Consider the following 121,896-nt stretch of genomic DNA (forward strand, 5'->3'; position numbering starts at 1 on the left):
TTAATCGCGGCAGATTTCACAATTAAATGAAACGAGAAAATGACTTAAAACATACAATAGTTTAACAACGTTTTGTTCTAATCTAAGATTACATCACCAGTTAGTAACAATGGAAAAAATGCGTTATCTGATCACTGAGATAATTTTAATTACCGCCAAACAGTTTGCACCAGAACCGAATAAAAATATGTATATCAAATGTAAATGAGAAAGCGAACGAACTGTGAGATAAATAACTTTTCACATTATTTGCAATTTTTAATAACATTTTTATCGGGCTTTGGCTTTGTCCATAGCTATTCGGGGAGAAAAACTATTATCAATCTTTACCAAGAAAAATTTGGAAATAAAAATATTGACCAAAAGGATGATGAGCACAATATATAGATTGGATTACATGAATATATTTTTGATGTTTTGTTCGCTCTTCGCTCGATGGTATTTTTCCGAGTGTACCAAACATCGTCATTGCATGGCTAGTTATATAAGTTGGCCAGGTAGTAATGATCCCTGCCGTTGGCTTCGCTTCGTTTCTGTAGCTGTAGCTGAAGCTGAAGCTGATGCTGAAGCAAAAGCTGGCAGATTTTCAAGGTTAAAAGCGACTTTGCGATGGCGCGCGGTGAGCGCACGTGAGGTGCCTCAGCTGCTAGCCAGCAAACTACATAGCAAACTAGTTTCAAATGCCTGGCAGTATCTTTCAGATACAGATGGTAAGGCTGCGGCAAGGAGTGGCTCTCAACTCGCTTCGCTTCGTCTCGGTTCGCTTCGGTTTCGTTTGCTTTGGTTCGGTTCGGATCTTGGCCCGCAATTAAATACAGATTTTTTGCGCTCTTGCAACTGCAACTGAAACTGCAAATGCAACAGCTGTGGGCTCGATTCGATTCGATTCGAGTTCAAGGCTAATGGGTCAAATTGCAAATTAGTCGCCTGCAGGTTGACAGTGAGTGACATTATTGTGTATCTGCACACTGACCACCGACATTGCCAAGCGGCTGAAAGACAGACACAGACACACAGACGGATGGATGGATGTATCGGCTAGATTGTCGGGCATTCCCTGCGGTCAATTATCGTTCTTGCTGGCTGCTAATCGGAAAGATACACGTACTTCTGCCGCCGGCTGCTGGCGATTTGTATAAATTTTGCATTACAATCAATCATTTGTCGCTGGCCAATGGCTTTTTAAGTAAATAAACATTAAGAAATCATACAGATGAAAATGTACACCCAACTAATGGGGAGCTCACAATTTATGCGCATACCAAGTGGCCAGCTTGGCAGCGCATTTACCTATCAACGCTTTTGTTGTCGATTTGCATGAAATCGCAAGTACAAAAATCAGGGAGGAGAATACAAAAATTGAAATACAACTGGAAGTCAAATAGCAGATACAGATACGCTTCTCGTTACATGCATAAATGATGCTAAGCTGGAAGATTTCGTTGGCAGATACAGATACTTTTCAAGTTGGGCCACTCAAGTAGACCCTCTTGGCAATGTTTGCTAGAGATGCAAAACAAAAGAAAAAACGAAAATACTTTGGGCCAAGTGAGCACGAGAATTGGCAATGACGTGTAAACAACTCGGATACAAATGTATCTTCAGGCGGCTTATAAGATACTTAAGGCTGCGAATAACTTGAGTATTAGTGGCCATTGTTTATGGATACGTATCAGAAGTGCAATATGTCGACAAAGTGGTGTATTTAGGAAGTTTTATGATATTTTCGGATGCCTCTTTAATAATTCAATATCAATTTATGATGCAAGCCTTTAAATGGATAGTTTTATTGTTAAATAAGGCATATTACTTAATTAAGGGCCTTGGAGCAAAGGCAGCCGAAAGCCGTTAAAAATTGCAACGATCCAGTTTGCATACTTAAGGTGCATTTATCTTAAAAACAACATTATGTGGTTTCCTGCTGCACCGGCAGAAAATATTTTATTTTATTGTGCACTGAAGCCTGTAACTGGTAGGAGCTACCAGATCGTTTTATGGGTGGTTTTATGATCAGAGAGGACTTGCCATAATTGCGGCGGGCCTTACAGTCGGTCGGCTAAGTGGCAGTTGGCCAGACAATGGGATCGCCAGCGCCCCGACCTTAGACACTTCCCTACATTGTCACTGAGTCAAGTTGATTTGATTTCAGACCCGGCCAATGCCGCCTTTGTTTACCTTATCCATTGTTGACTGGTCTTTATTACAGGTATACGTAAGCGAACTGTACATCATCAAAATGGTAGTCAAAAATATTTTAAAGACTTAGTTCAGTTAGTTAGTTTGATTTCCTGATTGAGTGCCCACTGTATTTAAATTGTTATTCGCTTTACTTTCGTTGCAGCCCCGCAAATCTTCCAGTATCCGCCGCCGCCAAGCCCCTCTTGCAATTTCACGGGCGGCGATGTGTTCTTTCCGCACGGCCACCCGAATCCGAATCCGAACTCGAACCCCCACCCGCGCACCCCCCGCACCAGCGTGAGCTTCTCCTCCGGCGAGGAGTACAACTTCTTCCGGCAGCAGCAGCCGCAGCCACATCCGTCGTATCCGGCGCCATCGACACCGCAGCCAATGCCACCGCAGTCAGCGCCGCCGATGCACTGCAGCCACAGCTACCCGCAGCAGTCGGCGCACATGATGCCACACCACTCCGCCCCCTTCGGGATGGGCGGCACCTACTACGCCGCCTACACGCCGCCACCCACTCCGAACACGGCCAGCGCAGGCACCTCCAGCTCATCGGCGGCCTTCGGCTGGCACGGCCACCTCCACAGCCCCCTCACGTCGACCTCCACGCCCTTATCGGCGCCAGTGGCGCCCAAGATGCGCCTGCAGCGCAGCCAGTCGGATGCGGCCAGACGGTGAGTAGCCAGCGATGCAGGGTGCCACCAGATACACTGCCTGGGTGGTGCGAATCTAATGAAACTGGAATTCAGATTCGGATCGATTGGCCTCCAGAATGAGTCGGGAATGTTCTTTTAGATGAGCAAATGCCATTTAGACCAACATGAATGTGTATTCAATGTATTATACTTAGAGATAAATATAAACTTGGCTACTTAAGGAAGAATCCATAACGAACTCCAGTTTATGTTACAAATCGTAACAGTTAAATTCATTGCCATTGATATTCAATTAATACTCCTAATGCATTCAACATACAGACACATCTTGAATATAAAGAAGACTTAAAATTATTGCACACGGGCTGTGAAATTAATTCAAACTGAAGTACCAAGTGTAATAGCAAGATTATTCATCGCAATCTCGACACCTTTCGCCCCACCCGACCCCTTTGCCAATTCCCGTGACACAACGCCAAGTTTTTAATTAATGAAATCGCAAAGTTGTCGCTGGATTAGGCGCACACACAAGTAGCAGCATATAGTGCTATACAATCCCGAACCCGAATCTGAATCAGAATCCGAACCGAGCGATAATTGCTCATGACGTTCCCAAGTCAGCCATCTACATACATATGTATATGTATGTGCAGCGATATTTATAGTGCCCATTATGCGTCTCTTCCCACAGCAAGCGATTGACCTCGACGGGCGAGGATGAGCGCGAGTACCAGAGCGATCATGAGGCCACTTGGGACGAGTTTGGCGATCGCTACGACAACTTTACGGCCGGCCGGGAGCGTCTGCAGGAGTTCAATGGACGTATCCCGCCCCGGAAGAAGAAGAGCTCCAATAGCCACTCCACCAGCAGCAACAATCCAGTCTGCCATACCGACAGCCAGTCCGACAATGCCTCCCAAGCGGAGAGCGGTGCCACCAATGGCCACATCAGTCAGCAGCGACAGGTGGAGCGGGAGCGGCAGAAGGCGAAGGCAGAGAAGAAGGTAAGAATCCTATCCTACCTATCCTAGAATGCATTACGTATAAGGGTTAAGGGGTATTCTCGTTTCGCATGATCAGCATCACTACCCAAAACGAGCTAATCTGTACTCTTTCCCAACTAAATCTTATGTTCAATAAACTTGGCATCTGTATCGCCATTCGGAATTCCTCTTAACAAACTTTGATATTAAAGAAACAGAAACTACATGCAACTGAAAACATGTTTTTTATACAATTTGTTGTTAGTATGTAGTTATAATTGCTAGAAATTCCAAAAGAGCTATCTATACCCTTCTATGCTAAAGTCCCTCAAAACCATCCGGCAATTAGAATAACAAGAGGATCTGAGTTGGGGAGTTCATTAACTCGCGACTTCACACATCTGCCAGCCTCGTGCCTCCAAAGCCGCGGCACGTGGCAAACATTTTTCAAAGGCTCAACTAGAGAGTAGTGCTAAAAATACGCGGCAAGGAATGACAAATTGCCGTACGCGAAAGGAGTCGCAGATTCGGATGCAGATACGATACGCGCGCAAATGTATCTGTATCTGTATTTAGTGGAGTGCGGCCCGGGCATGTATAACACTTTTGCACATGCTAAATGTGCGATAAAAATTAATTGCGCAGTGCGGAGTGAAAGAGTCGCTCTTGTCACTTGTCTCCGCTTTATGTTAATCAAGGCAGGCGCCTCCATATAGCCACATGTGCCCCTGCCCACTCCCCACCCCGCTCACTAAGTCGAGCCTTTGTGTATCGGCCCTCATTGAGCTCACTTTTTTACGCGTCGCGTTTTTTAGTTTTAGTTTCTTGCGCGTTTGCCTGCGCAGTTGAAAGAAATGCAAACTTGAAGAAATTCAATCGCAATCGCATGACACACACATTGACTCAGACCTGATACCATTTCCAGTCCAGTTCAGTCCCACATTACACACTTGTATACAACATATATTATTCCTATTCACTGCGATTTGTTTTTATTGTAATTCATATTGGCTCTGGTTCTGGCTCTGCTCTGCCCGTTCTTATCGCGCATCGCTTTGTGGGGGCTCATCCTTGGGGAAGCAGCCGACTGCCAACTGCCGACTGATCGGGAAGCTACCATATATACTATATGCTCGCAGAGCAGCTCCCTCGGCTCGCTGGGATCTGACCTTATCCGAGACTCACTCAGCTGCTAAATGAGAGCGTGAGAAATTCCGTAATCTGAAAGGCACAGGCATGCAAGCTGGTGCTTCTGCAGATGTAAATGCATTTCAATTATTCTAATTAACTCTAGTTCAGTCAAGGACTTGCAATGGAAAACTTATAAGTGAGGAAAGGGAATAAAAGCTAACCGCTTTTAACTGAATTTCCTATAATAAATTTTAGCATGTAACAAGCTGTACCTACAGGTCAAGGATTAAAACTCATAGATACTCACAGCATAAAGCACATTTTATGCGCATAATAATCAACTATGGTGTGCATTTCAACATCATTTATTCTCCCACTCAAACCAAAAATCAAATCAAAATATGGCCACATGCTCGATGGCCTTTCATACCATTAACCGCAAAAAAGAAGCCACAATAGTCCTATCAAAATACAGCCCGAAATTCGAGCGAAAATAGCAGAAAAGCAAATTTGCATAATAAATGTGGGGTCAGTTGGATTTTCGGTGGTTGTAGTGCCACCAACCACCTCATCATTCACACGTGCCGCAGTGCAACCAGTGAAGCGTGGACTATTGGACAAATAAATGGTGTAAATTATAAAACCATTGATGCGGGCTGGGGGGAGTCAAGTGCGCTGTATAGAAAAATAATTACACCAGTGACCGGACAAAAGTTGACCGCCCATTTGGGTCAGGCCACATGAAGTGAAGTTCATCCGCCGGAGCGGACAGTCAATAGTTTCGCTTGATTTACGGTTCAGAAGAGGGGTTGGTTCGGTCACGTGTGTGGTTTTAGATATTTTATGCCGCACAGGGGAGCTATTGGTTGGATTGGAACTATTTCTTAAACGAGCGGTTCATTAACATTGTATTAAAGCAACTTGTTATATACATAATATACCTTGAACATAACTAAATGCAATTTGTTTTATTCTCCTTCCAGAAACCACAGAGCTTCACTTGGCCCACTGTTGTGACCGTTTTCGTCTTGGCCATGGGCTGTGGCTTCTTTGCGGCGCGATGAAAGCGCGGGAGTCGTGTAATCGAATAATCTATAGTGAAATCAGCTAGCCCTTAAGACATATGCCGATCTATACATAGTACATTAGTAATACCGTACATAAGTGCAACGAATTTATTGAACTGCAGGATCGCAAGCAGAAAGTCATTAATTCGTAAACCCATGGTTAGATACGCAAAGAGCCAGCATACACGAAGGGAAATATGTATGTGTATGCCTAAGATTAAGAAGGTTGACGGGACACAAGAACAATATATTCTATTTGTCTATGGTAACTGCATTTGTATTTCTAAACTGAAACGAAAGATAACAATCTAAACTGCTCAAAGTAATGAAAACTCTTAGACTGGCAAGAGACTCAAAACACACTTATTTTTTGCTGATGCATATTTTTGTACAATCTTTTGAGAGATATTTACAAATTATACAAGTACAAAAAGAGAGAGGGATAAGCAAAAGAAAACTGCCACTTTTGAGATACTTTTGATAATCTTTGATTTGCATTTAATCATTTCCACACTTGCATTTTCATAAGCGACAAACAAAATGATGTCTATTGTAGAACCAAGTAAACTGCAATTTCAATGTCTTCGCATTTGTAATTCCGAATTGCAAGAAAAACAAAAATATTTTAAATATGTTTAACTAGTAGAATTTTTTAAACGTAAGTCCACAAGAAACACACACCTAGCTTTAATTGTTGAAACAAAAGCAGAAAAAACGCAACAAAAAAATGAATGAAAAATCATTAAATTAATTTTGTATATAGTTTTTATGCCATTTTTGTGATGTTTTGTGTCTACGGTTTATGTCATGTTATTTTAGTTAAATTTCTTATGATTTATGTTTATTTGTAATATTTTTTGTCATTGTTTGTTCATCATCATATTCAAATTGGTCTCACAATATAATAGTTTTAAGCTCCACGCCCAGGAGGTTGATGGCAAAACGATTGAAACTTGGCCAGGAGAGAGATAGTTTTCCCATTCGTCACACAGTCTTTTTTGGAATGCACATTAATGATCTCTCACAATGGAAATTAATGAAAATTGATCTCCGCAGCTAGCCAAAGTTAAAAAAGAAATGATGAGGAAAACATATTTTATAGGCAATTTTCACTATATGCTAGAATTTCCGGGGCGTTTCAATGCTAATCGAATACAGTGACATGAAAGCAAACATAGCGAAAATATTAAGAAAATCAATCAAAAAGAAAGAAAAACCAATTCCCAAAAATCGCATTGATCTCATGGATTTATACAATACAATTACATCAACCGTTTTTTACAATGAGAAATGTTATAAAAAGCAGAAAGTGAAACACAGAAACATAAACAAAAATTAACGAAAAGCTTAGAATTAAGTTCGCCAAGCGTTTTAGTTCTACATTCTAGAATGTCTAAGTCGGTTTAGTGCGTTTATTGAGCTGTCTTCGGACACAAGTTTACTTGTATATAAAGCAATATTATTTGTGTAGCCTAAGTGACAGTCCCAATCAAATCAAATCCAATCCAATATCACCCAGTCCCGGACAATTCCCAGCAAAACAATAGACTATTTTCGCGTACACATGTATCAATCTTAATTTGACATACCACAAAACAATGAAATACTCCAACCACACCCAAATGAAAAATTATTTTTGTAAATTGTTTGCATCAAGTGAGCAGGGGGTTGAACTAAGGAACCATCCTTGCTTTATCCCCTGCTTATTGCTAATTAGTTTTCACGATGATCTCGGTAAAGTTTTGTGGCCTTGCGCCCAAAAGTCGTACAGATTTTTGGTTTGCCATAAATACTCGAACAAAAAGTTAAAGAAAAACGAAGCAAATGGAAAAAAATCAGAATGAAACACAAGAAATTTATATTTTTGACCCAATGCTACTTAATCCGTTTTTTAATTTAAGTATCTTTACTCGACCTTGTACATACATATATAGCGCAGTTCGAATCACAGAATCAAATGCCATTTTTGTATAGAATTTTGTTTGGTGCCAAAACAGTGACAGATAATTGTCTATGAACCCGTGTATTTCGCATATTATACATTTATATACATATATCGTAACTTCAATGATAAGTTTGATTCTGAAATTTTGTCAACTCAATTTAAGAGACATTTCTGTTGTAGTTTAGTGATTTGCTAGCAGAAAGCACTTTGTTTAATTGTACATTTTATATTATGCTGTAATATTTTAATATATACATAAATATCATTATTGATCTCATGAATATGTTCATAAGACAACAAAAATTATATATATGAATACATCTATGTGTATGTGTAAATGAAATAAAAGCGCATAAATATTATGTAAGATTTACGGAACAAATGAAAATAAAAGAACAAAAATATTTGAAAAAATTAAAAGCTAGTATTTGATTTGAATGGTTCGTCATGGAACAAATGGCTGTTACCCATTCCAAATTTCAAGAAACATAATTATTATTTAATTAAGTGGTATAACCAATGAAATGTAAGTAAATACATTTGAAATATTTTACATGGCAACACATTTTACATACTTATAATGGCAATTTCATACACTCATACCAAATTTCGGATAACTTGAGCGTAATCGTTATATAATTATGCTGGACCCAAATATATATAGAAAAAAAATCGTTATTTATTTGCATATTTGAAATATTTTACATCAGAGCACATTTTACGTAGATTTTGGTGAGCGTATTAACTGTAAAATAAATATTTTAGTGCCTACTTTCAGGCAGGCATGAAAAAGATCGCTGAAGCATTGCGTGTGAGAGAGTTTTCCTCCTCCCCTGAAAAACTGAGCTCCTGGATAATTTTCAGGGTTGATGTGTGCGTGAGGAGATCTTTTTGTTTGATTTAAATGGCCACTTGGACGGCAAATAACCAGGCGAAAGCCTAAACCAATTTGTAGTTTATATTCCTTTCGCGGCTGCGGATTAAGTGGCCATAATTGCTGCTCCTGCAGCCGCGCCACGCGACTTAGTAACGGGATACTGGGCCACGTTGGTCGCAAAAATGATGTGTTATTAGAGGCTTAAGCAGGCGATGGCGATTATAATGAAACGCGGCACCCGGCTGGGCAATTATGTTAACCTGGCCACCCAAAAACCTCAGGCTCAGCGGTCATGACATCCGTTTCCGCCTTAAATCACGACGGACACATGCAAGTGTCAATCAAAACGGCATATTTATCCAGAAAATTATATTTTCATTGAAATTAGACGCGTGTGCGAATCGCTTGAACGGACATTACAAAGCGACTGCTAATCGGAAATCTGCCCTGGAAATCTTACAAGTTTTCAATTAAATGCTAAACAAAACTAATCAATATCTCCAGGCCCAGTCCTCTATTAATGATAATTACTTTTCGGTTCGACACCTGCCAGCAGCATTAAACAATAGCTTGCCAATGAATGGTCATCATTGATAAAGTATGGAAAGGGACCTCTCGAAAAATGTACCGCAAACCAAAATGATTATTAAAATAAATTAAAGCTAAATAAATGCTTTACAATTGTCAATTTGCGAATTAAACTAATAATCGAATGCCTGCGGTCTTGGGGAAGAAATACAGGAAAGTCCTGAAGGTGAAGTGAACAATACTAACTTATTCCCTGTACTTTATTTTAAAAAGGATGGAGAACCGATTTAAGTTACTTTTATGTTTGTACTTTATTTTTCTTACCATCCCAGAATATTGCCGCATCCCAATTAGTTTTCTTTTCCCTTGCATAATGTTTTCATACGTTTTAATTAAGTTGTATCCTGCTTAACTATTTGCCACTTGAAAGCCACTTAAAAGTAATTCAATTATAAATAAAACTCATTGAGAGTGTAAGGCATCTGCTTATTTCACATTTTAGTGGAAGGAAGAAAAAGTTAATTTCATTAAAGGAGAAACTCTCCCAGACATCGAGTAGCTTAACCCTCGTTGTGCGAAACACACGGCCAGCAAAAATGCATTAAAAATGCATACGAAGTGCACACGGAGGAAAAATCCTTCCGTTTTTCGCAAGGAACCACAGGTTCGAATGTGGATAAGTGGCTCATGGAACATGCACACAAATGTAAGAAACTTGTCTCGTTTGTCTGCAATGTAACTCCCATACCACTTAAACTTGCAGAACATGTGAATTTTACCACACATATTTTCACTTGTTTCAAAGCTTCATTTGGAATGGGTTTTAAGATAAGGAAATTTGAAATAAGTAATCAATATTTTATATTTCATCAATAATAAGTTAATGCCCAAGGCTTATGTATGTTTTCCAATTTGCCATATATTTTAGTTACACATATATGCGAATATATTATTAAAGTGTATCGAAAATCTTTGCTTAGGCAGTAATGGAAAAGTTTTCTTCAATTAAATACTATGAGACAGTTACTATTTTCACATTTTACCAATTTGCTTGTATCATTTTAAGATGCCAGAATTTGCTTTGCATTCTAGAAAGGTCTGTTTACTTTGTTTGTCTAAGCCATTTGGTATTTGCTAAGCTGAGGCTAGAAATAGAAAAGCACAAAGCTCGGGGACAAGTATCTGAAGGATGTGGAGGAAACTTTGAAGATGTATGGCGAATGGAAGGAAATCAACAATCTCATATGTACGAGTATCTGGAAAATGGTATGAGCACAACTCGTACATTTCACTGGCCTGCAGGCCATCAGCTGGATGGCTCATAAGAGCGGCAATATACGACGATCATAATCAACGTCTTTTGGCACTTTATTGACAAACTAATAAAAACCCAGAGAGCCAGGAAATCCAAGCCGAAAAGGATGTTCAACGAGGGACGAGTAGGTAGATTCTAGATGGCAGCAAACGATTTATTAAAATCCCTGTACATGGCATACATAATAAAAAGCAACCAGAACAGCAGACCCTTGCTGACCGTTGATGTGATGAGTAATTTGCTTTTGGCTTTTAATGCTGGCCCGTTACACTGTGAAAAGAATATGTTATGTCATAGAAATCTGCAATATTATTCCGCGTTAGAAATCATTTATATTTTAGATAGTTCAACAAATTTGTTTAAGTGCACGAACCTGACCAGACAACGACAACGAGTAGTTGCAGGACACGGAAATTAGTGCGGAAACGCTTACTACGCTTAGCAATCTGTCAAAAAGCCAAAATGTAATAAATGAGACCCGCACGATGGAGGGGTGAGGGTGAGGGGTAAGGGGTGGGATGTGTGGGGGCCATCAACATAATTCATACGACATGCCAGCGCAGGACAAAAGGCTGACCAGCCAAGGACAAAGGCGCCAACTGGGGCCGGGCTGTCTTTTATGGCAGCAGATGCACCATATTTCATTACACGTTGATAAGTGGTTATTTGTCTAGGTCCTTGCACGGTCGGAATATGGCTCGAACTTCGGGCAAAGCTGGCTTCCTGCATGCCAACAGGCATTTCATAATAATTTCAAGAACCTCTTTACACAAACCGGCAGCCAGGACCCCTTTGATTAAATACGCTGTACCGACTTTCCATTTAGGTCTCTTTACTATCCCGGGAAATGCGTATTCAAGTTAGCTCACGTGTGATGATGGGTCAGCCGAGGGTTTTTTCATAGCATCACGATTATACGCGTCCCTGCACTTTACAATTAAGCAAGGGGAAAATTATTAATAAAAATTATAATGCAAGAATATTATTCATTACGTGTTTGCTTTTTACATATACATATACGTAATTTGGTTCATATTTATTTTGTTTGATATTTTATTCGTTTAGGCTTATTTTTTTTAGCCACTAATTATATGATAATTACTTTTGGCTTTGTCTAGTCATTGATTGTTATATTTTTAATAGCTTTTAACGAGACAAATATACAGCAGGCAAAAATTTTATATTTATCAATTTAAATATTTAAGGACTTCCACTGAAATATCTGTGATGGGAAAAATAGTTCTAAAAATTTAATACAATAAATACAATTTTTTGAAAAAATATAAATACACTTTCCTTATGGATCACCCATAAAACAAGCTTAGTAACTCTATTGAAGTTGGAAATGCTGTAATAAGCTTATAATGTAAAATACCTAATCCTAATAATTATTGAATAACATTTGTTACCCAAAAGCATTAAGCTTGCAAACTTTTTTCAGCAATTTTATTATTTTAACATAGCTGACACCTATGATTGCTATATTGGGCTTTACCACAGTAACAAATCGACGACTCATCGACGACCTTTCATGGTCGGGCAGCACACCCAAATACACCCACAGGCGGATATAAAAATCCACTGCCTTGCCAATCATCAATCATCAATCATGACCCGAAGAAGGCAGTTCGAGCTTTTTGCATAACTCGGCCGAATGTAAACAAATTGCGAGACTGGCAAAAACAGAGAAGCGAACCGGGTTGAATGACAGACATTGGCACAGATTGTGAGCTGGGATCCGGTTCGGGGAACAGCCCACGATCTTTGGATGGTATTTGGTTTTGCTTTCGTTTGACCGCCAAATACGTCCCAATAACTGAACGTGGATGCTGCGTTACCTCAGCGGCGATAAAAAGTGTAAATTATTATTACCAACAGCTGGGATGGGAAAAGAAAGCCACTTTTGGGGGGACTAGAGCAGAAAATTACTCAACTCGAGTCAGAGTCAGATTCAGATTCGGTTTCAGTTGGGTTCAGTTTGGGCTGTTGGGCTTGTTAGCTGGTTTCGCCTGCTCTTTGGTGCCCCAACTTTCACTCAGACTGGCCGACAATTTGCTGGTCGCCTCTCGTCTTTTGGCCCATTATAATTAAGCCATTTGTCTGGCCAACTGCCTCGTTGGTCAATCATTTCTCACTCGAAAAGTGTAACAAATGCGCCAATTAGCCCGTGCAATGCAGATTTAAGTAATTGTAATTGATAACGCTGTATGTAACCGAGTTGAATGATCTGCTTGGAGTTAAATACTGAAACATCGGCTTGGTTGGTGTAATAATAAAGTGGTTCGTTATCCATGTTTGCAGAAATACTATAAAGCTTTAAAGATACTTATATTCAACCTCAAAGTAGGTTTTTAACAAATTCGATTAAAAAGCAAATTGAAATACTTCTATTAAAGAAGAGGTTATTTTTATGATTTTTTGTTCGTCAAATTCAATGAGTGTAATACAAAACAAATCAATTATATACCGTGCATTATTATAACTGCTCTTCTAATCAGATAATTAAAACTGGGTCTGTGAAAAGCATGCCTAAAATTCCTTTTTTAAATGTATATTTCGTTGGGAAAGCCCAACATTTTGCTTAGCATTTTACCTTTAAACCATTGACCTTCAAAGAGATCCAACTGGTCGAGCTTCTCTGCAAGCAGCCAGCTCTCCGTTAACGCTTATCCACCTGGCCAAGCCGAGTGGTAGTAGAGCTCTCTCTTCCGAACCATAAGATATATTTATATATATGTATATATAGTGGATACTTACATATCTGCAGAGAAATGGCCTGGTAGCTTTTCTGCGCCGGCGTCGCGTGTCAAACGATCGCCGAACTTGAAGCCGGAAAGACGTCGCCGTCGAATCGTCTGCGCTTGGCATTTAGCTTTTAGCTTTAGTTTTACAACGCTTACGTCCTCTGTTGCGTAGCTTGGGCCCAAAAGTTAACCAGTTTCGAGTCGAATTTCGCTTTCAGTTTCGTTTGAGACACGCGGTGAAAAAGAAGCAGCTACGAACACAAAAGTGCAGTGAGTAAGTTGGGGAAAAACCCACGGCGAAAATCGAAACCGAAAGTGTGCAAATCGAAATCAAATGCCGGGCCCCTCAAGTAGCTCCTCAAATGTAGCAATTCAAAAAGCAAACAAAGCATAGCAATTGTGTCTAGAAACGCAGCTGGGCAATTTTCGAGTTCAGCCAGCCAGGAAGAGCGAAAAGAAAGTTGTGGAATTGTGGATTGTACTGGAAGCAGCAAAGAATTGCGCAAAATGGCATTACAAAAAGCAGTGACTCGTTGGGTGCACAATAAAATTGGCATTGATAACAATCAATACATCAAATTAAAAATAATTCAAAGTTGAAATAAATACACAAATATACTGAAATTGGATTTATTAATGAAGTGAACCAAATAAAAAGAAAATAAATTAAATAATATATAAAAAGTTACCTTAAAGCTGCAACTAAAAATCCTCAACCTCGCTGAAGCTTTAGAAAATATGAACTTCCCATCCCGATTCTGATTGAATTTTTTGTCTGTGCGAGTCCTTCAATAAGACTCGAATCGAACCTCAGCACGCCTTGGACATTAAAGCTAATTGCTGGGCGTTGGAGCAGGGAGGCGTGTTGAGTGGATTATGTAATTTGACAAGCAGAGGATACTTCCCCAAAGAATTCACAACACGTACGCCATATCCGCATCCGCATTCGTATCCGTGTTCGTCTTTGCCCGCACAATTTGGAACGCATCTCGAGCGTAAAGTGTCCTTTCGTGTCGCCGCCTTCTCGTTTGGGTGTCGTTGTCGGTGTCCTTCCCCCCGCCACCCTCCTCCTCCTTGGCCACCCCCTCGATGTGCATTTTGTGATCCTTGCACCTGCTGCAGTCGAACGCCCCTTCTAACATTAGCTGCCATTTCTTGTTGTAAACTTCCATTGCCGTCTGCTGTCTTTGGGTTTAGTGCAGCGCCCTCTGGCGCCAGCCAGCGGCAAATGCAGTTTTCTGGTACTTCCCCGAATATCCCCGCAATATCTTTATCCCCCACCACCCCCTCGGATGGGATCATAAAATTTTTGGCTGCAATTACTGCTGGGAAAGTCTGTTGCCCGTCTCCGTTCGCAATTGCAAGGAATTTAAATTTTATATTCAACAAGACATTTGGCATAGGAGTTGTTTTTATATTGCACAAGCACAAACATAAATAATATATTTTTAACTCGGCACAGATGCTGCAAAACCAGCGCGACTTTAACGAAATATTTTCGAAATTTCCTGTGCGTCATCTTTAAAAAGTGCTTTATATGGCCGACCACACACTCAATGTCTGGGTCTGGTAAAGCAACCTTGACTCCCTTTAAATGCAAATGGAAATCGAAGAGCGCTAAATGACGCACTAAACAAGGCGACAAGGTGTGCATATTTTATGGTGAAATTTACGGTTGGCAGAAGACAAAAAGAGTTAATACCCAAATCAATAACTGAGTGTGTCCCAAAAACGAAAGAAATCCATGAGTGAAAGAAGATGTAGCGAAGAAAAGTTTGGCTCAAGAACACAAGGCACACTTTCACTGATTGATACATTGTGATGTGTAAGATCGATATTAAGAATGAGAATGAAAGTCTTTTTAAAGTCTAATAAGCACCGGAATTAATAAATCATTGAAATACATTTAAGCCTAGCCTTGATTAAATCATTTATATGGCTAATTTACAAACATAGATACAGGTGAACTGCCTCAATTCGAACTTTCCTACCTCCAAGTCTTTAAGTAATATTATTTATAACTTACATACGCTTGAAACATAACTTTTAACTTATTTACAAAAAACAAAGAACAATCATGGCAAAGAGTATATTCACAACCAGACCATTTAGAACTTGGCTATATGCACTCCAGACACTTGTCCTAATAGAAACCGAGTGTAAAAAGAAACCAAATCGCTGTGGGCATTAAACTTTTAGGGCCTGTCAGCGTCCCGCCAAATAAAACTTGACAATAATCCGAATAATTTTGCACGGTTCGCTGGGACTGAAGATGATGGGATCCGATTATTTCTGGCAGTCGTGCGGTTGCATAAACACGGCGCAATCATAAAAAACCGAATTAAACAAATGTCGACGGCTGGGAAAACTCCTTTCGGCGGATAGCACGTGAGAATTGCATTAATATGAATGCAAATGTGCAGTCCTGGGGGAGAAACAGTGGGTGGTAAATCTATAAATTTATGTGCAAATGTAGCAAGAAAATGTCGAGCACAAGTCGTCGGAAATTGCGCGAATTCTTTTGTAGTTTGAGTTTGCGTTTGACAGCAAGTTTTTATGATGTTCTCCGCCATTCCAGTTTGCCACTTTAGGCGACGTGCGAAGACAGTTTGACTTGAGCTTATGAATCGCTGACGTGAGCAGCGGATTTTCCACATTTTCCTCAAACTCCATCCGCAAAATGCAATTGCTATGGGAGCCGCGAAGTGTGCAATGGAAAATTGCAATTCTAATTATCGCATTAGTCCTCGACGTGTCGTGCATAAGAAATGGCAACGGGTAAGTTGATTGAGCTCTCCTGATTATGCAAATGTCCCTAAGCCTCTGCTGCAAGGATTTTTCATGTCCTTGTTTTGAATAATTCACTTCGAAAAGGAATCCTTATTCCAATAACTACAATAAACTCCTCATTTCCATAAAATTTTAGAGCATTCAAATAAACACCCATTAAGAAATGTGTTTCGATTTATTTAAAGATTTTGTAGCATTTATTTTTGCATAAGAAAATCCATTTTATTTATATTGTCTACTTTAATACTCATTATTTTTTGCAGTGAGGAAGAACAGATATCCGTGAAGCTGAAAAACTTCTTTCCCTCAGAAGAAGCTTCAGTTGCTCAGGGTTTTCCCGAAACTTCAGCCAGAGTGACGACGGGCGGAGGATTTAGACCCTCCCAAATGCTGGACTTCACGCCCTCGGACGTGATGCCCCAGTCTGGATACACCCGATATCCCCCGAGCTATTTGGAACCGAACTACAAGCACGAACTTCCCAGTTCTCCGGCACAGCAGGTGGCATTGGACAAGCAGTTCTCCTTTCCCCAGGAGTCGCACTCGGCGTTCCAGAGCACTCCGCTGCCCACAACGCCGGTAGTTAGCTACCTGGATCCGTACACCCAGCAGAACTACGGCTACACACCCACTCCGCCTCCTATAATTCAATATCAACGTGAGCAGCCAGCCCAAGATGATCAGGTCTATACCGTGCAATCGTCCCTGCTGGTGGGAAGTCACCAACCGAACCAACAGAACCACCAGCAGCAGCAACAGCAGCCGCATCCTGGCCACGTGGAGGATGTATATCTAAAGCGACCTGGCTACGTCTTCGACGAAAGCCCCGCCCCCTCGTATCGGCGCCCCACCAGGCCACCGCCCTCGCTGCCACCACCACCCACCACCGCCGCTCACAAAATCTCCTATGATAGCCACGATTACCCACCGCCCAGCTATGCGGCCGAGCAAACTTCCAATTTTGTGCCCCAGCAGCCAAAGCAGCGACCGCTGTTCCAACGCCAAGACATCAAGCCAAATCGAGGGGGGGCAGCAGGATTAGGAGCTGCAGGTGGAGCAGGTGGAGTGCCACCTCCAGGCTCGTCTAATTATGCAAACAACTTCGATAATTATTCGCAGCGGCCAAACCCACAGCCGGCACAAATACAGCATCCAAACCAGGTACACCAAGGAAAAGTTTCTCCTTCTAAAACGAATGATGATTAAGTATAATCGAAGAAGATCTAAGAAATAATTAGCAAAAGAATTAAATGAATTTATCAAAATAAAATGTAATAGATTTTGGTATAGTTTCAAGGAACTAGTATTAAATATTTAAAAATATTCCATATCATATGTAATATTAGATTCCTAAAGCCAGTCACTTACTTTCCTCCGTGCAGATTCAGCCACAGTTTGGAAACTATCAGTACTACCCCCAGAACGGAGGAGGAGCAGGAGGTCCTGCGACAGGACTACCCCAGCGGCCCAGGCCAGGACACAATTACTACGAGTACCAAATTGGCGAGATACCACCACCGCAGTCCCAGCAATCCCAGCACTTCCAGCAGCCGCAGCAGCAGCAGTTCAACTATCGTCCTGCCACTCAGTCACCGGCTGGTGGCTCCGGCGGCGGAGTGGGCGGCGGACTGGCCACCCTGGCCTCGCTGTACGCACCACAATTTACGAATCTCCTCCTTGGTGGCGGCAACGGTGGCGGTGGCTCCTCCTCCCCCTCCGCGTCCACGCAGTCGTCCAGCCCATTAGGCAGTCTCCTCGGCGCTTTCGCCGGCACACAAGGCGGAGCAGGACAGCAGTCCGGGGGACTGTTGGGGGGAGCAAGTCGACCGCCCAACACACAGCTCATTAGGGCACTGGAGAACATCGCTCGCAACGACGATTTGCAGTGCGTGCCCAAGGTGCTCTGCCAGATGATTGCCGGTCAAACGTTACGTGGCCAATTGCCCGGATTCGTTACCTCCCCGGCCATAACCAAGTGAGTATTGCAGGATGGGATGAAAACACAGACTGGTTGCACCGCGAGAAATAACCAATAATATGAAATAGCATGGCTAAATTCGTATTTACTTTTCATAAGAAACAAAAGCAATATCTGATCATTATCTATAGAACTTTCAATTATAAATAAATTTGTACTTTTAACAATTATATAAGTTACTTACTTAATATATAATTTTCTTAAATAGATTATTCTCCTTTAAATCAGACATTTACTTATACAATATCAAGACAGATCATTTAATAATATTATTTTATGATACACCCTTTTTGCATTAATGGTAGAATTTGTTCTCCGTGTTAATGGTGCAGGTCCCCATTTTGCAGGGGCTTTAGTTGTGAGTAAATATTATTAAATTTGCATTTTGGGGCAGATGGGGGCACCTTGGTTCTGTGGTGCAGCGTTAAATGGGATTAGACTTCATTACTGCCTTGCAGACCATATTGATTGTTCCATTAAATGAGCTACGTCTGGTGGGGATCTTCCACGGAGAGTGGGAAGTGGGAAGGGCGTTGCGATAGTGCCCATTGTAAATTGAAATTGTTTTGGCTTTGGCAAATTCTTGGCTTCGAGTCAATTAAGTTTTATAAGCGGCCTACAGACAGTCCAAAGGGCAGGTGGAGCTGCATTACTTGTGTAACTATAGAAGAAGCTTAAGGGATGAAATATTCCTGCAAGTCGAGCGATTCTAGGGTAGCCAGCTACTGAACATCTAGCTAAGCTTTTAGAAAATACACAATAATGGAAACGTGCTTTTTCTGACATCTTCCAAATATAGAGAGAACGAGAAGGGCTCTAAAAACTTCATATAAGAAAAATATATTGAGGGAGTAACCTTATTATTAATAAATAACTTTTATACCCTTCCTACTGCATGTGAACTATACACACATTAGGCGTATTTAAATTAAACTATATATAACTCTTTTAAGCATTTAATTAATTTTAAAGATATCTATTAAAGATTATTATATTTAACTTTAATAACGAATTTTCTTTACTTTTTTATGCAGTTTCCTTGCCGGATTTCCAGTGGCATCACCTGCTCTCATTTACGGAAGAGCTGCCCTTCTTGGATTGAGTGGTGGAGAGAAAAGCTGCATTCAGACCTACGTGAAGTGTCCCAAAAATGATGTGAGTAACAACATACATATGTATTCCTAAGTTATAGAAAATTTGTAAGCCAAAGAAATGAGATAAACTATTATTACTTTAATCTTTTACTTGGCTTACACCTCTTCTACTTGTTTGAAATGTTTGTATTCTTTCTTATTCATTGAAAACGTCTTTATTAACAGATGGAAATCATTCATTACTTAAACAACCATCGCGGCGGATTCTTCAAGTTCTTCAGTGAGCCAGAGGAAACACCAGTGGCCTCCCAGCAAGCAGAAGGCGATTCGGGATCCCTATTTAGCATTCTTTCTGCGTTGACAGGAGGTGGTGGAGGCCAAAGTTACACCACCCCACGACCAGCACCGCGGCCCACCAAGCGTCCCTCCACGGATATAACCAGTGGAATCGGAAGCTTTTTCACCCAGGTGCTATCCGAATATCTTAACGGAGTGGAGTACCAGCGGAGGAGAAGGAGGAGCATCGATTTGGATGACGACTTTCATGACGAAGAGGACAACCTGGACACCCAAACGAGTCAGCTGGTGAAGTTTCAGGATGATGAAGAGGAGGAAGCTGCCAAAGCGCACACAGAACTCATAGGAGTCCTCCAGTTTCCCGAGGATGGAGGAGAAGGTCGGGTGGTTAACTTCAAGGACATTCAAAGCGAGGAACAACTCGAAGAAGGATCTATCCGATTTCCGGATGCCACGCCAGCGGATGTAATCCGGGAGTTTAACCGGGATGCTGCGCAACGAAAACTGAAATTTCCTGTAGAACGCGATGAACCATCTGAAAGTGTTAGGCGTGGCAAGGAATTATCTTTCATGGATGGATGGAAAGTTGTGCTTCCCAATGGCCTCTCGCAATCGGACTTGGGCGTGGATAAGCGCAGAGGGAAGAGGATTGTGTTTAGGGATACCAACGAACATCTGGACGAGCAGAGGCTGGAAGAGGAAAGGATCAGAGAGGAGGAAATGTTCAGAGAAGCTGAACTGAGAGAGACAAGAATCCTAGAGGACCAAATCAGGGAACAACAAGTCAAGGAAGAACTTTTCCGAGAAGAGCAAATCAAGGAACAACAGTACCTAGATGAACAACTCCGCGAAGAGGAGGTTCGCAGGGAGAAACTTCGTGAAGATAAGATCCGGAGGGAGCAGGCCCAGATCCTGCGCATTCGCGAGGCACAATTTAACCAACAGTCCTTTAAGGACGAAAGTCCTGTCCCAAATGCGGTTTACGATGATGCAGCTCCTCCGCAGCGAGGAGCGCGTGTTATCTTCCCCGATCACTATGAACAGCACATTCGCAAGGGCAAGATCCTGAATAGGCCCACCTATGCACCCACCTATGAATACAATGAGGTTGGGGAGCCCAAGGAGGATCGCTTCGTGGTGAGCGATGAGCATAGGCCCCACAACCACTACCGATTGGAGGGTGGCTTCAACACTCTGAACTACGGAGAGTATATGCCGGGAAACACGGTTCGCTTCGAGAATCCCACAAACGAGAGACCCCAGTACAACTATCCCAATGCAAACTACATCAGCGATAATCGTTACGGCAGCAGTCAAAATCTAAAGCCCCAGTACGAGGATGACAAAAATATTTATGTTACCAACTCGCAGGGAGTAAACGAGTACTACATACGCCCAGATGGCAGTAAGGTGTATCTTAAAACTGGTTAGTTACTCTAAAAGGGGTCTAGAAAATATATAATTGTACATAATATTCCGAAATCGACTAGTTCTACGCTCCATGTTACCGTTCTTTGTAGTTTAACTAGATCAGCGTTGATTTGTTGTATTTGTATTGTATAAGTTTCCTATCCTTGCGTTTATAAAAGTTAATGTTATTATGGGTTAACTATGAAGACCCACACAGAGGCAGGCCACCACTTAGTCACATAAGTCTGTAAATATGTAAATCTTTAAACACTTATTTATTAATAAAACACAATTCAATCAACCGAGAGTATGCAAAAAGAACTACTTTCTCCATCGCGACCAGTGTTTCAACAACTGAATTCCGCTGCGAGCGCAATTGCCGCATAAATCTAGCGGCAAGCAGAAATACGTTTGAAAAATTAAATGTGATAAACCGGGACAATAATGGAAATGGAAAAATAAAAAAAATATATATTCAGATTATTTAGGTGAAATAGAAAATACCCTCGTTAAAATGTCAAACACATAAAAAGACATATGAGTATGAATAAATTTCTTTTTATTATTAATAGATTTATAGAGTCTCTGTGTGCCTATCTAATATCTGTATTTATTTATATATATTTAATACGTGTATCAATTTTTATATTACCTCCACTTGATATACAGGGTATGAAATGAATTCAGTAGCAATGCAATTCTAGTTGAAGCCCCTAGGAGCAGCCTGAAATAAATTTATTCTTTTTACCCGACAGCGTTTTCCCAAATGGACGAGCGTTTGTCAGCGGGAAAATCACCCAGAAAATTCACAAGTGCACAAAAAGTGCAGCATACTTCTGTGCGGCGGCCCAGGCGACCAGGGTTGTCAGGGTTGTCAGCGTTGCCATGGAAAAGGGAAAGCTCCCGGCGACATTTGCTGCTGCAGTTGCTGTCGTCTTATTTTATTTACAGCACTCGGGACGCCGACAGCAGCCGCCGTTTGTATGCAAACCATATGCAACGAGTTAATAAATGGGAAACACGGGATTGGGGATTCGAAGTTGGGGCTCGTGTTTGGGGACTCGGACCCGCTTTGTTTTTTGGTTTGCTATTCTAAAAGGAAAGGCGGGAAATGGGGGAGTACGAAAAGAAAACTTTAAATCAAATAGCGTATCGAAAACGACGACTATATGCTACTTTGCCAAAAACAAAATTGAATATAAATGCAATAGATCGATTCTAATTATTTGACTTGAATATTCTTAATAATACATATCAACTTTCAACATTTTTAAATATTTGACTTAATATACTAAAAATAGATCTTTACTTTAAGGAATTATCTTTAATGTATATGCAGATGCAGCCATACCATTTACAGGGTATTTGGGAGCCCACTCCCCTGCATCTTAATGCCCTGCGTCAACAAATTGCGAGTGGCGTTGCAGACGGCCCGAATTTTTTGCTGCATGCTTTTTGGCGTATCAATTTTGCGCTTCTTTACTCGGCGGCGTGAAAATGGGGGGGAATGGGGAATGGGAAATGCATTGTCCGAGTGGAAAATTGAGGGACTCCAGACATGTCCCGGCATAGGAACACACAAATTTGGGTTGATTTTTTGCAACTGGCTTGTTTATTTATTTGCTTACTCATAAATCTAAGCGCCTACGTCTGCTGGCGGGCGTTCGTTTAAATTAAAACCCTTAAAATCAACAATACAACAATATGATGGGGTGCACGAGGACAGCACATGGATGCTGGATGTGAGTGCCGGGAGATGGATGATTAACAAAGATGTCCGATGCGACTGACTAAGGGGACTCCATCCGGTTGCTGCTCCTCCCTCCTTCCTCCTAGTTACGAAATGCCCCCCGAGGAGGCGGAACCGACCGACCAGATCTTCATCGTGGCTGGGGCGCCGGCAGAGGTCCGACTCCTGGACAGGGCATCCTTTTGGCCAGGTGCTTGCAGAGCGGCACATCCCGCACAGCGTCGCCGATGAAGAGGGAGAGCAGATACCACTGCTTCATCCCACCGACGCCCGATTGCACTTTGTAGTTCCTGTTGGCCGTTGGATATCCGTGTTGCACGTCAAGCCAGGCGGGGAATCGGAAAGCGGATTACAGAAATAATTACTCATAAGTAAGTGGGTAATATGCAGCACACATAACAACAGAGGCTCCATCCCTGAACTAAAAACAAAAGCAATTTTCAACAGCAGCCCCAAAGGAAGAGTTTTCCTTCACAATGCAAAGTGTGTGTTGTGTGTGGGGAGTGGGTTTCACTTGGGTTATTTGCATAATGGTCGGGACTGAATGATGCTTATAAGGGGGTAATGAGTTGAAGCGGTGTGTATCCAGCAGGGGAAAAAGTTGCGGTTGATTAAAGTCACTATTCTTCCGGGCTTTACTTTCAGTTATCAATATTTCTTGTAAGTATAAATAGTTATAACATATTTTTAATTCGAAATATAACGAAATATAAAAAGAGAAAAAAATAATATAGCTATGTAAAGTTATTCAGGTGAATGCTTAGCAATATACAAAGTAAAGTAAATGTATTAACATACCTCTCCATTAAAGTTATCCTTGGTAACTAACTTAGTTATTTATAATGTGCACAAATATATGTACTATATTTGCTCTTCCATTTTGTACAAAATTGCATATGTGGCCTTTTCGGACAGGACCCTTCTGATTACAATGTGATAACATCCCATTCCGCCGCAGAACCCTTTGCTTCACACCTATGGACCCATGGACAGCTCGAATTTCACACTTCTGCAGTGGCATAATTTAATCAACTCAGTTACAAACACATCTGCAGCTGCCCTCCGGAAAATCAAGCGGGTAGCAGCAACAATGCGACGTGGAAAACTGACCAAACCTGGAGGAAGCAAACCGGCATTGGCATGCCATTCCCCACTGGGCACTTTCATAAATTTAATCAAAAACTTTAATCATATTTTATTATTACAAAACACGTCGAGTTGCAGAGAACTTCTTCTAATGCCAATTACATTTGCAGCGCAACGAAAACTAAACAAAAACCAAAACCAGTCTCAGTTCGAGACTCAGGTCAGGACAGGTCAGGGGTCAGGAATGAAGGTGAGGGCTGAGGGCTCAGACAGACGAACATTTCAAAAAAAATTTTGAATATTTGCTCTTGACACGTTGGCCAAACAACTTTTGTCCATTTTGGGTGATGGGATGAAGGGTGAAGAATTTTGCACATTAAGTGCGAAAGTGTCAGATGCATGTGGAAACCTTTTTGCGATATCACAAAATATTAAATAGAATAAATGGAGAGTGCCAAACGAGAAAATGTTACGCATACGACACGTCTGCCAAAGGGCCCCATCTAAGAAGCTTTTCTTTAAGCTGCCCTTTGTTCGTCTTGTACGCCTTAAAAATGCGAGTATTTCAAAATGGAAAACTGGTGGCAACAGTAAAAATGTTTTACTACCACTGACCAGCCAAGCTTCCTTTCTTTTATTGCGGAAAAGCCCCAATGAAAAAATCAAGGAAGACGCTGCACTGCAGTGCACTGCTGACAAGCGCATTAATTATGAATCACAGCAGTTAGCAGGGGTTATCTGGATACTTTTGACGGGTGAGAAGTGAGAAGAATAACTTGATGTCTTGCAGCATTACCATGACAATGGGAAGCTGCGAGGGCAACCAACTCATCAGGAACTGGCAAGCCAAACTAAATTTATGTAAACTTACAAATTGAAATCCAAAGTCGGAGTCCAACTCGTGACATGCACTTTTAAACTTGGGGAGCCCTGGGATACATTAAATTATGCACAGATGAGTTAGCAATGCCAATGACAATGAGCGAACTGCGAACTCCAGGATGAGACAGCGACAACAAGGAGAAATAAAAATTGATTGGAAAACATTTTGCTTTAGCTAAAAACAAGCCAATTATTTGCCAAATGACAACTGCAGCAGCGCCAAACTACAAACGCGGCCATAAGAAATGCAATCGCAGAACAGCAATGGAACCAAATCGAACTGAAGTTCAAGTTGTTACTGCCAGTTTGAGTTGAGTGAGTTGCCATAAAGTCCGCAGGAATGGGGAAAAAGTACTCGAAAGCCCTGATTACACCGAGGACCCTCTTGGTTTTCCTTAAGACAAGGGCATGATAAATGGGATGAAAAGCACATCTTTCAGGAATTCAAGGTTACCATATTTATATATGCAGGGAATCATGCACAGAATAAGATTCTATTTATGCTGAATATCTGAAGTAATTATATAAGTAGGAAAGGACGCACAAAAACACGAGAGCTATCCCTAAGGTTATATTCATTCACAAGGCCATAAGGATGTATAGTTCATAATAACCACCATAGATGCATGCGTTTGATTAATAACTAATTAATTCGTGTGTTAGTAGTAGCAAATCCCTCTTTTGGAATCTAAAACCTACCTCAACACCTCCGACCAGGCAGCATGTGGCTTTGCTTTTCCATCGGGTAATCGGCCATCAGAGCTGCCGGAATACCGAGAGGCGTGGACACGGCACGGCTCCTCCAGGATGCAGGCTTGGGGTCCGAACTCACCCAGGATCTGCTTCTGAGCCAGTTCAGCATCAAGAGCCAGCGGGTGGGCGATGTCCCTTCTGCTGCGAGATCTATATGTACCTATTCGAAAAGTAATCACGATTATCCCCATTTATTTTTTTGATTTGCTTAATAAATAAATGCTCTTTTAAAAGGATTATTAGCATTCCTGGGTTTAGATATAGCAACTTTACTCAATTGATAAATGAAATTAGCAAACTGTTATAAGACTTTGTAAAAATTATATTATAAAGAAACAAAGCTCCGATTGGAATGCTTCCTACATGGCAACTATTTTGCTTAAAAACTATTAATTAAGCTTATAATGCATAATTTTCAGAGGCTATTGAACTAATAACATTTTTTTCTTGTCCCCCTTTTGCAAATTGATTTTGCCCCCTCCAACAACTTTCCTCAGCTGAGCTTCAAAGTTGTCCGAAAAGTTCGGATAATTATTGGAGTTTCGGGGTATTTCCCTGGTTACTCATGCCAAAAGCTTATCGGCTCAGCTGTCCACATCTATCTGCGATATTTGGTTTCCGGCTCGGCGGAGTGGCAATTGGTATGGCTGAAGCCACTGGCTTGCAGACAGCCTTGACCCCATTTCACATTTTGTCGGCTAAGTGGACGAGCACGATGGTTGGCAGCCGCTTTTGTCATCGCACTTGCAGATCAGGTTTTTACCGTCCAAAGCAATGAGAAACAAGTCACAACAATCAGCACTGGACATGTATTCACCAAATGGGTTGATATGCCCCAATGGGCAGAGTGAAATATGCGAAGAAACCTATTTGCATTTTGCATTATAAGTACTGAAGGGTACATAAATTATTTATGTAGGGAGGGTCAATCTTAATCAAATGTGTACCATTTTCCATTATCATTGTGTACCATTATCTAATCGCGTTGTTCTATGAATCAAATCCGGGTTAGTTACTGGATTAACATAATAAAACTGCTTTTGTAATATCCCAAGTAGAATATTATTAAAATCAAATTTCGGCCATCATTACTTTTTTAACACAATGTGGGTGAGCATTGCATTTGATTCGTTTTTCCACTCAAGTTATAGTTTTAATTTTGGGATATTAAAAAGCGTTCAAAAGATAATTGGCCACAAGAAATGTGGATTAATTACAGAGGTATTTTGCCACACTTTAGTGTTTTACCCATAATTGCTATTTCAAGCCACTCCACTTCATGCAGTGCAATGCGATGCCCAAAAATTCGACTGCTTAATTTTGGAAATTTTTGAAATTTCTCCATAAAATTCCTGCACTGACTTAAACAATGCAAAACACTTAATTTATGCACAAGATATTTTAACTTTCACTCGATGGGCGATGGAATTGAGAGCTTATTGCGATGGGCGCCAAACTTACTGGGACTGAGGGAGTAGGCCAACTTCTTTGCGAACTGGGACAGGCGGACGGAGAGCACGATCACGGGAAACCCAACCAGCTGGACGGGAAGCTCGAAGAGGGGGTCCGCATTCTGGGCCAGGCCCTCCTCCACGAATTCCAGCAGAAGCACCAGCAGCACGCAGAGCGTCGGCAGGAGAGTCACAGTGCAGATATACCGCAGATTCATGGCCGCCGACTATTGGGTAATATCTCGCAACAGTAACTCCTAGTATCTCCGCTATATGGGCAGGTCTCCGAATGTCTCGGCTTTTTCGAGTGGAGCGGCAGGCGAAGGCGACTTGGTGCGCTTAAAGTCTTGGACTGACTGAAGCGACCTGCGGCCGCTTAAAGCCGCCAAAGCGCCGCACAAAAAACAACGTTAACAACAAACGTTAACTCCAAAGTAAACGTAAACGTAAACAAAGAGCAGCGGAGACCGACAGTCGCTGGCCGAACCTCAGGTGTAGGCCCCCAGAAATCACTTGTTGTGTAAAGCTTACACTCCCCAGTGTGGGTTTTTGGCTCCAGAGGCGCTGGGGAATTTCCCAGGGGGGTAGTCAAATTATTACCCCTTGCGAAGTTTTTTTTTTAACTCGCAATGGGTACTTTAAAGCGTAAATGATAGCAGAATATTCCTGATCTTATATATTTCCCATTATTATTTACTATAGGTATTTAATTACTATTCGTAAGAAGCATATAATATTTAATATGTTTCAGTACAGAGTACATTTTACACTTAAAAAAGTCGAATTAAATTTAAATTTCAGCATACAATTTTTAAGGATTCCCCTTTTTAAATTGACTGCCTTGTTTCGGCGCCACTGCCTGTTTGGCGTTTTTTTGCGGGCCAAGTTTGTTTTGCATTTTGACCAAGTTTCGTGCGGAAGCCGAAGAAAGACCAGTAAGTGAAAGTGAGGCCCACCAAGCGGAGGGCGCAGCCTAGGCTCCACTCTCTCTCTCTCTCTCTCTTTCTTGAGTCCCCAAAGTCGAGCGACTATATAAAGTCGGGCATATGTTTCTCCCAACGTCTGTGCCATTATGAGGGGTTATGAAATCTTCGAGGCAAATGTCTGGCATTCGCACTTGGCTAGTCGGTGTTTCCTTCCATGCTCTTTACGTTAGTGGTTTTATTTTGGCTTTGGCGCTTGGCTTGCATATCAATTACCTCATTTCCGTTAGGTGAGCTGTTGCCGGGTGTCCCGCGAACAAAAAACAAATGGCCAGATTTCCTAAATGGGCGAGCAAGTGATTTGAGCAATTGGTTTTGCCTGGATTAGCCTGGGTTGAGGGTCAAGGGGCCAAGTTGGTCGACCAGCATCAGGTGAAAACTTGAGGTGAAACAAATCAAAACGGGAGACAGTCGAAAGTTTAGTTCTAGGCGGCTTTCGCTTGCCAAGTAATAAAATTAAGTGTTTAAAATTAAGCATTTTAATTAGAAGGTCAATGAAACCTCAGAAGTTTTAAATTGTTGTTGGTGGGGGAATGGTAACAATTAACATTTGCTCCATAATTATTTTAGATCAATTAATTTAATAAAAATTGGAACTAGTTCCAACAATAAGCGGGCACATCTAACACCGCTTGGCCAATCCCGCCATTCACAATTTGCTTTGTTGGCCCAGTTAATTATCAGCATTGAAGTTGGCTGAATGCCCATGCTCGTGTTTGCCAAATCGGTTATCAATCGCTGGCATGGAGCACGTGTCTTCGGCCAGGTTAATAATCAGAGAAAAGTGAAGTGAGGAAATCAATTCAGCATCGAGGAAATCCATTTTCAATAACTGTGCAGAGGCCTCTTATAATAAGAATAATTCAGTGGTATTTTTGTTTCCATCAAAGAGTGGTTCAATCAGTCAGTTGGCCAAGTTGCCGGGACCCGTTTGAAAACACTTCGACCAGATCACGTAGCCGTCGCCGGAGTTACGCAATCGTAATCCAATCCACAGTAAACACTCGCAAGCGGCACTGGGATTGTAAACGCTCCAACTACCGCTACGGAAAATGTGATTTTTCCTCGTCACTGATGCAAAGTTTGCCTTACATCTGTGCACATCTACCGTACATTTGATTTTCTCCTCGGTTATGATATTTCTTGATGTGCAGCAGGAAAGTAGGTTGGGAAATGCAGCTTGTGGAGTTGGGGAAATGTTCGAGTTTTTCCAGTTTTGCCGAAATGGTGAATCAACACACTATCTTTGAGTATTTGAGTACCAATGTCAACCGAAGAATAATATCTTATCCGAAAATAAATCTTATTTTTAAAAAAGAAGCGGAATATGAAATATTATTTAATGATATTATTTCAAATAAAGGTAGCTCATGATTAAAAATTTTAGGGAAGATTCTTTATCAAATAGTTTCGGGAAAAACTTTAAATCCTGAGTCTATATGCGCATCCTCTGGAATGCTCAGAATGCCTAATGTTTAATTTAGTAGCCCACATTACAGTTTTATTTGAATTACTAATAATATTTATTATTTGTATCCTATCATTACATTATTGGTATATTGCTATGTACGTAAATTATTCCATTTTTATTTTGAAGGTACAATTAGTATTTATTAAGTTTCGTTTGTGTTAAGCTACACCAAATCTTTTCTTGCATTTGAGTATTATTTTATAGGAAAATCGTTATGCTTGATTTTGTAAGCCTACATTACCATTTCATTTGTATTACTAATTATTGTTATATTATTGGTATATCGGTACACTATTTCATTTTCATTTTAAAGGCACAAAGAGTATTAAAGTGTCGTTTGTGTAAAGCCACTGCCAAATCTTTGCTACATAGCATATGAATATTATTAAATTACCATTTATAATTAATTATATAATTAATTAATTAAATATTACCATTAAATAATATTTATTATTTGTATCTTATTGTCATATTATTGGTATATTGGTACACTATTCCATTTTTATTTTAAAGGCACAAAGAGTATTAAAGTGTCGTTCGTGTAACGCCACTGCCAAATCTGTGCTTTCATTTTCGGTGCGCCAAGTATGCGGAAATTATTAAGAGAAAGAAAGAAAGACACCAGCCGCCGAAAGAAGTCTGGGACAATGCAATTGCGATTGCAGCTGGTGCAACTGCTCCTCCCATAATGCAAGCCTACCCCGCTGGGTTGCATAAGCCAAACAACTTGTCAAACGTCAGGCCAAAAGCAGAAATCGAGCCGGGCTTAAACCAAACATGAAATTTGGGCCAAGCCAAACAATGAAAGTTGGGCACACACGCAACTAGCGTAACTACAAAAATGCTGAAGCTGTTAAACAAATCTGACCCAATTTCAGTTTGATATTACGAATATGTGTTCACTCTTATTGTTTTACCCCTTGTGCAATTTGTGGCTAAATTTGTTGCCAAATTGAGCGCGTATGTAATTGGAATTTCAATTAGGAATCGATTTTCAATTCGCGTTTTCACTGCCCCTCTATGGATTTGTTTGTTTATTGCCTCGTGTCACTGACTGATTTATGAATAATCAAAAAATCTAAAAATAATTTCTTGTTTTTGTTTACTTTCTAGAGTTTTTTTTAATTCAGCCATCAATATGTTTGTCATATTTCGCCAATTTCACCCGAATGTCCATTCGTTTTTTTCTGAAATTTGTGCTTTGAATGCATAATTGAACAGAGATACAATTGTAAACAAAGCGAAATATATTCTAATTTTTTTGCACAATGCCATTTAGGTAATCGAATTTACATATAAAGTGTGCACTTAAATGTTCAGCTTTGTTTTTAGCTTCATTTTCGTTCAAGGTGTGTGGTAAAAATTTGCAACTGCGCCTGAAAGTATGCGCTAAAAACCTTTGTTTTAATAATAATCAAACAAAGGTTAATTACTTTGAACTATCTACAAATAACAAGTATACATAAGTGACTTTTATTCACTTACCTTATAGATTAATATATAAAAGCAGTGTGAAGTTGTTACTCGCGTAGAATAACTATCAACTATTTTCTTACACAACCATACATAAATGCAATTCCGCTTTATACCCCAGCTTCCTTCCAATATAAAGCAGCTGTATTTCTATTTTATAGTAAATTTATAATCCACTTTACTTTAATTTCATTGCTGCCATAAATGAACAACTTATATTAGTCAACATATTTCTATACATGGATTTCCAACAGACTTAGCATGCGATATACCGCTTAAATCACATTATACTAGGCCAATTAAACTCGTATCCAGTGAAACGAGAAATCTCCAATAATAGATGGCCACATTTGATGACGGAGGCAACCTTCCATTTCATAACAATTTCTAAAAATACGACTTCATTGCCAGCAGGTCGATCGCTTCCTAGCAATTACAAGCACCGCACACCTATGAACTTGGTAGCCCGAATAAAAAGTGTTTGTTTTTATCAAAGTCACTTCACAAATCGCCCGAAGGTGACAGGGCAACAATTAAGATGGATTAAGGCAGACAATTAGGGAACAATTAGGGAGTTTGCACACAAGATAAGTGTAATTTATTAACAATTACAGGAGCATCCAACTTACGACTAGGCGTAACGCTAAATCAGATCGTGACTAGTCACACGTACTATATGTAATTACAAGCTACCTAGGACTTGCAGCCAGAAGATGCGGATACAAGAGGTTACAGTTCTACAGTCACTTCAGTCAAGTCAAGGGACTAAGGTCTAATCTAAATTTAATTTAATTTACAAGGTAGCTTATAAGATAGCTTATAAGATAGCGACAAGCTAAATCGAACGGTGAAGACATATGGTACAGAAGTTGAGGCGGCCTACATCCTAATACTCGTACTTAAGGTGCGGATCCAGTGGCTAGGCCCTCACTTTGTAGCTGAGCTTCATCAGCTTCTTGGAGCTGATGGGGCAGTTTGGCCAGAGATTGGCGCATCCCATCGGTCCGCTGAGATTGTCGCCGGTGTGACGCATAAGCTCGCCCATGTGGGCCGCGAAATACCATTTGCTGGGCGGCATGTTCATCATCCAGGGCATTGTTGGAGATCTGCAAATATTGAGGCACATTAGACGGAAGTTTCTCTGCAGCCCGAAAACACAACTGAGCAAATGTTAAATATTATAATAAGCCATTATCATTTCACGCTTCGCGTGGCTTTGTGCTTTGTGCTTGGAGTTTGTTCAAGTTTCGCTTTCAGCAGTTTTTCGCCTATCTAGATTCTAGAATGCCTCAGCCATTCACCTTGCTGTTGATTTAGTCGGCGACTCTACATTGCTACGCTGGCCTGACTTTTACATTAGCTTCGCCTCACCTTCGTCTCAAGTGCGAGGTTACAGCTGAAGTTGAGGTAGGTTACGACTGCTGATCCACGGGCTTGGACGGGGCTCAAATATTTGCCCCATTTAGCCAACTCAATTGGCGCTTTTGTTTCCCTAAGCTCTCTGCACTTTGCTCGCGGATTGAGTCATCCACTGCATAGATATATAATTAAGTGTGGTTTGCAGCAACTTCAATAGAAATTTAATGGATTGCAATGCTAAAATGCTAAACTGAACCCTTCGAAACCTGTTTGGAAACTTTCGTAATCGCTCAGCATGCAAATGTTTGGTAGATCAGCTCTAACTGGTTCTACTTGTTGCACTTAACGGACAAATGTTCGTTCAGATTCCTAACCTATTAATCAGGCATAATATATACACGAAAATGCATAAAATTGATACATATTAATATGTATTTTTATTTTTTCAATTTAGGAAAATGTTCTTCAAAAAACATACGGTAGAATTATAGCTCTGCAGTCAAGTCTTATATAAAAACGATTTATTTCAAACTATTGTGTCTGGAAATATTTCTTTTCAACTGATTCATTATTTATTCTTACTTCCCATTCATTATTTGCTTTTCTAACAAGCTTTATTATTTATTGAAAAATAACATTATTTTATGCTAATGCTCTTTGATACGAGTATTTTGTGCAAGTCATCAGAAACCGGTTTCAAAAACATTTTAAAACATTTATAAATTCATGTGTTTGCTGACATTTCGGTTTGTTGTGTTTATTTGCTGTTTTATGAACAGTAACTCAACTGCAAAAATGCATACAAAACGCGTCTAACAGTAGGAAAGCTAGGGATCACAAAAACAATGGTTTAAATTTGAATATTGTTTGGTTGTTTTACCAGAAAATTAGCAAACAAATCAACTTCGCTTTTTAAGAATGACTGTCAAATTAAATATTTAAACTAGTCCATTTGACAACTTCTCTATTTACTTTGGTTTTGAATATCTTTGTTATTACTCATAGCTTGTGCACTTTTTCCTGGTTGGGTATATAGATTTCAATGATTATCCTCAGTGTGTTTCCACTCACCTGATCAGTCTGAGCAGCTCGCGCTCCTTTTCGCTGAGCTGGTACTCCGGCTTGGAGGCCAGTTCGCAGAGCATCTTGGGAAGACACGACTCCTTGATGGTGTCCGTGAGTTGGGACTTGGTCTTCAGACTCGCTCCAGTCACCACCGCCATTCCCGGCTTGAGGGATTGAGCCGCTGCTGAGAGCTCATTGAATTCGTGCTCTACAAAAAGAAGAAACTCAATTAAGTTTGGTTTGTAGGTGTTTTAATCAGGGGGCTGGCTTCATCCGAATTGGCATTTGGGATTTGTGCTCATTTGCATAGCAAACTGCTTTCAAATTAAGATTTTCGATTTCGGGAACTGCGCAAATCGTTTGGAACGGAGACCCCAACTCCAAGGTTGCCAAATCTGAGGCTAAAACCAAACAATGACTAATAGATGGCTTACGACTATGGCTTAGAACAAAGCGTCAACAAAACGCAACAAATTGTGAACAATTGAGCAAATATGCAGGTAGGCAAATATGTATAGGTAGAAATTGAGAGTGTGGAAAGCGTATAAACAAAGCGAATTTCTGTTTATTTTTTTTTTTTTTGAGTGCACAGCGGTGAGTAAGCCAAATATTTATTTGGCTATATGGGGTCGCTCAGCTGTTGCGAATTCATCCAACACTGTATACACGATTCTATGCCCCGCACAAGGACAAGTCGATGCGTTGAACTTTACTTTGCATATTTGTTCAGTCATTCAACGCTCAGTTTTATTAATTATGGTCTTCAGTCGCATGTTCATTATGCTACTACCAACTAAGGCAGCTGCTTTTGTCGGCTTTTGAACTTTGAATGCGGAACCTATGCACAACCCAATCGCGGTGTGAAAATCTTAATTGAATTTTTATGTTACTGATAACATGTTATTGGTGAAAATTTGGATGAAAAGTTACGTTTTACTTCGCTCTTTTGAAATGCTTAAAACTCACATTATTCAGCGCGCCCACAGATATAAAGTCAATTAAGGTGTCTCCTCGGTGGAATCGATTTGCTTTCCAAGTGCACGTAATTGAATGGAAATGAATGCGAATCGAACTGCCAGCTCGACATGTTTATCACGCACTGCATTCATCGGCTAAAGGTTGCAGCAAAGTGTATTTCGTTCTTTTTATTTTCTTTTTGGTTTGTGGCCAAGAGCGAAAGACGTGAAAAGAAGACAACATTTTCAATTCAGATCATTTCCACCGGCTATGTGAAGATTGGAAGGGCACGTGATACAGCTCGAAACGAATAGCATTTACAAGCGATTAACGTGAGTCTTCAAGCACCGAAGATCATAGATATCAACTCACTCTCCATTTCCGTTGAACTCGTTACCAGCTCAAACAACTTCTTCAGTTGGAATGGATTACGTCTGGAACCGGAACCGGTTGTGGTCGACTATATGGCAGAATATTTCCCAAACCCAAGCCAGTGACTTGGCTTAGATCGATAAATTAAATATCACAAAACAAGTCAAGGCTTCATCACTTCCTGTTCGAGTGAGCAAACTAGAATAATGAACCTAGTGTAGAAATATTCACAATGTCTAGACAGCGCTGCTAAAAGGTGGAATATATAAAGAGAAAACCCTATTCTTAACCCGACTTTTGAACTTGGCCCACGCTAATGAACTGCTGCTCTCTGGGAAAGTTGCGATGCAATTTAATGCCCTCCTCTTTCGACATGCAAAGCGAAAACTTGTCGTTCGCTTGGAGTTTTATTACGTCAAGTTTATTTGCCTGGCATTTTTCCACTTTCACTCGAAGAAACACAAAAGAAATACCAACTTCCAATGACTTGGAGACGGTTCAGCCGTCCTAATGAACTGTGAAAAGGTTTGGCGGTTTGGCCTATGAAGCATATTGAAACATAGCGACTTGATAATGGGATCAAGTGAAGTAACAGAGGTTGTGTCTTAAATAATACCACCATTAAAACTAACTGAATCAAATATTCTTTTTTTTATAAAAGCAATCTGATATGCATCTTATTTTTGTCATTTCTATATTATTCCTAAGTCTTTATTATGAATGGATTTGAAGCCAGAAAGAACTCATATCAGCCAAACATTTAAACCTTCAATATTTAATGTAATGCCCCAAAGCTAATGTATTTAAATGCATGAAAGTCAATTTAAATTTATCAAGTCAAGTTTCGGTAAATGCTGAAACTCTGTATACCTGGACTCTGGACTTTCTTTTGATTTTATTAAGGTTTTATTGTTTCTATACACATTCGTTTGAGTATCTTTTCCGGTTTCGTGTTTAGCCACGACTTTTGTTGTGCAATGCCCAAATGTTATGTCATATGATAGGGCTCGATATTGCGTATGCAAATCAACGAGAAAGTGGCGAGGCGTCGAAGAAGTGTATTCGAATCGCATTCGAGAGCTCTTTAACGATCGGTTTGAACATGAACTTCGATTGTGATGAATAATATTTTGAATAATTTCCAGACTTGTGCAAAGGCGTAATATGCCAAGTTTTAGCTAAATCAAATAGATACTTTCTTCTAATTTCAAGCTCACTACATTTATCCAAGTAGCGAACACTTTTCATGTTTTCAGCAATTCAAATGAAGTACGCAAGTAATGAAGTCGCTTTCCTTAAAAGCTGGGTCATAAAAAAGCGTAATGACTTTTTTGTAGTTAATGGAAACTTTTGCTGTCTGGAGTATCTGTTTGTTATGCTACACACTTTTAAGCTTTAGGAATTTTTTCAAAACATTTCCTAGAAAACTTTTGTTTAATATATCAAGAAGTATCAAGAAATCTTCGTAATAACCGCATCATTAGGAGCTAATGTATTTTTCTTTGATAAAGTGCCCACCACAAAGTACTAATTGCCTCGTGTTGAAAACGCAATTAAAGAATGTATTCTAAATGGAAGATCTATTTAGCAAAGTAAAATGTTGATGTACTTTTTAATCGACACCAATAACTTTTCAGAGCTCAGCTACACGTGTGTAATAAACAATCCCAATTAGTCTCCCCGGGCTCAGTTCCGGTTTTCACCTACCAGGCCTCCAACGAAAAGCGTAATTAAACATTTAAATCCGAATTGAAGCTTACACGTGCCGCCAGCATTTTATAAGTAAGCATTCATTTATAAAGCGAAATTAACCTTGATAGGCCCAAATACATTCGATATGTGTGATATACCTATATACATATTTCTCGTTTACGAACAAGCAACACTTAAGTAATGGCTTTGATGTACTCGGTAACAAAATATTAAATATACTCTTTTAAAACTTCTAAGCTAAGTTACAGACAAATAATTAGTAAATTAAATTTTACAACGAAACAATACACGTGAAAAGATATTTTACTTTTGAAAACATTTTAAGCGAACCAAACACGATTATTCGATATTTTTTTTATCTGTATAAGCGCACAAGTAAACGAATTTCATATAAGTTTAGATTGCAAAATATGCTTTTGGTAAATGTGATTATACCAAGTTGGAGTAAAATGGAATTTTTTTATAAATCTATTGAATATTTTGATTTTACGCTTTAGGTATATACCATTTGAGCCCAAAAAAGAATTAAACACGTTTTACGACCATGTCCAAGTACCAAATTTGAGGCTTGAAAATTTGGCAATGCCAAGACGCCTGGCGAGTAACACATTTTGTCAGTGTAAAATGGCAAATTGGTAAGACAGCAAGATGGCAAAACTAACCTTCGGTTATGTCGATTTCGGCATTTTTGGCCTGGAACTTGCTGGCCGCTGCAGCCGCCGGACCCGTTGGGGCACCTGCCGCCCCCGCACCGCCCGCCGATCTCACCGAGTGGGGAGTGGGGTGGTTGGACTTCATGCCGCCGCCGTATCCAAAGAGATCGCCCACAAGCAGCAGCGAGACGACGCCGAAGATCATGAGGCGACAACGCCAGGCGGTGTCCATGAGAGCCATAATCCGAAAATCGATCAATTCACACGCGTTTCGCAACTTTATATTCTTCTCGACTTTTTTCTCTCCAAGTGTATGTTGTCTGATTTGGGTGGTTAGCACCTGGGTTTTGACACTTTTTTCAATGGCAAGCCGGAGAGTCAGAAAATGGAAAGTTGGGGGGAAAACGAAAGTAGTTTCCTAATCGCTGCACGAAAACGTTTTCAAATTGCTGCCGACGAGCATGCAAAGAGCGGCAATTAAATTTGGCATTCAAGCGCACATAACTCGTTAGTAACTGTAAAACCGAAATACAGGTACAGGTATCACACGCGAAAGCCACAGGTACCACGATACCACCAAGTCGATCAAGTGCAGCCGTACGTCCGATTCGGCCAGAAGTTGCGATGCCACTGAACTGAAGCGGGCACAAGATATAACACCAAAGCTAGGCCCAAACGATCAGCTGGTCGGGAGAGAGAGAGCGCAGAGAGTCCCAGAGCCGGAGAGTCTGAGAGTCGCAGAGCCGGATCAAGCAATACTTAGGCTTAAGCACAGGTACCGCTGCTTCTGAGAGAGGCTCTCGAAAATACTCAGAGAATTCGAAATGAGAGGAGTACCTGCCTGTGCGGCGACTTTCAGCACCCACTGTACCGAGGCATTCGCTCGTGCAAATTGTCTGCGGGCAGTGGCAACCACAGCTGTCCATCAGTCGGCTGAGAAAAGGTTTGATTAAGGCGAACGCCGCGCACAAGTCACTTACTAGCTCACGTACCACCGTAGTTACTCATACTAAGCTGGGCGACGCACAGGTTCGATTACCCGAGCGTGCTAATGACCCCAGATGGGGAATTATGGCCAGCTTAGTTTGGCGACCTGTCTAATGAAATTCCTCGAGTTGTTTGAGAGAAAACATGGAAAGATACATTTTCTGCACCAGCTTGTTTTGAAAATTAAATGAGTGATCTATATAGCAGAAGGGGGGCTTAATAAAAGTGTATTTTTGTATATTACATTACTAAAGTTTTAAAATATGAAACAAAATTATATGATTTCCAAGAGATTTCTCATAGTAACAAATGCTGGCAAATTTAAGATATATATATATTTCTCTTAAATAAACTGGTGCAACATGCCGAACTCGACATTATTAAAAATTCAAATTTCAATTTAAAAATCTCAAATTTAGGCTATTCTTTTCTGAATATCGATAAAATCACCTTATAACATATTTATTAATTGTATTTTTAAGCTAGAAAAAAACCTTCGAACATGTGTTGACACCTCTCGTATTTCCATGCAAAAGTATGCAGAGCATGTGTTTGTGTATTTATAACTAGTTTTAAGGCTTCTACGACTCCTATATTTTTAGGATCGTCAAGTGTTTTAGGTACAGTCAATATTTGTGTGTGCATATGTTCTTCGTAGAAATATTATCAGCCAGGATTTGGAATCCATAAAAGGGAGAAAAATCTCCCATCACCTAAGAATAACCCAACATAACCAGCCAAATTCTTTACTAATGTGCGGATGAAGTCAGTCGCGTGCCCGTCACGTAGGCCACTTACTGGACCTGTAAACATTTAGGGAACTTCCTCTGATTTTATTGATTTACAATGCCCATGACAGCTGCAAAACGAGTGCTTATCGATCAGGTAGAAAGGTCATCGGGTGGCCGCTGACAGATTTATGATTGCACTCAAAAGGTCCACTATGCACCGCAGCAAAAAATAAATAAAATAAAAGCCCACCTGACTCAGCTGACTGACTGCGTGTATATGTCAGGCAGCCAAATGTTGCAATGGCCAAAACAAGGAGTCGCCGAATGGAGGGAGATTTTTTGGCCAAGAAACTTAACCAACCGGACGGCAAGTTAAATGCGATAAATGCGCAATCGGAACGTGACTTAGCCGTGGCCAACAATCACCCAAAAAAGCACGATAAAAACCAACAGCGAAACGTACTCAAATTAAAGGTAACAACAAGAACAGCGACAACTTTTCCCCCTGCTTAACTTGGCCAAATTGCAGTCAAGCGAAGTGCAACCGTCGAGAAGTCGAGGCAACTGCCACTGCTAACTGCAAATCTTGAGGTTGACCAACTACCCAATACTAATGGCCAAGTAAGAACGAAAGGGGGTCCCCCACTGAACAAAATGACCAGTTTTCACATTTATTACGTTAATTATACAAAAGAAACGTTTATACTTAGGAAAATAATAATAATATCGCTTGGAATTCTAGAAATCTGGAAAGGTGTCCAAGGAAAATATTAAAATGAAAATGCTTATCATGGTAATAGACAAATTAACTTAATATATGAATAAAATAAAAAGATAGTAATTTAAGAATATTACGCCTTTCATATTCTAGGCCAAGTTTATTCCAAGTGCAACAAAAAATGGAGCTATCAAGTCGAGGCTGCAAGTACGGGGTAATTGGGAGTTGTCTGTGCCACTGAAAACTCCGCTCAGAACAGCTGCAAAAAGTATTCACTCCGCGCTGAATTTAGCTCCCAGAATTCATTTGTTTTGCTTGCCTTCAAATTGCAGTTGCCGCTGTCCTTCACTTGCAACGACGCCCTGTCCAAAAAACAACACAATTAAATGAATAGTAGTTAGTAGGCTATTTTATACCCTACTAATGTAAATTCAAATTTTACTGAGAGCCTAATGTAATATAAATGTATTAAAGAGTATTTTGTATTGATATTATATACTTTCATATATTTTAATTGCAAAGAGGTTTCTAAAATCTTAAAAACGATTCAGAAAATAGTAATATAAAATAAACCAAAACCATCTTTTAAGTCAACAGCCCTACTACCAAGAAGAGTATGTGGAACGAAAAACGCAAGTACTCGTTTATAAAAAACAGTTTGCGCCTCGAAGGTTGAACATCGAAAACCCCATATAAGCCCGACGTGAAAAGAGAGAAAAAAGACTTCATTACTGGCGGGGCAGGCAAGCATACGGCTTAAAAAAGGTAATTTAAACTTATTTTTTTACTTTATTAATGCCGCCAAACACCTTTGGCTCTGATGGGCCGATTAAGTTTAAGGTTTCTTCGGCCAAATGCGAAATGTTGGCACATCATTTTGATCAGGATAAAAGTCAAGATTGAATATTTAGAGGTTTTGGTAAGAAGAAGTGAGATTTGCAGTCTTACTGCTACATGTGAATTTAGTCGAGCTAAACGGGTTTTGAAGTATTATCTTCTGAGAGAAGATGCGGAATTGCCTGTGCAACTAAAAAATTAAAAATATTGTAGTTGTGCCACCATTTGGCATTTTGTACAAGTTTATTTTATTTTAATAATAATTGTTGGGAATTACACCAATATTATGAATTCTCAGCATGACAATTGTACAATTAGTTGAACGAAACTGATTTTAAGAATAGGAACATATTGAGAGAAGTTTTTAGTAGAGCGCAACTCAAATGTGGTTCATTGCTATACTGACAATGAAGATACAACAATAGATTTTTATGAAAGTTGATTGAATCGATCCGCTTGTGGTTAAAAGACTATTTTATATTTATTTATAACTAGCTTTAAAGCCCATATGGTCATCGTCTCATGCATTGTGTAAAGAATAAAAGCCACTAAAAAATATTTGTATAAATATATTAATCAAATAAACAAACTTATAACCTATTGTTTACTAAAGAAAACTTCAATGTTATTGAAAGTGATTATGTATTGTTACTACTACTTTAATTGCTTTGAAGAGCCAGAGTGATTTAATTGAATCAACATTCGCTAATGAAAGACATTTAATTCCCCGAGCTTAATGAAGCCTTAGATTGGGCTGTCAATTAAATTAAGTCGAAGCAATAAATACGCACGTAACACCAACCGATTGAAGATCCCAAACCCCGCCAGAGAAACGGAAGCGGAAGCAGCCGGCGAGTCTTGGTGGTGCGCGCGTTTTTTACCTTCTCAGGATGGGCGGTCGCGGCTGAAACCGCCTCAAACACCTCGGAAAAATAAACGCGAACCGCAGGAGCAGAAGCAGGAGCGGAAGTGAAGGACACCGCCCGCGGCTTCCATTTACAGGCCGCTTAATTTATGCTAAACGCGTCGCGTCTTTGCATTTAATTGTGAAATTAAATTTGATGCGATTAATGTTGACACAACATGCGATTAGTGCAAGAATTATACACCGTTAAAACATTCTAAATACTATTTTAGTTTAATTAATTTAAAACTCAAATAATAAAAAATAGGAACAATAAAAGTGATAGAAACATATGTGGTCACCTTAGCAAGTTTATCTAATACATATTTGTTATTGCGGTTTTATTTGTATGTAAATGTATCCAAATAGTTTTACTACCATTGCTATGGGTTAAGTACATTTTGCAAAATACTATACTATACCACGATAAATACTATATACTCTATATTTAACAAATACTTTGTTTTTTCAAAGTGTATTCTTTCGCCCACTTGCGGTTGCCCTTTGGGCTTTGCTCGGCTTACCTTCGCCAAAAGATGGAGATACTGGCAGATATCTATTAGCCAATCGCCTCGCATTTGGCAAATTATCGTTGTTTATAATATGACAATATTGGATGGCAGCGACAGCGACATGGACAAGCCGTACATAAACAATAATTAAATGTAGCCAAATTAAATTTTACACAAAAGCAGAACACAAAGTGACAGCTGGGCGGTCCTTTCCACGGCCTCCTTTCCTCCTCTCCCCCTGGCCCATCCTGCTCCCTCGTCCTCGACTTGGAAATGTCTGCATAATTATGTGTATGTGGGTGTGGTGCATGTGGGTGGGTGGGTGTTTGGAAATGCCTCAGTTGAGTGGTCAAGGCATGTGTGAGTGTCGTGGCTGATAATTTGCAGTTTAATTACAGAACACCGAGGCCCACAAACAACAATGATGAGGGAATGCTCAAAATACCCAGCAGTCGATAGTCAAATACTCTTGCTGCAGTTCTCTTGGTGGTTTAATTAAAATAAATGCATAAATAAATACTAAGTATAATTAGGCAAGTGAACTGGCTGCTTTCTGGATTTTAGACTGCCTATTTAAGTATGACGAGTTCCGGGTATTGAACTACAAAATGCTATAATACATGTTTTTAGTGTAAAGAGTACTCATCTGCATGCCTAGCACTTTGCTGCATAAATTCAAATTAGTTTGTGCAGCCCCATTCCAAACCGATGAAACTCCTTTCTGTACTCACCCTATTAAAGCCTCCTATTAAACCGCCTTTCGTGGCCACGCATCACTTTTAATTTCCATGTGAGACAATGTTCTTGGTCCTGTCAGGTGCATAACTGCATTACAAGCGCACTGTTCGTGTGCGGGGGGATCACTGTTTATTGGCGTCCATTAGATAAGGAATTTACGCGAACGCAATTGTTGGGCTTCGCCTCGACTTCAAAGGGCTATTGTCGTGCCTTGTCCAGTTAGTTCCGATTAGTGGCATTGAGTGGCATCCGCGATTATGCGGAGGCATTGAATTCAATTTCTATAGGCGCATGTGTCGAATTTTAAGGTCCTAGATCAACACTATATTTTCAACTTAAATTCACATTTTATTTGTACTTCAAATCCAATTCATTTGATCTTAGTATCCACTTGTGAACTTAAAGTTGCGTTTATAAAGCCTTTATGCGCTGTTTAAGTTAACCTAAAGGTATGCTGCACATTTTTCATTTTCTCATGAGAACTAAAGATATTTTAACATACTAATGATTTACATTTTTAAAATAATTTATAAGTAACCCCTTTTTGATGATAGGAACTCAAAGATATGATATATTCGTTCTTTATTATTTAATTCTTATTTAAAACTATTTAAGTTTACCCATTTCTTATTTATAACACTTATTTTATGACAGGAACTCAAGAAGTTGATTTATTCTTTATTAATAATTTATTTCTTATTTAAAACTATTTAAGTTTACATATTTCTTATTTAAAACACTTATTTAATGATAGGAACGCAATAAGTTGATTAAGTTATCAATAATTTCTTATTTAAAACTATTTAAGTTTACCCCTTTGCTATGCTTCCTTCGTGAATACACATCTGCAACCTGAGCCTACTAAAATTATTTTAATTAAAATCATACGAGTGTCATTCATTTGTCCGCTTATTTAAATAAAAATTACTGCAATGCCGGAAGAGAAGGGAACTGAAACATACAGATACAGATACATACATATACGCGTAGAGAAGTGAAGGATGAATTATTTTTGTATAAAATGTTGACCAGCAAATATTAATTGCAACCCAGTCCCATCCGCTTTAATTACAATTACTCTTGTTCTTTTATTCTGTATTTTGTCGGCTGAAAACTTTTTTCGTGTTAATTAGTGTAAGCATAGGGCAGGGGAACTACCTTAGTTATTACGAGTATACCTGCCACTATTTGTATATTTGAATTGAATGGCAGTTGGTCGAGTGGAAAGCCAACAACACACACTCCTGAAGAGTGTATTAAATGACAATCACAATAAAGTTCCCATAACTGGATAGCAAATTTTAATGACTGTGTATTCTATGCGTAATAAAGCAGATATTTTATAATTGACATATATGACACACTGTTTACCCATTAATGTGGGGGAGTCAAAGCTCGGCACTTGTCCATTTTTTTGTCCTTAGCTTTTTAATTTCACTCAATGAATATTCACTTCATGTTCGTTAACTGTATTTGTTCTGATATTTTTATTGGCATATTTCCAAGCACACATCTTTATGACAATTGTTGTGGGAGGAAACTAATCAATTCCCAGGTCCATCCACTTTGTAATTCCCACATCAAGGTTCTTTCTGTAGGCAAAGTTCTTACATCTTTATTTGCGACATTTTAGGAAATTGAAATCACAATTTCTCTCCACGTATACCCATAACTGGGTGGCCGCAACGCAATCATTCGTCAAGTTTTATGAGCTTTATGAAATTGGTATGCAATCGACAAAGTACAATCGAAATTATAATTCAGCAAATTAAACAAAAAGGTAATAGCCTGCAGCATCGATGAAATGGTAGAGTATTTGCTTACGAATTTTGGCGCGACGAATCTTGAGTTTAGAGATGTTACGTTGTTGGACTTGGACCTACTACAAAAGTGCCTCTATGAGCTCAACTTTTGAAAAAGCGTAGTAAATTGCTCAATAAAAAACTAGTGTAATAATCACATAATGTTAATGCTAAGGAAAATGCTAATACTTATTTTTCAATATAGAATTTTGGTTGCTTTAAGTTTAAGTTGTTGGTAACTTTTTGTAGGTGCACAGTTTCCAAATACTATTTTCGTATTTCATCTGGTGATATTCCTCTAGGGTTGCAGTAGATGGTGCATTATAATGCTTTATAATAAAACTCAAAATGTTAAATAAAATAACCACATGTTTAAGAACTTTCACTGCTATCCAAGAGCATTGCGAAATCGACTTAGAATTCTGCGGTTCTGATTCACAACGTATTGTTTACATCTCCGATGCCCGATGTTAAGTACTTAAGCGACTGGGGGCGAGCAAAAAGAGTCACTTCAATTTCGCAGCCACATCGATTTGAATACGGATATAATATAATATATACATATTGGGGTGTACGAAATTCGTATAAATAAATATGCGCAGTGTTAATACCGCAGCCGACCCGACAGTTGCTCTTAATCGGCGCCTTGCACAATACTAAACCAGTGCAGAATATTTAAGATCGTTTAGTTTGTGCACTCGAAAAAAAAGATAACACCATAAAGTGATTAGTTGTCAAATGTGTATTAAGGGCATTGTCTTTAGTACAGCGTATAGCTAGTATTATTAGAGCCAAATTAATAATTTCTATTACTACTCAACTTCTGAAAGATATGATTGTGTATTGAAATAGGCTGGTGTCAAATGAAAAGTCGTAATATGCATATCGGTCATTGATTATATTGGCGCTTTTAAGTGATAATCATGTAGGCCACACAACAAATGTTATAACAAATCCGAAAACGAAGCAATAATCACAATGTTTTACTGAGAATGAATATTGACAACTTGTGAGAAACATGTCGCAGTACACTATTTTTTAAATTTATACACTGTGCCTCGATTCGGTTGGTTTTTTCTTGTGTAAATTCGCTTGTTACCCAACTTTTATGACCCCCGGGTCCGGTGACCCCATAGTAACCGTCTGATCTCCGCGTCTGTGTTCCGCTTAAAACGCTTGATGCGCCACCGCATCGAGGCAGTTGCTCTTTAGAACCTCCGTCGCAATGTTCTGGCTCGGATTCGGTTTGCTGTTGATCGCGTTGTCCCTGTACCTGCTGTATGTCTACGAGCGGCAGAGCAGGATCGACCGCCTCACCCACAATTGGCCAGCTCCCCCCGCCCTGCCCTTCATAGGCCACCTGCACATCCTGGCCAAGTTGGTGGGGCCGCATCCACTGCGACGGGCCACCGAAATGATCACCAACCATCTGAAGGATCACCGCGGCAAACTGTGGATGGGCACCAAGCTCTACCTCGTGGACTGCAATCCCAAGGATATCCAGGCTCTGTGCAGTGCCCAGCAGCTGTTGCAGAAGACCAACGACTACAGGGTATTTGAGAACTGGCTCTGCGAGGGCCTCTTCACCAGTGGATTCGAGAAGTGGTCCCATCGCCGCAAGATCGTAATGCCGGCCTTCAACTACACCATGATCAAGCAGTTTGTTGCCGTCTTCGAGAAGCAGTCGAGGATTCTCCTCTCGAATGTCCAGAAATTTGCCGAGTCCGGGGAGGAAATAGACTTCCTGCAACTGATCAGCTGCTTCACTTTGGACACTATTTGTGAAACGGCCCTCGGAGTCTCTGTGGGTTCGCAGTCGAACGCCAAATCGGACTACCTCGATGCTGTGAAATCGTAAGTAAACTACACGTGTAACATCTAGCAGACAACTTAGTTTGCTTTAAATCAGCAAACACGGGGTGGTTAGTCATACATTTTAGCACATTAATTAAAGAAAACAAACATTTAAGGAGATATAAAAGCGCCACCTAACAGGTTCGTTCAATAAAAATGGCATAACCCATGATAGATGGATATTTAGATGCCATATATACAAGTAACATTTAATAGTTATCAGAACGGATTTCACACATCTTCGTTTGCCTACAGAATCCTTGTGATCATCGATAAGCGACTGAAGAACATCTTCTACCGCAACGCGTTCATCTTCAAACACACATCGCACTACAAGCGGGAGCAGGAGCTGATTAAAACGCTTCACGGCTTCACAGAGGGCATTATCCAGAATCGAATGGATGAAATCAATCAGGATGCTGAGAATCGCAACTACCAGACTAATGATGCGGAATTGGACGGCGTCAAGCGGACCCACTGCTTTCTGGACACCTTGCTAATGTCCACGGGTCCCGATGGCAAACCCTTGACGGTCAAGGATATTCGCGAGGAGGTGGACACCATCATATTTGGGGGCTTCGATCTCACGGCCACCACGCTCAACTTCTTCATGTACAACATGACTCTGCATCCGGAGCACCAGCAGCGATGTCGCGAGGAGGTGTGGTCCGTGTGCGGCAAGGACAAGAGTGAACCCATCACCATGGAGCAGGTGCGCCAACTGGAGTTCCTAGAGGCTTGCATCAAGGAAACGCTGCGGATGTATCCCTCAGGTCCACTCACCGCCAGAAGGGCCACAGCCAACTGCACAGTTAGTAAGTGCATTTAGATACTAGCTCCTCCACATAATTTAATGCTTTTACTTGCCCCCCATTTTGACTTTAGATGACTTCTTCATTCCGAAGGGCAGTGATGTAATCATTTCCCCCATTTACATGGGCCGCTGCAAGGACTTCTTCCCGGATCCCATGGTCTTCAAGCCAGATCGCTGGGCGAGTGGAGCGGAGCCCAAGATCGAGGCCACCACCTTCGTACCCTTTATGACGGGGGCGCGGAGTTGCATGGGCCAGCGGTACGCCATGGTGATGCTGAAAGTGGTGCTAGCCCACCTGCTGAGGAACTTCCTGTTCGAGCCCCTTGGCGAGCGACAGGTGAAGCTGAAGCTGAACTTTGTGATCACCCTGCATACCGTTGAACCCTATCTATGTAGAGCTAAAAGTCTAGATTGAGGCTAGCCAGCAGCTTTTCACTTAGCCAATACGTTTGTTAATAAAGTTAGGTATACTAGTATAGATACATTTAGCTTATGCCAGTCATTTGTGTATTTTCTGGGATATTAATCATAGTATGCTAGCACACTGGCCAAAAGAATACATATTAAATGAATTTGTGGTTGCTGTGTTTTTAGTTTGATCATAAGTGCTGTAAGTAATGCCTCCTTTAATAATTCAATCAAACAGATAGCACATTCGTTTTAAAGCATTTTTATCAGGCATTTCTGAAGGAAGTTTAATTTACGAAGACCTTTCCACTTCGAACTCATTATAAGCTTTCAGAATAGACCCCTATCGATTCGTTTCACTTGGGTCCTTTGAAAGCGTTTGCGTTTCATTGCGACGCACAACATTTCCGTTTTTAATGATATAAGTATTAAAAAGAATTCTGTACGATTTGGAGTACTTTTTTTGCCTGCTCGTTTTTATGCGATTTAAGCAGGGCGCGTTCGTCTAGAAAATAATTTCTGGCTGGCGAGGATTTTTATTGTGGCAACCGAGCAGCGGAAAATCAACAAACATTTCCTGGCGCTGTAATAAATAAAAATGCATAAAGCAGCCACCAAACCGTCGCCAGTCAGTCACTCGGTCTGCCATATCCTGCCTTATCCTGGGTGAAATACACACACTCCCACTTCCAGTCCCACGGAGTTCCCATTATCCGCCGACATCATCATCGAATTCCGGTGCAAATTATGAGCTTTGCCTGCTTATTATTGCGGCAGCCACGGGGGCGCGGGATCAGGCGGAATATAAAATGCAATTTATTTAAATAAAAATCAAGTTTAATTCGCATTGTCGTAAATTTTTCTTTTATTTTTATACTCTTCAGCTCGTGCCGGGCATTGAATTTCACGCTTTTGTTAACAAGCGCATAAAAGTTTGTTCTATCTGCCAACTGATACTGATACGTTTCTGGCATTCAAACTGGCAGAAGGGGTTCGAACCTCGAACCTCGAACTTCGAAGACTGTTGAACTCGGTGGCTGATTGGTGGTGCGATTTTGGGGTGGGTTGCTTTTCATTTCTGCCTTATAGCAGACTGACACTGGAAACGGTAGCGATTTCAGCCAATTTCCAAGCATTCCAAATCGATTTTAATCAATGATGAAATAATGCACAAATTGAGCTATTTCTGAACAGGCTATTGATGAGTTTCAGCAGAAAATCTTAAAGAGTTTGCTGCAATTAATTATTAAATATTATTTAAAAAATGCCAAGCATTCATTTTGATAGCAAATGCATCATTTTATTGCCCAGCATACCACGTACAATAAATTCAAATGACCACGTGCTTATCTGCTTAAACATAAATTATTTTAAATGAAATAATCAATAAGCCAAATAAAAGTCAGGTCAAAGCACTACAAAAAAAATAAGTGGTTCACTGCACAAGTTTCGATTATCTACATCATTTAAATGATTTTCCAGCTAAACCGGCTTTCGGTTTCGAACCCGGAATCTTTCATTTTAAAATATGTAATGCTTGCTGACGTCGAAACGGAATAAATTTGTAACTGAATAACAATGCCGAAAGCTTGTCAAGAAACGAGTGCATTTGATAACGCACATTTATTGGCGTCCAGTTGAACTTTTATGACCACCCCCGCCACCTTAGGCCCTTCTAGAATCCATCTGGAAAATAAAATATGCGCCTAAGGAACGTGTTCCCAAAAATTTGGAGTGCTTGGCCAAAGTTTTACGATCGTTTTATTGGGTTTGCATTCGCGGGGGGAGGCTTTGGGCTTTAACCCTTCTGTTGGCACCCGCCATAACTTAATTATCCATATGAATCCTGCCAGGCTTTTATGGCGACCCAACCCCGCGGCTTTAATTATGATGAGTACTTGGTGTCTCTCCTTTTTAGTGTCAGCTGTCATATTTTTCTTTATCTTAATTCGCAGATCTTCACGGTGGCTTTCTGCGGGTGTCGTCGCCCATTAAGGCGATATGGAATCCAGGTCCATATCCTAATCCCGGTCCAGACTTGAAGCAATGTTTTATTGCTGCTGACTGGGCGCAGTTTTCATTTACACAATTTTTATGTCCAGCATCTGTACATCGCGCACAAGTTTATGATGGCGCATAATTCACGGCGTGGCCATCGTCAATGTTTAATGCCCAAAAGGGCCCAAGGCGAGGGTTCTTAATTATAATAAATTCGAAAGTATGGGGCTGTTTGCAGTATACATTTTATTTCGGCCTGACTTGGAAGTATTTAGCAAGTTTCAGTCACTTCGAATAAATATTACTGGGTATTGTATTAGTTTAATTAATTGCGCTTAAAACAATGACTGTTCGTTCTTTATAATTGTTTAAAAACAACTGTTATTGTTTAAAGGTCAAGGCTACTTCAAAATACTGTTACTCGCTAAAAACTGATTTATTTTTTACAAGTGAAATGCATTTAAAGTAACTAAGAAGGTGACTTTTACGACCAAATGTGGTTTTGCTTGCCGCTTTCCGGTTAGTTCACATTTCTCATTGTTTCATGTTAAGTAAACCAGTCGGCGCCCCAAAATGAGAAAACAAATTAAACCCTCCGAATGGTGGTCGTTTGAGGTGAGCGATGGCCAAGTGATGTGTGATGGGGTTTGAGGTTTGGGGTTTTGGGGTTTCGGGATTCCATATGGGGATGTGGTATTCCATAAGGTGGATGGGTTGGCGACTTTGAAGTAATCGGCACCGGTGACATTGCCCCACGGCTAAGCCTCATTTGTGGTTTAATTGTGTCGCCGGTCGGTCGGTCGGCTGCTGAAAGTCGATTATGTCAATATTGTCGTAGGTTTACGACGGCCCCACGGCTAATGGCTAATGGATGGTGCCCAGTTGCTGCTGGATCCTCTGCCGGGGTTTGGGAATGCATATTTGCGATAAGCTGCAAGTTTGCGGGCAACTTGGCCGCAGCTCATATGCTAATTAGTGTGGCATACTTTAAGGCTCCCCAATAGGCATTAAATCGGAAAAGTTTCACGTTTACGACGTAAAAGGCGGCGGCGGCTTTCAAACGCCCATATGCGAACAATAGCGCCATAAAGTTACTGTGGAAATGCATAAAAATCCGCTGGAATACATTTACGAATCGAATTACAAGCGAGTTGCGAAAAAAGGGCAAGAAATAAAAGGAGTAGCTGTACTGCTACACATTAAAAACGCATAAAAATCGGCAAAATAAAACACTACAGCAGCCAAAACCGAACGAAAAAGCTACAAATAAAGTGGCTATGAACATAAAAATCTGGTTGGCATTGCAGTTGGACGAGGATAAGGAGGAGGCTCTGGCACAGAAGCCAATTGAAGCAATCAATTAAAATTGATCAACGAAATTGAATCACGTGTTACAATTTTCCGCATCCACTTACATCGAGCATGTGGAGATGTAATAAAGTTACAATAAAATCCGGGGCCATTAAATTGTCTTAAGCTTAATGTTACTTTAAAGTGCTTTTGCGAAAATATCTTCAATCGCTAAGGAAATCCATTTTGAGTCTTGCGAAGAAAGTTTATTCCTTACCTATATGTTGTTTGTGAATGTATAATTAACATTTTTCACTGGTCAAATTGGTCAAATGAAGTTTACAAAAAATACTAAAGGGAGTTTTACCTTTCCTCTATGTCACCCGGAAATTCCGAAAGGAATTTGCCAAATGCAAAGCAGAATCGCAACCGTTTTGCTAATGTAATTAACCAGTCTGCAAGTAAATGCACAAAAGCAAGAAATTAGTAAGGAAATAGGGTAGAGAAAGAATGGTAATGGCTCGCCTACAAAGGGGTAAGAAAATTACAAACTGTTGGTCCAAAATGTCAACTTAAACTCTTTATGCACCGCCGGGAATAGGAAAAAAGCACCAAAATACAAGGAGCAACAGCAGCAGCAGCTGTCTTGGTCAGAAGGTGGCTAATTACACTGCACGGCAAACAGCGAAATGAAGCTGAAAAAAGCGAATGGAAGGGAAAAATTAAATGCAGTCCCTCGGGGGGCGGAATTTGTTTTGGTGAAGACGTTAAACAGAAGCCAAGCCAGAAGCGGGAGAATTCCGGGCACGTAGGAGTCACAAAAAATAGTGATACAGAATTAATTAAAACAAAAATTGCTTAAGGAAATTGTATTTTATCTATATTATTGCAGATCCCGAGACAGGGGAAATTACGCAGCTTGTCAGCAGCACATGATGCGAAAACTCCAACCAGCCACAGAACAATAACAGAAACCAGAAAACAAAAAACAGAAAACTGAGAACAGAACCGGGCAAACAGTTCGCCCATATTCAGTAAAGTTTTGTGTGTTTTGCATAAAGTTCTGTGGATCTGGAAACCAAACATTTATACATGGCAGCCACTTGAATGTAACAAGCCAAAGTTCAAAGCTCAAACTTTTGCCCGCACTTTAAACACCGAAGTAGCAACAATGTTGAGCCCCCATATCAAATTTCCACGGATACGGATACAGATGCATGTGCATGTGGGGCATTGAGTGTGGTCAGGGTGTATGAAGTTGGACAAACGAAAAGTTTGGCTCGCATAAAAGCAAAGGTGCCAGTTCAATCCCCAGAATGCCAGGAAAATGCTTTTCTCTATCAAGAATTGGAAACTTTTTAAATTACAATATGGAGTTTTTAGTGTTTACTTCACTTTATTTGTAATCCGTAGTAGGTGAACTTATAAGTAATCAGTAATATCTTTTGCAGAGCTTCATTATGGAATCAAGCTTTTTTTTTTTGGTGCCTGCAAAAAGGGTGGAAACCTCATATTCAGATGGTAAATTATTAAAGAGTTTCAATCCGTCTAACAGACCGAAATTAATTTAATAGTGCCTAAGAGTATTCCATTTCGTAACCCTAAATAACCGCAAAGTGTTTCAGTTTTTAAGCCCATTAGTCCTTTAATAAACCTGCGTTTGAAGATGAATGAGACGGGGCACTTGGACCTCTAAACGTCCAAAAGCAGAATGTTAAAGAGTTGCCATTTTAATTACTCGCAAGGAATCGTACACAATTGGATAGAAAAGCCATTAGGGCTGAAAATATACCCCACTCTCGGTGGAAACAAATAAAGATACAAATATAAATGCCAGACTCTGTCAGCCAGATTTCGAGCTCAACTAATGAGTGACCATGCATAAACAAAAAGCGGGAAATGGGGGAAAAAGGGAACTCGGACTTAAGTCCATTGCCATGGACGAGCACCTTGCCGTGGGAGACGCTTGAATGTCTCAAGTCAAGCGGCTCCCTCGGCCAACACTTATTTTAATGAGAAATTCTAATTTCACCAATAACACAAAAGACATCCTGCAAAAATGCACAAACAAAAAAGGTAAATAAAGAAAGAAATGCGGCGAAAGATATTCCAGCATTTCCTGGCAAGGAGCTGCCGTGATTGCTTTTCGCCACTCGTCCGTGACGAAAACAAAAGAGGCCGCTGTCTTTTCCCCTATCGGAAAGGCGGAAAAGCCCCGAACGGAAAAAATACGAATTGCCTGCATAAAAATATCTTGAGTATTTGCTAGTCTGCAATTAAATGAGGGCTTGCTTCTCCGTCTCTCGTACGAAAAGGAGGCGACTGAGCTTAGCAATAATAATTACAGTTTGGCTGAGTTTGGGGATATTGCTGAAGTGTTGCTGGGGCTAAAGTTCTTTGGATTCAGCTGGGAATGGGTGGATGGATATGGGGATAAGGTTGGGGGATCTAGGCAGCAGACAAGTCAGCACTCAGAACTGCCAGTATGACAACATAAAGAGCGTATTAAATTGACAAAAGTGCAAAACAGGAAATTAGGTATCTGCTTGTAAGAATGAGTTGAATAAATAAATTAAAAATATGATATTTACAGAACTTACTAAAAACTCAAATTAAAGAAAAAGCACTTAACTACAAATATCAAATTGTAATTTGCTTTAACATAGTTCTTCTTTAAATCAAGTAGGTCTCACTTTTTCGTTGAAGGAAGTCCAAGGATATTCATTTAACTAATGCGCCACAAAAGAAGCAGCTTGCATTGCAATGCAATGTGACCCCCGAAAAGGGGAGACATGGAGACATGCATGGAGACACTCCCCTTCGAAATGTTCCGCAAATGAATGGAGCTGAACTTGGCCAAGTCGAATTACAGTGACAGTTAAGGTAACGCAACGCATGGCAATGTACATAAAATGACACTGAGTGTCAGTTTCAATTAAACATGTTGACAGCTGTAAGGACACGGCCCGAACTCAGGGGCCAGCCCAAATATGCACTCCCCCCAATGGCACAGAGATACGATTGTCTATGTCTGGGGTGGATTTCTGGCCCTTGGCCATTTCGATTTTAATACAAGAAATTCCTGGCATTGTCGCCTGGCCATAAAGAAGTCGAAGGGAATACGTCGAAGAAGCCGAACTCGCATGACATCTTTATCGGGCAGAAAGTAGAATTTTTGCTGAGATTTTCAGCTTGTTTTTAGACTACTTGAGACCTTCTATATTTTAGGCATTTGCACGCCTTGCATAGAAATGGCTATCATTTTTTGACAGCAGCCAAAGAAACTCTATGCAGTTTTAAGTAATTTTATGTGTATTTGTTTTAATTTACATTCACAATGAACGATAAGACTTTCGTGCCAATTTTCTGCCTTGTCCTTTCCATCTTGATGCATTGACAACTTGTCAAACATTCTAATATCCTGTACAGCCTGTGTTGTGCATGGTGTCCTGATGTGAGCATTGTGGGGGAATTTGGTTTAATTAAACTGCACTCGTACATGATGCAAATAGAACGATTTTGCTGTTTGCATATTAATGCCAGTAATTCTAATTGAAGGCGACATTGAAGAATATTTTTCCAGTACTCTCAGGTGGGTAATGAACAAGTGCCAATTATAAATGGAAACCAGAGAGATCGCTATATTAGAGTTCCTTGACTATTGGATACCCGTTACTCAGCAAAACACTGAACATTCACATTCTTTTTGGACTATTCAAATTGATAGCAAAAACAAGAGAGAACGCTATAGTCGAGTTCCCCGACTATCTGATACCCGTTACTCAGCTAGTGGAAGTGCGAAGGAGAGTCTTCAACACTGACAGTTTTTGGCGGTTTGTGGGCGTTAGAGTGGGCGTGCCAAAAAGTTTTTTGGCAAATCGATAGAAATTTACAAGACTAATACAAAAATGATAAAATATTAAAACATTTTTCAAAAGTGTGGGCTTGGCAGTTTTATGCGGTTTGTGGGCGTTAGAGTGGGCGTGGCAAAAAGTTTTTTTGCAAATCGATAGAAATTTACAAGACTAATACAAAAATGATAAAATATTAAAACATTTTTCAAAAGTGTGGGCGTGGCAGTTTTATGCGGTTTGTGGGCGTTAGAGTGGGCGTGGCAAAAAGTTTTTTTGCAAATCGATAGAAATTTACAAGACTAATACAAAAATGATAAAATATTAAAACATTTTTTAAAAGTGTGGGCGTGGCAGTTTTATGCGGTTTGTGGGCGTTAGAGTGGGCGTGGCAACATGAATCAACAAACTTGCGCTGCGTCTATGTCTCTGGAGTCTGTATGTTTAATCTCAACTTTCTAGCTTTTGTAGTTCCTGAGATCTCGACGTTCATACGGACAGACGGACGGACAGACGGACGGACAGACGGACGGACAGACGGACATGGCCAGATCGACTCGGTTACTGATCCTGATCAAGAATATATATACTTTATATGGTCGGAAACGCTTCCTTCTGCCTGTTACATACTTTTCAACGAATCTAGTATACCCTTTTACTCTACGAGTAACGGGTATAATAAAAAAATTCAAAGGCGTGGACGTGGGAGTTCCTCCACATTTCCGGCCATATCCCGTCATGTCCCACCACATTTCCCGACACATCCCGCCAAATCCCGCCTTGTCTCGTTTTAATTCCCATGATCGACTGACGTGCCTCGGTTGATCTGATGAGTTAACCGACATTCCCCAATAAAGCCAAGCCGCTCCGCTGTTCTCTGGAAACAAAAGGCGACACTGGAGTTATCGGGTGCTCTCTGACACAGTGCCGAGCTCAAACTCCGAGGATCTATTGCTCACTGCTGATTGCGAGTAACTTGCCAATTTGTATCAGATCATTGTTACTCACAAGCATTACCATACACTATAGCTCTTGTATTAGAGCTACACTAACTTGCCTAAAATCTTTTTCTGTAGATATGCTTTAGTTGTGTGATTTTCTATAAAATTACATTTGGATCTGCCATTCTGCTCACCTTTGACTAACTCTTTAAAAAGGCGGAAAATTACCTCAGAAATAAATGAATACTTTTTGAATAGAACTTTCAATTAGGCGTTAAAGTAAATGGGCTTTTATCTAAGACTTGTGCATACTGTTCTACTCACGTAAATGATTCAATTGATGTCTAGGTAGTTGATTACTTTTTAACGAAAGTCACATTTTGCTTATATGCCATAATGGTTTTGCCATTAAAATGACTTTTCCGATCAAGTTTATATGCCATTGTATATAGGAGCATTTAAATTTTATTTGCACAACATGAATATATGAATTTAAGTTAAGGTAGGGGATAAGATAAGATAAGCATTATTTAAGTGCACATCCTGCACAAGGTAAATAGTTAACAGCAAATAAAGTTGAGGTGGCACAACTTAGCGTTTACTTGTACATTCCCTAGTAAAGCATGCATTTCTCGCTGGGATTCATGACAGATCCCGCTGGACAGTTGAACTCCTTCGAGAACTCCTTGAAGTTGGACAAGGTTCCAATGACACGGAACTTTCCTGGCGTGTGCTCGTCGACAGATACCAGCATGGCCTTCGCCAGGGGATGCACATCGTTGCACCAGATCTGCGCAAAGCTGATGAAGAACAGCTGGTGGGCGGAGTACGGCAGGTTGGGCAGGGTCTCCTTGGCCAGCAACTGACTGACACTGGTGCCATTTCTCATTTGGGACTCGAACCACTTCCGGTAGGCTGCGTAGGCCAGCCTGGTGCCCCCATTGTCGGCAATGTTCTCCGACTGCGCGGTGGACTCCTTCAGCTGGATTCCATCGTACACATACCGGCCGTACTGCTTGGCGAAGCATTTATTTCGTTGCAAGAAGTTGCTGCTGGACCTCGCATCCCACCAATCCCTCAAGTTTCCCGTGTCATCAACCTGCCGTCCTCCATCTTCGAAGCCGTGGATTAACTCGTGACCAATTAGCGAGGCCAGGGTTCCAAACATAACTGCACTCGGATAGACCTCGGACCAAAGGTAGAAGGGCTGCAGCATGGCCACCGGAAGCTTGATGGCGTTCTGCAACAGGTCGTTGCTAGGGCTATAGCTTAGCATTACTGCTGGTTCAATCGGTTTCGCTGGCTGGTGAAGCAGTTGCCGCATTTGCTTTGCACGCAGCTGAAACACTTGACGCAAGTTATCCACATAGTCGGTGGCTTGCAAATTGAGGTCCGCAAAGTCCTCGGTAATGTTCTGCTTAGAGTAGCTATTGACCTCCAGTGTCATGGCCTCCAACTTAGCGATGGCAGTATTTCGAGTGGATCGCTCGATCCAATCTAGCTCCGGACTGGATAGCAAGGCCTCCCTAAAGGTGGACTTCAATCGATGCCACATGCTGTCAATTTCTCTAGAGGACTTCTCGTTCTTGTATCGGCGGTAGAACATGTTGTCCAGGTTCTTGGCGAAGTACTTCTTGGTGTAGTGCGCACAGGGCTCTTGCATCGTTGCCGAAGCCTTAGTTGATTGCAGCATAAACTCCCATATCAGACGGAAGAATATATAGTTGGCCACAGTGCTCTTTGGCGTACGCTTAATCACTTCGACCAAATTTTGCTGATAACGCCTATTGACTTCGTAGACCGGCTCGGAAATCTCCTCTCCCATGCTCACGAATATCAATTGCTCTGCGTCGAAGGTTGCGGCATATCTCTCGCGCAATTCAGCGACAGTCAGAAGATCGAGCTGGTCTTTTGGGTCCTGGGGTTCTTCGTTGTCCTTAAGTCCATTGGCCAAGTCCACCTCGAAGTCAAACACTTCCTTAGCCGTTTTCACTGCCAACTTCATCTTAACACCTAAGAATCGCTCCAAAATCACCTTGATTCTAGCCAGATGATTTTGACGGTAGATGGCCATTTCGTTGTCCACATACATGGAACGTGCTTCTAGTGGGAAGTTCTGCTCACCTACGAAGATACTGTTTCTTTGGCTATTGACGAAGTCCGTGCTCACTTGTACTTGTATAATGGACGCAATTCCGTATCGGTGGCCAATGCGAGCAGTAGTCTCCACCCAATCGAAGTCGTCCTCCTGCCAGGAGGATCCCTCGAGCATCGGCATTGTTCCAAATTCGGCAATGATCCGCCTCAGCTTTTCCTTGTAGTTGAGCTCCTTAATCCGGAGGCAGGACTTGAAGAAGTGCTTCACCTGAATGTCCACCGAAGTGTCGTGTGTATAGGTGGCTCTGTTGAGCATCTTCAGGATCTTCCGGTTGAGACCGTTCCTCAGAGTGTCTAATAATCCAGTTCTGTCCTTCTGCAAGTTGAAAGCCGAGTTGATGCGTTTGTAGTTGCCACAGGAGAATGCGTAGAAATCCGTGCACGGATCCGCCTTCTGGTCCAAAAAGCTCTCGATCTCAGCAGCCTTGGCTTGACGCAGTAGCTCCTTGATGTAGGGCGTGTCCTGGTTGAGTGCATCCTCGTCGGTGGGGGACGCTGGGACCAGCGCACTTAGGACGTGGCCAGCAATCAAAATGCAGAGCAATTTCATCGCCTAGTGCTTCTATTCAAATGAAATATTTGAATAAACTATGTGGTTAATCTATTGCCGAAAAAATAAATAGCGAGCCTAGGCTAATCGCTTTATTTCTTCTTTCAGCTTAGAGGCGGTAACTAAATCTTTGGGGCTGAGCATAGATCTTAGGACATGGGAAACCTTTGAGAAGTTAATGTTAAATGTTTACTTAGTATTCCATATATTGGTAATACTATCGACTGTAATAAAATGCACACCACAGCAATTAACCGTCAATACTAGTTTCCGACGGCATTAAGTGCCCTTAGCCTTGCACCCAGTTATAACACTATGACGTGAACTGTATTCCAATCACGCACTCCCCTCTAACTTGGGATTGGAGCATGGGACCCACGACCGAGCGGGTGATAAGGAAGAGTTGGAACAGCGCTTCCGCCCTGTGCAGCACTGAAAATAATTTCAAACCTCTACTATTATATAGCAAATTAACCTCTTGGCTTGACAGCTCAACCTTAAAAATATACAATATATTATGGAAACATATGGGACGGTGAATAAAATAGGTACGATACATGGTTACAATTACAAATCGGGCCAGATATCTCGCAGTGCCGCTTAATCTCAATCCCAGTCGCAGAGAGTGGGTGCGGAAGTGCGTCTCGTCCAGCTGCCCGTTCAGTCGCTCTCGGAGAGTTCGCCATGGAGAACCTTGGTATCGCACATGCCTACTGTTGCTCCAGCTGCTGGGAAGTGGTCGAGGTCACCTGCTAACTGGTCAGCCGGCCCCTGACCTGCGCATCCAGGCGCGGGAGCAACGACAGCGTCTACGTCCGGCGCCTGATGCGTCTGTCCAAGTCCGCCGAGATGCGGAGCTATATGCAACAACTTCTACGACTACAGCTGCGGAAATTGGCCCCAGATCAAACCGGCCACATTCCGCCATGTCCCGCCGTAATCGAAATAAGGGCGTTATATAAATTTACCATTCTAATACAAAAATAACAAAATATCAAATTACTGGCAACATGGGTCAACAATCTTGCCCTGCGTCTATGCCTCTGGTGTAGCTTTTATAGTTCCTGAGATCTCGACGTTCATACGGACGGACAGACGGACAGACGGATGGACAGACGGACATCGACTCGGCTATTGATCCTGATCAAGAATATATATGTATACTTTATATGGTCGGAAACGCTATCTTCTGCCTGTTACATACTTTTCAACGAATCTAGTATACCCCTTTACTCCACGAGTAGCGGGTGTAATAATTGGACTGTTAAACAGGATTTGGGGTAATATAATGGTAATATCCAAACGTCTTGTTTTTAGCAGAAGTAAAAGTTGTATTCTTATATTTATACTAACCTGTTATAGCTAAATTTATGTATGTTTTAAAAATTTTAAATATAATTTTTATCGTTCTAAATGATTAAAAAACGTAAGTCGTCCCTTAAACCACTCTGAGCCCTCAAAACCTTTAAATACTTGAACAAATCATTTCAATAACTCCGATTTTAACATTCTTCTCTACCCTCCCTAAACTCATTTTTTCCGGAATCTTGAGGGTGGAAAGTTAAACCACTCGATGTCATTTTGACGCCAGTGGCCCAGCGACTTTTTCCGGTATTTGCCCAATATATTAGCGTAATGCCTTTGACAAATCAATCGGCAAGCGATTGACTTGGAAGACAGAAGGCTGAGTGTCATTAACCACACCCTCAATGGGCGTTGGTCACACCTCGTGCCAAAATTATTTGCCCAGGTTGCTCACAGAATTGGAATAAAAGACCTTGTTGACGGTTCGGATCAAACGCGAACAAAGCTGTGACAAAGAGATCTTGAAAAGCGTTCTGTTTGACTTAACAGTGCGGCCACAGTAGTCGGTAATTTTCAAAAACATGATCTGCCTATGGTATGAGTAATAAAATATGAAGTTGGAGTTGTTGAATCAAATTGTGTATATGAAAAACCCCTCTTAGAAACTCAAGCGAAAAAATATACCAATTTATTATGCATAATTTGCATAGTTCATTTTAAAACAGATGACGGATATTGGCAACAGGTGCTTTTGGCAGTTAAAAGTCTTGGATTGGTACTTGAAATACATCTCGTATTATACAACATATTAAATAAAACTTCCTCGACTATCAGATACCCGTTAATTTCTGTATATTCCATATGAAAAATGCATGTAAGACAATTTTGGGCAACTTGCGTCCATAGAATCTGCATGCTAAATTCTCAACCTTTATACGGACGGACAGACTAACGGGCACGGCATATGCACATCTTATATAGACTCGGCTAGTAATCCTGATCAAGAATAAATATATTTTATAGTTTCCTTATATATTTCATAGATCCTCTTAATGGATCTAGTTCTCTGCAAGCAACGGGTATAAAGAGTAAATCCAATCTAGTATTCGACCATATCGCCCTATCGATGGGGTACCGTTTTTTCGTTCAGTGCCTTCAGCTGATGAAAAGAACCGACATGCAGAAATATAGCTATCCGATATATCTTGACACAGTCCTGACTCTAACCAAAATTGTTGGGTTTTTAAATTATCTACAGGAAGTATGGAAATCATTCAAGTTCGGTATACTCCTCTTAATTGTCATGCTTGCAAAGAGGATTAACTTTCTTCTTATTTTTAAATTGGGTAAGTCTATCTTTAATAAATAAAATCAAAAATTAAAAAAAATCATTCAACTATCAGGGCTCTTATTTCTTCATATTTCATATTTCTTTGTAACAAACGAAGTAGATATGCGCTTTCGAAATGAACATGATTACTTATTCAAATAGGGAGATACTTAAATTTAACCCGAACAACTGCTTTCGTCGCCATCGTTCACAAATTCAAAGGCCGTTCTTGACCGAAAAGCGCGATAGGGTCCTTGCTTCGCCTGTCCTGCTTGGAATTCACCCGTAGTCCCTGACAAAACTGCATCGCTCTTTGCTGAACAGTTTGCCTTGAAGACCTTTAGGAATGACGGAATGGGCGGCACAATGCCATCCGTATGAAACTGGACAATCCCCTGGATGTGTTGAGGTCGCAAGAGGCTGCACAGCTGACGAAGATGCATCCTGGTCGGAGTCGGCGTCCACTTCAGTTCTTTTATATCTAGGGAAACCACCTTTTGATAGGGATTAAAGTCCGTCGGGCAACCGCTGACGAAAATCTTTGGTACATAATTTTCGCTGCGAAAACGCTCCAGATCAGTGCCAAGGCACTCGTAATTTTTTGCCATGCGTTCGCCTAGATGAATATGCCCGCGTAGAGTCGTGTGTGCCAATCTCCAGAACAGTTCCTCGTAGCCAAATTTTGGCACTTTCAGATGCACCACGCTCTGTTCATTCTTTGCTCTGTGCTCCTCTATGAAATGTGCCATCTCATCAAAATCTACATGCTCAAACGGCACATTTACGGAGGAGAGATTCAGATACAGCTGCTCGATTCCCGGGACGATCCAAGAGTTGAAGACGGAGTTGCACAGTAGGCGACCAAGATTATCCAGTCTCATAGCCGAGTAGCAGTACAGCAGCCTGTTATCCTGCATCCGCCGGATAAGCAAAATGAGGCTGTGCCCCAGATGACTTCCAGAGCATAGCATGCCCTCCAGACGTTTCCCGTCCTTAAGCAGCAGTGCAAAGGGCTGACCCTCTTCCACCACATGGAAGTCCTGCTGCACAACGTTCGCTTTGCGGGCTTGCAGATACTGAAGCAGCTGGTTGGCCAGTGGCCGAGTGGTGTACATCCGACAGAATCGGCGGGGCAACAGCTTGAGCTGCTCATCCACGTTGCACAAGCTCGTGAGAAACACCTTGGAATGGGCATCGTACAGCTTGGGAATCACGTCGAAGTGCAGGTCAGGGTGGTCCTTGGGTCGCATGTTGATGGAGGCAATTCAAAAGTGGGCTGCAAATGGAGTACTATATTGAATTAAAATGAATACTAAACAGAAGAAAGAATGAATCAAATGAAATAATAAGTAGTATTCATATGAAACTTGCCTAGTTATTTCTTAAAATAGGCTTAAGTTATTCTATATTCAATTAAGATTTTTCTATATAAGTAGATTAAGTTTGAAAAAGTATCCTTTGTGAGTTTCGCTTGAAGAAATGCATGTATTTCTGCACGCAGTAACTTTCTTGTAATAAACTTTCTGGAACTTTAATCCACACTACTTTTATTATATTACCAAGACATGACGTAGTGCATCGAGGTTGAGGGATAAGGGCAACTGCACTATGAATAATTTTTGTTACCCATTTTAAGAGACGACGCTGCTCTTTTATGGGCCAACAAATTTTCCGCCTGAACTCGCTCAGACCGAAAGTGTCATAAAACCTTACCCGTTTGGAAAGAGACCATTTTATCGATTGCTGTATTCAAATCCTATGCAAAATGACATTAAAAACGTTATTGAAAGTGCCGAAACCACACCGTCCATAAAAGTTGTCTCAGCTCCCCTGTAAAAACTCCGCTCGAGGTAATTAGTTTTTGGCCCATGGCTGTGCTGAAGCCATAAAAGTTAGCTGGCATCGACCGCTTTCCAGAAAATGCCATTAGAATTTTATCTAAAATAGCGCACGATTTTCTTACGGGTAGCCACAATCTCTACCGCCGTCTAGATACTAGAGGGTACTAGCTTGTCTGTCTTGCTAAAAGTCACAATTAGAGTAGGTTCTGTTGCTTCAATCATGTAATCAAGTGTTTCCCCAAAACATTTTCGAACATATCGCTCTGCTAAAATAATTCCCAACTTGTTTTGGTTTAATTTTACCCCGCACCCCGCACCCTGCACCACGCACCCCGCACCCTGCACCCCACACCACGCACCACGATTTATTTATGGTAATTTTTGGACGTTGGCCGAAAATTGATTTTCTGTTTTTTTACGATTTAAATATCAGTATTTTGATCAGAACATTCGAAATATTGGTTCAAATATGGAATGTTATAACTCGTTGAATTTTTTTTTCCAATTTTTGATGATGTTTTTTGGATTTTGGCCGAAAATTGATTTCCTGTTTTTTTGCGATTTAAATATCAGTATTTTGATCAGAGCATTCGAAATATTCGTCCAAATATGGAATGTCATATCTCGTTGAATTCGTAATTAAATTTCCAATCGAACTGTGTTTACCAAAAAAAATGAATTTTCTTTTCAATTTTTTTCCAATTTTTTTATGGTAATTTTTGGATTTTGGCCGAAAATTGATTTTCTGTTTTTTTACGATTTAAATATCAGTATTTTGATCAGAACATTCGAAATATTGGTTCAAATATGGAATGTTATAACTCGTTGAATTTTTTTTTTCCAATTTTGGCCGAAAATTGATTTTCTGTTTTTTTTTTCGATTTAAATATCAGTATTTTTATCAGAGCATTCGAAATATTGGTTCAAATATGGAATGTCATATCTCGTTGAATTCGTAATTAAATTTCCAATCAAACTGTGTTTACCAAAAAAAATGAATTTTCTTTTCAATTTTTTTCCAATTTTTTTATGGTAATTTTTGGATTTTGGCCGAAAATCGATTTTCTGTTTTTTTTCGATTTAAATATCAGTATTTTGATCAGAACATTCGAAATATTCGTCCAAATATGGAATGTCATATCTCGTTGAATTCGTAATTAAATTTCCAATCGAACTGTGTTTACCAAAAAAAATGAATTTTCTTTTCAAATTTTTTCCAATTTTTTTATGGTGATTTTTGGATTTTGGCAGAAAATTGATTTCCTGTTTTTTTGCGATTTAAATATCAGTATTTTGATCAGAACATTCGAAATATTGGTTCAAATATGGAATGTTAGAACTCGTTGATTTTTTTTTCCAATTTTTGATGATGTTTTTTGGATTTTGGCCGAAAATTGATTTCCTGTTTTTTTGCGATTTAAATATCAGTATTTTGATCAGAGCATTCGAAATATTCGTCCAAATATGGAATGTCATATCTCGTTGAATTCGTAATTAAATTTCCAATCGAACTGTGTTTACCAAAAAAAATGAATTTTCTTTTCAATTTTTTTCCAATTTTTTTATGGTAATTTTTGGATTTTGGCCGAAAATTGATTTTCTGTTTTTTTTCGATTTAAATATCAGTATTTTGATCAGAACATTTGAAATATTGGTTCAAATATGGAATGTCATATCTCGTTGAATTCGTAATTAAATTTCCAATCGAACTGTGTTTACCAAAAAAAATGAATTTTCTTTTCAAATTTTTTCTAATTTTTTTATGGTGATTTTTGGATTTTGGCAGAAAATTGATTTCCTGTTTTTTTGCGATTTAAATATCAGTATTTTTATCAGAGCATTCGAAATATTCGTCCAAATATGGAATGTCATATCTCGTTGAATTCGTAATTAAATTTCCAATCGAACTGTGTTTACCAAAAAAAATGAAATTTCTTTTAAATTTTTTTCCAATTTTTTTATGGTAATTTTTGGATTTTGGCCGAAAATTGATTTTCTGTTTTTTTACGATTTAAATATCAGTATTTTGATCAGAACATTCGAAATATTGGTTCAAATATGGAATGTTATAACTCGTTGAATTTTTTTTTCCAATTTTGGCCGAAAATTGATTTTCTGTTTTTTTTTCGATTTAAATATCAGTATTTTTATCAGAGCATTCGAAATATTGGTTCAAATATGGAATGTCATATCTCGTTGAATTCGTAATTAAATTTCCAATCGAACTGTGTTTACCAAAAAAAATGAATTTTCTTTTCAATTTTTTTCCAATTTTTTTATGGTAATTTTTGGATTTTGACCGAAAATTGATTTTCTGTTTTTTTTCGATTTAAATATCAGTATTTTGATCAGAACATTCGAAATATTGATTCAAATATGGAATGTCATATCTCGTTGAATTCGTAATTAAATTTCCAATCGAACTGTGTTTACCAAAAAAAATGAATTTTCTTTTCAAATTTTTTCCAATTTTTTTATGGTGATTTTTGGATTTTGGCAGAAAATTGATTTCCTGTTTTTTTGCGATTTAAATATCAGTATTTTGATCAGAGCATTCGAAATATTCGTCCAAATATGGTATGTCATATCTCGTTGAATTCGTAATTAAATTTCCAATCAAGCTGTGTTTACCAAAAAAAAAGAAATTTTCTTTCAAATTTTTTCCAATTTTTATATGGTAATTTTTGGATTTTGGCCGAAAATTGATTTTCTGTTTTTTTTCGATTTAAATATCAGTATTTTGATCAGAACATTCGAAATATTGGTTCAAATATGGAATGTCATATCTCGTTGAATTCGTAATTAAATTTCCAATCGAACTGTATTTACCAAAAAAAATTGATTTTTTTTTTCAATTTTTTTTCCAATTTTTGATGATGATTTTTGGATTTTGGCCGAAAATGGATTTCCTGTTTTTTTGCGATTTAAATATCAGTATTTTGATCAGAGCATTCGAAATATTCGTCCAAATATGGAATGTCATATCTCGTTGAATTCGTAATTAAATTTCCAATCGAACTGTGTTTACCAAAAAAAATGAATTTTCTTTTCAAATTTTTTCCAATTTTTTTATGGTGATTTTTGGATTTTGGCCGAAAATTGATTTCCTGTTTTTTTGCGATTTAAATATCAGTATTTTGATCAGAGCATTCGAAATATTCGTCCAAATATGGAATGTCATAACTCGTTGAATTTGTAATTAAATTTCCAATCAAACTGTGTTTACCAAAAAAAATTAATTTTAATTGATTAAAGCATTCACTAAAAGTTTAAAATTATACACATGCGAGTCCCGACGGAATTGTCAATTCGAAACAGAAATTCCATTCCAAAAGTGTTTCTACAAAATTACAAAAAGTCTCTTGTAATCAAAGTAATGATGGCCAATAAATATTTTGCCACACACAATGGACCAAAAAGACTGTAAGTACTTAGTTGCAGGACTAAAAACAGGACCTGTCACACCCTGCCACAAAGAATTTACATATGAATACTTGGGTATCTGAAGGATTTAATCACATATAATCCCACCCCTTCTGGCATGGAATGTGAAAAATTGTGGAGGACACATGTGATTACGGCGTTGGTGGGGTTGGCCAATGACTAATGATGCTTTCATTTATCTTTCAACCGTTGCTGTGCAAGTGTTAATCCGTGGAGTTTCCATATACAAACCTTTCTTCGGATGCCATGTGCGCATATAATTACTCGGATAGCTGGAAAAGCTTTTGTCATCACTTTGAAATTATTTAAATTTGGCTTCGAAATGACTAACTGACTAATCGCAAACTCGCAGACATCGTTGATAAATGAGCCACTGATGAGTGGCGCTGAAGAAAAGCCCAAGCTAAATGAAAAATGATCGCAATTCAAATGTTTGCTTTACCTTTTTGGTCGCAAATAGGGAATGTGGTCCTCCTAAGATTTTGGCTGATAATTATAAGGGATTTGCATATGTAATTTGCCGCTCTCCCGGGCTGAAATTACCAAGTCATTGAATCTCAATAGGATGTTGTGGGAGTCTTCGCAATTTTGGGGAGCAAGAAATATATTTCTTGAAATTGTAATAAAGTATTGTATATAAGGAAAAGTAAACAACATAAATAATAATCTTTAAAATAATAAAAGTAAACATAACAAAAAAATAATCTTCTACTTCTCAAAGCTGGAGTATTCAGATAATTTTGTTAATCAATTGCTAGTTTAAGTTCAAACAATATATTTTCTGGACAATAAGAACAGTAATCCAGTAGATCCTTTAATGTGTCTAATTGATACTGCCAACCATTAAGCTAAGTAAAAAAGAAAAAAAATAGTTCGGGGAGCAACTCAAATTGTGAACGGAAAGGCCCACAGAGATTTGCCAAATGAAAGATTTATGGTGTGCCAAGGAAAACATTTGTGTTTATACTTCGGTGTTGGTTTTCGGTTTTCGTCTTTCGTCCTTCCACTCTTCTCGAAATAAGGGATATGTGGAGTTTGCGGCGGAGGATGTGCCAAAGTTCATTAATTATGATTGGAGACAGTTGTACAATTAATAAACGAAGCGAAGCGACTATTTCCCCGGATTGCGGTGGACTTCCTCGGATTGGAACTTTTTGGAAAAGGAGGAGAAAATTCGGGCGGAAGGCCGAGCTTCGTTTTTGGCTTTTTCTCTCTATTTGCTTGGGCTGAGATTATGATCGGACTTTGATTTATGGTTGCCTGTGCAAATTTATTGCTTTTAATTGTTTTGCCCCACAATTTCGCAAACATGAGCCATACGCTGGGTAGTCGGCAGCTAATTGATAAAAGTTTCTTGAGTTATTCAGGCACTACAATAAAAGGAAAGTGGTGAGGGTGTCGAGGATGCAAAGATTAAAGCACATTAAAGTTTTGGGACAATCCTATTGTGTTCCTTGTTTTGGTTTTTTAAGGTTCTAGAATTTTACAGATTGTTATAAATCGAATGTGTATGGAAAACAAGACTGGTCCTAAAATCAATACCTCACTCACATCCTCGAACTTGCTGTGTTATTTTTGAGCACCCCCATCCCCCATAGAATCTTAGTTTGCACATCGTTTTTTCTGTGCATTTCGGTTTCGAATGCAACTTCTCGTCTGCAGCCGTGCGTGGTGGGGAGGATTGGCCTCCCAGGGCCTCGAGGCATTAATTGCATTCTGCAGCATCGCATTGCACTTTCAATTAGTTGCAAATGCCTTGCCCGAAAGTCGCAGACTCTGAATCAAAGCCCCTTCCCCTGTCCATGGTAACAGGAAACGGAAGTTAAGTGCTGAGGCGAGGCGTTAAGTAAATGCAACCCCAGATGAAAGCAAAGGAAGCAACTTCTACCATGACACTGGAGAAACACACACATTAATTGATAGGTGACGAAGGGGGCTGGAATTTCGTTCTTGGGGGTTGACTCGGCTGCAACTTTCGGCCACTGACCAGCTCCAGAAAGTTGACCCCTTCGAGTTGCTGAAATACTGCAGTCACTTGCTCGAAGCCATTTTCTTGACCAAATTGGGGAATGAGGAATGGGGATTGGGGAAATGCGGTGGCAAGTTACCTGTCTCTAATGCATTTCAAAATTGATTTATGAGTTTCTTTCGACTGGTTGGCAGCCTTAGACGGATTTCTGTTTGCTTTTGGGCCTTCGTGTTTGTTTTCCATGTTAATTAAGCTTTACATTTTACCCATGGGGATTCGAAAGTGGTAAAAGCTGGGGAGAAATGGTAATTGACCGACAGTTGAAACGATTTATGTAATTCAAAGGATTATGCATTGCGTTATAGGTTTAAAAATTGTGCTAACACTTTTTAATGAAAGCTATTGCTAGAATATACTAAGGTATGTGCTTATGTAAAAACAAAGAATATTATGTTTGCCCCGATAAATAAATTCCCGCAAAGGTTTCCCTTTTCAAAGTCTGGCTTATAATAGCTTAAGCTGACTGCTTTTGAACAATAGCAATAAATTGCTTTATAAACACTCGAAAGAAGCACATGAGTGTTCGAAGTTACATCGGCGTCAAACGCACTTTGGCCACCTCGCTCCTTCACGATATTCCTCCTTGATTTTGGCTCTATATGCTCCCCGATGCGCTTCGCTTGGCTTCAGTTGGAGCCGAGTTGGCTTACACTTGGCAGCTGACAACTTTCTAAGAATAACTGCAGGCGATTTGCATATTTAGCTGCAAGGAGGTGGATCGGAATGGAGGTGAGAACTTTATCGCTCTTAGTGCAGCCAGCCGAGGCACATGCATCACACACTCGCACTCGTAAATCTTGGCCAGAAACTTTGGCAGACAACAAATGTATTTATAAAGAGCAACACTCGAGTTGTGTTTCTTCCCTCAAGCAAAAAGTTGGTTGTAAATAGAGTGGGATGGGGGTATATGAATCAATAATATAGAAATGCTAATGAAAAAATAAAAATTATATTCAAACATCGTTTAAGACCAGCATATACACTTTTTAATTGAATAAAGCAAGACATGAATTTGCCTAGTTAAAAGTGTTCGTTAGAATATTAATACTTATTTTCACTGTTGTTTTTAAAAAGAGCAAGAACTAATTCAAAAAACCGCTTATCATAAAAAAAATACTGACAAGACAAATTATTATTACAGAAAACAACAACAAGAAATAAAAAAGATCTTCCTTAGGGGGTTTCTAATATACCCTTCTGATCCAACATAGGCAGAGTGGCCTTTATGGTCTCACGCACTCGTTCGCTGGCGAATAATTGGTGGCGCTTTTTTAACATAGCTTCCGAGTCTAAGAAGGTGTGAACCCCGAAGTCGACACTTGCCTCGAAAGAAGCACAGCATATGGGCAGTTCACAAACAACGGTGTAATAACCATAAAACAAACACCGTTGCATCTCATCCTTTAACTGGGCAAAAGTGGGCAGTGTTTCTTTAAAGCCGCAGTGCCGCAAGGTTTCCAGAAGGTTGTCAAAATAGTGATTCAGGAGCTCATCTTGATTATTTTGCAGTAATTCAGGCTTTAGGCTGGTGTAAAAAAGAAAATACAGGTCTATGGCCGGACTGCCCCAGAAGCAGTTCTGGAAGTCCACCTAAAAGGGGGAAAATAAAGTTAGCAATGTTTTGGAAGCCTATTTCGGATTATTTATACTCACAAGTGTTGCCTTCTTATTGACTGAATCAAACATTATGTTATTTAACCAGGGGTCGCCATGGATAACTGCATTAAACGATGACTGGTTTGGATCAACGACATCTCGGATCCTTTGCGTGTATGCGACTGGCACTTGAGCCTTCATTTTCCGTGATATTTCTGGCAATTCATCGGCAAAAGCTTCTGCGGCATATTCGACGCCATCTAATACAAGAGCCTGGGCGAAGCGATCAGTAAATCCATTGGCATAATGAGAAGGGTCAAGCCTTTGCACCAATTCGGGTTGGATCTGATTCAAAACCATGGAGGCACCGTGGAACTGAGCCAGCTTCCTTACGCAAATCTTGGCCTCTTCCAAGTTTAAGCCTTGACGCCGATCAAAGGATCTGTATCCCAGGGCGCCCAGATCCTCCAGGATGTAGAGTTCTTTTTCAGCAGATATCTCGACCAGCAAGCAGCTTTAATCAAAAGAATATGCGTTACTTGGCTTTTCTACGCCAAAGTTACTAAGCTGTTGAACTTACTCTGCGCTCAGCTTGTGCTCGCCAATCTCCGTTGACACTCCTTCCAAAATGGCCGACATGGCTGGCAGAAGTAGCTCGAACATATCCTTCTCGTTTGTGCCCAGCGCAGCGGCGGCGGGCAGCAGATCCTTGAGAATATATTTTCCGGATTCTAGAGCGCCGCCGGGACACCGGCGAAAGTCCAACGCCACCCGGTAGATGACGCTGCAAAAGTTCTCGCCCTCTTGGCTCACCGCCTTTATGTGAAAGTTCTCCACGCGAAGCATTTCACAACCGTAAGCTTTGGCCAAAGCTTTCTCGAAATATTCCGCACTGTAGTTTTCCCGCTCCATAGCTATACGACTTTTCTGAGGAAACCTCGCCAACCGACTGAACTCACGTATGGTGCACTAGTTGCGAAATTATCTCGGGGTTCCCTCTGAATTACAACTAGCATATCGGGAAGCTTCGTCGTTATCACCGCATGCATGATCGGCACAGAAAACAATTTAGTCTTCACTTCAGATTTCTCACACCTTGTGCATTTCAACATTGATGAAATGGATGGATTCATTCACTTATTTTATAGTCACACGTAATATATAATATATATAAGCTGAAAATATGCTTAGGTTTTTTAATTCAAAACCTAATCTGAGCTCTTTATAAAGAGAAGAGATACCGATATAATAAAATAAATCCGTAGATTTCGTTCTTTAAATAAAAAGGCAACTTTGGAAGAAAAAAATTATTTTTTAAAAATATAATTTCATGAAATTATTATTTATCCCATGAAGAAACTTTTCTGCGTGTAGATCTAGAGAACATTGCGTTGTGGAATTAAATAATAAAACTTTTGTTTTGTTGAGCACACCCCAAACAAAGCGGAATTATATGTGGTTCAACTGAACCACTTGATAAAATTATAAATTACAAAAATGAGTTAAGTGAAGCCCTTGGCGGCCAATCTGTTAAGGTTGTCAATACAAATTTTGTGTTCTACAAATTTATTCGTTGAAAATATAGTGACTTCTTAACGACTAGAAAGTAAGAAAGATGTAAAGATAATAATTACACTAATAAGGCAAGACATCAAAATGTTTATCTAAAAGTGTTTGTAAGAATGTTATTGCTTATTTTAACTGTTGTTTAAAAAATGCGAAAAACTAATTCAAAAAACCGCTTTCTAAAGAAAATACTGACAAGACTAACTAAGCACTGTAATAAAATAACAAGGTATAAACAGGAGCTTCATTAGGGGGTTTCTAATATACCCTCCTGATCCAACATTGGCAGAGTGGCCTTTATGGTCTGACGCACTCGTTCGCTGGCGAATAGTTGGTTGCGCTTTTTTAACATAGCTTCCGAATCTGCAATGGTGTGAATCCCGAAATCAACACTTGCCTCAGGGGAAGCACAACATATGGGCAGTTCACAAACAACGGTGTAATAACCATAAAACAAACACCGTTGCATCTCATCCTTTAATTGGCCAAAAGTGGGCAGTGTGTCCTTAAAGCCGCAATGCCGCAAGGTTACCAGAAGGTGGTCAAAATAGTTATTCAGGAGCTCATCTTGATTACTTTGCAGTAATTCAGGCTTAAGGCTGGTGTAAAAATGATAATGCAGGTCTATGGCCGGACTGCCCCAGAAGCAGTTCTGGAAGTCCACCTAAAAAGGAAAAAATAAAGTTTAAAATATGTTGGATATTTATTATCGATTATTTGTACTCACAAGTGTTGCCTTCTTATTGACTGAATCAAACATTATGTTATTTATCCAGGGGTCGCCATGGATAACTGCATTAAACGATGACTGGTTTGGATCAACGACATTTTGGATTCTTTGCGAATATGCGACTGGTAATTGAGCCTTCATTTTCTTAGATATTTCTGGCAGTTCATCGGCAAACACTTCTGCGGCATATTGAACTCCCTCCAACATGATAGCCTGGGCGATGCGATCATTCAATCCATTGGCATAGTGAGAAGGTGCAAGCCTTTGCACCAATTCGGGTTGGATCTGATTTAAAACCATGGAGGCACCGTGGAACTGAGCCAGTTTCCTTAGGCAAATCTTAGCTTCTTCCAGGCTTAAGCCTTGACGGCGGTCAATGGATCCGTATCCCAGGGCGGCCAGATCCTCCATGATGTAGAGCTCTTTTCCAGGAGATATCTCGATTAACAAGCACCTTCAGTAAGAAGAGTACACGTTAATCGGCTTTTCAAGACCCAGAGTTTTCTTCGTTGGCGCTGCTTCGAGAATGGCTGACATGGCTGGCAGAAGTAGCTCGAACATATCCTTCTCGTTTGTGCCCAGCGCAGCGGCGGCGGGCAGCAGATCCTTGAGAATATATTTTCCTGATTCGAGTGTGCCGCCGGGCGATCTGCGAAAGTCCAACGCCACCCGGTAGATGACGCTGCAAAAGTTCTCGCCCTCTTGGCTCACCGCCTTGATGTGAAAGTTCTCCACGCGAAGCAATTCACAACCGTAAGCTTTGGCCAAAGCTTTCTCGAAATATTCCGCACTGTAGTTTTCCCGCTCCATAGTTATACGACTTTTCTGAGGAAACCTCTCCAACCGACTGAACTCACGTATGGTGCACTAGTTGAGGAATTATCTCGGGGTTCCCTCTTAATTACATTGCATATTGCCTATTATAAAACTTTGTCTTTATCATTGTATGCACGATCAGCACAGAAAACAATTTAGTCTTCACTTCAGAGTTCTCACCTCTTGTACATTTCAATATTGGTGAAATGGTTTCATTCACTTATTTAATAGTCACATGAATATATAATATGAAATTTGGTTATAGCCAGTAAAGATGCTTGAGTTTTTCAATTCAATACGCAATTTTAGCGTTTTTAAAGAGAAGAGATACCGTTTTGGATATAATAAAATAAAGCCGTCGATTTTGAATCAAACTTTGAATCAAAAAATATAATTTTTTGGAAATGTAATATAATAAAAATACAAAATATCCCGCTATATAGATTCTTTTCTATGTATAGATTTAGAGAACATTGCTTTGCGGAATGAAATAATAATATTTTGATAAGCACACCCCAAATAAATATGATATCGTTGATGAAGATGGTCTCACGGAAAAGTTTTTAAGATCACATTCCAAGCTCACTGAATTTGTGTTCAACAATTTAATTCGTTGAAAATATAGTGACTACTTAACGACCACTTAAGTCAGATGTTATTCTAAAGTAGGGATGATGTAAAGAAAATAATAATAAAGGAACAAAATATGATTTAGGCTAAACATGTTTTAAAAAACTTTTTTCTTATTAATCGCCAAACACTGTCAGAGTTAAAATTATTATTCGCACATCCACTAGCTGAGTAACGGGTATCAAATAGTCGGGAAACTCGACTATATTCTCTCTTGTTTTAGATAAAATTCAGGAAGGATCGAATTACATACATACATACATATATGTGTCACACATCAGACGTACATACATATAGATATATGTAAATATTGGTACATCAACATATGTTCTTGTGTGACAACCCTTTTCTCATTCATCCCTCCCAACAAATGAAGGGGAAATCATACACTCCATAGTGTTCTGTTTCATGAACGATTTATAATTATATCTTATACTTATTAGGGATATATATATATAGAGAGAGAGAGAGAGATAGAGATATTATTAGAGAATGGAATTTATTTGTGTGTTTGCACCAACCTTTGCAATTTTTAATTAATCAACAGATATATGCATTTGTATCGAGTCACAATTAACATAGTAATTTCCAGTTGCGCAGTTGTGTTAATCAGAATACATTCTTTTATGCACTATATACACAGGTTGGAAATATTACAATATAATAAATATTTCTAAAATTAAGAAAAGCATCGCGCTTACAAACTAGTTCCGTTCGAACTGAACTGGTTAAATTGAGCAAAATCAGCTGATTTATACAGTTCCTTCGGAACGATATATTGCTATCGATTTATTCATTGACATCGTAATCGATTATTAACGGTTTATTTAAAATCTGCTCAGTTGGTGAGAATTACAAATTTGTATTTTGAAATGCGTAGATAAAACTGAGCTTTTTCCAATTTGTTAACAAACCAGTTGAAACTTCACAATAAATTAACAACTTATCTACTAGTAACTTTAAAGCTATCACTATAATGTCATAACTAAGCAAATTATAACTACTCAAAAGTGTCCTCCCGTTTAAGGGCACCAAAAAAGTCGGTGTCGAGTAATTTACTAGGATCAACTGGCACAGCCGACTTCGCAGTCTTTTGGGCATCCGCATTCTTGACAATGCGCTTCCATTCGGATAGGTCGTTGGCTGGATTATTAGGCTTTGCCTCCAGGTGAAGGGGTTTCAGCATAAAATGGGCTTTAACCAGTTGGTTTAACAAGCGCACTAAATGGGGGAAAATATTCAACAAGTTAGTAATGGAAAATATAGAGCGTTGATAGTTCACTTACAATGTATTGGCTGAAAGCCAAGTAGGTCTGAATGCTCGCTCCACCAATTGCATATGAGGCTGAGGTAGTGTTTGGTCGTCTCCTCGGAGTCGCGGAACAGGCAGGTGAGGTAGTACTCATGGAAGACGAGGGACAGAAGGTGAACCGCGATGCGGGAAATCTCGCCAACTTCTTCGGTACCTATATAGGGAATACGAATAGTGATTCTTATTATTCATCCGTACGCTTTAAACATAAATATTTAGAGATTTATTTTATCATAGTATGTTGGCGCAAACACACCTGCTTTCCTGCTGTGCAGCATCCATTGGTGCATCACCTGAAAGACAATGGTTACCGCACTGAGGCACAACTTTACATAGCACTCGCAGCCTTTGCCGCGCAGCGTTGTACTGGAATTTGAATTTTGATTCAAATTCGAAACGGATGCTGAAGTCGAGCCGTTGGAGGCCGATCCATGCACGGCTCCTGTGGAGCTGCAGCTCAGACTGGTGGCCGTTTTCATCAGAGTGCCATCGCTGGACTCCTCTTCGCCATCATCCTCAAAGTACGGCAGCATTTCAAGTATGAAGTCCGGTGGGTTCTTGAAGCACTCGAAAGCAAAGCGTACATGATTTCCTCCGATTTTGAGCATTAACTGAAAGTAGTCCTGCCGCAGAGGAGTTCCACTAAAGAAGCATAGCTCGAGTAAGCCCGCGTAGACCTGAAGCAAACAGGAGTCGGGACCAAATCGATAAACGGAGCGAACGCGATCCGACACGAAGCAGTCCTTGGGACTATTTACACACATTTTAACCATAAGTTGGGGGTGTCGAAGGCAGCTTAAAAGGCAGGAGCTAAGCTCAGCAAAAACCCATGGACTGGGACGAGTAAAAACAAGCTGCTTAAGCAGATCAAAGAGCAGCTCCTCATTATGTTGGAGAAGGCCATTTCCTTGCAGGAGGCTATTTAGGAGGGTTGTCAAGGCTTCCAGCAACCCAAAATGTTTGCTGACCTCGTAGGAAAATCCCAGTTTTATAATAGCTTCCACAGCCATCTCTAGCAGTCCCAAATCATTTTCTTTCCACTCCAGCAGACCTCTAGAAATCCTTTCCTCTTGCCGGCAAATCAAAGCCAAAGTAGCTATGTAGCGACGCACCGGTACAGCCTTTTCGTTTTCATACAAACTGCTCTGCTGAGAGAGGGAAATGCGATGAACTTCCTCTTCTAGGTTGTGGGGATTGTAGGGATATAACATGCAGTTGTGTGGGAAGTCCAAGCTTTGGGGATATGCAGCAAACTCCGTGAAAACCTTGCCGACCGACGTGAGTATTCTTGGCAGGAGGTTGTCCATAGATTCCGGCTGCGCTTGCAGCTGAGCGTAGTGAAGCAGCAGTTGCTTCAATTCTAGCTCAAACAGGTTTCTCCGCTTCTTAGTCTGCTCCTCATCTTCGCTGCATTCGAACACACTGCCATTATCCGTTTTCAGTCCGGGCACAGATCTGTGTATGTTAAGCCTATTCAAGCGAAGTGAGGACCTTTTCTCCAAGGGATCCGGAGCAGCCTGAAAACTGATCATGCTGGAACTCATACTTTTTTCGTGGGCTTTTTGCTGTGTCTTCAACTTTGAGTACTCGGCATTCTTGATCTTCAACTCGATGTCCTTGGCTGCAATTTGCTTGGCTGCCTCTGCCACCTTTTTGTTGCAGTCTCGATTCGTTTCGTCGGCCAGAGCGAGTTTTTCCATTTTGCTGGCCTGCAGCTGCTGGCGCAAGTGCTTTAGCTCATCACGAAGTAAGGAAACCTAGGGACATAAATATGATTTGGTTAGTTTTCGCAAGATCTAGAAATCGGTTTTTAGGGTGTCTACTTACCTCACCCGACTTGATCTCATTGCGTTCCTTACTGTCTCCCAAATTCTTTTCCAGCTGCGCGTTGTCGCGCTTAAGGGCTTCGATCCTATCCATGAGGAACTTTAGCTGGTGTTCCTGCTGGCGGGATTGTGTAGCATTGATGGTCGTGGTCGTGGTTTTCTGCTGAACACGGATGCTGGAGGTAGTGATCTTGCTGGTGCTGGTGCTGGGCTTCGGCTCAGACTCCAGCGCCGGCAACTTTTGCGGCTCGCTGTCGATGAGGGTAACGGCCAGAAAATCAAAATCGTCATCATCCGCGAAAATGGCATCCATGTCCAGAGAAGTGGTCTTCTTTTGCGGCGGCGGTGGGGGCGGAAATATTTGCTGTGTGCTGGTGGAGCCCTGAAAAGTGGGTGCGAACTCACTGAAGGTAACCTCGCTGTGGCCCATGATGTCCACCTCCGTTCCGCCCTTCTTTTTCCGCTCCTCCGCCTCGATTTCCGCCTCCGCCAGCTGGGTGGCCATCAGGATGACGTCGTCATCGTCGTCCCAGAGAATTCCATCGAAGTTGTTCCTTGGTGGACTGGGACGCGCTGATCCGCGGGTAACGCTAACATCCAGCCGCGGTTTCTTGCTCCGCGCGAACTCTTTCATGGTAGAAAAGCGCTTGGAGGCCATAGTTCCTCCGGTTTCCTTTATAACTTGTTACTTTTTGGCCATGGAAGGTGGAAGATGATTTTGCCGGTTTGCTTTGTTTATAAAATGTTGTGCTCAACTAGCGTTGCCAGATGGGTGATGGTTAGGTGATTCGCATCGATTGCCCTACCAAAATAGAGATGATGTATCAAATCAATGTTGCATATAAATTAACTGCTTCGGGGTTTACTGCAGCAATAAGCTATTTTTCTCATTTCTCTTTAGGTTTAAATGATGGTAACTGTATATGTTTTGTCAAACAACAGTACCGATAGCAACCCGCTACAATCACGGTTCAAAAATCCGATATCTGATAAGCAAAACGAATGTCATCTGGCAACACTAAAGTCTATCGACAACGGTGTATCGGCATGTGGTGTATCGACTCAGCTTTCCCATTAACCTCAAAGGAAAATCAAAGAAGTCTGCGGGAATTCTAGCGCAAAACCAACAAACTTAGAGGATAATCAGAGGCCAGCGACTTCGGTCGAACTTTCCAGGGGACGGGCGGCGCGAATGGAACGCCATGCCAGCGAAGCGGATGACGGTCACCACAGCAGCAGCTTCGTCCATCAGTGGAGCCAGTGGGTCCACCACGAATAATGGTCCGTCTGGGGGCGGGGCACGCCCACTGGAGACGCTCAACGGAATGACCAGGCTAGCTCCCGCCCGCGACTTAACCCTCGGTGGGCGTGGCGCTGGGACAGCCAGCAAAAAGGTCTTTGCTCCCAACTTGAATGCTGTGCGCAACAAAAATGCGTGAGTAATGGAATTACCCAAAGGGAATCTTTCTTTTCATCATCTCATCTGAATCACAGCAATGTCAAGACGTCCAAGGACACCACGCAGCCGAGAAGCGGCCGGAGGGGTGGACGTGGCAACGGCACAGGAGCGACACGTGGTCGAGGTGGAAATTCCGCTGGCGGTGGCAACTCCACGCTCATCCAGACCCAGGGACTCTTCTCCGAAGGAGCAGGTGATGTTCATGTGCGAAGGTCAACAGGAAATGGAACGGCATATGCACGAGGCGGTGAAGAGGTGGCTGTGACCAGGAAACGCGTGGATCGCAAGGACGACAAGGGTCAGGCCGAACGGATCAAGGAGCTCTTGGGCGAATCTGAGGCCAGTGGCGGCGAGCTCAGCGAAGAGGAGGCTAACAAGACTGAGATGGCACTCAAGCCCATCCTGCTGAAGGAGGGTAAGTTTTACATCCATTTTGCAATACCAGCAGGCGGAAGAAATGTATATCTATTATTTATTTATAAACGCCAGGACTCTGGGTCACCCAAAAGACACCGATAGCTAAGCAAGAAGACGCCAGTGCAACCTCAACACAAAAGGGTAAGGTCCTACATCTTTAAATTAGTATATTCTAATTTGATTTCGCTTCTAGACACTTTGGCAGTGGCCCAGCATTTGCAACAGCTGCATGTGGCTGCTCAGACAGCCAGCTTGGAGGAACCACCACTGCAGTACGGTCGCTACCCGCGCACCATTGGTAACTTTCTGGACTCCAGCGAATCGCAAATCTTTCTCATGCAACTGCCAGATGTGTTGCCATGTGTGAGCGACGATACCGAAGATCCGGAACCACCTAAAGTAGATCATCAGGCCACCAGTGAATCGGAACCCGCCAGTCCTGCACCGAATTGCGCAAACGGACCCAAGGGTAGTATACTACGGCAGCTGGAGGAAGGACAGATCGGCAAGATTCTGAGGTACAAGTCCGGTCGCGTAAAGCTCCAACTGGGAGACACACGCTTCGACTTGGATATGGGTCTGGATCCGGGTTTTCTGCAGGAGCTCATGTCTGTGACCGCAAACCGCGAGCAACGCAGTGGAAATATGATCAATTTGGGACCCATTCAGGCCAAACTCAAGGCCACTCCAGATTGGGTGCACCTTTTCCAGCAGCAGGAGGCGGCATCCAAGCGAACGAATCCATTACCGAGCACGTAGCACCCACTTCCCCACGGTAGATATGTAATATTGTAAATAGGCTGCGCCTAAGCTTAAGTTATTCCTATCTTAAATGACGTATATAAACGTTAAATATAGAAATTTCTAATACAAGGTTTGCTTTTTTAAGTGTTTTACCAATGTTACGACATTAAAGGGTTTCATTTCGAGCCAAGAAAATCGGGTTGGCAGCTTGGGGATAAGTAGTATAAATTAAATGAATTGTAACTTATCGAAAAGCTCCAATATAATAATTTCTATATATTTGATCTTCAAATAGATTGATTACTATAATTTCCCAAACGGACCCTAAATTTGAGCAGTATTCTAGTTCGCATTATCATAGCTAGATTATCTAATTGCTATACTGTTGCACAAATCGAAATATACTTAATTATGTTGTTTAAAGTGCAGAAAAATAAAATACATAGGAGAATCCCATAAACGAAATGTAGCTAAAAAGCTTTTTAATGTAACAACAAACTAAGACACTTGATTAATTACTCAAAACTTGCTGGTTGGGTTCGCCAGTGGCCTCTGGAAGCTGAGAGGTGCTTCGTCCCGGGTAAAGATTTCCGGCCAGATCGATGGCGAAGTTGTGGTCCACGGGATTGGCCAGCGCAGTCTCAATGGCTGCATCCAAGGTCTCCCTAGTGATGAAGGTCTTGGAACGCTCAATCTCGAACAGAACCCGCTGGTTGGCCTGCTCCTTGCGCTCCTCCTCGCGCAGCTGTCGTGCCTCCAGTCGCTCCTGGACATAGGCCACCTTTTCCTCGCGCTCCTTGGCCAGTCGCTGGTCTCGCTCCTTGGCTATTGATGCGTTCCAGGCGGCATTGGCCTCCACGCACTGCTGGAACACGGCCTCCTCCTGCTCGGGAGTGAGCACGATGTGGTCTGCTGTGGAGGTTTCCTCATGGCGCACGACTTCCTCCCTCAGAAACTGCCGTACTGAGCGAAGCTGCGTTCTGAAATCAAGAAGTTGAAATGAAGTTAGACGAAGATAACAGAATAGAGGGACAGAAGCTGGCGCTGGTGCACCTACTTGTACTGGTTGTGTAGCCTCATGAGCTCCGTGCGCTCCTCCTCCGACTGCTTCTTGCGTTCGGGCACGCGGAACATCTTGCTCTTGGCCACCGGCAGCCAGCGCGGTTTCCTGCGCCAGCGGACGAACTCGAGGGCGAAGCTATTTCCGACCGTCTTCCCGGTGGGCAGGGTGGACTGCGTCAGCAGCTGGCAACCCGCTCGCAGCATTATTAACGCAGTTTAATTAAAAAAAATACTTTTTACTTCGCCGCTGCTGAACTGTTGTGCAACTCTGTTGTCGATGAACTGGTTCCGCGCTGTTCAATTTCTGGTTCCGTCAGTGGTGAACAATGCAAAACATCGGAGGAAGAAGAACAAATTACGGGAAAAAGCCATTTAAATAAAATTGGATTTAAGTAAATTAAACACTCACTGCTTAGATATCTTTTTACTATCTTAGCGTTTATTGTCCCATTTATAAAATGTAGCATTGTTTAAAAGTTTTTGTAACGAATTCCCGTAGAAATATTTATCCTAAGATGCAAATTTCAAAATCCCGCCAGATTTGTCGTGAAAATAGCCAGATTTTCAACGCGCTAGAGCGTTTCTCACAAGTGCGCTGCGCTGAGCTCGGGCTTAAAAGCTTTTTGGCCAGGTGAACTTGACGGCAAGGTACGAAAAGTAACTGCTACTCAGTCGCCGATATATCGCCGCGCTGGCCGCATTAAAATCCGAGCTACGGACTTCGCTGTTTCGCCTCTTGTACGTGGGCTAACTTAAAACAAAAGTGGCTTGCGCAGCCGGCGCGCCTTGAAAGTGTGTGTGCGTGTTTAAAAATAGTGTTAGTTATTGGAGAGCTATATATGTATGTAAATCAGTTAGGAGCAGTGTGGAAAGTGCATTATGAATATATTTATTTCCAAGGCTAAAAGTGTTAAAAGTTAACTCCCAGAAATGCACACACGCATACCAATGCAAGCGAAAAGTTAAAGCGACGATCATTCATTACTGCCTCTTCTTCTTCTTCCTCATCTGCTCTTTGCGCCGTGTTTCGCTTACCTGTCAAAACGCGCGTGTATTAGTGGGCTCCATCGCTCCCTCTCATTCGCTCTCTTTCGATTTGCACATGCAAAAAGGCAGCAGCAGCAAAAAAAACAACAACATTAACTCCGTCTGAGAGCTTTAAAGCCGAAGTTCTCGACGCAGACGTCGGCGGCAGCAGCGCGGCAGCGGCGCAGCGGCAGCGAACAACTCGTACAGGTTTGTTGGCATTTTTTTCACATTGGCTTTTGATTTTTGTTTACCTCTGATTGGAATGGCAATTCGCACTGGTTGGACTGTAAATATTGTCTCATATGTGTGTCTCATATATCGCAACCGCTTACCACGCACAGAATCGAATTGGATTGCTTCGTAGCTGGAAATTCTTATAAGACGATCACATTTGCATATCGAATTTGACCAATTGCTAGAACTGTACGAAATAAACAAGTTCTAGTGTTCTCTGTTCAATAAATAAATAAAATGGTCAATAGGTAATTGTTTGGAATTTTCCTGCTTAAAACCTAGTGCAGTACCTAGAATATCACATTAAGGCGTTCTTATTTTCCTTAGTTTTACGATTAAAAGTCTGCTGATCAAATCTTTGGAATGTTCATCTTATTCTATCTGTTTACTTTCACATTCTCCAGCTTGTGGGATAAGATTTCGTATCTAAAAAACGTGATTCACACAAGATTAATACAGAAAGAATGCGAAGTTGTTGCACGATAACAATGTATTTTTAAGATACGTATCTATATAGACAATCTACTGATCCAGTGATACCCTTTGTTTCACCTCTCTTACTGTAAAAAAAAAGAACTTTGAGTGACATTTTTATACAAGAGTTATCTTCAAAACGTGCATATTAGTTTTGCAGTTACTCAATCTTATAACACATAACTATATAAATTAGCTATCTTCCTTAACCAAATATGCCCATAGTTACATTTCATATTGTAAAATTAACTTGTTCAAGCCAGTAATTTCCTTATTTTCCCACCAACATAACCCCGTTTGGCCTATCAACAGGGCTCATTAAAAATTCCGAAAAAGAGTTGCAACTTCGGGGCACTGCACTACGCGGCGCAGAAGTCAAAAGTCTCGCCTTGAAATCTGCTTGCTAATTTATTTGCCAAGCTCCAACGCAGCTCTTTGAAAAGCTAAACACAAAAATATGTATAAAAATAATCATGCCAGCGGCAGCAACAACATTGGCAAGTAAAACAGTTTAAATGACTTTCAGTCACGGCAGCTCAGCAGGTGTTGGCTCTAAGGGAAATCTGGGGAATGGGCACTGACTTCAACTTAAATATGCAAACTTTTTAGCGCTTGGAGAACATTCGCAAATTCTGATAAGAGTTCCCCCAACTGTAAAACCTAATTAGCAAATGTTGTGAGGCAATTAAACCAAATTACAGTTCTCCTTCTTGCCCGTGTTGCAAGTAGAAAAGCAAGTTGAAAGGCAAAAACAACAACAAATTTGTCACAAGCTGTCGCAGTGCGGTTTTGCACTTAATTAAGGGGCAAAAAAGCGAGTCGTGAAATTAAAAATAAAACTTTAACTGCCTTCTAACGCAAGAAAATTGTTTAGAAATTCCAAGTACATGTTTGGGAGCTCAATAATTAAGTATATTCTTCTTAAAGTAGTAAACGTTTGCTTACAATGTTTGTAATGGATATTCTGCAACCCAAAAAAATCTGAAAAGTGTGATAATTGAATAAAGGTTGGGTTGAAGATGTTGGGTCAATAACTCCATGTGCTGATGTCATAAAGTAAAAAAACATCGAGAACAATAACTAGCAAATCAGTAATAGCACACAAAAGCCCTTTTCTGGAGTCTAAAAAACTGAGAAAATTGCTCTGAAGCACTTAAGCTAAATCCCTTAACTTGAAGTATATTTCCTGGTTACTGTCGTGTGTGTTTTTTAACAATCTTAGCCTGCCATCAGAGCGGGCAGCCAAGCGAAAGATTGACAAACTATATTTACGACTCCCTTCTGATGATCTCAGGCAAATGATGACAATCTGACACGCAAGGGAATTCATTACAATTCGTTCTCGCAGATAAGAGCTTCTGGCCAACTCGACAACAAAGGCAGCAACCTGCCACATTTAGATACTCGTCTGACGAACTGACCTCAAATTTAATTACCAACTTGGCCTTTTTGGCCAACCGAAAAGTGGGTGCAGCGCAGCCCATGTGACCTAATCCTGACCGAGTTGACCTATTAAGCGGACGAAAAGTCAAGTCAGGGAGGAGAAATGAGGACATTCGAGGTGGGATATGCCCACGTAAAATTATCTGTGGCCCAAAGTAAGCAAAAGAGTTGGCCTGCTCAATGAAGGCTTTATTTCTAGCCAAGCGTTTTACGTGCTCATAAAACTGGGATAATAAAAAGTTTCTGAGGCACGACAGAGCTGTGCCGTTGGGTCTATTTTAGGGACACTATTTTATCTATTGCGCCCCCAAGAGCAAATTAAATAATAAACAATCGAATTTGGCAACGTGAAAGGAATACGAAAGGGTTTGCTTAACATACATATGGAATCTTGTATAATTAAGGAAGATATACCAAAGCCTGGATTGAGGAACAACTCTTCTAATAAGTTATAGTCAACAGAATTGCATAAGCTTATATTTCTGATGGACATAATTAAATACCAGACTCACGAATAGAGATAACTATCTTCTATAAAAAAAAGGAAGATATCTCTTTGGTATCCTGATAACCGTTGCTAGTAAACTTACAGAATGCGTATTGTAAAGTATGTAACAGGTTTAAGGAAACTCTGCCAAACATAAGAAAATGTTTATTCATCATGATCATTAATTCTCCAGTCGTGATTCCCATACAAGCAAACATAATGCCATTTCAAATTTACTTGCAGAGTAATAGTAATATCTGCTAGTGACATGGTGACCAATCCTGTTACATCAAAGCTGATAACTATGATCAAATATATGCATTCGTTTTCTTATGGGCTTATTACAAGACTTGACTTTTCTTAGCCCTGGCACGCGTTTTCTACGAATGATTTTCCAATGTTTTCATTTGGTTTCATCTTTCTTTTCCGATTCGTGGTGGTCACGTTTGGTCGTCTTATCTCTCAAGTTACTTATCAAGTTTTGAGGAGTGGTTCGGTAAATGGTTTTAGTATGCAAATTGGTTTATATGAAACTGGTTAAAGTTGAAGTCGAGGAAAAATATCGTTATTATTTAATGTTTTCTATCCCATTTGAGAGCTATTAGAAGCTTTTTTCATTACCTAAATTAATTTAAAGAGTGGCTGCAATATAATTCACTGGAAATAGAAATAATTTATTTATTTTTTGTATGTATGAATGTATTATATCTGACTTAACTACAAACCTGTGGCTCATTCCCCATCGAAATGAAAACTCGGTCAAAACTCCACAGGCAAAACATTTCTCCTCTCAATTTCTTCTAACTGAATTACCAAATAAATTTCGTTTTCAATGCCCGAAAATTTGAAGAAAAACAAAAAGGAAAACCGGTTTTAACGGTTAGAGAAGCACATACGCACACACGCATAGAAGAAAAGGTATTTCATCTACCAAAAACCAAAATCCAAAGTGAAAAGTAGGTGACGTCAAGCACCGTTATGTCTTAAAAACTGAAAACTGGTCGTTGGTATTGTTCTTCTTCTTATTGGCTTTGTTGCACAGAGAAAAAAATTTAGCACATATTTTTTATTATTATTTATATTTTTATTTGTTTATTATTATTTATTATAACAAATAACAAGAAGTCGAATTTCTTTTTGGTCCGAATTTCCTATACATACATATACGATATTTTTAAACACTAACTTAAGATAGGAAAACCAATGCACGTTCCTTAATAGAATTATAAAAAGCTGGTTTACAATTTTGCATGTTCCAATATGTGATAGTTACCGAATATATATGTATGTACATATATACGGATATACATATATGTTAATTTTGTATCTCTTTAAACAGACTGGCAAAGTAAACATGGCCAAGCTGCATGCGTGCTAAAGAATTTTCGTTTGTTGTTTGGCGACCACGCCTATCGGATTTTTCAACTTTACATAATGTGGGCAGGTCGGCGTCATTGCGATGAGCGATCGCATGGAGCGGGCGACGGGGGCGGGGGGCGTGGCAGTGGGAAATGAGAAATGGGGAGCTTTGGTTGAGTGGCCAAATAGCGTTGGATACAACAGCAATAACCGCGCAGACACAGCAGCAGCCGCAGCAACAACAACTGGCGACGTCACACTTGCGTGGTCAGCTTTTCGTGCATTGCGAAGAGCGAGAGAGGAAGTCGGTTAGAAGGAGAAAGGGAGAAAGATAGGGTTAGCAGGCAGCAAGCCTTGGTTATTGAACAGTGGGCACTAGCTATATTAAATCATTTTAATATGTTCTTTTGTTACTTTCAAAGTGCAACATGTGCTGAGTTTCTAGAACTAGAATAAAAATAAATGAACAAATTAGTAAAGAAGTATATATTTTGTTAGTGATGGTTGTAGCTTGCATCTTCCTTTTCTGCTCATTAAATTGTTGTTTAAAAATTGTACCAAATATTACAGCAACATTTAGTGCCACAAGATAATCTTTTAGCTTCCAATGCAGTTCCACTGTAAAACTGCACTGTCTGTGCACTCGACTTCACGGTCAATCCAGACTTTTGCTTGTCTTATGCAAATTTACTTTTTGCTTTCCCCATTACAAGTGTTCTATGCCTCTCTCTTTCCAGCTGTCTTGCTCTCACGTTCGCACACTTTGAATGCGTAATTAAGTGTTCTTTTAATTGAGTTTGCAATGGATTGCTTCATCTTTCAAAGGGCCCATTCCCTACAAATTAGCGGTATAAGTCTGGTTGTTATTTTTCTTATTTCGCTGCATTTTAATTGAAATTTATGCAGCTATTTAAGTGCGTTGCTCTCGTTTTTCGGGCGGAGGATGTGGTTCAGCGACTCTTTTGTTAGGGTTTTGCGTAAACTTTGATTACATGCATCCATTTTCCGTTCTATATGTATGTTGTTTGAGTGCACGAGAGGGGCAGAACCCACCGCATTGATTCGTTTCGAAAATGAAACTGCTTTTGGCGTTGTCAAACAGGAAATTAGATGAAAAGTGAGCTGCGCCAGACGGAAGCTCTTCCAATTAATCGGGGTGAGGCTTTTAGCGAAAGTGCAGCACTCAACTTTTTTCCAATCATTGGTAACTCAATTTAATAGGCTGCCAAAACATCGGCCACCTAGGGCAATTACAAACTCTACAACGGATTTACTTATTTGAACCTATCTAAATAGTTATTTCGAAATCGAAAAATCTTTTTAAATCACTCGCTTCTAGTTTACAGGTTGGTTGCATAATTATTTGTTCTTAAAATGTTTTCCTAAAATATCTATTAATAGAGTTCTTAAAATACAAAGAGATATGTTACATTCATTAGCATGGCTATAAACTAGAAACCCACATTTGCAATGTGCACTTCCGTTTTCCATTTCAATTAATATTAGAACTCGCTTGTAGATCAGAAGTAAGTTTCCTAAGTCATTTAGGTAATAATGCTTCCCTTATAATTTCTAAGCATGCAACGTTGAGAACGCAAAGAACGTACGTTCATTTAATTTGAAATTTTCATCCACTTTATTTTGTATAGACAGTATATATAATTTGATAAGATTTAAATGATTTCTATTGAGAACGTCCATAAATCTGCCGCTGCATATGCAAGACAATCAATTTTCATTGAATTTACGAAGCTTTCATTACGAAATTCGCCTTTTCCCGAAATCGAACGACAATTTTGGAATTCTTTTTTGGGTGGTTTCCAATTGCTCAATCAAAATTGCTTGAGAGGTCAAGACTAAATGCTCCAACTTGCATAACACACAACAACTCACACAACGAGACCACAAGAAACGACAACTGTTTGCTCGCCTAGTTTTCAGCTTTTGTTTGGGGGTCAATTATAATTCATGTGAACTGCAAGTCTCTAATTAAAGTGTTTTTTTTTGCCCACCACTGTGGAAAAGACGCACGAGGAAATTAGAAAGCCATCAGCGAAGCTATTCCGAATCGTTGGGATGCCTGTCAACTTTCGGTTGGGTTTTTAAGTACTTTTGATTGCGTTTCACCCATTGTCACGCCGCCGACTAACGTGATTCACGCATCTTGCAGACAGGGGCGGCGAGGCGGGCGGTTGCGAGGGGGTTCCAGGTTCCATTAACTACTGTCACTGCTGCGCAAGTGGCATACAAATTTTGTTGAAATTTTCTTGCTCGACTCTCCGGGTCTCTGGGGTAATTGTCATGCAATTTTAACTCGGCGATTCAAGGCACGATGGTCGATCCCCTCTTCCTTCCCCTTTTATGATAAGAGTTTAAGTAATTGCTGCTGTACTTGATGTTGATGCAAAGGTTGTTAGTGGAGTTGCGTTTTAAGCTTATCTTTTAATTAGAGGAAGTTATTAACGGCGCTCGATTGTAAACGAAATTGTTGTTACTTGATGTTATTTCATTGATCTAATGGGTAATTTTCTTGGTAGCCTGGTTAAACCGAGTTTGTTGAAAAGTAAATACCCAATGCAAATATCGAACCACATATGTATGAGCCAATGAAGTACTGACAAATCCCACTGACTCATTGGTTTTCTTTATGGCAAACAACTCCATTCTAATCTCTGATTTGTATTTGCTGCACCTTTCAGATAGGGAAACTCCTTGAGCAATGGCTTGCAGCAGAAGGAAAATAAAAGTTTCTCTAATTGAAATGGATTCACAAAATTAGTTAAAAGTAAGTATTTCGCGGAGAAGCCAGTTCTTCAATTATAACATCTGCCAGTTCGTTATCAGTCACTTTTGCACGCTTTTCATATGAATATTAAGTTTCTCATAATATTTTTAGTGTCTTCTTTACCGAGAACACGAAATATTTGCCGAATCAGCTTTGATGGCACTCCGACGAAAGTACGATGAAGAAGGTTCCCCACTCTGCTGCTTCATAAAAATTCGCGGTCAAGGTTGTTAACCTGAACCGCGCCCGCCTCGGACTTATACTCGTATTTCTCAATTCTCATTCTTTTTAATTTAAACGCATTTTTATGCACAAGGGGTAAATGAAAAGAAAAGAAGCTGGTCTTGCTACATAATAAAGTTGTGAAATTATGTATACGCCGCGTGGGCCTTGTTCAAAATACGAAAATACGAAACTTTGCAGAAGAAGAAATGCTTTTCCTTAAAACAAAGCAAAATATATATATAGAGCCTAAAACCAGAAGGCATTTTTCGTATTGTACTTCGGCTTCTCCATTCAACTTTAACAAATTGCATAATGTAAATTATCATTATTGACACAATACACCCTTGATCTCTGCGAGTGCTGAACAAAACAATCATAAATAAATGAATGAACGAGCGAGAGGCGATGGGCGAGGGGGAAGAGACAACAGCAGCCGGTTCAATAACTGCCAACTGGAATGAGGCAGAAATTAAATTACATTAAAAGGGCAGCGGCCAAAAGAGGATCGGCAATACTCGCATGACTCAACCGAAAGATAGATCTCAAATATGCCTATTCAATGCCCATTTAATCGAGCTAGAAATTCTCAAGTTACGATTGAAGTATTTGCGGCGGCCTCATTAGAGGCTTTTCTTTTCGCTAACCTTTGGCTTCATCACCCCTTCATTACAGACAATGAAAACTTGTTTTTCAACAATATCTGCGACTGATTAGCTTTATGTTAATTCCATTTCGATGTGGGAGCTCGTGGAGGTATAAATGTATCTGCACTTGGGGGAAACTTGTCTAGTAGTCAATTGTTGAGTGGGATGCTGGGCGAAATTTATGAATAATATAGCTATGAAATATTTTTATCGCTCTACACGCTCAGTTATGCGTCTCTCAACCTTTGCTTTTTATGCGAAATAACTTTCATTAATTATGCTAGAAAGCCCTCCCTCAGGTCACCTAAAAAGTTTATTGCTCCCCTCACTTAATGGCACCTGCTTCTACGGAAGTCCGCTTTGACGTGCTTTTGATTGTTAATTAGTTGGCCAAAACGCTTGCCTATTTAATTAAGTAGTCGACCAAAAAAAGTCTGAGCCCTGGCAACAGCATTTTCATTTTGCATTTTGCATTGCCACGGCTGATACAATCGCAATCACAATCACAGGCGCCTTTTGAGATGAGCAGCGCACGTGATTTATCGACTGCATCGCTGGGCACTTTTCGCCTGGAAACCCAAACCCAAAACCAAATCCAGACACACTTGAGTGCCAGTTGGCCATTCATCCATCTGAGCAGTTTATGGAGCCTCTGGGAGCCGATGGTACCAGGCGTTTCGGTTCGGTTCTGTTCTGTTTATTTATTTATTGGCGTGGAGTTGCAAGTGTCGAATAGATCTGATTAAGCTGAAGAAGGTCTGTGTTGGTCTAAAGTAAACTGAATCGAATAAATAAAGGGAAGGTGTGTTTAGTGAACTGATATTTAACATAACACAGAATTGATAAATATTTAAAAAAAAATAGCAAGGCTCTGAAAATACTTTTTCATTATAAAATAAGTAATTTAAATGTTCAGTGCAAATCACTCTCATGGGTAAAAACAGACTAAATTTTTTAATCTGTAAATCTTTCTTGCTTTCTTTTTTTTTTCTCTTAACATATGGTTCTAATATTGTAATATTTTACTGTTATGAGGAAAGCAAATACGCTAAGCACTAAATAATATTTTCATCTTGTCCAGTTTTAGCCAGCGGCTTTGCTTTAGGCCGAATTAAGCGAAATAAATGGCAATTACTTCTGGGGAACCTCCTTGTGCTTTTCAGTATCCACATAAATCCCATGGCTTCCGCTTTTTCTGGACTATAAATCGCCTTCCAGCCTGATAACGGGCTATCTTTGGGAGTTGGCTAGTTAGTTAGTTGGTTGGCAACGCATTAGGGCGTGTGAGCGGCACGCAGAATTATTAACTGACAGCGGCAGCCATTAACAATGTGCACACACATGCACATGAGTCGTTCTTGCAACATCAGCGGCAAGAACCGAGTCAGTTGCGGCAACTCGCACTGAGAAAATATGTTGAGCAGTTATGGAATTTATATTTAAAACGTATATTTAAAAAGAGACCATCAGTAAATACCATTTCGCCATTAAAACCTACTATATTGTTTGTTCAAAAAAGTAAAATTTATGATACTAACAGTAATCTAAAATACTTCAAATGTGAAGGAAGTATTAGTTTCAATGAATTTTTTCACTGTTACACTTGGATAAAATCTAATATTTGATTAGATGCTCAGGAATGAAGAGGTGCACTAATATTTTCCCTATCAGCATGGGACCAGCATGCATTTTTTCCAGTGCAGCAGCAGCAGCATCAGCCGCTGGCTCGTTGCACTTTCCATTTGCCAATTCAGTGAGCCGCAAGCTGCAAGCCGCTCCATTCTACTATCATCTTGGACCGGCGAACGTCCCCGATGCATTGGCTACTTTAGCTAATGACTTTATTGAATCGACTGAGGCACATCCCCGTTCCAATCCCCGATCCACGCTGCTCCTCTGCTCCTCAATCTGTTCGGTTCTGTTGACTCTGCGAGTGACTTTTGCCGTATCATGCGAGAAATTAGCACAAGCAAATTAAATGAATAGACGACAATGGGCCATCATCATTATACGAGTAGAGAACGTGCTAGTCTCGCCTTGGGTGGCAATTCAAGCAGATCAAATTGTGTTACCATGGAAGTAAAGACTTTCAAATGGGATTTAAGACGTTCAAATTAATTTAAGATATTTGAAATGTTATATTAAATATTATATATAAACGATACTATGTTTATGGAAATGTGTATTAGTCTTGTGCTAATTCATTGTATATATGTTACATGAGCAAGTTAAAGTTTATCAATCGTATGGAGTGGAATGGTAACTTGTTTATTTATAGTTAAATTTCAAATCGTTTACTATAGCAGCATTGAGTTTCCAATTAAGCCGTACGTGAATATGCAACAAAATCATAAATTGTTTTTTGAAACCCTGTATACAACCTGACTCACTTGACTTGTAACGAAGCTCAGTTAATGCGTAAAACGTTGGAACATGCTTGTTTAGACAATAAACATTCGAGCTTACCCCGAACTGGGACTTAAACCTAAGACTCAACTAAACATGCCGCAAGCAATGCCCCTTTGTCCCGCGTCTCTGCCCATCCCCCTTTTTTGGTGCCTGCCTCACAGCAATTATGCTTAATTGTTTGACACGGCCAAGAAGGAAAGATGGTTAACCGTTTCATGTAAAATGCAGCACATGTATGTAAATAACGATTTTGTCCATGCAGCAACATAACAACGACGACATGGGTGGTGGCATTAAAATATGATGGGGGTTGGGATGACGGAAGCTATGGAACGAAGTGGGACGCAAAGTGGGGCACCAACAGCTGGCCACAGAGCAAATTGTTCTCAGTGTTGGGAGCAAAGACGCCTTCCCACTTTTCCTTCCCTTTTCCTCAGCCTAATGACAAAGCCTGACACACATATGAAAAGCGGTTGGGAAACGGGAGGCTTTTGTGGGATGGTTGCACACGACCAAAATTCATTTGCCACGATATTTAGAATTAAATATACACATCAAATCCAGAGAATAAAGCAATTATATGGTGTAAATTGATTATATTTTATTGTTTCGCAGATAAATAGGATTTTATTGGTTTCTTTCTTGTAACGAATGGTTTCTGAACCAAATGCCTAGTTATTTTCCAGTGTAAGGGATGGCTAGCAACTTTTCGAGGGCGTTGGCAGTTTGATTGTTGTTTGCACAACTTGTCGCACTTGCAACATGCTGCACGCTTGTCATAACGATAGATAAATACCAACTGAAAAGTATAGAAAAAGAAGCAGAAAAGCGCTGACAGTTTACTGAACTACTTATGCTTGAGTGCGACCGAAAGAGATCGCACCATATAGATAGCGCATAGGGCTTTGTTAGACAAAAACTTTCACCCAAAAAAAAAGAAATGAAGTGTTTAAAGAAGCGGCAACCAAGTAAAAGTTTTTCACAATTCACCGAAACGTGAAAATCTTCCACCAAGCGACCGGGAAATAGGGATCCAGATGGAGGCAGCAAACGGGAGCTTCCGTTGGGAGCCCGAAGTCGAATGTGTTAACCACAAATCAAACAAGAACGGCAATTATGAAGCCAGGAACGACGACAGCAGAGATGAAAACAGCTTGAGCCAACAGATTTCCATTTCTTAAAACAAGTCTGACCCATTTCCAAGACCTATCTTTTTTTTCTTTCTCCAAGTTATAAATGGGATTCGAACAGATACTGGCATGATAACTGCTTGTGTGCTGGAGTCTGGGAATCAGTCTTTTCCCCAGAAAGTGGAGCTTCTTAAATAGCTTTTAGATCTTGTGTTCAAACGGAAATATACTACATATCTGTTTCTCTTTCACTTCCGCTAGCATATCTTAATATATCTTACAAGTTACCATTTGAATATTTAAGTAAGGCTTAACTCTTCACAAAGGAAATATTGTTTATCATTTTTCTTAAATATATTTAAGACGAGAAATGACTGTGCCCTGATAGCCAAGTAATTACAAATAACTGGTATCTTTAAAAGCACAAATGAAAATATAATTAATGACAAGTGCAACACGAAATAGCGACACCTACAATCTTTAATCTTTAATTTTCCATCCCACTAGCGGTTGGGAAAAGTTCGTTTAGTCAACCCAAATTTAATTTGCGAAAATAACCCCAAACTTCGTTAGCTGCCTGCTCCGTCACTCAATTAAGACAAGTTCTAACCTCACTTGACTTTGGCTTGCCAAGTGTATCCACTACCCCAAAAAAAGAGGAGCCGCTGGCCAAATTAAATTTCCACTGTGCCCAATTTTACACAGTTTTCCAAGGCAACGGCGCAAACTTTTCCTCAGCTGTTGTGGCCTGTTTTGCACTTTGCCATGGCAACAAGTGCGCCCAAACATAAACAAAAGAAGGAAAATACGCTACGGAAAACTCTTCACTCGCGTTGCCAACTAACTACGATTCAGAACGTTGTATCTGATCTAAAGACTTGTGAATATCCCTTTCAACAGGATATATATAATATAAGCAAATTTGCTAATTGATTTTCTTTAGTTTCAATCACTTTTTCTTATAAGTAGAAGGGAGCTTGGGTGTTAAAAGAATATTATTAGCTTTTAAGCAATTTTTGCATTGCTAAGCTCTGCTTTATTTTTAGAACCAGAGATGGTACCCAGCTATTCCACGGTATTAAAATCAAACAATATTTCCACAGCGATTGGGGGGAAAATCAATAGCAGAAAGGTGGGCTATGCAGGTGGGGAAATGTGAGTCGAGGGGTGGAAAGGTGAGAGGCAGCAGGAGAGAGTCCGCGTCACGTTTTTCCATTTGATTTGCAGACCTGCGAGTCGATCCCCGTTCAGCTGGGCCGACAAATTGAAGTAAATTTCCTGTCTGGGTTCCTCGACCGGCTGACTCGCTCCCACTGGTGACCCAATTTCCGCGGAAAAGCGACTTTTCATTAGGCTAAGTTCCCTTTTATTTGGGTTGCGCTAGGCTGGCCCTAAGTCTGGAAAAATTGGCACTTTTGTCGGTTAAGTGAGTAAGGCTAATGGGTCTCGGGTCTCGGGTCTGGAGTGGATTGGTTGGGTCTGGTCTGGTCTGGCAGAAGGTTTTCAGAAGGTTGTTGGCCTTTCTTTTCCCTTGTGATCTGCGTTAAATTGCTTCATTTGCCTGGATTTCCTTTCCCAACTTAATTGATTTCCCTCGGTTGAGATGCTAATGGCAGTACGGGCTGAACTTTAAGTTTGCAGTTGTGTCGGAGATAAGTCGAAACGGGGTGACTAAGTCGCGATTAATGACTGCCAAGCACGGCAATTGGCGGTGCTGCTTTCGTGTTAAGTCAAAATGCCTTGATGGTTGTTGTAATAAAAAGTAGCCCATTTGTGGATACATGCAATGTATGAATATATAAATAGGAACTGGGATTACTATGCATAAAAGTAGTGCTATCTTGCATATAATAAAATTTCGTAATAAAATATTTTTTCAATTTTAAGTTAGATAAACTAAATCTAGCACCTTTCTAGGTACTTATCTGCCCAACATATTTACGCAAATTAAGGTTTTGATTCATGGATAATGCTCTATGCCTTAAAATCGACAGACCTTGGAAACCCACTCTAAGTGGCAGCCTCATGATTTTTAAGAATTCTCCATTTACTGCAAGCTTATTAATATTAAGACGTGATATCACACTCTACTATTTAACTGTCTTTCTTCTACCAATGAACTCCTAGACTATACTTCCATGTAAAAATCATTGTCAGGTTTTTCTAACGTTATCTGATATTTTCATAAAGGCTTACTAATAATATATACACATATTTTATGGTAGCGTATTTTTTGGCTTTGAAAAACACTGTACTCTCCTGACACCAACGCACGGCGTGTAAATCATATAAACATATGCACACCACCTCTGAATCACGCTCTTAGCCGGGCAATCAAAATGGCCCAGAGCTTTATAACTCAGTCGCCGCTTTGGGCCTTTCCTCCACCTTTTCGACCACCTACACACGATCCCCGATGTGATGGCCACAAAACGAGGAGGATGAGGCAAAAATAAAAGAAGCCACGCGACGCGTCTTGTGGGCGATCGGCAGGGAAGTGGATGGGATTATACCGACGGGAAATTTATGCAAGTTGAAGATCGTGACACAATTGAGAAGAGTTCATTCCATTGACTTGGACTTGGCCTGGCCTGCCTCTTGATTTGGCTTTTAGCTGGGCTGCGGCCCAAGATTGCATCTTGAGGTTGGCTGCCATTTGTTAGTCGCACAACAAAGTTGCAGAATGAATTAGGAAGTTTAGGTAGAACGGACCGTTGAACTTGGCAGAATAACTAGAACCGGTAAAAATAACAAATAAGCCAGATATTCGGTTGTTACTCTTTATATTAGTGGTAATAAGTATCACAATCATATAATAACATTTTCTAAAATTCAACAATAAATAAAGATATTATGGCATGAGATTTGCCCAATTCCCTAGCAGCGAATAACCATTCTTTGCGGCTTTTCGAAATCTTCGTTCCAATTCGGCGAACAAAGTCGAGCCTTCCTCTTGGCCAACTTTCGAGCCAAGAGGCAGAACCATTCGCGGCACTCGTTGGGGTAATTCAAGACGGGCGGCACACATTCCCCTCCTTCAGACTCGCCTTTCTGCGTTTACCGCTAAGAGCAACAAACAGCGTCTGGCAGGCATCGTCAAAATCGGAGTCTCTACTCCAATTCAGTTGCCCAGTTGCTTGGGTGAGGCAACCTCATCTCGGATTCATTTGGATTTCTTGGGCCGAGGGTGTCTCTGGTTTCTGTTTTCTGGCATTTCAATGCGCGCTGCGATCTCTTGCCGTCTCTCGACTGGAGGACTCTCGACTTACTTGCAAGTGATACTAGTGATGCCATTACGAGGGGAGTGTGGTATGAGTGGCTCATTGAGAAGGTTGCTAAGTTTATTAGCATGAAGGTAGAAGACATTCACCGTCAAGATTTGCAGTAGATAGGTATATGGAAAAGATTCCCAATGACAAATGATGATTGTTAAGTAGGTCTGCAAATGTACAGTGTGGTTTTGCGAAACAAGGGACTATGGAACTATATCACTATGGAAATATATCTCACTAACAATAGATACCGTTCTTAAATTAATTGATTTAGGTATAAAGGTGTGATTTTTGAATGGATTCTTTAATCATATTTTCATTAACGTAATTTCGCTCAATTAGTTACTAGTAATTTAAACTATTCCATTACCACATAATCTTCAATTTGCAGTTTTTCCATTTAAATCAAATTACCTAACCGTTCAGTTATTAAAAAGTGTATCTGCCCTGTTTATATCGTTAGACCAATTTTCATTTTAAAGCTATTTTTGCACGCGGTCTTTAATAGCTCATCAATTAGCTGAAAGCTGTCAAAAAATAACTGGCATTCCTCGTGTAAAACATGCCTTTGGGTGTAGATATAGATACTCGAGAAAAATTGTATAAAAGCATTTTAATCACATGTAAGAGGAATGTGGAATTTGGCTTGCTGCTGAAATCGGCTTACGGAAAACAAGCAAACTGTCAAACTGAGAAAAACTCAATCGAGAGCTTGTGTGGTGTATCTTTTGGATACAGATACAGATACGAGTGCGACCTACACAAAGATAGATTTTTCTCTGCGTAAGCATTATTTTTTCTTGGCTTTTTTATGCAATCTCAAGGTCGGCGGCAAGTAGCTCTTTATGTATGAATGGGATCTAATTGTTCGTGAGGAGACAAAGTGCTCGAATGGGTGGGGACATGACTTGTATGACATGTGGGTGGTTCCACCATAAGTACATTTGCTAATGCATGTAAGGAGATTTTCGGGGAACAGCCACAGCTAAGCTACTTTATCGTCGTGTTCGCATTTCAGATGCGCTTGACAATGACATTTTCTTTCGTTTGGATTCGCAAATGTGGCTCAAAGTCAATAGACATTTGACACAATTTGGCAGAATGATTATTTAAACAAGTGTCTGTAATAGAATGCTAACGTCTGTTCTTTTTATTTCTTTTCAGCTCGCTGGATCTCAATTGCATTGTTATCGTTATGCTGTACAGTAAAACATGGCAAAGTCGACACTTTATGCTGCTGGGGTGACCTGTCTGGGCTTTGTTTGCTTCGCCTTGGCATCTGTGGCCATTGGCATACCCATTTGGGGTTACTACGATAGTCCATCGGGTGAGTGCCCACTGTATTTGCACTTTTATTTGAGTCATCCAATTCCCTTTCGAAATTCACAGGCGGCTATGACTTCGATCGAGGTTATTTTGGACCGTTTAAGGTCTGCAAGCAATTGACGTATAATCGCGAGAAATGCGGCAACGACGTGTCTAAGTTTAGGTTAAGCAGTAAGTACTCTAAGCCGCTTTAATTTGCATTTATTAATTATTAATATATTCATACTTTTCCCTTTCAGATGCAGTCTTTGTCAGTGGACTCCTGGCCATTGGCAGCTCAGCTGTGCTGGGCATCTTCTGCATTCTGTCGGTCATTCAACACGCGATGATCTCATCCAGGGAGAAGGTGGTCATGCCCTACACAACTCTAGTGATAGTGAAGTTAATGTTGGCATTGCTGGGCGGTGAGTGCAGATGGGATTGGCTGAGGACGATAAGGAAATGTTATTAAATTTATATATATTTCCAGGTGTACTGGCCATCATAGCGACGGTTTTGTTTGCTCTGCAAATTGACGAGCAGGAACGCTTTGGCTTCAAGATATCGCGCGGCATTTCCTTCTATATACAGGTGATTAATGGAGTTGTTGGAACAATGACCAGGCGAACTCAAATACATTTATATGGCCGATGATGGATTCATAGCAAAACCTTTTTTTAACGAGTATTAGAATATTAGCCAGGTTTCGGATAGCATTCATATTTATTATTACTAAGCATAAAAGCTGGTACTAAAAGTAGGAATGGATGACATCCAATTCACTCTTTCATACTATTACAACTACTATGATTCCTAAAATAACGTTTATGATTTAATTTTACAGATTGTGGCGATTGTTCTGACCATTTCGCTGTTCGTGGCCGCCCTGTACGATGTGATCTACTCGCGCAGCCCCGGCGGAGATCCCACAATGGCGCTGGATGCCTCATCTCCGGGCAGTGCCACCACGTTCAACAATCCGGGCTTCAAGGAGCCGCGCAGTCGCAACGGCGTCTCGGTGACGGACGCCTCCGGAAAGCCCTACAGCGGAATCCGGAATGGAGCGGGAACGGCGGGCAGTGTGGCCTCCATGAGCACCACGGTGACCAGCGTCTCCAATGGCTCCACCCTCGACTCGGTGACGCGCTCGCCACTGCGATCGAGTCTGAAGAAGCCGCGTCCCCGGCCGGATCCAACGTTAGGCATTCAAAATCCGGGCTACTCTGGATCCGGAAGTTCGCCACCCATGCGGCGCAACGGAAGCGTGAAGAAAGTCCGCATTCAGACGCACAGCACCGAGGTGTAAGATGGTTTCAACCAACTAGAGTTAAGCCTTCAACAAGCAGCAAACGAAAAAAAAGCAAAACAAAAAAATATACAAAGACTGTGTACAGTAGCGAAAAGGACACAAAGAAATGTTAAGACGGGAAAGATGTAGTTGTTAGTTGTCCCTCATTAATTAATTGATAGTTTCCAACTGAAAACTGAGAATTCTTTTCATTTGTCTTCCAACAAGGATGCATTAAGTTCAATCGGCCGAGGCCAAAAAAGTTCTGTTTCGTAAGCAACGGTTTCCGTCCACGGGCAAGGCAAGAGTATTTAATTCGAATTGAAAGTCCCCAAAAGTATTTCAGTTTCTAAGTACGAGTACCTCCCCAAGTGCCCTTAAGACCCGCCCCAGTCCCGTGCACTTTGGAAAGAATTTAGAAAGAATCTAGAAAAAACCCTGGAACCAACCAACCTACAAATATAAATAATTTGCAATATTCTTATTTAACGGAAAAGAAGTAAACGTAAGCATTATAAAGCTACATTTGTAAAATACATTAAACAAAATACATCAAAATGACACAAATTGTTATTTATAATTAAGTTTAAGTCAAGCCGTATCCAGCGACTTTCAATTCAATTTGATAATTGTATGTTATTGTTAGCAATACTTTAAATTAAACGCGTTAATCAAGCTAACTGAATAATAATTGTTGCTCTAAGATTTCACTATAAAAGACACTTAGATTTTTTGCTAAGCTTGTTTGTTTAGTTTTTTGTAATTTAATTGAAAAATGTGTTTCATGTTTTTCTCCGTAAGCTAAGGAAATAAAATAAATACAAAAAACAAAATACATATTTGATGCCTAGTTTCTTTATTGCGTGAAATATTTGCACGTTTTAAACATAAATATTATAGAAATAAATAAATGCAAGCTTGCATTTTTAATTTTCGTTCAAACGGTCTTTGTACTGCTTTACATGCGTTCCACAAGCAGTTCGGCGAACCAGACCTTCGTGCCCAGGAAGCAGTACGCAAGTAGTAAGCAGGCAGTTGTCCAAGCAGTTCACTGTTAAATTAATATAATGTTAAATCCAACAGTTACATATTTGAAAACAAACCAAACGAAGCAAAATTAAATTAATACAACCAGCTTTTTCCCTGACAAGAGAATTTAAATTATTTCGTTGCACTTTATAAAATTATCTTTCCATTGTGATTAATTCTTTGATGATACCACAATGGCCACTACAGAGATTTTTCCTTTGTTCTCAGGCAGATTAAATGCGATTATCAGCTCCAGATTCTCAATCGATCGATGCCACAGCGCTCAGCTTTGTTTACTAATAGATCTTGTTCATTCAGGAAAAATTGATAAGTAGACTCGGTGAATACCAGGTGGATAGAGCCGGAGAACAGAGAGCGCGGGAAGAACGCCAATAATGCCGAGTTGCTCCGACGATCGAACAGTTTGAGCTCAGACTGCGCGGAGTGAGGACGTCGTCGTCATCGGAAGATAATTCGGAACTGCTGCATCTAGTATAGGAAGCCAGACAACAACAGTATTTGTTTATATTTCCACATAGACCGCATATAAATAAATTATGAAATCAGAGGCGTTGCACAAGTTTCTGGCTTTTTGTCCGCTGCTGATTGCCTGCGCGTGGAGCCAGCCATGTAAGTCGACTTTGTAATCTCTGTGCTATTTCAGAGTTGCACATGTTCTTATGTTCCTTTAAGAGATTGTTAATGGTTATCAAACGATCTTCATCAGCAAAGGGAAAAGAGAGTAAGATAAGCAAAAATATTACTTCAAAAAGTGTATATTTTCCAGTGAATCCATCTGAACAACAAGCAACGCATCAACAGCTGCCTGCAGTTCAACGTCCGGTTATCTTCATCAAACATAATATAGGCACTGGAAATTCCGAGGATTACCACATCACACTGCCGTCGAAGGACCTGAATGCAGGGGAGCCCTGTCTCACGATCACCTGGAAGACCAATCCGGATGGCAGTGGTCCTGCTGAACCTCAGATCTACATGGGCGATGGATACTTCGGGATATTAACACCGCCAGCGCGAGGACAGCAAAGCCAATAAACAGAAAACCAAAAAAAATTGATTTATTAAACTTTTACTGGGCACTTCTATAATGTTAAAAACACGTATGTACCATTCGATGTAGTGTGGAAAAAAATGTTTTGAATCCAAAGGGACCAATAAGGTAATAACTAAAAAATGAAAACAGATGACGTGAGTGGTTGCAAAAAACTGTGAAAAGTATCATTCGACAGTATTCAATAGTGCATTTTTAAAAAATACGTAGGAAAACTATTTAAACTTATATGAGTAGTAATATAGTAATATTTTGGAAACGATAAATCATACAAATTTCCAGACCACTTAAAAAACACTATTCTTTATTTTTCACAAATTGTACGTTAAAAGTTCGGCAATTAATTCCATTTTGGCCAGCCACTCCAGTTTTTATCGCCTATAACTCCCACCGCAACCTACTCTCTGCTGATTTTTTATTTGACAAAATAATTGTACACTGACCCATTGCGCTTCGGGGGAGAAGTTGGATATTTTGCTCGTATTTTGAGGGCCCGCTTTTCGCAACGCCCAGTCTGGACTCCGGAATATCGGTTGGTTGTCATGACAACTCTGCGCGTCGAGTTTGAAGCCGACTTTTTTGGGGCTTGGGGCAGGGAGTTGCCCAGACAGTAGAATCCCAAACTACAGAACAACTCCCCAAAATCCGAACATAACTCCCTTTGCGCTGCCCAAACTCCAACTGTCTGTGTCTGCAAGTGACAGAGATGGAGCGACTGGGAGGGAGTGCAGGTGGAGAGACAGCAGGACCCCAGCCAGAGTCCTGGCAGCGAGAGAGATAGGAAAAGAGAGAGAGCGAGAGAGAGAGGGAGAGAGAGTCATCCTGGCTGGATGACTCCAATTTGCAGGACTGCACTTTTCGTGGCGACTGCAAAAAATTTCGCTTTTTTCCATGCCCAGACTTTCGCTGCAGTTTTCATTTCAGAGCGCAACTCGAGAAGCAACATCAAAACCAACAACCACAACCACAACAACGACAACGACAGCATGGCGCAGATACCGAAAAAAATGTGGCGTGGGAGTGTGTTAGTAATGCTAATTGACTTACATTCCTTCGGGGTCCACGGGTGGTATGATGAATATTCGAGAACTGCTCTTACTATTCAACCACCTACAAGGTATTACACAAAACGCAAGGTTCCAGGCACTACGTTGCAATTTTCCTAATACATATTTACAAAGATACGCTGGATGACTTCGTTGTTTTTTCTTCAATTTTGAGATAGCCATCTAATTTTGATGCTGAGTGTCTATAATTGTATTCTATTTCTGATCCACGAATCGTTCTTTGTTTATGATGAACACTTTATGCATACATCCCTAATAACGCAATGAAAGAAAACGTTTTCTAATTAGACGAATTTTATAATTTATTTTCTTTTGAAGGAACTAATGAAACTAGACTAACTACATAACATTTTGGACTGAACAATGTGATTTATATAGGCAAATACTATAGTATACAATTATATATTATTATATTAAATGTAATTATAAATTATTCTTAAAATTAGAGTTCTTGAATACCCCATCTTAAAAATAATCACTACAGTGTCTATAGACATCGATATCGATGAGCTCTAATCAAATGTCAACATAAAAATGCAAAAAATCAAACGTCTTGCTCTTAAATAAAAACCCAAATTCTTAAAATTATTTCAAATGTATCACTTTTCGGGTATAACAGAGTGATTGAGAAATCACCGTGAAGTCAACTCAATGCAAATTACATAGTTTTTATAGAAAAATGTTGATACTCATCGCTACTGCCTGCTTTTACCTCATCTTTGGATTTCTCATTTTGTATTTAATATGCCTTCTTATAGTAATATGCTTGTCTATTTTCTACGGCTTCGATCCGATGAGCTACTGAATTATTTTGTATGGAAGAGAAACACGTTTGAGGTGAGTGAAATTGTGTTCAAATGAAGCAACAAACTTTATAAAACGAGCCATTTAACCCTTTCCAACATTTGACATTGTCCTGTTCCAGATTGCGAAAATCGGAAAAGTCATAAGGCGCGGCAAGTCAAGTGCGTTCTGAGAAGTATCATTAATTTCCCGTTTCGCCGGCATCAACCCCGAAAAGCTCTCAGACAGGAGGTAAGTCCCACGATAAACCCCCCAAACAAAAGTTGACAAAAACTTTGTGCATTACCTTTGTCTACATTTTGGTCAGTTCGCTGGGGGAAACGTGGGGATTTCGGGGGTGTTTGCCGTGGCAAGGACCGTGGCTCAGACAACCGGCAATAGATTGTGGATTGTGTGTTTGTTGTGGGGTTGTTGCTAATATGAATATGTTTGTTGTTACTCTATTCAACGCTACACTGCACTCGATGGTGACCCCCCTTTTCACTTCGCAGCCACGTCCACCTCTGTCTGTCTGGGAACTCGGAACTCCTGGATCCTGGCCAGGATAGTGTTGTTCCCCCCCCCTTTTGCTCAATTTTTAATCAGCCTTTTGGCCCGTGGCTTCCTCGATTTGATTGAATGGAATAAAATATTCGGGCTTCACTCTCGCTCCACATTTTTCGCTCTTCCTGTTTGCCAATGTTCTAGAAAATTTAGAAAGTTCCATTGCGGCTGCATCCACCCCTAGAGCGCCACCTCCACTCCTCACCCCCATCAGGACTACAAACCCACCCACCATCCACTACCCCCATTCTGAACCGCCCCTCATCCCCGCTGCCATCAAACAGTCTGCACTGCGTCACGTTCGCCGCATGCTGTCTGCCATTTTGGCTTTTCCTGCAGGAAGCTTGCATATTTCACGTTCGCCATGTTGTTTTTTCCTCGCTGTGTCAGTGTGTGTATGCAGTGCGCTGCTGTGTGTGTGAGTGTGCATGTGTGTGCAGTGTCTGTGTGAGCTGGTGCCCCAACTCTTCACTTTTATCGATTGAATTGTGTCTCCGGCTGTGAAATGCAGGTCATTGATCTGTTCGTGCCAGCTAAAAACGACGAAATGCTTTTTCGGTTTTTTTCGCCGTCTCTTTCTCTATCTCTCTCTCCTTCTCTCTCTCTCTCTTGATGTCCTTTCTCTTTTCCCCACATTTCCTTTTTTTGAAGAAGTGTGGAGCTGGACAGGACAGCAGCTGTGGACTGCAATTAATCGTCTGGCGTTTTTATTTTCGGAGTTTTAAGGAAATTCAGCATATGAACCGTGCTCTGAGTAAAAACAGTAAGCAGCACTATCAGATTTTGCTTTGATTAACTCATTTTATTTTATGGCATTTACTTAATTGAAATTTAGTTTAAATTACAAATCATTTTAACTACATTTTAAATAACTAGTTCATAATGTGACTGTCAGCACAACAGTAGGCAGCGAATAATTTTAAACACCAGATGGCGCTGCTGGTCTATAAAATTAGAGGACCTTCAGGAATTTTCTTTAGAGCTAGAAAAACAGTACAGAGCAGTTGCACAGTCGATTGCACACCAACATGAGGACTGTGAATTATATTTCCTCTTCCGAGCTTTGGGGTAGTGGAGCATCAGCAGAAACTGGAGTTATACTCGGAGTACGAGGTCTGGGATTGGAGTGGAGTGGCAAATCAGCGCCAGACTGCCAGCAGAAATATGTCCAACGAAGGGGCAAACTGTACCGAGACTTTGGCAGCACAGAGGCCAGACAGTGGCAGAAAGGGAAATCTACTACGACTTATGGCACCAGGATATGTATTTTCGGCACTGGAGCTTTCCGCCTCCGGTTTTTGGGGGTTAAATAAAAAGTACTTGTCCGGCTGGCGGTTCAATGACCAACCAGCCGACCGGCGACCGGCGACGATGCTATCTGAGCAAAGTATATTGCCATCGACCATCCAGTGCTCCTTTGCACATTTACTAATGGGGCTTGCTTCACCTATCGCTGGGAAAACAAAACAAAAATAAGTACGCGTAGTGTGCAGAACGAGTTGCAAGGTCGACGAACGTTGAGTGCGGCTCCCAATCGCAGTTCTAAGTCCCAAGTTCTCTTGGGCTCTGTGAGCCAAACACGTTTTTCGCCAGCGCATAATTTGTGGGTAAGTTTTCAATCATCGAGCTGCAAGCCAATCGCATCGGTTTCCCTTCTACTTTTGCTCCACCAATCAGTTTGGAATGCCATGTTAACTTTCACATCAGACTAATTGGCAGAACACGGGCCTCGGACATTGTTTGGTCACTCTCTCTGTGTCCCAGTGCGTCACCCAATTTTTCGGTGGGGTAATCTGTCAGCTCGGATCCATCAGGGACATGTGTGTTCAAGGGCGTCATCGACATTTGATGGTACTCTGTTAAGTATGTTGGAATTTCTAGTACTTTTGGGCGATACTTAATCACTGTATAGCAATAGGTATAGTACATGTTGTATAGAGAAGAGTGAATTGAACCATGAGGTAAATATTCATAAAAGTGTACTATTGACTTGGTTTAGATCGAAGCAAACTTCTGATCTCATCTAAAGAGCGAAAAATAGTAGAACTGCATTTTCATATTTCATTGCCATTTTTTATGCACTTTCTTGGCTCCAAATCTTACCCATCATTTGAATCCAAGATAGTGCATCTCGGAAACTCTGCAATCATTGCAATTGCACAGCACCAGGGAATCGCAACCAAACGGAGAACTTTGAGCGCAGGCGTCGTCACTAGAGAAAAGCGGAGATTTTGATATGTGGCCATTGCGAGAGAGTTACCGTAGAGTTCTCTCTGCTGGGAGTCTTCTCCCCTTCAACTCCCAAAGCAGGGAGCCTATCGCTCGGGCTAATGGCCTCTCCAGTCGCTAGCCGACGCTGCAGTCGTCGGAGTCGTGCCTCTAGCTTTTGTTGCATTCCACAGCGCCGAGGTGGTTCCTCTCCGCTCCTCCGCTCCCGATTCTCGGGCCTCCTGTTCTTCAGCTCCAGCTCCCTGGTTCTGCGATTCTCTAGTTCTCGGGTTCCCCTCCCACACTCTCACCCAGTTTCAGCTCAGTTCAGTTCAGTTCAGGTCGGGTCTGCTGGCATTGACACTGACACTGCGCCCGGATGGCATTGGCCATGGCATTCTGGGTGCTTCTCGCAGCGGCTTCCTGCACCGTCACCTTGGAGCCCCTTCTCCGATGCACCCTACGCTGCTCCCCCGATCCGAACTGGTCTGGCATTCATCAACCTCGTTTTGAGGAGGGGTTTGGAGGCACCTAGCACTCGGTGCACAGAGTACTGGGGAGCCTAGGAAGTTGCTGTGGCCTGGGAATATTGTTTATATATTCAAATATTTATACTCATAGTATTTAACCTTGTTTCGAAACAAGCCACTCACTATTTACATATTTATATCCATGGTATTTGACCCTGATATAATAATAATTAACACAAAATCTAAGGAATTAACACAATATTCATTAAACTGTTATTATCTGGTATTTAACAAACCTAATTAAAAATACAATAATAGCTGAATTTAATCATTGAAATATTAAAATGCTGCTGCTATTACTGTAAGTATTTTTAGAACACTCCTTTAAAATTGATTTTAAATCGTTATTGGTTTGAGTATAAACTTGCCTATGGGTCCAAAGAACCCATAAACTATTGGCCTGCATGAAAATCCATTTCTGATTACGTTATGCATTGACAGGCTTCTATTGTGTGACCAAGACCCCTTCGTGGCCTTTCTGTTTGCAGACCAAAACCATCAGAATGCCCAGCTCCATGATGCCCATGATGACCATGATGCCCATGACGATGATTACGCTGCACTCGCTGAGCTTGAGCTGGATTTTTAATTGGCCTAGTCCATTGAGTGCTCCATTTGCCGGCTTCCCATCTGTGTACTCATCAGATATCAGATGTGGCCAAGGTGGCAGTGGGGTGAATCGCCGGACAGATGCCCAACGATAATGGACAGCTGAGTTCTGCACTCGGGTAGCAGTAACTGTGAAAACAAGTTTGAATTGCAAATGAGTGAATTGCGAATGAACTGGGCATTTTCCAATTGCTATTTGAGGAACTAAATGGGCTCTACGCAGCGAAGGCAATGTGCATGGATATCTTGGCGAGCAAACCTGCTGAATCGATGAATTTACATTGAACACTTTATACCAGAGAAAGGGATGGACGTTTTTTGGAAAGAAAATAAAGGTTTCATATCTTTATTGAAAGTAAATTTAAATAAAACGTGATTTAAATAAAATTGCCCTGGCTTGAGTTGTATTCAGTTGTATAGTTTGAGTAAGGAGTCACTTTGTAATCCAAAACTATTACAAGTAGTTAAATAATAAATAATAAATTTCCAAATAAATGATTAACTATTGTTTTTATAATAGGTACTTAAAACATATCTGTATGTAGATCATAGAATATATATGTTAAAGGCTTTTAAATGACACTCATCCACATGTAAACATTGTGCCTTTTGAAGAAGTATTTGTTTATTTACACATAGTATTACAGTATGTTTAAACTGTTGTTGCTATGCTAACTAGTTTTCCCCAAATCAATTTAACATGCGCAATGTCCTTAATTTGTCATCGTGTAATCCCATCTCCAAGCAAACCATGTGACAGTTTAACTAACTTACTCATCAGTTGCCATAAAAATAAAAGGGACACCATAATTAAAATGAAAATCAACGAAAAGCGAAAACTTTTTGCCATACATACGCCTTGTGCTCTCCCATTTATGTGGAGATACATATAAAAACCAGCGCACATGGGCAAATTTGAATCCTCGCAGACAGAACAATAACAGACTAACCTATTGTAAAGTGGGGGAAACATAAAGCTCAACGGCAAATATGTGTGTTTACATAAATATATGTATGTATGTATGTGTATAGCACATCCCTTTTGGCCATGTGTCTGTGTGCTCATGCACTTGTATGCACTTGCGACAAATTTTCCAAAATGGCGTCGACAATGACTAACCGTGCGACGTCAACTCCACCCTCCCCCCTCCTCCATTACCCATTACCCATTTTTCCACCCACAACGAAATGTGGGGGTGTTCTTTTTGTCTGCCTGCGAAACTCCAGAGCTCCAGAACTCCGCAACTGCAGAACTGCAGAACTCCAGGTCAATGATACCAAAAGTTAAACACCCAGCCAGCCCACGAAGTCCGCGCCAAGCCCCCCTGCCCTCCCCCACGACTGCGTCGCACTTGAGCAATTTTCACAAAAAAAAAGAAAAGAACAAAACATAAAAAATGAAAATAAACATAACAAACTGCAGAAAAACGAGGCAAGACTCGATTGAAAGAGGAGAAGGAAAACAAAAAGCGACGGGCCGCGCCCTGGGGCCAAAGGAGTGGGAAAAGTGGAGCGGGCGGGTGGAGTGGAGTGGAGTGCATTCGACGTCAGTGTCAAGTTTACGCTAGGTTCACCACCCTCAGCCCCCAAACGCCGAGCCTCCCATCACCCCACCACCAGTCTTCCTTTTCCACACACAACTCCATTTTCAATGGCAGCACAAAAGCACTTTTATCTTTTGTACGTTTAATTTGTGCAGTGGAAAGCGAGCAGGAAAAGCGGCAGTTCGCTTTGTGAGGTTGGTGGCTGCACTGCAAAAATATGCTAGCTAGTTCAAGAACATTTAAATCAGAACTACTATTTTCCTTTTTTATTTATTTATTAATGTAAACAGAAGTTTATGTAAGATAACACCACAATGTAAGTATATATTTATTGTATTAAAAAATACATATTTCGCTAAATAATTTAAGTTCTATTAAGTTTTATGGAATGATATACTTGCTCTTGCTACAATGGGTTTCTTACACTATGGTGCATAATTATTATATAACCTAACTTAATAATCTAATACCATGTACATATCTCTTGATCACGTTTTTTTCTGTGCTTTTAGGGGGGAGAAAAAGCGAACGCGTCACCTAGCGGCTAGAGCACGAAGCTGCCGCCACCCCCTCCCCCCGCTTAGAACCAGCAAAACAATCCGCAACCATCTGCACTCATGCATCATTCGTTGCGCCTTCCTCTCTATCTCTATCGCTCTCTCTCTATCTACAACTGCTGTTCCTGTCTGTGTGTGCACACACATATGCAAGTATATCCCTCCGCATGTGTATTGGTGTGTGTGCATTGGAGCAGCGGCAGCGGCAGCGACAGCAACAACAACCACGACAACTTGAACAACGCGGTGAAGGTCATTGCTACCAAAATTGTGTCTCCCTTTTGTCCTACTCTACTCTCGACTCGATTCGCTTCGTCTCACACGCACACTCGCCCAGAAGCGCACGCACACAGAGGCGCGCGCTCACACAGACAGGAAAAGCCCCGTATCCGTGTGAGCTATCCATCCATCCTAGTGGTATACTCCACATCCCGACATACAACTCGAACGGGGGGAGTTGGGAGCTCGGCTCTGGAAATTGAGACAGCGCTGGAAAGAGACGGCAATGGGAAAGGGAGAGAGAAAGGGATCTGGAGAACTGCAGTGCTTGTTTGGGGGTTTTTTCTCATTCTTTTTCGTTTTTATTTTCTTTTTCGCTTGGCTGTTTTGTTTTCTATGTGCACGCTTTTCGCCAGTCTTCCCCTTTCGTCAGCCTTCTGATAAGGCATGGGTGAGGAAGTTGCCAGATGGGGAAAATCCATTTATCTTTATAAGACCATTAAGTCAAAAGTAAATTGTATTGTTATGTAAGTCATATAACTATTTTAAGAAAAACATATACTTTTTTGGTATTATCACAGTTTTTCCCGAAATTTACCTATACCTTCATTAGGATTACTTAGTAATGAAACTTAATGCTAATTCGCTCTAATGCAGCATAATTAAAAAAACGTAGCATACTTATCAAGCACTCTCTACGCATGTTTTAATCACCATTTCCAGCCACACAAGAATGAGTTAGCTGTAAATCAGGATTTTAATTTTGTTTTGTATTATATCCTCTAAAAAGTGGTGCTTTTAGACTAGAATATCAACAGTGTGGCAGCCCTGCAACGACACTTGGCTTGCGATTACAAAATCGCAACAGTGCCTCCTGCTCCGCAGCTGAAAACTTGTTCGTTACCCCTTCTCTTAACCCTCTTCGCTCCCTTTCGCACCAACATCCATCTCGCTCTGGCCGCAAACTGTGTCTGTGTCACTCAACCCACTAAACTAGCGCACAATGCGAATTGCGAAATGCGACGATGACGACGAAGCTAGGCAACGGCGATGTTATTCAGTTCCCCCAGTTCTTCGTATAATCTTTCAAAAGGTGTTTTAGTTTGGGGGATCTGTTAAAAAAAATCAGGTTTGTTAATCAACCTTTCGTTAAATAAGGATTATCAAATGTAAATGTCAAAAAAACTATCCATCGACCACATTGTCCTAAACTTGTAAAATATTAATATTAATAAATATTAATATGAGGGCTATCTCTGAAATAGCTTGAGCGCCAGAAAAAGTTTTGAAAAATTTTCGAAATGTGCTTGTCGTGTACCCAAATATCAGCTTATATGTACATACATATGTGTCTGAGGATCTACGGAGTATGGAGATTTTTTCTTCTGAAGCTGGTTTTCTATTCTTGCATTATATGATATAATTGTATTCAATGGATGGATGCAATGGACTAACAAATATAAGGTTACGAAATATAAGCTTGTAAAAAAATAAGTTGCGGCATTAAGAAAATCACATTAGTGAAGTATTATAAGATTGCCAACTGTCTCTCTTAATTGAACACTTAAAAACGGCGAGCTATTATACCTTTTAATGATTTTCAGGGTATTTCGAGATTCGGTCTGCAAGGTACTAATGTTTTGTTCTCTTTCCCCGCCGCGGCAGACAGTTCCCTGCAATTTCGCCGTCTCCCTCTCTCTCTCTCTTTCTCTCTGTCTCTCTTGGACCCTATGCTCCATTCACGTGCTGCACGCTTTTCGCGTGTGAGCCTCCCAACGCCTGCGATCCCCCGACGCCCCAAACGCCCCACGCCCATCGCTCTTTCTGCTTCTCGCTTGGCTCTCAACGGAAGTTGGAGTGCGCAAGGGTGTGTGTGTGAGTGCTGGGTTCAATGTCTGGTGGTTGACCTACCCATACCCCTGGGTTTTCCCAGGAGTCTCGCTTCTCGGCTCCTGCTGCACTCCGCTACCTCATCCTTCGTCCTTCCTCCTTCTGGATCCTCTTCGCGCTTTTGACTCATCCGAACGGCTTGTGCCGCCCCAGCTTGGGTATTAGAAAGTGCCGCACCCAGAAACAAGAAAAAAATAAAATAAAAAAAGAAATATAACCCACACTGCCGTCCGTTCTGTGTGACAAGTGAAAACTAGAAAATTCTGCTGCTCACCACCGCTCACTAAAGTAAAAGTTGTCTTATCAATGCGCCATGCTTTCAGCAGTCGGTGGTGCTTCGGTGACGACAGCTCATTTGGCGTCATTGCGCCGAGACGAGGGCCCCATAAAGATGTTAGCCGCATGTTGCATAGTTTTATTGCATCAACTGCTCTGGAAGTGACCAAGGGCATGGTCAATATCATCGAGCTGACAAATTTTTATACTTTCTAATTTGCTTAACTTATGAGCTCTGGTAATGGAGCTGCATTAATGAATGCATTGCTAACGATTTCCGAATTTACATTTTCATTTAGATTCACATCTAGACTTACAATTTATATGTATATACATTTTTGGGATTCAATTGCATTGAGGCATTGCGGAGCATTCTTCTAGCTTTGGCTGGTGGAAAACCTCCAGTTGGTCTTCGTATGCCATTAACTGGTTTTCCACTTGCCGCAGATTCAAGGCTAACTCCGTTGGGTCATTGCCATTGCGAGTTTTCTGGAAAACCCAGTGCTGGAAAAACTAGTTGCATTCACCTGGGCGCGCAATAGTTGTTAGACAGATTATCCAAGAAGCAGAAGAACCTGCTGGGCGGGTTTTCTTCATCCCGACTTCGTCGCAGGGAAAGTTCTGGAGGGAGAGTGTGCGCTAATACCGGAGAAATGGAGAAAGTTGCAAGTGGCAAAAGACACTTCAGCCAGCCGCCCATTGTGCAACTACTCGCACTTCCACTCCACTCCACTGCCGCAGTCGAAAGTAGGTGAGGTGAGTCACAGTTGCAAGTGGCAAGTATGCAAGTTACAACCCCTTTTACTTACTGCAATTGCTAAAAACACAAAAGTGGGTGGTTCGGTTGCCTTTGCACTCGAATGAAAAATTATCATGCAGTGGAACCAGCCGGCAGAACTGTCAAAAAACATAAAGAACGGTTGCTTTCCTTGTTTTGTGCACAGTTCTTTTGGGGAATGGGCCTTTCCAAGAATCTTCTCCTTTTCTTCAATAAAAGTAAACTTTTATTTTAGAATCATGTGTTAGTGTTAGCTTTAAATATAAAAGACTTATTTATTTTACTTTTGTAACGTTTATTCTTTTAAATTAAACTTGTTAATCGCATAACGAGCTTTACAAATGGGCACTCTATTAAAAATGCACCCCGAATTTTCGAGCTGAAAACCCAAGTGCTATCCCCAGCAAGAGCTTTCAACCCTTTTTCTCATGGATTTTTACGCCGTTCCCTCGTTCTTTCGATGGTTTATTGACCTCCATGCTGCACTGCATTGCGTCAGCGGCTCATCTGGAAGCCTCTTATCACGCAACTGCCATCAAAAGTGTCAGCCATAGCCCTACACTGCGAAAAGAGTGTGCACATATGAATATACCATTGATTACACATTACATTACATTGGTACACATTGTGTGATATGTTTAAGCGCAAACCTTTCCATTAATCAAGTAATAAGTTTAATTAAAAATGCGTTACTTATGCTGTTGCAACATTGCATGTTAGTTTTGGGTGCAGAAGGAGGGCAAATGTCTGGGCACAGGCAGTTGCAGGCAGAGGTGTCACCAAGGGTTGGTGCATTACGACAGAGTAATTACTGTAATCTATATCGTATGGCAGAATAAGCTTGATGTTTTGCCCAAGTAAGTGAAACCGCAGTGAGACTTGTCTTTGAATACGAGTTGAAGTGCAGACATCATATTGTTATATCAAACTGACCTCAATAGGAGCTACTTACCATCAAGGATAATAAAGGATACAAGTGCAACGATGCCAATTATTGTCGAATCTCTTATGTTAGTAATAACGACGAAAGAAGTCACAATGAGTCGTTATTAAACATAATTTGCGGATTAATTTATCTACCCTAGTTACCAAACTAGTACAAATATGATTCATAGTAAGTCATTCAGTTTTTTACATATACTATTATAGGGCAGTGAACCAGAAGTGGGACAATCTCTCGTTTATTTACGCTCATTTTTAAAAGCGCCGTCTTTCGAGCCAAAAGCTTTTTTTGCATCAGCTTGCACTGCACTCTGCAAGTAAAAGAGCAGTGAAGAAAAGCTGAAGAATGTAATGAATAAATCTGTAAAAATACAAACCATTAGCTCTTACAACAAATAAGATACGATGCATGCAAAATCATTATCACAATTAATCCTTTAAGGACAGGTTGTTAGATTGCACGTGCTGAGACTGCAAAGTTTTTACGGTTCTCTCTTTCTCTCTCCGATTTTACCTATACCGTTGCACTCTGCTCACTCCTCAGTGAGCACTGGCTCAGTTCTCAGTTTGCGTTTCGCTCTGGGGGCAGAAGCTCGCAATGGATTTCCAACGCAGCATAACCGACATGCCATTCGAAATTCTCGATCTGATATTCGAAACACTGAATTTTCTAAAATTTAAAGTTTCCCTTGCTCAGGCGCACGAAAAGCTTGCCAAAGCTTTCGCCTTTCACTGCCGCCTCAAATTTAGGAGTCTTACGGTCGACGGACGGCTAACTCTGGATTCGTGGGAGTTTCTTATACGGGAATGTGGCGCCACGATTGAGGAATTTGTCTACGGGGGATGTGGTAGATTGGGGAAGAGTGTGGCACTCACGGCGGTGGCAAAGCATTGTCCCAATTTGAAATCGGTACGCATACAGTTATATCGGTCTGATCGGGAAAACCTGCCCGTTTTCCTGGAAAATGTAAAAAGTTTGCTGACATCGCTTAAAATAAGCCAACAAGATCACTTTCCGGCTACCTTCCTTAGTGAAGTGAGTGAAATGACGCAACTGAAGGAATTCTCCTTTAAGGGATATATGCACGAAAATGGTGAGTATTTTAAATTAATTTAATGTTCAACTTCATTTGGGGCTTGTTTTCAGTGCACCACTTGGATAAATTGATTGCGCTGGAGAAGTTGAGCATCGAAGATATTAAACATTACAGTAAAACTCCTGTGGACTTAATGCGAATTTGTGCATCCCTGAAGAAGCTGCGCCACTTAACTATAATTAAGCTACAACTATTGCCCTATGATGAGCCCCATTCAACATTTTGGTCCGACTTGGAATACCTGTGCTTCAATTATTGCGAATTCTCCTTCGAATTGCCAGACTGCCCAAAGCTCAAATATTTGAATATTGAATACCCAAACTGTGACATCGAAGGCTATGTCCTGAAGTTCATTCTTAAGAATGGGAAAAACCTCACAGAACTGCACGAAAGATGCTCTCCGCCGATCGATGGCAATGGGTTTCTGGACCTGCTTCGCGGCTGCCCAAAACTGCGATGTCTATACACTCCAATGGAGTTTATAAAACTCTACGCGGCCTATGTGGCTGCTATGGTGGAAATTCTAAAGGAAAACGGAGCAACGCCCGAGGACCCATTGGAACTCGTTGTATGCAGGCGTATAAAGTGGAAGTGGTTTCGACGACTGGTAAGTGCAGGAAGGCAATAAGTTAGGTGGTATAGCCCAAAGTACATACAAATCGTATATTTGCAGCACCTTCGCACTCCCGATGCTGAGTTGATTGATTTGTATGAGGGTACATATATGTAAAACGCATTACTTCTGAATAAAAAACAAAAATCAATCCTTTTTGTTATTATTCAAAATTCTGCTTAAAAGCTAGTAAACCTTATGATCGTTCCATAGGAAATTGTTATATATAATCTAATAATAACAATATTAGATTATAGCGATAATAATAAAATAACTTGGACGCATTATAACTGATTGGTCCTTTTTAGTTATCAATCTAATATTCAGTAATCTTCTATGTCGATTGAACTGAACCTAACTGATGTTGAACTTTCAGATTAACAGCTTAATCGTGGGTGTTTTTTAAACAGATATGATGCCCAAATTTTTTGATCTTAGCTGGAGTTTGTTTATCGTGGGCGATTATAGAGAACTGTATCGACCTTGTCTTTAAAAATTTTGATACCTTATGGTACCGAACAAGTAACAATTTTGTCGGATTTTAATGAGAGTCTTTTTATTCGAATGGTTACACACATAAATTTCTACATATTCTACATTCTTTAATTTTTCAGGGAAATATGCGTATTTAATTGTGTAGAATTGGAATTAGTACGAAGAAACGCAAAGGGAATTTCCGATTATTGATGCCTGTGCACGAACAGCAATAGTAAAGTAGTTCACTGACATGTAGTAATGTAGTAAGCAGAAAGCGCAAAAGCTTTTCTTACGCTCCTCTCTTCGTTTGCAAATGCATCTCTCTTTTTATCAAATGCACTTAGCCAGGAGTTCTCAGTTCGCATTTCGCTCTCGGTGGAAAAGCTTGTGATGGAGAATCCACGGGGAATAATCGATTTGCCGGTCGAAGTGCTCGATCTGATATTTAAGCATCTTACTTATTTGTCAATTAAACTGCAGCTAGCTCAGGCCCACGAAAAGCTCACAAAAGCTTTCGTCTATCACAGCCGAAATGAGTTTCGGAGGTATAAGCTTTTCGAAAGCGCGTTATCAGAAGAATCGATGCTGTTGCCGATACGAGAGTGTGGCAGGACAATCGAGGACTTCGTTTTCGAAGGAAATGGTAGATTTTGGAACGATGCTCTAGTCGACGCGATTGGCAACCACTGTACCAATCTGAAATCGGTTAAAGTACTTCGATTTAATAGCCACAGTGACAAAATTTGTACTTTACTTGTGAAATTAAACAAATTATTATTATCGGTTTCATTTAAACAAGAATCTCGATTTCCTTTTGTAATATTGAAAGCTGTTGGTGAAATGACACAATTAAAAAAACTTTCGGTGAAAGGATACATTGACGAGAACGGTATGTTTTCAATAGCAAAATATAATGTTTTTTAAATTTGCAATCCTTGCATGGCCTAATTTTAAAGTGGTGATCTCAGGAATGCTTATCTTAAATGGTTATTTTTAGAAATTATTTGTAGTTTGTAGACGGAAATCTCATTCTTATTGCGGGCATTAAGACAAAAAGTAGCATAGCGCCAAAAGGTATATAAAATAGTAGGTATATAAACACTAGACAACTAGACAAAAGTGTTCCCTAAAAAAGGCATCGGGCTGAAATCGTAAATTTCGATTCTTGTCTTCTGGAATTTAGTCAGAGTTTGATTTCTAAAAGTCTTTCTTTCAGTTTACGAGATTCAGAAATTGGTCGCCCTGGAAAAATTGAAGGTCGATCACAATTATTACTTAGACAGGAAAGATGTCCACATACTGAAAATCTGTTCCTCACTAAAAAATCTTCGAGAATTATCTATAACTAATCTTCATATAATGCCATGTGAAGAGGAGCATTCGAAAGTGTGGGTCGGCTTGGAAACCTTAACAATATTTAGCTGCACATTACCCACCGCTTTACCAGACTGTCCTAATCTAAAAGATCTGTCCATTCATTACCTGCAAAGTTCCAATGAAGACTACTGTCTACAATTTATTCTTAAGAATGGAAAAAAACTTGACAATTTATATGAAAAATGCCGTCCACCGATCGATGCCAATGGTTTTCTACAACTGCTTCGGGGATGTCCCAATTTACGATACCTTTACACTCCCATGGAATATATTAAACTTTATTCGGGCTATGTGTCTACTATTTTGGAAATTTTAAGGGAAAATAAAGTGACGAGGGAAGACCCATTTGTACTGGTTATATGTAGGCGAATTAAATGGAAATGGTTTCGACGACTGGTAAGTGCCATAATGTGTGTATGTCAGGCGATTTTGACTTGATTTTTTCCATTAGCTCAGTCGGACACCAAATGCTGAATTGATAAGGTTGCCGCAGAGGTACGAATATTATACTTAAGATTTGCAACTTAATATATATGTATATATAAATTCTACTGAAACGAAAATGTATATTTATGAACTATTTACATAAAAACTGGGAATAAATACTCATAGTTGACTAGTACAACCTTACAAATTTTGCACAGTTTGTTCGAATATACGGTTAGTTCCTTAGTTCCCTCTCCTTTCCCCTTTCTCAATCGGAGGTCAGATAAATTGCCATCCCCATCAGTTTTGCTTCAGTCTTTCGTTTGGCCTTCGCTGTCGAGGGCATGGGTGCCTGCAATGAGAAATCCACGGACTATAACCGATTTACCACTCGAAGTGCTCGATATGATATTTAGTAACTTACGAAATCTGAGGGACAAACTTCGACTGGCGCAGGTGGATGACTATCTGGGAAAAGCGTTTTCCTATCACAGCCGCAGTGATTTCAAGAAGTTCTCCCCGAAAATACATTTTCCGGTGCGGCTTTATCGTGTTCTGTTGGCGAACTGTGGCCCGTCGATTGTGGAATTCAGCTGTGGAGCGGACACCTGGAGCGATCTGTTGGCCAAATCGATTGCGAAGCACTGTCCCAACCTGGAATCGGTGAACATTAGTGCTTCATTAAGAAACAGTCACAGCCTTCAATTTTTCCTGCTGAACCTGGCAAACTCACTAATTTCGGTTGAGCTGAAGCTCAACGACAGTTGCCAATCCCCGAGGATCCTTAATGCCGTGGCGGAGCTGAAGCACTTGAAAAAGTTCCTGTATGAAGGATACATCGACCGAGGGGGTAAGTCACTTAAGAAAACAAACCGAAATTGTAATAGTGTAATATTCTCATTTCACACGGCTTTAATGGGTTAATGGAGTATAGAAGAAAATATAATACGACAAGCGGTTGTTTATATTCAAGCTCGGTCGATATCAAACGGTACATTTTTATCCGTTCAAGCTACAAAACAATTATCAGATTTCTCTGCTGTAGCTTAATGTTCGTCTTTTTGTTTTGACTCCCGTTCGGATTATTTTACATTGTAAGTAATAATGTTCTGCTGTTTTCCTGCGTTTCCGACCTTATAAAATATATATATTTCTGAACAGGATTTCAAGACGCGTCTGATTTACTTATACTCGTCAATCTGTACATACATATGATAGTTTAAATTTCAAGATTTTTAAAATTGTTAAAACCCATAATCCTTAGGAAAAGTCGCTTTACTAAGTACTTGCATATCTCCACCTCCCTCGTAAGGGGTATAAAATAGTCGAACTGGACGTTAGCGTTAGCGTTTTGTCTCTCTCTATATGCAGCTGTCTTATTTAAAGCAGAAATACATAGTCAAATATTAATGATAATTATTAAATAATTTTCTTTATCTTAGATGCTTAAATTTCCATATGCATTTTTGTCCACACTTTTTAGTCAATCAGCTGTGCAAACTGGTTGATCTGGAGGAGCTGCAACTCGTCTATCAAGGCAGAGGATACCGATGTAGGGCAGTCAATCTTCTTCAAATTTGCGGAAATATGACAAATCTCCGGTGTTTGACTGTGAGCAATATATGTATATCTCAGCCAGAAAGTTTCCATCCCATGATATGGCCAAGCTTAAAAGTCTTGAAAATGCAGAATTGTGAAATCTCCACAGCGATGCCCGATTGTCCGAAGCTGAAAACCTTATATATCAAATTCTGCAAGTGTAGGATCAAAGGATACGTCAGCAGTTTCATACTGAAGAACGGCAGGAACATCGAGGAGATCGATGAAAGCTGTGAGCCGGCACCATTCGATGGGCGGAGTTTCCTTGAAGTCATTCGCAGCTGTCCCAAATTGCAAGTATTGTCCACTCAAATGGGTGGTATCAAAATCTACCAAGCTTTCGTCACCTCCATAGTGGACATTCTCAAGGAGTCAGTATCAACGCGAAAGGAGCCCTTCGAACTGATATTGTACTGCCGAGATAAGCTTAGATGGTTTCGACGATTTGTGAGTGGAATCTGCCATATGCTTTCTTCACACACAGTTTTCGTTCTTCATTTCTGTCTTTCAGTTGCAACGGACTTCTAATCCCGAAGTGATTCACACACTTTACCTGTACAAGTTTTAGAGACTGGCCAATTGTATAATAGGAAACTAAATAAATCGTAATCTATTTTAATCTTAAATAACCTGTATAGAACGATGTACAATTTGTAAAACGTAGTTTCTTTTAATTTCGTGTCATTTTATTTTTCTTTAATTAAAGCAAACTAGAACTGAATATTGTCACTAAGTAGCATTATTTTTTAGAGATAATAATTTATTCAGTTTACATTAAACATATAATAGTTATAAGTAATTTCGAAACTTTAACTCATCGGATGGAACTGGAGAGCCGAATGCGTTCTCAGTTCCAGTTGCAGTTTCTCTCACTAAGCTTTGCTGTCTCCCTCTCAATTGCATTTCAGCTAGCCGATGCTCTTGCTGCAGTTTTCAGTTCGCATTTCGCTCTCGGGCGAAAAGCTTTGCGATGGAAAACCAGCGGACTCTATACGACTTGCCGTTCGAGGTCCTCGATCTGATATTCGAGGGACTGGAGAGCATTGTGGATAAACTGCAACTGGCACAGGTGGATGAAAAGCTGGGAAAAGCGTTTGCCTACCACAGTCGCAGTGCCTACAAAAAGCTCAGCACTTTTTTCGGAGTAACGCCCGAAATGTGGGTGGTTCTTGTGAGCTTGTGTGGATCGACTATTGAGGAATTTTCCAGCAGAAAAAACTGGAACGCCCCATGGAGTGATATCGTGGCCAAGTCGATTGAGCAGCATTGTCCCAATTTGAAGTCGGTGAGAATTGATGTTTACGATGACAATTGTGACAGCGTGCAGTCCTTCTTGCTGAAAATGAGTAAACTTTTGGTATCAGTTGAACTTACTATTATTACTGACAACCCAAAGAAGATTTTTGATACCATCGCAGAAATGACGAATATGACAAAACTAACATGCAGGGGAAATATTACCGAAGATGGTAAATATATTAGTGATAAACAAACTTTAATAGAAACATAAAATTAAAATATTTAATACTTTTCATTATATAAACTCAACTTCACATTTAGCACTTAAGTAATTAAATATTATTGAATAACCATGCCATTTGCTTTTTCTTTAGTTTACCAGATTCAAAAGCTTTTATCTTTGGAGGACCTAGTGCTCGAGCATAAAAAGCTCTTTTATCCCGATTCACCTTTGAATGTTCTCGAGATTTGCACACCACTCACAAGTCTCCGCTCCTTGACAGTGCTGAACATAACTATAATGCCCTCTGAACAGCCGCATTCGATGATTTGGCCGGAGCTGGAGGTTCTTAAAATTATCAACTGCGAAATTCTTACGGAATTGCCTGAGTGTCCAAAGCTGAAAGCATTAGATATGATTAACTCCAACTGCCACATTGAAGGCCTTCTCTTTGGGTTTATTCTACAGAACGGAGTGAACATTGAAAAGTTGAATGAAAATTGCCATCCGCCTGCATTCGATGGAGACCTCTTTCTCCAAGTACTTCGATCATGTCCAAAGTTACGTGCCTTTCTTACACCAATGAAGAATATAAAAATTCACCAAGCTTTTGTGTCCTCCATTGTTGATGTTCTCAAGGATAGAGGCGTCAGGAAGGAGGATCCTTTTAAGCTTATTGTTTATGCTCGTGCCAAGTCGAAATGGATTCGCCGATTAGTAAGTGAAAATATTTGAGAAATAATCGCATTATTATTTTATTTTTTAGATTCCAAGGACCTCGCATCCCGAGTTGATAGCTCTAGACTATCTGTATGATTTTTTCCACTAAGCTTCGGTTTCCATGGCCATGTGTTATAAATAATTTGTCCAAAAATTATTCACATTAGGATACTAACAAAAAACATATATACATTTTTCAAGAAAATCATTAAGGATTTTGTCTTTTTATTTAGGATAGGTATTTAATGTGGGTATGCCAAACATTCATTACACCAAACAGATATCACCAAATATAGGCAAAATGGAAAAGCCCATTTGGATTATTTTTGTGACACCGGAGTTCAAATATCTGCCACCGAAACAAGTTAAGCAATATGACTAATGCCCCAGCAAATCCGAAACCCACGCGAACTTTGAACTTGTAACCCATACCCATCCATTTCCATACTGTCCTTTCCATCCAGGAGTGCGTGTCAGGTGCAATGCTCGATGTCCCGAGGAGGTTCAACAACATTGGCCGCAAATTCCGTGGCTTACTCATCAGGTGGTTGGGCGCCAGGAGCCCAAAGTGGGAGCTTATGGGACAATGATTCACCTTCGCTGGCTGCAGGTGGAAAAAATACAACAGGATAGGCAGCTGTAAGAGCATTAAATTTTAAATATTGCCTACATATCCAAAGCTGTTATCAAAAAGCTTGACATCCTTTAATAAAATAAACTTGGACGTATTTCAAACAGTGAAATATTTACTCCAGTAACTTTATAATTCAATTTATATTTTTACTGCTTTTCAGTTACAACAAAAATAAAATTGATAATTAACAATCCTTAGATTATTGTTCAACCTTAAAATATTAGTGTAATGCTCGTAATGATTTTAGTGGAGCTACATTTTCGAAATTTCTTATATTTGCAAAAACAGGAGACAAGGGAATAAACTCTGGCTAAACCCAAATATGGCCACTGAGTCACCGACCCGAAATCAGCTCCTCTCCTCTGCCATAAATAAGGAGGAATACGCCCTCCAGAGCGCCTTGTCTCCTGCTCCTTGTCTCCTGCTCTGCGGGTCCCCATGTCCCCAAATTAGTCTCAATGACCCCTCTGGAGGCGAGTGACTTATAGCACACTTTTGGCCACTTTGCGCTTTGACTTGGCTTTGGCTTTGGCTTTTGCTTTGGCTCCCTGGCCGAATCAGTTCAATGCACGCACATTGACCCAAAAATTGGCTTAGGCCCGATATTGGATTTTGCTTAGTTTGGGGCTATGTAAATTCGGACCCGTTTTATGCGCTCTTGTCAACAGTTTTACTAATTGGCGTAGACAATGGTTTTTGTATCTTTATTTGCGCACTAGTTTTTTATACCCTGCTTGGGTAAAAATGTATAGATTAATTTTTGGTTATTTATAGAGAAAAGTAGCTAAGAAATGATTTCATATATGAGCCTCATCACTTTTTCAATCCAATAATTATTATCCAAAAAGATATGGTACAGTACTAATACTTTGTCGAACAAATTATAGTGAGTTCCTTAAAAAGTATAATTAGTATATTTAGTATAATTATGATTTTTGTTTTTTTTTTTTTGTTATCTTTGTCCAGTGGGCAAATAATTAAATCGTTTGATAGCATTAGTAAACCATAAACCATTGAGTAAACCGTTTAAGTACGTTGATCTGATATCTGATATTGTGGGATGTTTCTGTGTGATGATGATAACACTAAAACGTGTCAAATGTGTGCACATCCTAGTTCCGATCTGGACAAGGACTTGTGTGTGCTGACCTTTTAATGACCATCGGTGCAATGTCG

General features: G+C 40.4%; 17 protein-coding genes, 1 long non-coding RNA gene and 1 pseudogene across 24 annotated transcripts in view; 11 read left to right on the top strand and 8 right to left on the bottom strand.

Annotated features, from left to right (window-relative positions):
- The window catches only part of LOC122616045 (cell death protein hid), an 18,150-nt gene extending 9,815 nt beyond the window's left edge, over positions 1–8,335 (top strand). Inside the window, exons 2-4 of the mRNA XM_043791294.1 lie at positions 2,342–2,858; positions 3,532–3,844; positions 5,938–8,335. Of these exons, the coding sequence (XP_043647229.1) occupies positions 2,342–2,858; positions 3,532–3,844; positions 5,938–6,018 (911 nt within the window). The 3' untranslated portion in view covers positions 6,019–8,335. The remainder of the gene's footprint in view (positions 1–2,341; positions 2,859–3,531; positions 3,845–5,937) is intronic.
- A 7,774-nt stretch (positions 8,336–16,109) lies between these two features.
- On the top strand, positions 16,110–21,020 carry LOC122617762. The gene is made up of 5 exons (XM_043793742.1): positions 16,110–16,208; positions 16,484–17,381; positions 17,603–18,195; positions 19,233–19,353; positions 19,518–21,020. Exons 1-5 carry the CDS (start codon positions 16,111–16,113, stop codon positions 21,018–21,020), a joined length of 3,213 nt encoding a protein of 1,070 aa, XP_043649677.1. The 5' UTR covers position 16,110.
- Positions 21,021–22,608: 1,588 nt separating this feature from the next.
- LOC122617084 lies at positions 22,609–27,260 on the bottom strand. Its single transcript, XM_043792773.1, has 3 exons — positions 26,932–27,260; positions 25,417–25,630; positions 22,609–23,039 (listed from the first exon to the last, which is right to left on the bottom strand). Exons 1-3 carry the CDS (start codon positions 27,137–27,139, stop codon positions 22,880–22,882), a joined length of 582 nt encoding a protein of 193 aa, XP_043648708.1. The 5' UTR covers positions 27,140–27,260; the 3' UTR covers positions 22,609–22,879.
- A 4,354-nt stretch (positions 27,261–31,614) lies between these two features.
- On the bottom strand, positions 31,615–37,584 carry LOC122616778. Its single transcript, XM_043792337.1, has 3 exons — positions 36,977–37,584; positions 33,279–33,480; positions 31,615–31,954 (listed from the first exon to the last, which is right to left on the bottom strand). Exons 1-3 carry the CDS (start codon positions 37,206–37,208, stop codon positions 31,768–31,770), a joined length of 621 nt encoding a protein of 206 aa, XP_043648272.1. The 5' UTR covers positions 37,209–37,584; the 3' UTR covers positions 31,615–31,767.
- Positions 37,585–45,166: 7,582 nt separating this feature from the next.
- Positions 45,167–47,438, top strand: LOC122616164 (probable cytochrome P450 312a1). The gene is made up of 3 exons (XM_043791506.1): positions 45,167–46,050; positions 46,306–46,865; positions 46,936–47,438. Exons 1-3 carry the CDS (start codon positions 45,422–45,424, stop codon positions 47,277–47,279), a joined length of 1,533 nt encoding a protein of 510 aa, XP_043647441.1. The 5' UTR covers positions 45,167–45,421; the 3' UTR covers positions 47,280–47,438.
- Positions 47,439–55,965: 8,527 nt separating this feature from the next.
- On the bottom strand, positions 55,966–59,030 carry LOC122616736 (neprilysin-4-like). Its single transcript, XM_043792294.1, is given in 2 exon segments — positions 55,966–58,110; positions 58,971–59,030. Coding segments are annotated over 2 exon segments (2,205 nt in total).
- Positions 59,031–60,751: 1,721 nt separating this feature from the next.
- LOC122615758 lies at positions 60,752–74,055 on the bottom strand. Of its 2 annotated transcripts, none has more exons than XM_043790848.1 (2): positions 73,868–74,055; positions 60,752–61,970 (listed from the first exon to the last, which is right to left on the bottom strand). In XM_043790848.1, exon 2 carries the CDS (start codon positions 61,942–61,944, stop codon positions 60,871–60,873), a length of 1,074 nt encoding a protein of 357 aa, XP_043646783.1. In that variant the 5' UTR covers positions 61,945–61,970; positions 73,868–74,055; the 3' UTR covers positions 60,752–60,870. The 2 variants fall into 2 exon arrangements, with proteins under 2 accessions (XP_043646783.1, XP_043646784.1); XM_043790849.1 differs by having other exon boundaries at positions 60,752–61,984.
- On the bottom strand, positions 69,029–70,637 carry LOC122615757. Its single transcript, XM_043790847.1, has 3 exons — positions 70,185–70,637; positions 69,662–70,118; positions 69,029–69,598 (listed from the first exon to the last, which is right to left on the bottom strand). The coding sequence occupies exons 1-3, from the start codon at positions 70,514–70,516 to the stop codon at positions 69,182–69,184; spliced, it is 1,206 nt and encodes a 401-aa protein (XP_043646782.1). The 5' UTR covers positions 70,517–70,637; the 3' UTR covers positions 69,029–69,181.
- On the bottom strand, positions 71,119–72,876 carry LOC122615756 (annotated as a pseudogene).
- A 179-nt stretch (positions 74,056–74,234) lies between the features above and the next one.
- On the bottom strand, positions 74,235–77,226 carry LOC122616707 (ATR-interacting protein mus304). Its single transcript, XM_043792253.1, has 4 exons — positions 76,486–77,226; positions 74,915–76,415; positions 74,633–74,812; positions 74,235–74,567 (listed from the first exon to the last, which is right to left on the bottom strand). Exons 1-4 carry the CDS (start codon positions 77,140–77,142, stop codon positions 74,347–74,349), a joined length of 2,559 nt encoding a protein of 852 aa, XP_043648188.1. The 5' UTR covers positions 77,143–77,226; the 3' UTR covers positions 74,235–74,346.
- A 282-nt stretch (positions 77,227–77,508) lies between these two features.
- LOC122617047 (DNA-directed RNA polymerase III subunit RPC4) lies at positions 77,509–79,233 on the top strand. The gene is made up of 4 exons (XM_043792706.1): positions 77,509–77,919; positions 77,979–78,358; positions 78,433–78,501; positions 78,554–79,233. The coding sequence occupies exons 1-4, from the start codon at positions 77,687–77,689 to the stop codon at positions 79,117–79,119; spliced, it is 1,248 nt and encodes a 415-aa protein (XP_043648641.1). The 5' UTR covers positions 77,509–77,686; the 3' UTR covers positions 79,120–79,233.
- Positions 79,234–79,555: 322 nt separating this feature from the next.
- On the bottom strand, positions 79,556–80,444 carry LOC122617443 (probable 28S ribosomal protein S26, mitochondrial). The gene is made up of 2 exons (XM_043793298.1): positions 80,162–80,444; positions 79,556–80,084 (listed from the first exon to the last, which is right to left on the bottom strand). The coding sequence occupies exons 1-2, from the start codon at positions 80,368–80,370 to the stop codon at positions 79,616–79,618; spliced, it is 678 nt and encodes a 225-aa protein (XP_043649233.1). The 5' UTR covers positions 80,371–80,444; the 3' UTR covers positions 79,556–79,615.
- Positions 80,445–80,836: 392 nt separating this feature from the next.
- Positions 80,837–98,480, top strand: LOC122616709. Of its 2 annotated transcripts, XM_043792256.1 has the most exons (7): positions 80,837–81,402; positions 87,892–87,977; positions 96,822–96,984; positions 97,047–97,154; positions 97,223–97,387; positions 97,453–97,553; positions 97,807–98,480. In XM_043792256.1, exons 3-7 carry the CDS (start codon positions 96,870–96,872, stop codon positions 98,266–98,268), a joined length of 951 nt encoding a protein of 316 aa, XP_043648191.1. In that variant the 5' UTR covers positions 80,837–81,402; positions 87,892–87,977; positions 96,822–96,869; the 3' UTR covers positions 98,269–98,480. The 2 variants fall into 2 exon arrangements, with proteins under 2 accessions (XP_043648191.1, XP_043648190.1); XM_043792255.1 differs by lacking the exon at positions 87,892–87,977.
- Positions 98,481–99,659: 1,179 nt separating this feature from the next.
- LOC122617760 lies at positions 99,660–100,338 on the top strand. The gene is made up of 2 exons (XM_043793741.1): positions 99,660–99,909; positions 100,067–100,338. Exons 1-2 carry the CDS (start codon positions 99,837–99,839, stop codon positions 100,333–100,335), a joined length of 342 nt encoding a protein of 113 aa, XP_043649676.1. The 5' UTR covers positions 99,660–99,836; the 3' UTR covers positions 100,336–100,338.
- A 1,588-nt stretch (positions 100,339–101,926) lies between these two features.
- Positions 101,927–105,983, top strand: LOC122617418. Its single transcript, XR_006325951.1, has 3 exons — positions 101,927–102,255; positions 102,344–102,453; positions 105,945–105,983. It is a non-coding gene; the product is annotated as an uncharacterized LOC122617418 (long non-coding RNA).
- A 6,929-nt stretch (positions 105,984–112,912) lies between these two features.
- Positions 112,913–114,179, top strand: LOC122617699. The gene is made up of 3 exons (XM_043793651.1): positions 112,913–113,412; positions 113,466–114,022; positions 114,089–114,179. Exons 1-3 carry the CDS (start codon positions 112,917–112,919, stop codon positions 114,143–114,145), a joined length of 1,110 nt encoding a protein of 369 aa, XP_043649586.1. The 5' UTR covers positions 112,913–112,916; the 3' UTR covers positions 114,146–114,179.
- A 702-nt stretch (positions 114,180–114,881) lies between these two features.
- Positions 114,882–116,494, top strand: LOC122615896. The gene is made up of 3 exons (XM_043791066.1): positions 114,882–115,394; positions 115,722–116,278; positions 116,334–116,494. The coding sequence occupies exons 1-3, from the start codon at positions 114,896–114,898 to the stop codon at positions 116,394–116,396; spliced, it is 1,119 nt and encodes a 372-aa protein (XP_043647001.1). The 5' UTR covers positions 114,882–114,895; the 3' UTR covers positions 116,397–116,494.
- Positions 116,495–116,627: 133 nt separating this feature from the next.
- Positions 116,628–118,533, top strand: LOC122615898. 5 transcript variants are annotated; one of them, XM_043791071.1, is made up of 4 exons: positions 116,628–117,158; positions 117,792–118,204; positions 118,263–118,354; positions 118,419–118,533. In XM_043791071.1, exons 1-3 carry the CDS (start codon positions 116,666–116,668, stop codon positions 118,311–118,313), a joined length of 957 nt encoding a protein of 318 aa, XP_043647006.1. In that variant the 5' UTR covers positions 116,628–116,665; the 3' UTR covers positions 118,314–118,354; positions 118,419–118,533. The 5 variants fall into 5 exon arrangements, with proteins under 5 accessions (XP_043647006.1, XP_043647005.1, XP_043647003.1 ...); XM_043791070.1 differs by having other exon boundaries at positions 117,792–117,919; positions 117,998–118,354; XM_043791068.1 differs by having other exon boundaries at positions 117,792–118,354.
- Positions 118,534–118,650: 117 nt separating this feature from the next.
- LOC122615897 lies at positions 118,651–120,739 on the top strand. Its single transcript, XM_043791067.1, has 3 exons — positions 118,651–119,376; positions 119,521–120,083; positions 120,133–120,739. The coding sequence occupies exons 1-3, from the start codon at positions 118,878–118,880 to the stop codon at positions 120,193–120,195; spliced, it is 1,125 nt and encodes a 374-aa protein (XP_043647002.1). The 5' UTR covers positions 118,651–118,877; the 3' UTR covers positions 120,196–120,739.
- Positions 120,740–121,896: the final 1,157 nt, after the last annotated feature.

This window comes from Drosophila teissieri, chromosome 3L, assembly GCF_016746235.2.
Source record: "Drosophila teissieri strain GT53w chromosome 3L, Prin_Dtei_1.1, whole genome shotgun sequence".
Classification (NCBI taxonomy): domain Eukaryota; kingdom Metazoa; phylum Arthropoda; class Insecta; order Diptera; family Drosophilidae; genus Drosophila; species Drosophila teissieri.

Coding starts and splice junctions, on each gene's coding strand:
- LOC122617762 (XM_043793742.1), top strand. CDS start 16,111: ATGCAATTGCTATGGGAGCCGCGAAGTGTGCAATGGAAAATTGCAATT. Junction 16,209..16,483: donor TGCATAAGAAATGGCAACGG/GTAAGTTGATTG, acceptor TATTTTTTGCAG/TGAGGAAGAACAGATATCCG. Junction 18,196..19,232: donor ACCTCCCCGGCCATAACCAA/GTGAGTATTGCA, acceptor TTTTTTATGCAG/TTTCCTTGCCGGATTTCCAG.
- LOC122617084 (XM_043792773.1), bottom strand. CDS start 27,139: ATGAATCTGCGGTATATCTGCACTGTGACTCTCCTGCCGACGCTCTGC. Junction 25,631..26,931: donor GGCCTACTCCCTCAGTCCCA/GTAAGTTTGGCG, acceptor CTTTTCGAATAG/GTACATATAGATCTCGCAGC. Junction 23,040..25,416: donor GCCTGGTCGGAGGTGTTGAG/GTAGGTTTTAGA, acceptor AACGGCCAACAG/GAACTACAAAGTGCAATCGG.
- LOC122616778 (XM_043792337.1), bottom strand. CDS start 37,208: ATGGCTCTCATGGACACCGCCTGGCGTTGTCGCCTCATGATCTTCGGC. Junction 33,481..36,976: donor CGAAATCGACATAACCGAAG/GTTAGTTTTGCC, acceptor TTCTTTTTGTAG/AGCACGAATTCAATGAGCTC. Junction 31,955..33,278: donor GAGCTGCTCAGACTGATCAG/GTGAGTGGAAAC, acceptor CAATATTTGCAG/ATCTCCAACAATGCCCTGGA.
- LOC122616164 (XM_043791506.1), top strand. CDS start 45,422: ATGTTCTGGCTCGGATTCGGTTTGCTGTTGATCGCGTTGTCCCTGTAC. Junction 46,051..46,305: donor TACCTCGATGCTGTGAAATC/GTAAGTAAACTA, acceptor GTTTGCCTACAG/AATCCTTGTGATCATCGATA. Junction 46,866..46,935: donor CACAGCCAACTGCACAGTTA/GTAAGTGCATTT, acceptor TTTTGACTTTAG/ATGACTTCTTCATTCCGAAG.
- LOC122615758 (XM_043790848.1), bottom strand. CDS start 61,944: ATGCGACCCAAGGACCACCCTGACCTGCACTTCGACGTGATTCCCAAG.
- LOC122615757 (XM_043790847.1), bottom strand. CDS start 70,516: ATGGAGCGGGAAAACTACAGTGCGGAATATTTCGAGAAAGCTTTGGCC. Junction 70,119..70,184: donor GAGCACAAGCTGAGCGCAGA/GTAAGTTCAACA, acceptor TTTTGATTAAAG/CTGCTTGCTGGTCGAGATAT. Junction 69,599..69,661: donor TCAATAAGAAGGCAACACTT/GTGAGTATAAAT, acceptor TCCCCCTTTTAG/GTGGACTTCCAGAACTGCTT.
- LOC122616707 (XM_043792253.1), bottom strand. CDS start 77,142: ATGGCCTCCAAGCGCTTTTCTACCATGAAAGAGTTCGCGCGGAGCAAG. Junction 76,416..76,485: donor ATGAGATCAAGTCGGGTGAG/GTAAGTAGACAC, acceptor TTATGTCCCTAG/GTTTCCTTACTTCGTGATGA. Junction 74,568..74,632: donor TGGCTTTCAGCCAATACATT/GTAAGTGAACTA, acceptor TCCCCCATTTAG/TGCGCTTGTTAAACCAACTG.
- LOC122617047 (XM_043792706.1), top strand. CDS start 77,687: ATGCCAGCGAAGCGGATGACGGTCACCACAGCAGCAGCTTCGTCCATC. Junction 77,920..77,978: donor GCTGTGCGCAACAAAAATGC/GTGAGTAATGGA, acceptor TCTGAATCACAG/CAATGTCAAGACGTCCAAGG. Junction 78,502..78,553: donor TGCAACCTCAACACAAAAGG/GTAAGGTCCTAC, acceptor TTTCGCTTCTAG/ACACTTTGGCAGTGGCCCAG.
- LOC122617443 (XM_043793298.1), bottom strand. CDS start 80,370: ATGCTGCGAGCGGGTTGCCAGCTGCTGACGCAGTCCACCCTGCCCACC. Junction 80,085..80,161: donor AGGCTACACAACCAGTACAA/GTAGGTGCACCA, acceptor TCTTGATTTCAG/AACGCAGCTTCGCTCAGTAC.
- LOC122616709 (XM_043792256.1), top strand. CDS start 96,870: ATGGCAAAGTCGACACTTTATGCTGCTGGGGTGACCTGTCTGGGCTTT. Junction 96,985..97,046: donor TTACTACGATAGTCCATCGG/GTGAGTGCCCAC, acceptor CGAAATTCACAG/GCGGCTATGACTTCGATCGA. Junction 97,554..97,806: donor GCATTTCCTTCTATATACAG/GTGATTAATGGA, acceptor TTAATTTTACAG/ATTGTGGCGATTGTTCTGAC.
- LOC122617760 (XM_043793741.1), top strand. CDS start 99,837: ATGAAATCAGAGGCGTTGCACAAGTTTCTGGCTTTTTGTCCGCTGCTG. Junction 99,910..100,066: donor CTGCGCGTGGAGCCAGCCAT/GTAAGTCGACTT, acceptor TATATTTTCCAG/TGAATCCATCTGAACAACAA.
- LOC122617699 (XM_043793651.1), top strand. CDS start 112,917: ATGGATTTCCAACGCAGCATAACCGACATGCCATTCGAAATTCTCGAT. Junction 113,413..113,465: donor GGGATATATGCACGAAAATG/GTGAGTATTTTA, acceptor GCTTGTTTTCAG/TGCACCACTTGGATAAATTG. Junction 114,023..114,088: donor GGAAGTGGTTTCGACGACTG/GTAAGTGCAGGA, acceptor GTATATTTGCAG/CACCTTCGCACTCCCGATGC.
- LOC122615896 (XM_043791066.1), top strand. CDS start 114,896: ATGGAGAATCCACGGGGAATAATCGATTTGCCGGTCGAAGTGCTCGAT. Junction 115,395..115,721: donor AGGATACATTGACGAGAACG/GTATGTTTTCAA, acceptor TCTTTCTTTCAG/TTTACGAGATTCAGAAATTG. Junction 116,279..116,333: donor GGAAATGGTTTCGACGACTG/GTAAGTGCCATA, acceptor TTTTTCCATTAG/CTCAGTCGGACACCAAATGC.
- LOC122615898 (XM_043791068.1), top strand. CDS start 116,666: ATGAGAAATCCACGGACTATAACCGATTTACCACTCGAAGTGCTCGAT. Junction 117,159..117,791: donor AGGATACATCGACCGAGGGG/GTAAGTCACTTA, acceptor CACACTTTTTAG/TCAATCAGCTGTGCAAACTG. Junction 118,355..118,418: donor TTAGATGGTTTCGACGATTT/GTGAGTGGAATC, acceptor TCTGTCTTTCAG/TTGCAACGGACTTCTAATCC.
- LOC122615897 (XM_043791067.1), top strand. CDS start 118,878: ATGGAAAACCAGCGGACTCTATACGACTTGCCGTTCGAGGTCCTCGAT. Junction 119,377..119,520: donor GGGAAATATTACCGAAGATG/GTAAATATATTA, acceptor CTTTTTCTTTAG/TTTACCAGATTCAAAAGCTT. Junction 120,084..120,132: donor CGAAATGGATTCGCCGATTA/GTAAGTGAAAAT, acceptor TTTATTTTTTAG/ATTCCAAGGACCTCGCATCC.